Source organism: Mustela erminea, chromosome 18, assembly GCF_009829155.1.
Source record: "Mustela erminea isolate mMusErm1 chromosome 18, mMusErm1.Pri, whole genome shotgun sequence".
Lineage (NCBI taxonomy): Eukaryota > Metazoa > Chordata > Mammalia > Carnivora > Mustelidae > Mustela > Mustela erminea.
The window spans coordinates 29,618,110-29,754,176 of NC_045631.1; the positions used below are offsets into that span (position 1 = coordinate 29,618,110).

The 136,067-nt window shown below is 44.2% G+C and overlaps 4 protein-coding genes and 3 long non-coding RNA genes across 14 annotated transcripts; 3 read left to right on the plus strand and 4 right to left on the minus strand.

Annotated features, from left to right (window-relative positions):
• Positions 1-15,456: 15,456 nt before the first annotated feature.
• On the minus strand, positions 15,457-25,018 carry DYNLL2 (dynein light chain LC8-type 2). 3 transcript variants are annotated; one of them, XM_032320644.1, is made up of 4 exons: positions 24,880-25,018; positions 24,559-24,648; positions 20,386-20,524; positions 15,457-17,535 (listed from the first exon to the last, which is right to left on the minus strand). In XM_032320644.1, exons 3-4 carry the CDS (start codon positions 20,515-20,517, stop codon positions 17,398-17,400), a joined length of 270 nt encoding a protein of 89 aa, XP_032176535.1. In that variant the 5' UTR covers positions 20,518-20,524; positions 24,559-24,648; positions 24,880-25,018; the 3' UTR covers positions 15,457-17,397. The 3 variants fall into 3 exon arrangements, with proteins under 3 accessions (XP_032176535.1, XP_032176536.1, XP_032176534.1); XM_032320645.1 differs by lacking the exons at positions 24,559-24,648; positions 24,880-25,018 and adding an exon at positions 24,514-24,538; XM_032320643.1 differs by lacking the exons at positions 24,559-24,648; positions 24,880-25,018 and adding an exon at positions 23,361-23,611.
• Positions 21,764-27,078, minus strand: LOC116576918 (translation initiation factor IF-2-like). The gene is made up of 3 exons (XM_032319475.1): positions 27,069-27,078; positions 22,896-23,815; positions 21,764-22,685 (listed from the first exon to the last, which is right to left on the minus strand). The coding sequence occupies exons 1-3, from the start codon at positions 27,076-27,078 to the stop codon at positions 22,629-22,631; spliced, it is 987 nt and encodes a 328-aa protein (XP_032175366.1). The 3' UTR covers positions 21,764-22,628.
• A 16,139-nt stretch (positions 27,079-43,217) lies between these two features.
• LOC116577440 lies at positions 43,218-44,955 on the plus strand. Its single transcript, XR_004280511.1, has 2 exons — positions 43,218-43,499; positions 44,852-44,955. It is a non-coding gene; the product is annotated as an uncharacterized LOC116577440 (long non-coding RNA).
• A 3,206-nt stretch (positions 44,956-48,161) lies between these two features.
• LOC116578309 lies at positions 48,162-51,366 on the minus strand. 2 transcript variants are annotated; one of them, XR_004280809.1, is made up of 4 exons: positions 51,154-51,366; positions 49,169-49,243; positions 48,774-49,041; positions 48,162-48,340 (listed from the first exon to the last, which is right to left on the minus strand). It is a non-coding gene; the product is annotated as an uncharacterized LOC116578309 (long non-coding RNA). The 2 variants fall into 2 exon arrangements; XR_004280810.1 differs by lacking the exon at positions 48,774-49,041.
• A 15,968-nt stretch (positions 51,367-67,334) lies between these two features.
• Positions 67,335-86,090, minus strand: LOC116578361. Of its 2 annotated transcripts, XR_004280842.1 has the most exons (4): positions 85,269-86,090; positions 75,456-75,582; positions 72,806-73,020; positions 67,335-67,634 (listed from the first exon to the last, which is right to left on the minus strand). It is a non-coding gene; the product is annotated as an uncharacterized LOC116578361 (long non-coding RNA). The 2 variants fall into 2 exon arrangements; XR_004280841.1 differs by lacking the exon at positions 67,335-67,634 and having other exon boundaries at positions 72,257-73,020.
• A 90-nt stretch (positions 86,091-86,180) lies between these two features.
• On the plus strand, positions 86,181-88,145 carry SRSF1 (serine and arginine rich splicing factor 1). Its single transcript, XM_032322591.1, has 4 exons — positions 86,181-86,495; positions 86,903-87,087; positions 87,471-87,643; positions 87,843-88,145. Exons 1-4 carry the CDS (start codon positions 86,302-86,304, stop codon positions 88,035-88,037), a joined length of 747 nt encoding a protein of 248 aa, XP_032178482.1. The 5' UTR covers positions 86,181-86,301; the 3' UTR covers positions 88,038-88,145.
• An 86-nt stretch (positions 88,146-88,231) lies between these two features.
• On the plus strand, positions 88,232-121,267 carry VEZF1 (vascular endothelial zinc finger 1). 4 transcript variants are annotated; one of them, XM_032322588.1, is made up of 6 exons: positions 105,575-106,299; positions 111,022-111,716; positions 112,463-112,526; positions 113,587-113,788; positions 115,031-115,174; positions 118,486-121,267. In XM_032322588.1, the coding sequence occupies exons 1-6, from the start codon at positions 106,267-106,269 to the stop codon at positions 118,911-118,913; spliced, it is 1,566 nt and encodes a 521-aa protein (XP_032178479.1). In that variant the 5' UTR covers positions 105,575-106,266; the 3' UTR covers positions 118,914-121,267. The 4 variants fall into 4 exon arrangements, 3 of the variants coding, with proteins under 3 accessions (XP_032178479.1, XP_032178480.1, XP_032178481.1); XM_032322589.1 differs by having other exon boundaries at positions 105,577-106,299; positions 113,605-113,788; XM_032322590.1 differs by lacking the exon at positions 105,575-106,299 and adding an exon at positions 108,777-109,148.
• The last annotated feature ends 14,800 nt before the right edge of the window (positions 121,268-136,067 follow it).

Consider the following 136,067-nt stretch of genomic DNA (forward strand, 5'->3'; position numbering starts at 1 on the left):
TAGACCCAAGGTTTCCATTGGTTTACTTCAGAATTTTACTAAACTCTTCAAAAATCACAAAAATAACTCATGTTTATTGCATCTAATGAGACAATCGTACACTTAAAAAAGTAATTAATCTCCTGCCAGCTCCCCTCAATACCAGCATCTTGGACGTAGCTCTACCTTCAACTCCATACTCACATAGCCATGTCCACACACACACACCCTACGTAGAGGGTGTTTTGGTCAGGTTTATTGGACAACAAAAGATCATGCCATGTGCATTTTTCTGCCACTTGCTCATCTCACCCAACATCAAGTCAGTGGACAGACACGTATTCTTTCTGAATTGCTGCAGAACACTCCAGAAACCGGATGTCACACAATTCATTCACCCCTAAGGATAGGTAGTTCATTTTTTCCAAGTTTTCTTTCTTAACTGTTAACAAGCAATATTGCAATAACCATCCTTGGATCTTTGGCTTTCTCCCCTGCACCCACTTTCTGATAGATTCCTAGAAGTGAGCTAGGTCAACATATGTGGGTCATTCTTTTACAGTTTAAGAGCTGTTTCCAATGTTATTCTTCATTCATTCTTTTTGCAAATATGCTCTGAGTGTCTGCTGTGTACGAGGCACAGTGTTGGATGTGTAGAAGTAAATGAGACAAGGCTTTGCCTCCAGCCACATAAATATTAAGAGGTATTTATATAACTGATCTATATTAGTTTTATAGATAACTATAAGTTGCATACTACTTACATATTGTACAACTGTATTTACATAACTCTACTCAACAAAGTGATGATACCCCAAAAAGGAGGTAGGTAGAGACAAAGGATGAGGACAAGCAGAGAGTGACTCAGGGAGGCTATGTGCAGCCGGGGCAAGGGCTGAGGCCCTGGCCCCACTCTTCTCATCCCTGGTTGCCCACTCATACTAGCCACCATTCATTATGGTGGCCAGACGTCAGATGTTTCACATATATTCCCTTATTCATACTAATTCTTATAAACCCACTGCATTAGTTACCTATTGCTGTGTAACAAATTCCTCCCAGGACCTAGTGGCCCCAAACAATAAGTATTTATTATATTACAGGTTTTACTTGGCCTTTTGTGTCTGGCTTCTTTCACTTTAGCATAACATTTTCAGGGTTCATCCATATTACAAGCATGAATCAGTATTTCATTCCTTATCTCGGCCAAAAAATATTCCATTGTATGGATACCACACTTTTTTATACATCAGTTAGTAGACATTATTTTATTTTTACAAATTTGTTAATTTCAGTATAATTGACACACAATGTTACATTAGTTTCAGGTGTAAAAGATACTAATTCAACTTCCCTATACATTAGTCTATGCTCACCACAAGTGGAGCTACCATTTGTCACCATACAATGTTATTACAACATTGACTGGATTCCCTATACTGTACCTTTTATTCCTGTGACTTATTCATTCCATAACTGGAAGGCTATATCTTCCATTCCCCTTCACCCATTTCTCCCACTGCCCCACACTTTCCCCATGGCAACCATCTCTTCTCTGTATTTATAGGTCTGACTCTGCTTTTTGTTTTATTCATTTGTAGGGGTTGGGGGGATTTTTTTTTTAAGATTTTTATTTATTTATTTGACAAAGAGAGATCACAAGTAGGCAGAGAGGCAGGCAGAGAGAGGAGGGGAAGCAGGCTCCCTGCTGAGCAGAGAGCCCGATGCGGGGCTCGATCCCAGGACCCTGAGATCATGACCTGAGCTGAAGGCAGAGGCTTTAACCAACTGAGCCACTCAGGCGCCCCAGGGGAATTTTATATATAAATGAAGTCTTATGGTATTTGTCTTTCTGAGTCTGACTTATTTCACTTAGCAGAATAATATCCTCTAGGTCTATCCATGTTGTCAAAATGGCAAGCTCTCCTTTTCATGGCCACATAATATTCCATTATATATACATACTACATCTTTCTTATCCATTCATCTGTCAATGGACATTTGGATTGCTACCATATTGTATCTATTGTAAATAATGCTGCAATACACATAGAGGTGCATGTATATTTCCAAATTAGTGTTTTCCTTTTCTTTGGGTAAATACCCAGTAGTGGAATTATGGGGTCAGATGATATTTCCAATTTTAGTTTTTTGAGGAACCTCCATACTGTTTTCCATAGTGGCTGCACCAAGTTATGTTCCCACCAACAGTGCATGAGGGTTCCCTTTTCTCCACATCCTCACCAACATTTATTTCTCAATGAACATTCTTTTAATTAATATTTACATAGCACATATTTTCCTATCCCACATTCTCCTTATTAAAAATTATAGATAACATTAGAGCTGCCTGGGGTGCCTGGGTGGCTCAGTGGGTTAAGCCTCTGCCTTCGGCTCAGTTCATGATCTTGGGGTCCTGGGATGGAGAGCCACATTGGGCTCTTGGCTCAGCGGGGAGCCTGCTTCCCCCCTCTCTCTGCCTTCCTCTCTGCCTACTTGTGATCTCTGTCTATCAAATAAATAAATAAAATCTTAAAAAAAAAAAAAGATTTGAGCTGCCTTACACTTCAGCTGCTCAAAGCCAATTCTTTCCACAGAGGATTAAAGTTTATCCCAATTTTTCTCTGCACTTGTAGTCAAATGTTTATGTACCTGTATTAGTTATCTATTGCTGTGTAACAAATTACTCCAAAACATAGTGACTTAAAACAATAAGAAACATTGACTATGTCACACAGTATCTAAGAATTAGGAATTCTGGAGTGTTTAGCTAGTTGGTTCTGACTCAGGCTCTCTCCTGAGGTTGCAGTCAAGATATTGGCAAGGACTGCAGTCCTCTGAAGGTGTGACTGGAGTTTCCCAAATGTCTCACTCACATAGAGGAAGAGTCAGTGCTAGCTATTGGCAGGAGACCTCAGTTCCCCTCCATCCAGGGCTGCCACATTTAGCAACTAAAAACATGAATGTAAATAGCAGATCAGTCAGTTCTGGAGATCTAATGCATAGCACAGTGAGGACAGTCAACAATACTGTATTATGAATTCAAAGTTGCTAAGAGACTAGATCTTAATTGTCCTCATCACAAAAGAGAAATTATAATTCTATGACATCATAGAGGTGTTAGCTAAGCTATGTGGCAATCATGTTGTTATGTATAATGTATCAAATCAACATATTGTATACTTTATTTACACAGTGTTATATATAAATTATACCTCAATTTTTTAAAAAAAAGGAAAGTAAGACCCAACTATATGTTGCTTACAAGAAAGTCACTTAAATATAAAAATACAGATAGGTTAAAATTAAAAAGGTGGGGGAACCCATACTACTAAAAACACCACCACCACCACCACCACTGGGGGTCCTTGGTGGCTCAGTTGGGTGTAAACATCTGCCTTTGGCTCAGGTCATGATCCTGGGGTCCTGAGATCAAGCCCCACATCAGACTCCCAGCTGAGCAGGGAGCCTGCTTTTCCCTCTCCCTCTGCCTGCCTCTCCCCCTGCTTGTACTCTCTCTCTCTCTGTCAAATAAATAAATAAATAAATAAATAAATAAACAATTTTTTTTTTAAAAAAGAAAGGAAGCTGAAGATGCAATAGATTTCAGAGCAAAGAATATTACCAGGGATAAAGAGAATCATTTCATAATGATAAATAAATCAATTCATTGAAAGGATATAACAATCCTAAATGTTTATGAGGAGCTTCAAAACATATTAAACAAAAAAAAATGCTAGAAATTTAAGGAAAAATAGAAAAGTTCATAATTATAGTTGCCATGTCAATAATTTAGAGAACAATTAGACAGAGACCAGTCAGGATAGAGAAGACTATATTGATCAAATTGGCCCAATCCTCAATAGCAAGAGAATATGCATTATTTTTTTATGTATATTGAAAATTTACAAAGACAGATCATATTTGGGGCCATAAAACAAATCTAAATAGATTTTAAAGGATTCAAATCACTAAAGTATATTCTCTATCTACAGTGGAATTAAATTAAAAGTCAGTAACATAAAGATAACTGAAAATCCCCAAATATTTGGAAACTAAATAATTTGCTTTAAATAATCCATGGGCCAAAGAAAAAATAAAAAAGAAACTAGCAAGTAATTTGAACTGAATTAAAATGTAAATACAACCTATCAAAATTTGTGGATGCTGCTAAAGCTTAGAGGAAAGTTAATAGCACTAAATGCCTATATTAAAAAAGGAGAAAAACTTCAAACAATGACCTCAGTTTCCACAAAAATAAGAACAGCACATTGATCCCAAAGTAAGCAGAAAAAAAAGAAAGATTGGAGTGGAAATAAATAAAACAGAAAACATAAAAATTGAGTAAATAAATGAAACCAAAATCTGATTTCTTGAGAAGATCCATAATGTTGATAAATGTCCAGCAAAACTAATCAGGGGGCAAAAGAGGGAAGACAAAATTACCAATAGTAGGTCTGAGAGATGACATTACAATGGATTCCATGCAAATAAAATGATGATAAGGAATTATCACTCACTTTTTGCAGATGAAATCTGTAACTTAGATGCAACAGGGAAATAACTGTCAGAGGAAAAGGCAAGCTTACTCAAGAAGGAGATGACGTGAATAGCCCCAACTCTGCTCAAGAAATTGAATTTACAGTTACAAAACCTATGCACAAGAAAATGCAAGACACAGATGGACTCACTGATGAATTCTCTTGAACATTTAAGAAAGAAATAATAACCATTTTGCACAGACACTTGCAGAAAATTAAAGGGGAGGAAATAGTTCCTAACTCATTTTAGGAGACTTACCTGATTCTGATGACAAAACCAGATGTAGATATAACAAGGAAAGAAAAGGAATATCCCTCCTGAAAATAAGTGCAAAACTTCTTTACAAAATTTTAGCACATAAAATTCAACAACATATGCAAAGGACAATCATCATGACCAACCACCATTTATTCTAGTAATGCAAGTTTGGCTTAACACTCATAAAATCTATGTAATTTCCCATATTAATGGAATAAAAAAGAAAAACCACATAATCCTCTCAATAGGGGTGGAAAAAGCATTTGGCAAAAAGTACAATCCACCAAAAGACATAGGAATTTTGAACTTTGGGATGCCTGGATAGCTTAGTTAGTTAAGTGTCTGCCTTCAGCTCAGGTCATGATCCCAGGGTCCTGGGATCGAGTCCCGTGTTGGGCTCCCTGCGTGCTTCTCCCTCTCTTCCTGCTCCTCCCCAACCCACCCTACTCATGCTCTCTCTCACTCGCTCTCTCTCTCAAATAAAGAAAATATTCCAAAAAATTAAAACTTTTAGAAAAAAGTAGGAGGAAACCTGTCACCTTGGGTTAAAGTGTTCTTAGATACACCAAAAGCACAATGCAAAAAAGAGATGTTAGACTTCATGTTTACTTTGTAAGAGACAAGAGAATGAAAAGACAAGCCACAAACTCAAAGACAATATTTGGAAATTATGTATTTGAGAACAGACTTAGATCCAGAACGGAGAAGTAATTCTTAAGGGGTGTCTGGGTAGCTCAGCTGTATAAGCAATGGACTCTTCCGTTTCGGCTCAGGTCATGATCTCATGGGTCCTGAGATCAAACCCCAGGTCCAGCTCTCTACTCAACAGGGAGTCTACTTGAGATTCTCTCCCCCTGCTACTCCTGCCACTCAGGCGCTTGCACACAAGCACTCCCTCTAAAATAAATAAATCTTAAAAAAGAAAAAAGGAGGGCGCCTGGGTGGTTCAGTGAGTTAAGCCTCTGCCTTCGGCTCAGGTCATGATCTCAGAGTCCTGGGATAGAGTCCCCATGGGCTCTCTGCTCAGCAGGGAGCCTGCTTCCTTCTCTTTCTCTCTCTCTGCCTGCTTCTCTGCCTACTTGTGATCTCTCTCTGTCAAGTAAATAAATAAAATCTTAAAAAAAGAAAAGAAAAAGAAAAAAGGAATTCTTAAAACTCAACTCAACAATGAGAAAACAAAACAACCCAGTAAAAAGATAAGCAAAGATATAAAGGTAACAAATAATCACGTAAGAAGATGCTCAACATCATTAGTCATTTGGGAAATGTAAATTAAGCCCCACCGGGCTCTCTGCTCAGCGGGGAGCCTGCTTCCTCCTCCTCTCTCTCTGCCTGCCTCTCTGCCTATTTGTGATCTCTGTCTGTCAAAAAAATAAATAAAAATCTTTCAAAAAAAATAAAAATAAAAACTGACAATAGCAAGTGTTGACAAGATAGGGAGCCACTGAAAATCCCACATCGCACAATGCTCGTGGGAATGTAAAATGGTGTGGCCCCTCTGGAAAATAGTTTGGCAGTTTCTTTTAAGGTTAAACATATGCTCAGCATAAAATCCAGCAATCCCACTCCTAGTTACTTACCCAAATAAAATAAGAACTTCCTTTAAAGCAAAAACCTGAATACAAATGTTTATGGCAGCTTTATTAGTCCTAATTGTCAAAATGGAACTTCAAATGTCCCTGAATTGGGGAGTGGATAAACACACTGTGGTGTGTCCATATGACAGGACTATTCAACAATAAAGAATAGAGTATGGCATGCAGACGAACAACATGGGTAAGTCTCAAAATAATTATGATGAGTGAAAGAAATGAGACCCCAAAAAAAGAGCACATGCCATAGGACTTCGTTTTTATAAAATTCTGGAAAATGCAAACTCATCTACAGTGAGGAAAAGTAAATCAGTGATTGCCTTGGGCTAGAGGGAAGCAAGGAAGGGAGAGAGAGGGTTTCAGAGGGTCATGAGAAGATTTTGGGTGGGTGAGAATGTTCGATATTTTGATTGTGGGGATAGTTTAATGGCAAATACGTATGTCAAACCTTATTAAATTGTATACTTTAAATATGTGCAATTTACTATATATCAATTACACTTCAACAAAGCTACTTTTAGGGGCACCTGGGTGGCTCAGTGGGTCAAGTCTCTGCCTTTTGGCTCAGGTCATGGTCTCAGGGTCCTGGGATTGAGCCCCGCATCGGGCTCTCTGCTCAGTGGGGAGCTTCTGCCTCTCTCTCTCTGCCTGCCTCTCTGCCTACTTGTGATCTCTCTGTGAAATAAGTAAATAAAATCTTTAAAAAAAAAAAAAGCTACTTTTAAGAATGAGTTGCCTCTTTGTACATGTTTGGATTCCTCTATGAGAAGGTTTAACTTTCTCAGTTTGCAAACCATGATGGTCAGTTGTATGTGTCCACTTACATAGGCCGTATTATCCTGGTATTGCTAGAAAAGTGTTAGGTAGGTAAGATTAACATCAACAATTGGTTGGTTTTATGGAAAGGAGATTATTCTGGATGATATAGAGGGCCCCATCCAATCAGTTGAAAGGCATTAAGAACAGAACTGAAGTTTCCCTGAAGGAAGAAGAAATTCTGCCTGTGGACCACACTCTGCCAGAGCCCCCGCCAGCCAGCCTACAGACCTCAAACTCGCCTACCCAGCCCTCAATCATGTAAGCCAAGTGCTTGCAGTAAATCCCTTTATATATATTATATATGTTAATATATATTTTATATATATGATCTATGAGGATCATATATTATTATCCTACTGATCCTACATTATCAATAATTCTGTATCTGTATCATATATATTATATATGATACTGGTTCTGGATAGGAGATATATGTACATACGTATATTTCCAATTGCTGGTTTAGTTCTTTTTTTCTGTATAATAATGTGGCCCTAAATGACCATAGCCCCTACTGCTGTCACATTACCTTCCCAGACTGCATCTATGGCCTCAGGAAGAGTTCCCTCAGACCCGTTAACTGATGAACAGTAACTCAGGATGGGTTTACAGATGGTTCCGCACAGTCTGCAGACCCCACCCAGAAGTGGACAGCAGTAGCCCTATAGCCCCTTTCCAGAACATTCTGAAAGAACAGCGGTGAAGCACTTTCAGCAGTGCACCTGCTTGCTCATTTCGTCTGGGAAGATATGGCCAGAGGCATAAGTCCATACTGATTAATGAGCTATGGCCAGTGGTTTGGCTGGACAGTCAGGGACTTAGAAGAAACATGATTGGAAAATTAGGGACAAGGAACCTAGGGTGCAGGCCTCTCTGGATGGGCAAAGAATGCAGAGCTATTTGCATCCCATGTGAATGCTTACCCAAGGGTGACCTCTGCAGAGGAGGATTTTTGAATAATCAAGTGGATAGGATGACGGGTTCTGTGGCTACAAGTCAGCCTCTTTCCCCAGGCCCCCCTGTCATTGCCCACGGCCCTATGTTTACAAACATAGCAGCCAGGTGGCAAGGACAGAGGTTATACATGGGCTGAGTGACACAGACTTCCATCCACCGCAGCCAGCCTGGCCGCAGAAATGCCAGCAGAGTGCCTAATCTGCCAGCAGTAGAGACCCAAACTGAGAGCCGGCGCCACTCCCCGGTGATCCGCCAGCTACCTCATGGCAGGTTGATTACATTGGACTACTTCCATCATGGAAAGGATAGTGTTTTGCTCTTACTGGAACAGACACTTACTCTGGATATGGATTTGCTTTCCTTGCATATAATGCTTCTGCCAAAACTACCATCTGTGGGCTTCCAGAATGCTTTCTCCACCGTCATGGTATTCCACACAGCATTGTTCTAATCAAAGAACTCGCTCGACAGCAAATGAAGTGCAGCCATGGGTCCACGTCCATGGAATTTACTGGTCTTACCACGTTACCCTACCATCCTGAAAGAGCTGGCTCGATATAAAGGTCGAATAGCCTTTTGAAGATCTAGTTACAGCACCGGCTAGGTGACAGGACTTTGCAGGGCTGTAGCAATGTACTTCAGAAAACTGTTTACGTTCTAAATCAGCATTCCAGGGATAGGATCCTTTTTCTTACAGCTAGGATCCATGCTTCCAGGAATTAAGGAGTGGGAATAGAATGTCACCACTCACTGTTACCCTAGTGATCCACTAGCACAATTTTTGCTTCCCATCCTTGCAATGTTATGTCTGCTGGTCTATAAGTCTTCATCCCAAAGGGAAGAATACTTTTTCTGGAAGACACAATGATTCCGTTGAACCGGACGTTCGGACTGCCAGTTTGGGCTCCTTATGCCTCTGAATCAACAGACCAAGGAGGGAGTTACTATACTAGCTGGGGTAATTGATTCTGACTAGCAAGGGGAAACTGGGATTCTATTACATAATGGAGGTAAGGAAAGGTATGTCTGGAATATAAGGTAGCCCTTAAAGAATCTCTTGGTACTACCACATCAGGTGATTAAAACCAATGAAAAATTATAACAACCCAATTTTAGGTAAAACTTCTAATGGCATAGACCCTTCAAGAATGAAGGTTTGGCAGCATGCTTCTAGAAAAAGAACCATAACCAGCATTACAGTGCTCCCTGAGGACAAAGGAAATATGTAACAGGTAGGGGAAGAAGGTATTTATACATAACATTTGTATATGTTATATGGTTAACCAACCAAATGAAGAAATGGGAACTGTAATTATTGAGTATTTATTCCTTATTTTATTATAAATATTTGTGTATATTTTTTTCTTCCCTCTCTTATCTCCCTTGTATTCTAATATAAAACATATATTTTTTAAAGATTTTATTTCTTTGACAGACAGAGATCACAAGTAGGCAGAGAGGCAGGCAGAGAGAGAGGGAGGAAGCAGGCTCCCTGCTGAGCAGAGTGCCCAATGTGGGACTCAGTCCCAGGATCCTGGGATCATGACCTGAGCCAAAGGCAGAGGCTTTAACCCACTGAGCCACCCAGGTGCCCCCTAACATAAAACATATTAATAGCTAACTTTAGGGACTCCTAGGTGTCTCAGTCAGTTAGGTACCTACCTTTGGCTCAGGTCATGATCCCAGGGCCCTGGGCTCAAGCCCCATCTTGAGCTCCCTGCTCAGCAGGGAGCCTACTTCTCCCACTGTCTGCCGCGCCCCCTCCCTCTGTGCTGTCAAATAAATAAAATCTTAAAAATAAAAAATAATAGCTAACTTTACATTAAATTATTGAAGTTACAGGATTATCAAGGAGAAGAGTGAATATCACACAATGACTTTGCATCCTCTTCTGGGGAAAGAGTTGGCACATTTTCAGTTGTACACAGGATACTTGTATCATGTTAGGTGAAAGTATGACTTTGTTATTGTTTTGATTTGGAAATTAAGTACAGTTTTAGGAGATGCATATGGGTGCTGGGTTAACAAAATGTGGACTAAGATGATCAGTTTCATGTATTAAATTGGCTTGGCTCTAATACCTAGATATTCAACCAAATACTAATCTAGGTGTTAACTGTGAAATTATTTTGTGCATATTATTAATATCTACAATCTGTTAACTTTATGTAAAGGAGTCTCAGATAATCTGGATGGACCAACCAATTAAAAGGCCTAAGGTTTCCCTGAAGAATTCTACCTGTGAAATGCAGTGTCAGCTCCCGCCTGAGCTTCCAGCCTGACCTTCTCTACAGACTGCATGACTATTCCAGAATTGCCTACCTGTCCCCCACCACTAAGCCAATTCCTGGTAATAAATCAGATAGATTGGATGGATGGATAGGTAGATAAAGAACAAACTAATAGAGATCCATCCTACTGGTTATGTTTCTCTGGTGGAACTGGTACACAAACCACCTAAAAAATAGATTGCATCCCCAATAGTCAGAGCTTGTTTTTGACCCAAAAGGGATCACCCAACATATTCATCAGGAGTGATCACCAGAACTCCCAGGCAAATCCCACAAGTTCAAAAGATTATCCTGATAAAGGAGCGAATCGGGCAGGTCAGGGCAACACACCTACAACAGCGTTCTGTCTTTCAGGGCATACCTTCAGATATCTTCGTCCTTTCATGTTTATTAAACTATATGCAACACGTTGGAACATTGCACAGCCACTTAAAAACATACTTTTTATCAGCTCTCTGAAAGGGAACATAAAATCTCACATCATTAAATTGCTTCTAAGGAGGGAAAACCAGTCAGTGTTGGGGGACTGAAGTGGGAGGGGGAATTTTCACTTTTTCTACCTTTGGAATAGTTTTTGAGAGAGAGAGAAAAAAAAAAGTGGGACTGGGGAGGTGGGCAGAGGGAGAGAGAGAATCCCAAGCCGACTCCCTGCTGAGCATGGAGCCTGACGCAGGGCTCCATCTTGTGACCCTGAGATCACGACCTGAGCTGAAACCAAGAGTTGGACACTTCACTGACTGAACCACCCAGGTGCCCTTCCTTTGGAATACTGAATCATGTGATTATAACATCCAGACTAGGGGTTGGCAAACTGCGGTCCACAGGTTAAATCTGGCCCACTGCCTGTTTAAAGTTTTATTGAAATGCATCCACGCTCAGGTGTATATGTTACCTATGGCAGCTTCCGTGCTGCAATGGAGAGTTTAGCAGTGGTACCAACTACATACATGACATTACATGGCCTAAAATACTCTCTGATCCTTCACAGAAAAAAATGGCCCATTTCAATCTAGTTTCTAAAAAATGGAGAAGTAAATTGGCATTTAAAAAAGATGCCCTAAGAGAATTAAAAACATACACATGAATGTTCATAGCAGCACCATTCACAATAGCCAACAAGTGGAAACAAGCCAAATGTCCCTCAACTGATGCAGAAGTTGATGTCACCTTAACAGAAGGTGACATATTCATAGGATGGAACATGGCCAGAAAAAAGAATGCAGTACTGATAAATGCTACAACACAGATGAGCCTTGAAAACATTAGGCTAAGTGAAAGACAGCAGACACAAAGGCCACATTTGTGTGATTTTGTTTATATCAATGTCCAGAATAGGCAAATTCAAAAAGACAGGAAGTAGATAAGCAATTTCCAGGGGCTAGGGAGAAAGAGGAATGAGGAGTGACTACAAATGGGTACAAAGTTTCTTTGGGGAATGATAAAAACATCATAGACTTAGATAGCGGGGATGGTTACATTACTCCGAATATGCTAAAAACCACTGAATTGCAGGCAGCTGGGGGGGGGCTCAGTGCCGAGTCTGCTTCAGATTCTTCCCCCCTCTCCCTCGTCCCACTGGCACATGCTCATTCTCCCTCTCTAAAAGAAAATAAACAAAATCTTAGAAACAAAACACTAAATTGTACACCATCACCAAATACAGGGTATTCCAGAGTTCAGTAGGGGGCTCAGCACCTACTGATAAATTAGTCCCCTCCACCACCTTGAAGTAGAATCAGAACTGGCCTGGGAGTCAGGAGACCAAGTACTACGTCCCAGTTGTCCCCAACATCCAAGTGACCTTAGCTAAGTTTCTTTCCCTGTCTGGTCCTTCATTTCCTTCTCTACAATATGGTTGCACTTGGACAGGGAGGGTGGAGACTGGTGCAACAAGATGTGATGGGGTAATTGATGGGCCTGACTCCCCAGAACCCTTTATTCTTCCCCCAAGTTTTATTGTCACAGACCCCAATAATCAGTATCCCCTTCCTCATTGCTTTCCAATTTCAAAGCATTTTCACATACATGTCATTTGATCCTCATAACCACCCTTTAGGGTAAATAGGTATTACCCCCATTTTCAGATGAAGATATTGAGTCTCAGAGAGGACTTGCCCAAGTTCATACAGTGGGTTAAGTGTTAGAGCCGAGACTCAACCCCAGGTCTTCTGATTCTAGATCCTGGGTTCCACCCACACTACCACTGTCTTTGCATATTTAGCCTCTCTCTGGAAACTCAAGAGAGTGATGTCTAGCAGCCTAACCACAAACACTATACACCTTAATTTGGTCAAAAGAGAGGAGCATAGGGACCTGGGGTCCTCTTTGCTCTCTTATGAACCTGTCTGTACCAGTACAGTAGCCATCTAAGCAGGGGAGAATGCCTCTGCACTGGTGTGGACACCAAGCCCATGACATCACAAAGATATACATACAGGTACACTTGACCTCTTCAACAGGTGATACAGCATACTCGTTACCAGGGTGGTAAGGAAGCTATACCTTTAGTTCAGGGGAGGCAAGAGGTTACGATTCTGGGATTCTGTTCTCTAAGTCCACATGATTTATTTACCCCTCTGGTGAGACCTCCAGGAAGGGGCAGCTCCTCAATCCTTGGTATATGGGAAGAGTGAGAAGGGAAAGACAGGGAAGTATCCTCCCTGCCCTTGCTAAAGCAGAGTCCAGGAAAGGTATCAGTGAAAGCAGGGATTTGCTCCTGAGCTCAAAGAGTTGGGTCTAAAGCTCGAGGAGTATCAGTGAGACCACTACTGTTAAACCCAGTTCAGCCCTTAGCAGTCACAGTGCCTGGGCTCTAGAAATGCTAGCGGCTACATGGGCTTTGACAAGTCACTCACCCTCTGATTCAGTTTGCTTCTCCAAAAATGTGGCTAATGACTGCTGGGTCTCACTCAGATGGGTGCTTGGAGGTTTCCAGGACAGAAACAAACTGAAATGTTGTAAAACGTACTTTATGAACACATGCTTTCATTTTTCCATAGCTGGCAAGAGGAGTGACCCACTCACTCCTTTCCAGGCAGCAGGAAATTACACACAGGCTGGGCAGCAAGAGGGCATAAGCCAGACAGGAGTCTCTTCAGGAAAGGTTGGGCTGCCCTGGGGTAGAGAGGATGCCCATGCTCGCTTACACTCTTCTTTTTTCATTTGACCAACCAACATCTATCAAGCTAGAGGGCAAGTGCTATTCTGTGTGAAGACAGGCAGCAAAGAGAAGAGAAAATGGCCCTGCCACAGTTTATATTCTGATTGTGGGAGACCAACAGTAGCAAACATGTCAAGCACTAGCTTTGACAAGTTCTGTACTGAACTACACTGGGTAAGGTTAGTAGTGGTGGTAAGGAGGTGCCACCTCATACAGGATGTCAGAAGGCCCCTCTGCTAACACAATGTCTGAGTAAAGACATGAAGGAAGTGAGGGGACAGTCTGGGGGACAGCCACACCTTAAGTCTAGGCTACGGGACCACTAGAATTCTGGAGACAGACACGGCAGAGACCACTCCCTACCATGCTGGTTTGGTTTACTCCCCTTGGATTTATTCTCTTATCTTTCCTGCTCCGTTCCCTCCAGATTGCATGCCTGGGTCAGCCTTGCCAACTGCCTTTCAGTTCTGTTTAGCCAAAGGCCCCAGAAGATTGAAGAGGATAAAAGAGAGGTAGGCTATGGACAATCCCACTCTTTCCCTGGCCCCAGTTCTGACAGCAGCTGCATTCCTCAATACAATGTCCATCTGCCTTCTACAGCCCCTTCTGGAACCCATCCTCCCCACAAAGCCTTGTGGGATTAGCCTTCCAGAAGAGCAGTGTACCTACCTGGATATGTTGTCCACGGATACCAGCTGGATGGCTTCTCTCACCAGGGCAAAAAGCGGAGTTTAAGCCCTAGAGATCCCCTTCAGACAAAACGTGGACTGTGGCCTCACTCCCATCCCTCAATGCTCCATCTCTATCAAATTATTCATACCAGGAAAGGCAAGAACAGAATTTGGGGGTTCTAGAGTCCCTTAGGACCTCACTGCACCAGAGGCAGAACCCTCTCCAAGATCCAGCCCAACTTCCCACCTGAAGGAATTCAGTCTACCTACCTCCAACAACCAACAACTCGTTGCCCAGTTATTTCCTTGACTGTACATTTATCACTATTGGAAAAAGCTTATCAGTGTGTAGGTGTGCTCTACCTGATTAGAATATGTATGCCATGGGAGCACAGAATTTATCTTGCTCTGTGTGACAGCATCCTAGGCTCAAGTACGCAAAAACTCAGGTATCTTTGAGTAAGTGGCAATGGAAAGGTGTATAAAGCAACCCTGTTCCCAGACACTTCCATAAGGATTCCAACAACTGCTTGGCATCAGGGATGGGCAGATACTCTCTTAAGTATTGCCCACCTCTTCAGGTGTGTGGATGCAGGAATCCCCAAGTGGCACAGCCAGAATAACACAGGAATCGGAAGAATCACTCAGGTTCCATCAAGAGTGCTTCCATCCTTCTAAAGATCCCCCACTTTTCCATTTCTAAGTGGCAAGAGCAGGTCTTGGCTGATAGTGTCCAGGCCTCGGGGAAGCACAGGAGGAGGAGTTAAGAGGGCTATAGGTTCTTGGCCGTAGGAGGGCTTGGCCAAAGGTTCTAAGCAGCAAAGATCCTCCAGGTCCAAGACAGCAGCTGGAAAACTGCCATCTGGACCTGGGGCTGGAAACAGGGAAGGCAACATGTATTATATCAAAGACCCCAAATGTGGCTCACCTGGCCATATCCAACAAGGACCTAGAAAGACTGTGAGTGACTACTGCTGGTTAATTTTCTCCCCAGTAAAGGGGCCTCAGACTAGACCCTACAACTAAAATCTGATTCAGGGCAATCAGTCTCTCTTTGTCTGATCTTATCTCTTCAGCCCCCATCCTACTCCACCCTAGATACCCTCTACCCCCACCCATGTGTGGCACCACAGTCACCAGGGTAGCCCTTTTGTCCCCCCCTCTCACCCTCAAAAAACCCAAACAGCTCAGAAGTGCATCAATCGACCTTTAATGTCCAAAAGAGGCATGGATGCAGAGCATAGGAGATGTGGTGGGGTCTCAGCCCCTGCTCCAGAAATGAGGGAGATGACACAAACCAGACATTTCCAACTGACCACACAAGTCTGGGAAGGCAGGGGGAAACACAGATTTTGACATTCATAAAAAAATAAAACCTAAAGCCAAGCACTCAATCTTGTGCCCACCGAAGGGTTTGATAGGGAACTCACTAACCATCCCTGGTCAGCACCCACCCTCCCCCATCAGCAACAAAAAGAAAGCTCGGCACACACTAAAGGCTTGGGGAGGGGGAATTCTCCTGCCTCCCCACCAGCCCCAAGGATGGACTTGTGGGGGGAAAAAAAAAAAGAATGAGCTGGATCCCAACCACCCCCCTCCCACAGTGCCAACCCTACACATGAGAGTTTTAAATGCGATTTACAAGAATCAGCAGCTCGGTCAGCAATGACCTCCCCCCCACCCCCGTTTGATCAATAGACAAGATCTCCCCCTGCACTTTCCTTGGAATCTCCTCCCTCTAGCAGCCCTGCTCTATCTCCTGATACCTGGCTTCACCACTGCAAGACTAATCCCCTCCAAATTTCCCCCAAAGGTCCTTACAGCCCTTTATCACTTCCATCCCCACCTCCCATAAGGACTGCAAACACCCACAAGTCACTTTTCCTCTCCACTAAGAACCAGTTCCAGGGCAGATGGCATCACAGCCATCTCCTCGTGCGCTATTTTCCCAAAGCCTTCTGGGGAACAGACAGCCATAGGGCAAGCAATGTCTGGGCCAGATGGCCTATGGGGGCTGACAACTGCCTTCACCCCCTAAACAGACACCCCCAGAGGTTTTTAACATAAAGGCCCAATCAGAACTAATCGTGCCACCTATCTAACCATACGCCTTAGAGATTCCACACTGTCCTGCCCCTCCCTCCCCTTTACCCCAAACCAAGATACACACATACACATACACACACATATACACAGAGGAGAATCAAGGGAGACATTGATTTGGTTTGATTGCTAAGACAACTAAGGAACTACAGTCACCAGAAATTCCCTTGCCAGCCAACTAACAGGGGCTGCTCTAAGAGAACTCCAGAGGAATGAGAAAACTGAGGGCTAAGCAGGGAGCAGACAGGAGGAGAGAAGAATGAATCGAAGAAAAAAAAATCAAGCTAATCCTACCCCCAAAATCCTCCTAGCATGAGCTCTGGCAGGAAGAATAAAAGAAGGTAATCCACAAAGACACAGCCCTTACTTAGAAACTCTTCTGACAAAGACAGCAAGATAAGTCTGCTCCCCACTCCCACACACCACAGACAAACACGTCTCAGGGCCCCTCAAAGAATCCACCCCCCACCCCACCCTGTGCCCCAAGCCGTGGAATCACAGTTCAGTGGAATATTCTCCCTGGTACTAGATCAATCCCCCTAGCCTCCTTCCTATCCCCCTCTCCCTGCCAATCCTTACGCTGTCCCCTGCAGCCTCCCCGGCCATCCCAAAGAAGCACCCACCACCACGAGGAGGTGGCTGCACAATTTGAGTTCTGCCTCCAGAAACCGCCTGCTCTCCCCCAGCCCTCCTAGTTTTACAGGCTTTGTTGAGGGCTTTTTGAAAATTTTATGTAGGGAGAGAAAGAGAAGAGGGAGGGGTGGGAGAGATTTCCTAGTGCAATACAAAGAAAAAATTTTAAAGTCTGAAAATAAACATAAAGCAGCCTTCTTCCCCAGGCAACTAAACAGAAAGAAGTTTGGTTTTGTTTACTGCGACATACACATGAAATCGAGTATACAGTCCATGCAGTAGCACAGCCATTGGAGAGGACTTCCTGATGCTGGCCCCAGTGCAAAACAGTCCCAGCAACGCCGCCTGCTTGCCATTGCTGCCGCCGCCACTGACACCTTCACTGCGGCCACCTAGCCTGACTTGAAGAGGAGGATTGCAACTTGACCCAAGTAAAAATAGATGAAGTGCTTTGTCTCGTGTGTAACATAGCTGCCAAAATTTCGGCCCACGATACAATGCCAGGTAGGGTTATATTTCTTGTCAAATTCCTAAAAAAAAATAAATAAATAAAAGGGAGAGAAGAAAGGCGATTAGGATAGCTGGAAGACGAGAAGTCAGAATAGGAATCTGATTTAGTAATCACCCCCGCCTCCCCACCCTAAGGCCATGGCCTCAACTCCCCAAACCTCAGGAGCTCAGGTTAAGGCTGTCTAGGACACTCTTTCCTTCATTAATAATGGAACACCGCAAACTCCATTATTTCTCTCTAGCACTTTATACTCTGATCATCTCTCCTCCTCCTCCTAGCCACCCTACTCCATGGTCCACCCTGTGATTCTTTACCAAAGGAATAAGGAAGCCCAGGGTGTAAGAGACCACTCCAGTGTCTCAAAGTATGAAGAAAGCAAGGAGGAGCAAGCCTCCCTGACTTGCCAACTGCTGCCTCCCACATTACTAAACCAGCATTTCCAAATGCCAAGAACCAAGACACCAGAGCCAAACATCAGGAGTACCAGGAAGCAGTTCTTTGTAAGTCAACATTAAAGGCACTCCTGTTGTGCCAGGTACTGTGTGGGCTTTAAGTAGCAGAACAAGGACATCGACCATGAGATCAAGGCAATTCCCTTACTTCTCTTAGCAGCACAAGTTCAGCATCAAAGCAACCTAGGAAATCCTTCTGACCTAATCAGACAGACAGTTCCCTGTCACTCCATAGATCCAGGAGGAAACAGATGGCTCAGTAGATGCACCCTGCCATCCAACAGACCTCTACCATGGACCCAGCAAAGCTGCCAACCTAGGATTGCCCCCTCAGGTGCTCAGCATAAAACCTCTTTGCCGGGGCGCCTAGTTGGCTCAGTGGGTTAAAGTCTCTGCCTTCAGCTCAGGTCATGGTCCCGGGGTCCTGGGATTGAGCCCCGCATCAGGCTCTCTGCTCCACCAGGAGCCTGCTTCCTCCTCTCTCTCTGCCTGACTCTCTGCCTACTTGTGATCTGTCTGTCAAATAAATAAAATAAAAATATTTTTAAAAAATTAAAAACAAAAAACAACAAACAAAAAAACCTCTTTGCCTCCTCACTGTCCCTTACACCAAGGGACTCCAAGAGGTATTACTGAACAGTAGAAAGGGGACGGCTCATCAAATCCAGCCCTAATGCTGACTCTCAAGACACTGTAACACAGGAGAACCATAGCCACTTCTCTGGGTCTCATTTTCCCTATCAGCAAAACAAAAAAGCTAGACCAGACTTAACCTAAGGATTCTCCTGACTCAGAGTCCATGATTCTGGATCCTCTCCCTGTACAGGACACCTAAGGCGATCACTTAGCAAGGAGCCAGCACCCCCAGCTGGCTCCTCACCCACTGGGGCTCCTTATACGGGGAGTCTCTCAGTACTCCAGAGTTTCCTCTTTTCATTCCACCCCACCTAAGTAGGAAAGCAGAAGCCTATAAAACTTCAGGATGCCCTACCACACCTCTATGAACCAGAACAAATCTACACTTAGGCATCCCTTTTGGGATACTACAGCTGAAAACATCAAAGACTAGGACTATGCCACTAGCAGACATGGATTCTGCCTGGGAATCAGAGGCCCCTGGGTATCACTTCTCACTTCTAGCTCAGCTGCTTCCTGTGTTAGGTAACCAGATTTAATTCACCCATTCACTCAGGAATTTTTCAGGGACTAAACCTATTACCCCAATATTGCTCATCTATTTTTGGCAAATTACATATTCAAGCCCACCCCATTCTTAAGAAGGTGGGGAAAAGGAGAGGATACAGTACCTGAGTCCTTTTTTTTTTTTTTTTTAAAGATTTTATTTATTTGACAGACAGCAATGACAAGTAGGCAGAGAGGCAGGCAGAGAGAGGAGGAAGCAGGCTCCCCACTGAGCACACAGCCTGACACGGAGCTCCATCCCAGGACCCTGGGATCATGATCTGAGCCGAAGGCAGACACTTAACCCACTGAGCACCCAGGTGCCCTGAGTCCTTAAGAGGGGGTAAAAAAAAGAAGAAACTTCCTATAGGATAGAGATTATTACAGGGATATCCCATTTAAATGATGCAGTTCCTTGAAAAACTTGTGTATGATCTTGTATTATCTGTTCAATTATCCTCGATTTACATTTTGAATAGTTCGGATTTCAACCAGTTACATTTGATCCTAAGCTTCTCTCCCCAATGCCCTGTAGTCACAAAATTATCTATAAACACACAAACAGACACACACACATAAGCACACCTCAGCAGAGCTCCTATAAAGAACTCTTAAGGTGGGGCACCTGTGTGGCTCAGTGGGTTAAAGTCTCTGCCTTCAGCTCAGGTCATAATCCCAGAGTCCTTGGATAGAGTCCCACATCGGGCTCTCTGCTCAGCAGGGAGAGCCTGCTTCCTCTTCTCTCTCTCTGCCTACTTGTAATCTCTGGCAAATAAATAAATAAAATCTTAAAAAAAAAAAAAAATTAAAAAAAAACTCCTAAGGTAGGGACGCCTGGGTGGCTCAGTCATTAAGTGTTTGCCTTTGGCTCAGGTCATGATCGTAGGATCCTGTGATCGAGCCCCACATCGGGCTCCCTGCTCGGCAGGAGGCCTGCTTCTCCCTCTCCCACTCCCCCTGCTTATGTTCCCTCTCTCGATGTCTGTGTCTGTCTGTCTCTGTGTCAAATAAATAAATAAATAAAATCTTAAAAAAAAAAAAGAAAAAAAAAAAAGAACTCGTAAGGTGAATGCTTTGGCAAGAATCCCTCTCTAATTTGTCTGCTTTGTAAGCTTCTGGGTTTTGTTTGCATGGGATATACCTGCTTTCCTAAGTCCCCAGTTCAGATCCCCTTGGGGAACAGCTTAGATGTCTACCCCTACCCCTAGCCAATAGCCACAGCTCTCTTGGCGCACCTTCTTGATATAGGCAGCAATGTCCTTCTCTATGTTGTACTTCTCCATAGCCTGCGTGGCGCAGTCAACGGCATCCTGTTGCATGTCCTCAGACATGTCTGCGTTCTTGATCACTGCCTTCCGGTCAGACATCGTGACACTGCAGAAGAAACAGAGAGGTGAAGCTGATAACCCATGCTCTAAGCAATGCACATCAGCAGCTGAGTACGGAGCCTCAGTGGGAGAACAGAAGACGACAGAAAATACAGACATGAGGCATTATAAGAAGAGGGAGGTCCTAAGCTTTTAAGAAAGACCTGGTCCCCAAACCTGGGAAATACAAGGTGGATAGGAAAAGACCTAAGAAGCCATTGATTTTTAGCATTTATAAAATAAGGCTTTTTCCATCTATTTCTGGTATCTTAAATAGTATCAACTGCCCAGATATTACAATATATCACCTACTAGCTGTGTCCTTGGGCAAGTTACTTAACCTTTGTGCTTTCATACCATCATCTTGAAATGGAGTCCTTCAGGGTTACGGAGGGCAAACCAGGTGGCATTAACACCTGAACACAGTAAGTCCTTGATTTAATGACCATTACTGCATCATTGGTAACACAGTGGAAAGAAGATGAACTAGGAATCAGTAGGCCTGACTTCTGGTCCTGACTATGAACTCCTGTATCTTGTAGTCTTGGAAAGCCACTCACCCTTCCTGCATCCGATATTTCCACTTTAGCAATGAGGATAACTCTCCATCTGGGGTTGTTACAAGGATTAATTAAGGTTATATGAAAGCATCTGCAAACAAGGACAGTCTACACTGGGGTCTGTGGGCCAGATTCAGCCCACCACCTGTTTCTGTAAATAAAGTTTTATAGAACAGGCAAATATGGCAGAGTTGAGTAGTTCCAAGACAATGCATGGCCTGTAAAGCCTAAAATATTTTCTATCTGGCCTTCCACAGAAAAAGGTTGTCAATGCCCGGCAGTGAGAGAGATAACAAAAGGTGAGGAATTGTTATTTTAACAGCCCCATTTCATATCCCTGCTATCTAACCCTTGGCATTCATCCTATAGCGACCAGAATTTTGGGGTAGACCTTGCACGGTCCGTTCCTGGGATGACAGGAATCCCCAGAAGGCTGGTCAGAACCTGACTGGCAGTCTATAGCAGGTGAGTGCTTTGCTCAAGAACCGAGGAGATGAGCTGCAAAACCCAATCCTCTGTCCTTGACCACAGTCCCATCACAATGATTCCCCCAACCCCCACCCCCAAAAGAGGACTCTGTCACCCGGCCCAGCAGACAAAAGATGTCGTCATTCCAGCCCTGTCTGATATTAAGGCTACACAGGAGGCCTGCCTGCTCAAGGAGAGATCCCTGGTACCGTTCGAGGCCACCTTGATCTCTGCGCCCACAATAGCCTGTGTGCTGGGTGGACTAAAAGGGAAAGCAGAACTCACGATTACTCCTTTAGCCTGTACCCAATGCAAAGAAAGCATATATGCCAGCTGCCAACCACACAGTCCTTGACCGCACCCAAGGCACCTCAAACTAAGCAGGGCTGGCTCTATTTCAGCAGAGACTGGCAGAGGAAAGTTAGTGGACCAGAAAAATCCGACCCCACACCCCAAGAAGTACCTGAGCATCACCAGGTGCTGAGGAAAAGGTTAGGAGAACCTTGTTCAATGCCTGACTAGCTACATGACCTTGGGCAAAGCAATACCTTCATTCTAAAAACCCATGGTTGAAAGAAGATAAATGGGGCAACTTCAATGAGTTTGAGCAGATACACAACTACAGAGAAAGAATGTTCTGAGTATTATAAGACTGACTATTTGAAGAAAACTAGTGTCACCTGATGGCCTATTCCAGGTTACCACTCAGAAGGGGGCACTGTTTACAAACGCAAGGGTGGGGGTGGGGCCTGGTAAGACACTGAAGTTAAAGCGTGAAATTGGCACTGGTTTTCCCAGCAACCTCACCTGCTCCACCGGCCTCATCCCCAAAGTCCAAAGGAACAACTCTGTCACAGTAATTAAAAGCCACTTTACTCTCTAGTAGGAGAGTGCCTGCGGTTACATAACGTTGGTCTTGTGACTACAATGCTACGATTCTTCACCCCCGGCCCCCCAGGCGTCTGAGGGGTGAGGCCTAGCCCCAACCTGCCGTGTCCAAGGTGCCAGTGAGAAAAGGACACGGAGGTGCCCGGCATACGCACCTCCCTCCTGGGAAAACAAGCAAGGGACCTGGGCCTCCGTTCAGAAAGATGACCGGAGGGCCCCAGGCCAGCTGCCTCGGTCGAAAGCCAGGGGCTCCTAGGAAAAGCGAAGAAGGCACTCCAGGACAGCTCCCTATCCGCTATCCCCAGTTTTGTGTCATAAAAGGCCAAGTCTCAGAAAGCCCCGGACCACCCTCCCCTGAGCCCCCTCCCCGAACGCTGACATTTCCCCCCTTGAAATCTCCAAGGGGACTTATCCCTCCACCATGCCCTCCTCCGGAGAGCTGCGGCCCCCGAAGGCCAACACCTGGGGCATGAGAAAGCATCCTCCCCGCCACCTCCGCCCCGGCCGGTCAGCCGCCCTCCCCCGCCCGGCCTGGAGCAGCGCCGGAGTGACTGGGCGTCCTCGCCGCAGGAAGGACGCCCCGGAGTGTGGCGGCGGCGGCGGCAGGAGGCGCCGCGTCACACCCGAGCCCTCTCCACCCCCTCTCCCTCGGCCCCAAACACCAGAGGCCTCCACGCAGCGCCGGGAGACTCCGGGGAGGGGAGGGGACGGGAAGGAGGCAGGGAGCCGCACCTCCGCAGCCCCGGGCCTCCGGCCGCGCCCGAGGGTCGCGAGGGCACGGGGTGGCGCAGCTCCGGGAAGGAGGGGCCCCGAGGGCGTCACGCCGAGGCCAGCTCGGCTCCGGGCCTCGGGGCTGGGCCTCGCGCGTGGGGCTGCACGCGACCGCCGCGGGCCGCCACCAAGGGGACTCCCCCACCCACCGCTCACCTTCACGGAGGCTAGTCCGCGCGGGGCCTCGGGAGAGCAGCGATGGCCTCGGCACGGGCGCAGGCAGGGGCGGTGTCCCCTCGGCTCCTCCAGCAGCAGCAGCAGCTGCCGCCGCCGCCGCGGTCTCCGGCTCCCGCGGCCCTGGGCCGATCGCTCGCCGCCGCCGTCCGCCCTTCGAGCTTCCCCGGGCACCCGCTCTCCGCCTCGCGCCCGCCGGCCCGCCGCCTTATCCTTGCTCCCGCCTCGCAGCTCCGCTCCGCTCTGCCGCTGAGCACGGCCGACGCGCGGCCCCCACAGAAATAGCGCCCCGCCCCCGCCCCCCCGCCGCGCGCGCCGCCGTCCGCGCTCCCCATTGGCTGCGCCCGCCCGGCCCCGCACTGCGGGCTTCTCCCCGCGCCGCTCTCGCCCCACATCTTGTTTCCTCCCACAATGCCTCGGGGCGGAGGGAGGGGGAGCTGGAAAGGGTGGGGGGAGGGAGATGTGGCCTTAAGAAGAGAAAGAAGAAGAAGAATGCAGACCCTTCCACCCAGGGCTAGGAGGCCAGGCCTAAAAAGGAATAAGTAGGCGAGGCTTAGGAAGAGGGAGGGGTATAAAGACCCCAATCTCAAGGAGAATAAAGAGACCGAGAGGGATGGAGATTTCAGACCCTGGAGCAGATGGGGAAGGGGTAGATAGAGACCCTAACCAGAGGAAGAGGAAGGGAAAGGAGGTGAAGTCATCAGCCTCAGAAGAAAAGACAGGACACCCCTTCCCTCCCTCCCCCTCCCCCAGATCTGTTGGAAGGAGAGAAACAACCGCTCAACGGAGAGGTAAAAGCATAAATAGCCCCAGGGCTCCCCTCCCCTTACATTCAGGAAAAGTCCCTTCCCCAGCTCAGTCTTTGTTCCCGAGTCTCAAGGCCACAGGACCTCAGCTCGCAGCTGGAGCCCAGCTGCTGTTTATCGTCTTAGAGCTATATGGAGGCAGACTCTAAGCAAGGTTGTGAAAAGGGAGGTTGGTCTTTGGCACGCAGGATTCTGGAGTAGAGGTGAGAGTAAGCCATTTCTGGTCGGTGACGACCTCACGGGGAGTGCATAGAACCCCCGAGAGGTGCGAACCATAGTGTGGCAGACCTATGAGGAAACTTAAAATTCAGCCCGTGCATACTCCTCACCTTATAGAGAAGAGAACCAAAGCACAAAGGGGGCAGAGCTCTCACCAGATCACCGCAGGTCAGGCTTGGTCTTGGCTTTTAGGCTGAAAAGTGGTGCTTTTAGGCAGCGGCTCCTCTGGTGGCTGTGGAGGCTCTCTGTGGGAGTGTGTGTAAATGCCCAGTGAACTTTGGGAGAGATCTTGCCCATTACTCCACCCCACCCACCTCCAGAGAACAGGAAATGTCTGCCTTTTTCTTCCCCTCTGTTTCACAAAGGAAGTGTCTACCTAAAGGGGTGGTGAGAATCTTTATAGGGAGCCACGTGTTTGGGCCACACAGTGAGGATTAAATTCCCCTTCCCATCATTTTCCCTTCCCTGCCTCAAACCTTGTTCAGGAAGTCGTTCTTGCTCTGGCCGTGGTCTGCTCTGGTGTGGAACATCATAATTTAGTATTCATTATGTATCAGGGGAAACCTGGAAAATCACGCCCTCCCACTTCTGCTTTCTGCTGCTCTGTCATGTCCCAACCTCTGTCAGCATTCCAGGGGAACAGACAAGGTCTGATGTATCCCCTCACACCCAGGGTATTCTGATGTCAGCCTCTGTGTGAATGAATGGGAGGCGGGGCACATGTGGGCAGAGAGGGAGGAGATGAAGAAGGGTATTTGACCACCTTAAGGCTTGTGGAGAGCTGATTTCATGGACTACTAGGAAGAGAACTTGTACCCTCTTTCTGCAATGGTCATTAGCTTCCAACCCCTTCTATGGCCTGAAGGTCAGAACTGCAACATATGGTTGTGCAGGTTGTTCACTATACAATGACATTCAACCTAAAGAGCAAGTGGGGGCTAAAAAATACAGCTTGCACTCCACTGGCTAAGCTGTGTGCCCTGGTACAGGCCAGTGTTCACCCAAAAGATGCATATTTCTTTTCAAGTGTACCTAAAAGAGACTGAACTTGTGGTGATCCTTCCAAGTCCGTACTGCTGGCATATAAATCCTCCCTCTCCCTGGCCCCATTGCCTAGATAGAGTAGCATACTGCAACCTTTGGTCATTCCCAGTCCTGGGGCATGGTAGGGTGGAGGTAAGGGCACAAAGAACTTCAACTAATGGGAGTCAGAACAAAGGCTTTGACTTTTCAGAAATGTGGGTATCTGTACGTGTATGAAATATGTGCGAGAAAGACTTAAGGCTCTGGGATGTCAGGAAAACTTGCTAACAATGGCATGGTTTATAGATAGTAATATTCATAGAGCACTCACTCCGTGCCAGGCTCTAATCTAAGTGTTTTCAAAGTATTGTTGCATTGAAATCTGGAATAATCGCAGTGAACAGGTATTACTATCTTCCTGTGCAGATATGGAAACTACCTCTTAGAGAAGTTCAGTAACTTGCCCAAGATTACCCCGCTTTTGTCAATGCAGGCGTCAGCTCCAGGCTATCTGTTCCCAGGACCTATACCTTTAGTGATTCCTCTATCCCACCTCCTAACAGAGAAAAGAAAAAAGTGTTAACTGAGGGTTTGGCTTTCTGCCTGAATTATACCAGCATTTCGTAAACTTATCTGGCTCCGAAGCCCTTTTCTATCCAAACGTTTATTAACTTCTGCAAGAACTACTATCACAGGACACAGTTTGGGAAACGTGCTATAGTGATTATGGCTATTTATGTGAAATGCTTACTGTGGGGTAATCACTATGCAACGTAGTAACTGTTGTCATTAATATGTCGCCTTAATTTGGTGGATCTTCTTATTTCATGCCACTACACACTTGTGATTGCACAGTTATCTGTTGCCCAGATGGCAGAACCGTGTCTTCAGATTTAAAAATCAGAGGGAGGGGCGCCTGGGTGGCTCAGTGGGTTAAGCCGCTGCCTTCGGCTCAGGTCATCATCTCAAGGTCCTGGGATCGAGTCCCACGTCGGGCTCTTTGCTCAGCGGGGAGCCTGCTTCCTCCTCTCTCTCTCTCTCTCTCTCTGCCTGCCTCTCTGCCTACTTGTGATCTCTCTGTCAAATAAATAAATAAAATCTTTAAAAAAAAAAAAAATCAGAGGGAACTTACGTTCTTGTCTTCCCTGCAGGCTCCTTACCCTCTCCCTCCTCCTTTAACCTAAGGGTTCCCCAGGGCCCTGTGCTTTGGTCACTGTTCAACTTGAGTAGTTTTATCCACATTCACATTTTTTTTTTACCATAATCTGGGTCCTGGTGGCCCCCCTAATTCTCAGGCCCGCAGGCTCCTTAGACTCTCACACATATAAATATATAAATATAAATCGTCAGACATACACACATATAAAGCCTGGTCATGAGGAGCATTGGCCCTGGAGCCAGAATGCCTGAATTCAAACCTCTTTCCACCAATCTACCAGCTGTGCAGAATTGGTCAAGCTATTCATCATCTGAAAATTTCATTTTCCTTATCTATAAATCAAGAATAATACCTATTTCATAGTTATGAGAAAATGCATTAAAAACTCTTGGCATGATGCCTGGTCCATAGAGGTGATTAATAAATGTTAGCCATCATCAACATTTCTTTTCCAGACTTATTTCCCTTCCCTGCATTTCTTACCTTGGTTCATGGCCCCATTATCCACCCAGAGACCAAGTCAAAAACCTGTGAACACCCTTACCCACGCCTTGTCTGTTATCACTCAACTCTTGACTATTTTTCCAGCCCCCATGCCCTTTCATTGTGAATACCCTGCATGGGGAACTCATCATCTCTTCTCAATAGTTCCCTGCCTGCAATCCAGGCTGCTCCTCCCCAATCCACACAGAGTGATCTATCTAGAATGCAAATCTCCCAGGCACTTCCCTCTGCTCTGCCCAGAAAAAAGAAAAAGAAAAAAAAAAAGACAGCTCTTCCCCATAACTTACCTCCCCCATCTCACCCTTCACATCGCCCCACCCCCGCCTTCTCTCCCCACACTTCCATCTCCCTCTTTGTGCTCTAGTAACACCGGCTACTGCCTGTGGTTTTCCCTATACCCAGATTCCACACCTTTGTTCATGTGGTTGGCCTTGCCTGTGAGGCTTGTGGCTTTCTTTGCTGGCTAACTTACTGGCTTGAGTGTCCTCTGTAAAACTTCCTGAATCCCAGGTGTTCATCACCAACCACCTTGTATTAAACTTGCGAGGCTTAAATTTGTCTGTAGTTCCTTGCAAACAGGGATTACATCTTATTTATGTGTGGGCTGTAGAACCTAGCACAGTTCTTGGAACATGGGAAGTTCTCTGTCCGTATTGGTTAAATTGAACATCCCTATCAGGGTAGGACCTGTGGGACTCCCACAATGGAGAGGTCAGGAATTAGGCGGCCCCCAGGGCCCACACGGTGATCAAAATCAAGAATGTGGATGAAACTACTGGATGGCGGAAAAGCACGAATTGGGACACTTCATCCCTTCCTCCACCCAAAGAACCTCCTCAGGCTTTTTCAGTCTCTTTAGAACCAGGAACACTGCTATTTACACTGGGGAGCAAGTTGCTGGCTAAGGTAAATCATTGTCAGTGCTGAGGAACGCCCAGGCCTGACTTTGAAATCGATTTCCTCCTTATACTACCTGCTGGGTATTTGGGTGATAGCCTGACGATTACAGGTAAAGACAATCAAAGGCTCTCCACCCCAGCTGACCCAGTCATCCAGAAGAAAGAGAGCATGGCAAGGACAAAAGTCGATTTCACCAACCCCTTCAGCTGTTGACTTGCTTCAAAGACTCCAAAAGGATGGAGAAGGGTGAGAACATAAAACCTGACACTTAGTGCAGTGCAGACCCTGGTAACAAGTCCCCTCTGCCAAGTCCCCATGGGGGGGGAAAACTAAGGAAGAGAGCAGTGTGACAAGAACTACTGGAATCTGTCCCAATTCCTCACTGATTTCTTGAGTGGCCTTGGAAAACATATTTCCCTAGGCAACCATTTACCAAGCCCTAAATATCAACCTTCCTCCTTCCCAAGTCCCCTGAAACCTGGAGGAGCCAGTCAAGATCAACAATGTAGGGGCACCTGGGTGGCTCGGTGGGTTAAAGCCTCTGCCTTCAGCTCAGGTCATGATCCTAGGGTCCTGGGATCAAGCCCAGCATCGGGCTCTCTGCTCAGCAGGGAGCCTGCTTCCAGCTCTCTCTCTGCCTGCCTCTCTGCCTACTTGTGATCTCTGTCAAATAAATAAATAAAAATCTTTAAAAAAAAAAAAAAAAAAAAAGGATCAACAATGTACCTGAGAACTAGTGAGATGAGCACTGGACTGGGAGTCAGAGAAGTCCTAAGCCCAATTCAACTCTAGTCAAATCATTTCTTTCCTCAGAATCTGGATATCTTCATCAAGAAAATGTAGGACTGGATAATCTGTAAGGTCCTTATCAGCCCCCAAACCTATGATTCTCTGATTTCTATACCCCCTCACAAATGATACCTTCCCTATGGGTCAGAGAAATTTCTCAACTTGTAGCCAAGCTTAAATACCCTCTTCTCTGATCCTTCTTTCTGATCACTTAGAATTCAGAGAGCATTTCTCTACACTCCCATCACCTAACAAAGCTGGGATATCATTCTGTTCAGCTGTGTATTCTCACAACTAACAAAGGCCTTGACACAGTTAAGATTGAATTAATGTTTGAGCTTCAAATAAAATATTAAAGCAAGTGGTCATCAAGAAAGAACCAAAGAGAAGATGTTCCAATGCAAATAGTGGTTTCTAGATCATGACTCCTCCTAATTTAGGAGTGCTCCTCCTTCACTGTCTGCACAGTCCTGAGGAACCCTTCCTTTGCCATGGGAGAACCAAGACAATAATATGGAATTTGTCAGCCCTTTTCCAAATGATCAAGTTAGGGTTCTAGGGGGCAGGAAACATCTGAAGAAAAAAATAGGACCAGAATAACCCCCACTGATTCCAGGGAGCAGGAACCATGGAATGGTCTCCTCAGGGCATCCCTGTGGGGCAAATCACCAGCATTTTCCTTGAGTCACCCTACTGTCGATTCAAATTCCCAAAGAAGGGCATCTGATTGGCTACATTGGGTCCCAGGTCCACTTTTTGGCCATGGAAGTGAAGGGCAGCTTGAGAGACCTTCTAAGATCATGGGGGGAATATCTGACAGAAGGAAAATCCACATGAAGTTATGAGAAGCAAGAGAGTGGGTGCTGGGCAGGCAGAAACACAGATGTCTACTCTTGGAGAGCCTCCAGAGTGGGAGGCAAGATTATCTTTGAGGGAGATCCTTGTCCCCACTGTCATAAAAACAAACACTAGGCTCTCTCACCCTTAGTCCCATAGAGTGAGGTGGGGAATGGTGAGCAGGGTTCTAAAAAATGAGGTCTGTACAACTTTGCCTTCCTCTCTGAGAACGGTTTTGAAGGAAAACATTGCTTTGTTAGGCATATTACAGTATATTCCAGTTGGCAAAAACTTAAAAAAAATCTTCTCGCTAGGAAATAGAGGCCCACCTTATATTTCAATGTAATAAGTTAGTTCTATTTTTACATGTATAGCAGCTTTATTAAGATATGGCTCACATACCATAAAATCCACCTTTCTAAATTGCACAGTTTGGTGGATTTTAGTATTCACAAAGCTGTGCAACTATCTAACTTTAGAACATTTCCACCACTCCAAAAAGAATTCCTGTATTCAGGGGCACCTGGGTGGCTCAGTGGGTTAGAGCCTCTGCCTTCAGCTCAGGTCATGATCTCAGGGTCCTGGGATCGAGCCCCACATCGGGCTCTCTGCTTGGCGGGGAGCCTGCTTCCTCCTCTCTCTCTGCCTGCCTCTCTGCTTGTGATCTGTCAAATGAATAAATAAAATCTTAAAAAAAAAAAAAAAAGAAAGAAAGAAAGAACAGATTTGACATTTAAAAAAAAAAAAAAGGACTCCTGTGTTCAGGGGCACTTGGGTGGCTCAGTGGTTAAAGCCTCCGCCTTCAGCTCAGGTCATGATCCCAGGGTCCTGGAATCGAGCCCCACATCAGGCTCTCTGCTCTGCAGGGGTCCTGCTTCCTCCTCTCTCTCTCTCTCTGCCTACTTGTGATCTCTCTCTGTCAAATAAATAAATAAAATCTTTAAAAAAAAAAAAAAAGAATCCGTGTATTCATTGACAGTCACTCCCCCATTTCTCCCCAGTTCCCACTAATCTACTTTCCATTTCTATAGATCTGCCTATTATGAACATTTTGTATAAATTGAATAATAAGATATATGGTCTTTTGTGACTCTCTTAGTTCAATTCGTGTAATGTTTGCTGGGTTCATCCATGTTATAGCATTAATCTGTACTTCATTCATTTTTATGCCTGGTACCATTCCACCATATAAGCTGTTTTTTTATGCCTGGTACCATTCCACCATATAAGCATGTTTTGTTTATCCGATCATCAGTTGACAGGCATTTGGGTTGTTTCCACTTTTTAGCTGTTATGGATAATGCCTATATAAGCATTCTTGCACAAATTTTTGTTTGGATATATGCCTTCAATTCTCTTGGATATATACCCAGGTGTGGAATTGCTGGAGTTTGTAATAACTCTGTGCTCAACCTTTTGAGGAGTGGTCGGACTATTTTTCCAAAACAGCTGTATCATTGTACATTCCTCCCTGCAGCATACGAGGGTTGTGATTTCTCCACATTCTAACCAACACCTGTTATTGTCTTTTTATATTGTAGCCCTCTAGTGGGTATGAAACAATACCCAGCTGTAGCTTTCATTTGTGTTTCCTTAGTGTTTAATGACCTTAAGCATCTTTTCGTGTAATTGGCAGTGTGTATGTTTTCTTTGGAGAAATGTCTGTTCAAATCTTTTCCTCTTTTTAAAATTAGGTTATTTGTCTTTTTAAAAAAAAATTTTTTTATGAGTGCCTGGGTGGCTCAGTGGGTTAAGTCTCTGCCTTCAGCTAAGGTCATGATCTCGGGGTCCTGGGATTGAGCCCTGCATCTGCTCGGTGGGGAGCCTGCTTCCCCCTGCCCTCTCTGCCTGCCTCTCTGCTTACTTGTGATCTGTCTGCCAAATAAATAAATAAAATATTTAAAAAAAATTTTTTAAATATTTTATTTATGTATTTGTCCGAGAAAATGAGAGAGAGAGAGAAGAGAGAGCACAAGCAGGGAGAGCAGCAGGCAGAGGGAGGAACAGGTTCCCCACTGAGCAGGAAGCCTGATGTGGGACTCTATCCCAGGACTTGGGATTATGATGAACCACCCAGGCATCCCTGTTACTTGTCTTTTTATTATTGAGTTGTAAGGGTTCTTTATATATTCTGGATACTAGACCCTCACTGAGACATATGGCTTACAAATTTTTTCTCCCATTCTGTGGATTGTATTTTCATTTTCTTGATGGTGACCTTTGAGGCCCAAAGTTTTTAATTTTTTTTAAAGATTTTTATTTATTTATTTGACAGACAGAGATCACAAGTAGACAGAGAGGCAGGCAGAGAGAGAGGAGGAGGAAGCAGGCTCCCTGCCTAGCAGAGAGCCCCAATGTGGGGCTCCATCCCAGGACCCTGGGATCATGACCTGAGCCAAAGGCAGAGGCTTTAACCCACTTTAACCCACTTAGCCACCCAGGCACCCCCAAAAGTTTTTAATTTTGATGAAGATCATTTTGTCAAATTTTTTGTCCTTTGTGCTTTTGATGTCATTGCAAGAAATCATTGCCTAACCCAAGATCACAAAGATTTACTTCTTTTTTCCCTAAGAGTTTTAGCTCTTTCTAAATAAACCTTTTTGAGTTAATTTTTGTGTATGGTGTGAGGTCTAACATCATTGTTTTGCTTCTAGATATCCAATTGTCCCACATCTTTAGTTGAAAAGACTATTCTTTCATCACTGAATTGCCTCAACACTCTTTTTATAAGGTCAGTTGACCATAAATATGTTTCTTTTTGGACTGCCAGTTCTATTCCATTGATTTATCCTTATGCTAGTACAACACTGTCTTCAATAGTATAGCTTAAGTTATGAAATCTGTAAGTGTGAGTCCTCCAAATTTGCTCTTCTTTTTCAAGATTCTTTGTCTAATCTGGTCCCTTGCATTTTTATATGACTTTTAGGACCAGCTTCCAAATTTCTGTTTAAAAAAAAAAAAGCTAGCAGATAGCTGTGGGGCACCTGGGTGGCTTAGTTGGTTAAGTGCCTGACTTCAACTCAAGTCATGATCTCTGGGTCCTGGTGTCTCAGTGTCCCCACTGAGTCTATTTGCCCTCTCCCTCTGCCCCTCCCCCTGCTTCTGCGCTTGCTCTCTCTCAAATAAAATCTTTATTAAAAAAAAAAGTATGGAATCAGAAAAAAACCTGAATAGCCAAGTAATGTTGAAAAGAAAATCAAAGCTGGAGACATCACAATTCCAGACTTTAAGCTCTATTACAAAGCTGTCACCATCAAGACAGTATGGTATTGGCACGAAAACAGACACAGATCAATGGAACAGAACAGAGAACCTGCAAGTTGACCCCCCCCACTCTGTGGTCCCCTAATCTTTGACAAAACAGGGAAGAATATCCAAAGGAAAAATGATAGTCTCTTTAACAAATGGTGTTGGGAAAATTGGACAGCCACGTGCAAAAGAATGAAATTGGATCCTTTTCTTATACCATACATAAAAATAAATTCAAAATGGATGAAACACCTAAATGTGAGACAGGCAACCATCCAAATCCGCGAGAACACAGGTAGCAGCCTCTCTGACCTTGACCACAGCAACTTCTCGTTAGACACATCTCAAAAGGCCGGGAAACAAAAGCAAAAATGAACTATTGGACTTCATCAGGATAAAAAGCTTTTGCACAGCAAAGGAAACAATCAAAAAAACTAAAGAGCAATCTATGGAATGGAAGAAGATATTCACAAATGACATCAGATAAAAGACTAGTATCCAAAATCTATAAAGAATTTATTAGGGGCTCTTGGGTGGCTCAGTCGGTTGAGCGTCTGCTTTCGGCTTGGGTGTTATCTTAGGGTCCAGGGATTGAACCCTACAGTGGTCTTTCTGCTCAGCAGGGAATCTGCTTCTCCCTCTCCCTCTGCCTGCTGTTCCCCCTGCTTGTGCGCACTCTCTCTCTTTCTCTGTCGGATAAATAAATAAAATCTTATTTTTTAAAAGATTTTATTTATTTCTTTGACATGGAGAGAGACAGCGAGAGTGTAGTATTTTTTTGTATGTTGTATTTTGTATATTGTATTTTGTATTCTGGAACCTTGCTGATCTTATTAATCTCTAATAGTTTGTATGTTTGTGTGTATTTAGAATTTTCTCCATACAAGATCAAATCACATATGAACAGATAATTTTACTTCTTCCTATATAATCGGGGTGCTTTTATTCTGTTTTCTTGCCTAATTGCTCTTTCTAGACCCTTCAGTATACTGTTGAATAGAGTTGGTGAGAGCTGATATCCTTGTCTCATTTCTAATCTTAGGGGTAAACATTTCAGTCTTTCAACGCTAAGTTTAATGCTAGATGTGGAGTTTTTGTAGATGTTCTTTATCAAGTTGAGGGAGTTTACTTTTGTTCCTGGTTTGTTGAATATTTTTGTCATGAAAGGGTGTTGGACTTTTTCAAATACTTGTTCTCTATCTATTGAGTTGATCTTGTGATTTTGTTCCTTTTTTGCTGTTAATATGGTGTATTATATTGGTTTTTAAGTATTAAACCGATCTTGCATTCCTTGGATAAATCCCACTTGGATATTTATAATCCTTTTTATATGTTGCTAGGTTTGTCCTGCTAGCATTTTTTTTGAGGATGTTTGCATCTATATTCATAAGCAATATTGATATATAATTTCCTTGTGACATCTTTGTCTAGTTTGGGCATGTAGATAATACCAGACTGCTTTAGAAAGTATTCCCTACTCTACCATTTTTTTTTTTGAAAGACTGTGAAGGATAGATATTATTCTTTAAACACATGATAGAATTCAGGAAAGCCATTTAGGCTTAAAATTTTCTTTGTGGGATGTTTTAAAAATACCTCAGCAATCTGCTTCCTTTAGGTCTATTCAGATTATCTATTTCTTGAGGTAGTTTCAATGGTTTGTCTCTTTCTAAGAATTTGCCCATTTTCTCTAGATCACCTAATCTGATAGCATGTACTTATTCATGGTATTCCTTCATAATCTTCTTATTTCTTTAAGATCTGTAGTAATGTCCCTTCTTTCATTCCCGATATTGGTAACTGAGTCTTCTCTTTTTTCTTGGCCAGTCTAGCTAGAGACTGGCCAGCTTTGTTCATCTCTTCAAAGTACCAGCTTTTATTGCATTAATGTTTCTCTTCTATTCATAAGGTGGTTCTCGAGCACTCAGATGATACAAGCTGCTTGGGTCAGGGGAAGCTCAGACTCGGACTATCTCTTTGAGCAGCTGGATTCAAACTCAGCTGCCAAGGGAAGGTTCTTCAGTCAGAGAGAAGATCACAAGCTAAGGCAGGGATGGGTAGGAAGTCAGGCCTGGCAGGAGTATAGCATTCTGGACAAGGAAACAGTCTGGGCAGAAAAGCTAGACTTTGCAGGTGGCTCAAGGATGTGTTGTGGAGCTAGAACTTTATCCTTAAGAAACCTGGAGCCCGGGGTGCCTGGGTGGCTCAGTGGATTAGGGCCTCTGCCTTCAGCTCAGGTCATGGTCCCCGAGTCCTGGAATCGAGCCCCACATTGGGCTCTCTGCTCGGAGGGGAGGCTGCCTCCCCCTCTCTCTCTGCCTGCCTCTCTGCCTACTTGTGATCTCTGTCTGTCAAATAAATAAATAAAATCTTTAAAAAAAGAAAGAAAGAAACCTGGAGCCCACTGCAGGGCACTGAGCAGGAGGATGTCATGACCAGCCTTTCTAGCCTTTGTTGGAACTTGGGGCTGTAAGAGAAACCCAAGTTGGTTTACTCAGGCTGTCTAGTGCCATCCATACCTACAGAAGCAAGCAGAGACAGCTGCCTTCACCACTGTTGATCACACCCTCCTTGGGACTTCCCCCTCCCTAAGCTTCATGGCACAGCACTTCCCCAAACACTTCCTACCTCCCTGGCTGCTGCTTCTCAGTCTCCTTCTCAGGCTCCTCTTCCTTGGCCCATCCTAAGTGTTGGTGTTCCTCAGAGTTCTGTTCTAGATTCTTTTCTCTTCTCACTGGACCACTTCCCCTTGGAGACCTTCCTTGTATGTTGTCATGGCTTCAGTGACCAACTATGGACTGGGAAATACCAAGTCTATGTGTAACTTTCTCAGACCTCTCTCCTAATTTAGTCCCACCAGATCTTTCTATCCATTGGACATCTCCATTGAGGTGCTCTGTTCTTTAAAATTGGATCCAGTTGTGAGTATGAGGAAAACCCCAAGTAAAACGGCGCAAATAAAATAGGAGTTTATGTCTCTTTCAGATAACAGGGCTATTAAGTCCAAGCCTGGTATGGCAGGCTGGGAGTCATATTTCTGAAATCTGTCCCTTTGTCTCTATCCCCAAGCCACCGTTCTCCTCCAAGTCAACTGCAATAGCTCTGCCATTCTGGTTCCTCTCAAATGCATCCTCACCATCTACACTGTCCAACTTGGTAGCCACTAAACACAGGGGACTATTGAGCACTCAAAAAGTGGCTCGTCCAAATTGAGATGCACTGTGAGTGTAAAATACACATAGGATTGGGGCACCTGGGTGGCTCAGTGGGTTAAGGCCCTGCCTTCAGCTCAGATCATGATCTCAGGGTCCTGGGATGGAGCCCCACATCGGGCTCTCTGCTCTGCAGGCAGCCTGCTTCCCCACCCCATCCCCCAACCCCCACTCTCTGCCTGCCTCTCTGCTTACTTGTGATCGCTCTCTCTCTCAAATAAGTAAATCTTTAAAAAAAAAATAAAAAATAAATACACACAGGATTGCGACAGCTTAATATGAAAAAAAAACTAAAATATCTTGTGATTCCTCTATTGATTATATGTTAAATGATAGTATTTTTATATATTATGTTAAACAAAATATATTATTTTTAAAATTTTCACCTGTTTATATTTCTGATGTGGTAACTAGAAAATTTTAAAATACATATGTGGCTCACATATATGGCTCTCATCACATTTCCATTGAAGAGCACTGCTCCACACAAAACCAAAATAGATCTTTCTAAAACACAAATCTGAACAAGGCACACATCTTAAATCCTGTCTGTGGCTGAAACTTTTTTTTTTTAAGTAAAGATTTTTTTTTTTTTTTATGATTTTATTTATTTATTTTTTTGTCATAGAGAGATCACAAGCAGGCAGAGTGGCAGGCAGAGGCAGAGAGAGAAGCAGGCTCCCTGCTGGAAAAGAAGCCTGATGCGGAACTCGATCCCAGTACCTTGGGTTCATGACCTGAGCTGAAGGCAGAGGCTTTAACGACTGAGCCACCCAGGCGTCCCTGAAACATTGTTTTAGGATAAAGTTCATTCCACTCAGTATGGTTTCTAAGGCTTCATGACCCAGCCCCAGCCTCACCCTTCAGCCTCATCTTTTATCACCCCCCTCCTCCCTGTCCCTTGCACACTAAACTCCAGCCCTGCGTACTTCTTTCGATTCCTTAAATGTACCAGGTGCTCTATAGTCCCTTGGCCTTCACACATGCTGTTCGTGTCTGGAGCACTCTTTCTCCTCTTGGGTTCTTAATCTGCCACTCATCTTTCCATCCACAGTTTAGGTGCTCTTCTCCAAGGCCTCCCCAGCTACGCTGCTTCTCTGAATTCCCTTTACGTCTCTATCTCGACCTCACGCTACCCAACCCCCGACTAACAGTTACGCCAACTGTGTCCTTTTCCAGACTAATTAGAATCTTGCCTGTCACATTCACTGTGGCATCCAGAGGAAAGGCTGATATGTGGCCAGTAGTCAGTCAACAAGTATTTGTTGAGTCAATGAATGAATCAATGAATGACACACCCCAAAGCGAGATAAAGTTTCAGGGAGTAGTGCCAGACCGGATAACTTCTAAGTCTCAAAGAAATGGTCACCTATTGACCATGAGGTTCCCAGTCTGGGGAGTGAGGCAAAAGGAAACTTGCAACACACTGCCCTGTCTCCAGTCCTGTTCCAGGCCTGCACCGGCGCAGGTATGGAGACTCAGTCCACCACTGCTGCTTCCTCTTTCCCAGGGAGGGCAAATCATGCTGACTTTTCGCCCATGAAAGTTCCCTGGCATGTGCCCCCAACATTTTCAGAAAGAGCTGATTTTCACCAGAAATGAGTGTCCTCCTGGATGGGGGGTGGGGTGGGGTAAATAGGAATGGGGAAAGGAGGTGAGAAGAGTGCCCATTTTGCGTGGCTGTCTACCTAGCACCAGGAGAATTGATGTGCTTGCGGCTAATGAAGTGGGAGCCTCTCTGTGGAAATGTTCTTTGAGGAGACAGGAGGTGAAGGAGATGGGGAGATGGGGACGCAGAACTGAAGGCAAGAAAGTACCTGGTGTCATGAAGCCAGAGAGGGGTGCCTGGGTTTCCATTGCTAATTTGCTGTGTGACCCAAAACAAGTCACATGGCCTCTCTGGGCCTCAATTCCTCATCTACAATTGAAAGAATCTGCTTTCTGCACCTCTGGAGAGGTTGTTGTAAGCATGATAGAGGCACTTGACTGGCTCAGTTGGTGGAGCATGTGACTCTTGATCTTAGGGGTTGTGAGTTCAAGCCCCATGCTGGGCACTGAACCTACTTAAAAAAAATTTTTTTTAATAAATCAATAAAAATTAAAAACTTTATTAAAAAGAAGAATGGAAGGCGATAGCAGATGTAAATGGGTTTTGAAAATACAAGCATTGGAGTAAAACTACCATGCACAGGCAAGGTTTTTTGCCTGTTACTCTGTTTAGGCAGGAGGTGAACACACAGTTGGGGGAATGAGGCTGGAAGTGCTGGATGAGAACTGATCTTTTCTCACCCAAAGTGAGTTTATGTAAAGGCACAGCGGGAAACCATCCTCTCAGCCCTGACCCTCCCAGGCGCTTGAGCGAAAAAGCTGTGCCTTGACCAGAAAAGCTGACTCCTGAATAGAGCCCAGAGGAAAGTGGGCCCAGCAGGGGACCTCAAGGCCCTGAAAAAAAGCACAGTCCCCTCGCTGTGTGGGCACCCTCGCTGCTTCTGACACATTTAGGAGAACGTGAGCACACACATACATACACAACTACACACCCTTTGTAGATGACACCCACACTCCAGGTCTTCTGCCCAGTGCCCTGAACCTCAGAGCCTCCTGTTACCCCTTCTCAACTTGTTAGTTCCCCCAGTGGATTGACCCTACCCTTCACCCAGCTAGAGAAGCCCCCCGCCCCCGCCACGGGCTGCTCCATGTGGAGTCCCTGATCCCCGAAGAGTCTCTCCAGCACAGAAACGGTGGCTAGAGCCCCTCTGAGCTGATGAAGTGGGTCTGGTAGGTGGGGTGCATGCCGGAGGCCCCTGCTCTCGGGGCAGACCCCGCACCTGGCAAAGTTATCGCTCACAAGTTTTATTATCCTCTGCTCTCTTTTCCGTTCAGAGCGATGTCAGTTCCCACAAAGCAATGAAGAACGCCTGCAGTTCCCGACCTGGAGAACTGAAAGCATCCCCCAGCACGCTGCCAGCGTGAAGAAACTCTGTAATTAGAGATGTGCAAGGGTTTGTGTTCCTGACCTCGCTCATCGATGAAACACTTCTGTCCCCTTCTCTTCCCATGGTGTCTTTATCAAGGAAGAGAGAAGCTGGGCCCTTCAGAAAAGTGAGTTCTGACTCCCTACTCCCGCATGGGCAGACGATAGACCTCACCATGAATCGAATCCATTGTCACTTCTTCCTTCCTTCATCCAATGCGCATTTAATGGCCCCCTGCCCTGTGCCAGCACAGGGCCTGGTGCAGGAGACGCGCCAAGTGTGACCCAACCCCTACTGTTGAAGAGGTCATCGTTTAGGAAGGAAGTTAAAGTATATGATGCAAATAGTTCCAGTAAAAAAATAAAAAAAAGTGATGTGTGATAAGGAAAGTGCAAGTAAAATCCTAGATAAGAGGAAGATAATCTGGGGAAGGGTAGCTGTTTCTTGATAGGCAATATAGTGCAGTGGCTTAGAGTATAGACTCTGGGATAACAGACGTGGGTTCAAATCCCATCTTCTCCACCTACTGTGTAACCCCAGGGAGAAATGAGAATTTTGAGGTTCTTGTGATGATCAACAGTCCTAGGGCTGCTATGGATGTCAGCTGCTATATTCAGGGAAAGTGGCATAGAATATGGGTTTGCTGCATGTGTGGAACCAGAGGGTAAGCATTTTAGAATGACAGAGGCACAGGAAGGAAGTGTGCTGCTTGTATGGAATTCCTTTTAGCTGTGAACAACATAGGCTGTGAAAAGGGAAGAAAATGAGATGAAATTGGTAAATTAGTTGGGGTTAAACCTTGGAACACTGGGTGCCAAAACGAACATAAGAAGTAGAATGACAGGGGTGCCTGGGTGGCTCAGTGGGTTGAGCCCCTGCCTTGGGCTCAGGTCATGATCTCAGTGTCCTGGGATTGAGCCCGGAGTCGGAGTCGGGCTCTCCACTCTGCGGGGAGCCTGCTTCCTCCTCCCCCTCTGCCTGCCTCTCTGCCTCCTTGTGATGTCTCTCTCTCTGTCAAATAATTTTTTTAAAACCTTAAAAAAATAATAATAAGTAGAATGACATACAGCAGAGTGCCCAAGCAAAGGTCCTCATCTTTTTTTTTTTTTTAAAGATTTTTATTTATTTATTTGACAGACAGATCACAAGTAGGCAGAGAGGCAGGCAGAGAGAGAGAGAGAGGAAGAAGCAGGCTCCCCACTGAGCAAACAGCCCGATTCGGGGCTCGATCCCAGGACCCTGGGATCATGACCTGAACCAAAGGCAGAGGCTTTAACCCACTGAGCCACCCAGGTGCCCCAAAGGTCCTCATCTTTAGAGCCATTTCAACTGAGCCAAACTTCAGGGTCTCCAAAGTGGGGAGCCAGCCCTTGGATCTTGGTGCATTGACCTGTTTCCTGGATTTTGCCCACCTAGAAAGACTAATTCCTGCCTCTCTGGCAAACGGCCCTGGGAACAGGGCCGACGGAGAGAGCCCTCATTTTCTTTCACAAGGACACGTAGACACGGGCATCTCTGCCCATCTGAAGGCTGGTGTTGGGGCACAAAGGCTGGGAGACACCTCTGGAAAGGTGGCTGATGGGAAGGGAGGTGGAAATGGAGGGTGGATTCAGCCAGAAGAGGCTGAGCAGGCTCATCATCATTATTGCTAGCCTCTGTTTTCTCTGGGGTTACACAGAAACCCCTCCCTGCCATGTCTGAGTGGGGCAAGCTAAGAGCAGAGATTTCATCAAGCACAAAACAAAGGAGAGGCTGCAAAAGGGGCCAGCTTCCCGGAGAGGGGTTCCTCGCTCAGCACCACCCCTAACCCTGGGTTGAGAAGCCAGAGCGGGAGGCACCTGATGCAGCACTCAGTGTCCTCACCAGGGGCAATCAGGAGGCCTCCATTCTTGTTCTGCTTGTGTGTCTTTCTTTGTGTGACTTTGGAGAGATCACTTTCCTTTGGCCTCTGTCCCTTCTCCATAAAACAAAAGCGTTTTGCTAGAAGGATCTCAGAGGTCTTTCACAGCTCAGAAATCGAATGTCTGTACCCAAATTAAGCAATGCCCTGCCGTTAAAATTTAGGGTTTCAAACCTGTCCTAAAATTGGAAGGAACCCAGAACATACAGACGTGAGAAAAGAGGAAACTAGAGGGGCTGTCTGGAGCCCCCAGCCCTCAGTGCGTTCAGGGGTGAGGGCTGCAGAGGGGTGGGGGGGCGGAGGAAGAGCCAGGGGGAGGGAGGGGTCACCTATCTGAGCGCCTGACATCTCAGGGCAAAGGAAGCTAACTGGTAAGAGGAATCTTCCCCCAACTCCAGCCCAGGATCCTGTGGAAAAGCTGCATTATAATCGATAGCCTCGTAAATAAATAAATAGTCAACGCATCCTGTCTCCAGCTGAGGGCTTCTTTAGGAAAATCGAACCTCGACCCACTTCTGCTCGCTCATTCTGGATCTCTATGGAGGCCTCCAGAGGGAAGGAACTCTTACAGGTCATCTTGGGCAACCCCCTGCCTTGGGGCTGGCCCACCATCAGTCATGACCGAGGGAAAGAATTAGGAGGGTAAATCTGTAGCTAACACACTCACAATGCTTCCCCCCCCACACACACACACAGAAAAAAACAGTGTCAATTTAATATATCTACACCCAAGCAGTTCCCTTTCCACAGCACCGATAATTCGGGTTTAATTGTCTCAGGGAAGAACTCGGGCCTGGAAGCAGTCAAGTAATCCCATCTCCGGGCTCTGGTTTGGCTATCTCAGGTCTAGCTCTGGGCTGCCCAGAAGGTGGCAAAGGACTCCTTCCCTGGTACCTTCTAAGAGGCAAGGATGGCCATTAGCACAGTTAGTGTACTCATAAAGCTTGTTACTAATTTGCAAGGCCACATGAATGAATGCCCCCAAAACATGGGGAACATATTTACACAATAGACTTCCTGCCCTAGGAAAAAATTATGAATTGCAGCCCACGAACCTTCAGTCAGCTCTTAGAGTCAAGAGTCTGTAAGAAATTATTTGGCTGTCTCCCTTTGAGCTGCCCCCAAGGTCCACCCTGAAGTGATGGGCCTCAGGTCTAAGGTAGGGCACCCGGTCTGGCCTGAGGTCCCCCACTCTCCCCACATCAGGGGCTGGCACTGGTGCTGAGCAAATGGGCTGTGGCTGTCACCAGGGAGGAACTGGCAGCAGACACAGCAGACTCTGTTTTCTTTGCAGGCTGAGGGTAACTAGAGGAAGCTGAGAATTCCTCTGCTCTGCTATGCTCTGCCTCAGCAAGAAGAGGGGACAGGAGGAGGAGGGGGAGCGGGGAAGGCCAGGGGGCTCTCATTCCAAAAGAGGAACTGTTCCAGGTCCTAGAATTAAGCGAAGTTGAGCATGGCCAGAGATGGAAGGGGAAGGCAACTGCAGGGTCCCATGGAGTCCCTGGGAAGGATGTCAGGAGCCTGGGTCCCCTATATGGGGTTGCTCTGGGGCAATGGTGAGAACTACCATTTATTAAATGCATGCTCTATGCCAGGCACTGTGCTAAGAACTGTCCTAAGAAGGCAGTTCGTATAAGGACTGGGAACAGGGCCTAAGTGACACAGGACTGGATTCAAACCTAACTTTGCTACTCACTAGCTCTATGACCTTGAGAAAATTACTTAACCTCTCTGTACCTCAATTACTCCATTAATAAAATGGGAATAACAGTACCGACCTGATAAAGTCATTTGAAGATTAAATGCATTTACATACAAAAGTTCTTAACACAGCGTGGGTCATGGAGTAAGCTAACTTTTTGCTATTATTACTTTGTTGAATCCTCACAGGAAGCTCTGAAGGGCTATTCAGTACTCTGAGGCTCAGAGAAGTCAAATGACTTGTCTGAGGTCCCAGGTCAATTTGACTGACAGCCTAGGTGTCCTCCTAAGATCCTCTCTGCCCCTCCTCCGCTGGGGCAAGCAGCTTCAGAAACCGCCAGCTCCCACCCCAGGACCACTCCAGTCTGGAAAGCCCACGGCTGCTTCAGCAGCTGCAGGAACAAAGATGGCTCTATTCTGCCGATGAGGCCTGGCATGCCTCGTGGGGGTGGGGGTGGGGGAGGAGTCCCAACCACCCGCCTAGGGAGCCCCCCAGACGCCTCAAACCGCACCACCGCCCCGGGCCTCCCCTGGAGCCTCCCACCTTCCGGCACAGTCTCCCCTCCTCGAGCAAGATGCCGGCTGCCAGACTGGAGGGATCAACAAACTGGCGGTCTGGCCCAGCCCTCCGCCGGCTGGCTGCTCCCCGCCCCCCCGCCATCCGCAGTGCACAGTCGCTCTGTTCTCCTGCCAACTTGGCAGCTCAGCTCTGCTGTTACTATCAACACCTCCGAGGGAAGAGGGAGAGGAGTGAGTTCTGATCGCCTGGCACACCGAGCAGCATATTCGTGCCGAGCCAGCCCTGGAATGTGTCCCAAGCTCCCAAGGCTCTCCAGGGGAAGGAAAGGTGGGCCTGACCAAGAGGCTCTGACTGCAAGCCAGCCTCCAGCAGGGTGTCTGAGCCCGGCCAAAGCAGCAGCCCCCAGCAGCAGGCAGCTCGGAGAGAAAGGGTGGCATAGAAGGGGGGGGGGTGCTGTGAGGCCAGGGGCACACTGGAGGGGGTCTGTCTCATCCCAGCACTTGACGCAATCTGGAAGAGGGGGAGGAGGTTGGTAGCTCCTTTCCTGACACGGTTGGTTGGGGGTGGGGCAGCCCATGGCCAGGGTAGAAGAAACAGGTCTTTCTGCAGATTGGAAAGTCCTGGAATGTGTGGACCATGCCTCCTTTCTTCTATCTTTCTTTGACTCCTATGCAGATCTCTTGCCCCCTTGTAGGATTGGATTTTTCCCATTTTCCCACTAAATGGAAATTTCTCAAGGACGGAAACTACATTTCCTTTTCCCAACCCTCTCCCCCAGGCTCTTGCACCCTGCCCCATGGGCTCCATAAAGCAGCTGATGCCCTTCTCAGCTCCTGCTGGAGTCCTAGGGTCCCACAGGGAAAAAGGAAAAACCCATATTTCCAGGGACCCAATGCTCCACCTCCAGTAAGGCCCGCCCACAGCACAGGGTCTGTGGTCAGTGGTCTGCCCCTGACAGGACCGAGGGTGGTCGCTTTGTGACCAGTAAGGCATTGCTTTCCCAGCTTTCTGGCTCTCGGGAAGGGAAGACCTTTGTGCCCTGCTTTTGGCATCAACAGAAGTGAAAGGTTCAGGGGAAACTTGCTAACCCTTACACCACCCAGCCAGCTGGTCTACCCAAGGATACGCTGTCTGCTCCCTCTCTCCATGTGCTACCTGGCTGCTCCCTCCCCTGTAACACAGCAATAATCTTCATAACCCATTGGGGTACAGCTGATGGCGATAAAAACACAAAGATGACGCTTGTGTTTCTAGGGGTGTGCCTGACACTTGGAATCAGTGTGTTTTCCTTCCTTCTGTTCTCCTTGCCTACCTCCCTACCCCCTTCCCTCACTTCTTTCTCTGCTCCTTCCAGGGCTCCTTCTCCCAGATGTGAGACTGAGCCTAAGACCATCTCTATTCCCTGCTCCACAAATCTAAAAACACCACCAAGAGAGACACAGCCACCTTTCTGGTGAAGAACCCCTCCCCCCTCTAGCCCCCCACCCAGCCGCCAGACCAGAAGGCCAGCTGGCTTTCCAGGGCCAGGAAACAGGAAAAGAGAATTCATTCAGTGAGTCAGGATGTAAATAAGCCACAAGAAGCCGCGCCATTCCGGGCTGCACCTGTGAGCATCCCTCGGCTGAAGCCCTGTCAGCGTTTCCACGACAAACTCAGATTTCTGGATGCCTCTCTTCCAGCTTCAAGAGCATGCCTGCACTGAGACCTGATCCTGAAAATGCATTCATCGCCTTTTTTTCCCCCTAAAGAAGATGGCACACTCTAAGAATCCACCTGCTCGTGATACGTGTTTGCTTTTCATTCTGCGGGTTTTGTGGGTATTCTATTTGTACGGTAGACATGCAAGCATAGGATAATACACATGGGAGTTCGGGGGCGGAGAGCTGCTGGGGCAAATTCACAACGGCCATATGCACAGCGAGATGGCCCCTCTCCTTAAAACAGCTCTCACACCCACTTGCCTGTCCCAAAGCCTCAAATTCTACCACCGGAAATATACTGCTTTTGAACTTAACCATCCCCAAGAGTCTGCTCTGACAAAGCACGTTGTCCCTAAAAGGGACAAAGCTGCCGTCTGATGAGGGGTTAGCTAAAGAACCATGAGGCATCGGGGAAAATGGCCAAAGGGTAGGAGAGCCCTAAAAAAGTAGATGAGAGCCAGCCAAGATATGTCACCTATTTTATAGGTTTGCGAGGCCTGCCTATTGGAGAACATATGTGCTGTCCACGTGTATACACGCATTTGTGCGCACACACACACGCACACACACAGTGCTCTTTATATAAAGCATTCGTTCCAAAAATCTAAGTGGTATTCAGATTCACCTGGCAATGCTTTCAAAAATACAGGTGTCTAGGTCCTACCCCAGACATACCCAAGCAGCCTTTCTAGGGCTGGAGCAGAGCCCAGGACTCTGCGCTGCAGGGAATCACCCAGGTGTGCTGCTGATCAGTCAGGTTTAGAAACCACTGCTGTAAAGGATAGAGCACCAGGAGAGAAAACAGAACACCTGAGTTTGGGCAATGGCACCACCATTTACTGAGGGACCCCGGGCCTGGCACTCTCTGAACCTGGGGGAAACACGCGAGACCCGGCTCCCTTGGCCCGTATGAGGCAGTGTTCTAGAAATGCAAATGGTCACTGTTATCCCATGCACTCACAGCTTGTGGTATGCACAGATGCATGTTCCTATGAATCCATGTACCTGGGGCTCCTACAGAGAGGGCAGGTCTGGGCTTCGTCGTTCTCCTTCACCTAAGCTCAGGTCCGCCTTCACTTCCGGATGGACTCACTCACCCCGGGACATCGCCCTGCTCACCTCTCCGAATAGCTTGGCACACTCCCTAATCACTTAAATGTGATTTTTCTGTCTAGTAGGTTTAGCCACCATCTACGATATCTCGGATTCTCATTTCCTCTGGGGAGAAAGAAGGAAAAGGAGTAGTCACTCTGTTTCATGACAAGGAGAAAGCTGGGCAAGTGGGTTTAGAAGGCTTTATACCATTCATACCATTTAAACAGAGCAGTGATTCTTTCCTTTTGAAAACTTGGTGAAAATGTGCTCACGAAAATTCCGCATACAGTTTTAGGGTTTCAGGGGCTTCCTGATGTCTTTCCACGGACCCTCTGGGAGTAAAGAACACCTGCCCCATGGGGCTCTGGCAGCCCAAGCCCTCTGAGTTCCTAGAGGATCACGTTCAAGCACATGAAGCATCTTTTCAGCTGTGCCTTTGCTGAATGACGGACTTGTCACCCCTCACCAACCAGCTGTGAGATGAACTTAACTGACCTTCCCTCCCTCTCCAAGGAAGAGAGTTAAAACCCAGTGACATAGTGACATATCACCCATGTTGGACAGAATCTTCTCAGACCCAGACTGTGCCTCCCTGTTCCTGATCCCGTAGCAGAGGATAAGCTGCCTTCGGGTATCAGGAGGATGGATGGTCTCTAACTGCAAAAACCAAAAACATGGCTCAGACTGGCTTAAGCAATAAAAGGAATCTGTTGGTCCATGGCGATGATAAAATTATTCAAGGTAGGTAGGCACAAAAGCCTACCCAGGTCTGATCCATTTGCTCCGCAAGTTGTTTTTATCTGTTTGCTCGCTTTTGGTTTCTCTGTCCTCCCTCATGGAGTCGACTTCATCTGAAAACTTTCAGCCTTCAAGGCTGCAACGTGGTCTTGCCAGCGGCAACCAAAGCTGGATGCACCCTCATTCCCACTTGGGAGAGAGAGCAAGCTGCTTTTTTGATAGCATCCATGAAAGGAAATGGAGGCTTCTTTCCAGAATGCCTCAGTCAGTATCTCCCAAATCCCATTAGCCCACCTTGGGAAACCTCCCATCCTGATTAGAGCCTCTGAAGGTGCTGCACGGTTGGGAGATTCAGAACTTGGTACAGATGGCATGTCTCAGTGTCCAGACCTCAGGTCCTAGTTCTCAAGCTCAGCCCCCCACCCCTAGGCAGTTTCAACTGCTTTCAAAAGAGAGATTAAGGACACCAAAGACATGATTTTATAAATGCTGAAGTTCCAGTCTTGTCCCACACAGGCCCTTGGCAGAAGCCTGGGCCTTCTCAGGAAGGTAAGCGGAAATGGATTTTCACTTTCTAGAAAGGGAAGGAAACAGAATCCACGGCCAGTCAGCTGAGCAGAATGCAGGCCACACAGGGATTCAGAGACGTGGGCTGTGCCTCCTTTCTTCTTTAGTCTTTTGGGTGAACATGAACAACCCATTTATCCTCTCTGGCCTCTGTACAGATAGAGTAAAATGGTCTTCCTTTCTGTTTACAGGGGTCCTGTATAAGGAGCAACAGCTTGGAAGGAAGCTGGGTCCTCAGAACATTCCAGGCTTGTGTGCTATGGCTCAGAGCATAGAGATTGTGATATGGAGTGGTTTCTGACCAATCCTCCCTTGCCAAAACCAGCCAGAAGGTTTTTTAGTGTAACTCCAATAAAATTACGGGTCCTCTGAGGGCCCTAGCTCTGCTCAGGCAGTCATATAAAGAAATATGGTTCAGCAACTGAAAGTCATTTAAAAAGAAATTCCAATTATTTATTAGTGTCTTTTGAAAAGATAGAAACACTTGGCAAATTTTTTCTGTAGCCCCATTTTCTCCTCCCTAATTCCGTCACATCCATAGCTACTCAAGCTTTTATGTGTTATAAAGTCCTATCCTCTCTCCAGCACCCAAATGTCACCCCTTTTCCTGAGTTCTTTATTACGAAGGGTGATTTAGCCTCTTAGGTCAGATCCTTCCCCTTTTCCTCCAGTCTCTCTCCATACCCATTCTCCCAATTCTCTATCCAAGAAGATCTGGATATCAAAGTTATTAAGCCAAAACTCTCTGTAGAACATTTATACTTCAATAAATCTTGTCCCTGAGATATAAGCATCATTTGGGGAACAGACTTGCAGTCTCATACACACATAGATTATCCTAATACTCTGTATTAGGGTTCTCCAGAGAAACAGAACCAATAGGATATAAAGATATATACAGAGAGATTTATTAAAGGAATTGCTCACATGGTTACAGAGGCCAGGAAGTCCCATGATCTGCCAGCTGCAAGCCGGAGAACCAGAAGAGCTGGCGGTATAATTCAGTTCAAGCCTGAAGGCCCGAAAACCAAGAGCTCTGATGTCCAAGGGCAGGAAAAGATAGACATTCTAGGTTAAAAACAGCAAGGGAAGAGATGCTTTACTCTCTGGCTCAGTTCGTAGAACATGTGACTCTTGATCTTGGGGTTGTGAGTTTGAGCCCCATGTTGGGTGTAGAAATTTAAAAAAAAAAAAAAAGGAGAGAGGGAGAATTTGCCCTTCCTCCACCATTTTGTTGTAGTCGGGCCCTCAGTGGATTTGATCATTACCCACACTGATGAGGGTGAACCTTCTTTGCTCGGTCTACTGATTCTCTTCCAGAGACAACCTCACAGACACACCAGAAATAATGTCTTACCAGCTATCTGGTCATCCCTTAGCCCAATCAAGTAGACACATAAAACTAACTATCACATACCCCATCTTGATGTAAACCATCACCTTTAGTTGTATTTGTCAGTAGAGACAGGGGGTCATAAACCATCCATCTTGAAAACATTACCTTATAATAGCTTTAACCCTGGGAGTTATTTTTCAGAACAAGTCTGCAGAATATTCTCCGCTGGCCTCTCCAACTGCACTCCCCAGCCGTCTCCGCTCTGCTCTGAGATCCAGGAGGCTGAGCTCAGTGGTCTATACCAAGAGGTTTTCTTGCCCTCTGGTTTCTGGCCGCCTTTGACCTCTGGGGGGCGGAGTCTCCTGTCCCAGGCTCTCTCCTAGCTGCAGCTGTCCCTGGGATCTGGTCACTACTCCCCACGGGCTCCTTCAGCCTAGATGTGTTAAATAGTTCCTGTTGTTGCTGGTCCCTGTGACTCGTTACCACCTTCCCTTGCTTCCTCACTCTTGCTGCTTCCCTGAACCCTGTAAATAGTCCTTGTACCCAGGTCTCCTCCCTACCTGGAGTGACAGGACCCAGACTGACTCAGTGCCCCTGACGTCCACAGCATGGTGTCCTCTGTGGGTCTCATCAGTCTAAAGTACAGAGGGGAGGGAGGGAGGATGATACTCTTTTTTTATGGAGAATCTGACATGTGAAATTTTCAAACATGATTCAGTCATGTGTCAAGGTCTAACTTGCCTCTCTGGACGGGAATATCCACCATTGTTGGCCAAGTTAAGGGTTTAGTCGGTGGCTGAAGAACAGTGTCCCTCTGAAAAGGTAAGTGAAGAAAGAATCCACAGCTTGTCAGTGCTGTGATCTAACAAAGGGACTGCCACAGCCAGGCAGGAGCCACGAAAATTTAGGGTGTGGCTTTGCGGCTCTAGTCAGCCAGTTTACCTTATCCTGACCACAAGGAGACCAGAAAAGAGAAACACCAAAGACCTCCTACAGAAAGAATGAGTCAGCGACCAACATGATTTGAGCAATTGTAGAAAAGCCTCTTACCCTCAAAAATATACCCACATCCCCCATTTCCATCGCAGGCCTGATGAGGATGAAACCGTATCTGCCCATATCTGAAATTTCATCAGTAGAGAGGCATAACTTTGCCTTTGGCCAGATGTAAACATTGTTCCCTGAAAGGCGTAATTTAATTACATTTGATTAATATTCCCATTACGTGCAAGGCACTGTACCAAGTGCCAGTTAACGTTGTAACCCTATCATTTACCCCTGGGTATGAATAAACTGAATATCAAAAGAGAGAGAAACAGTAGAGAGGTGGGGAGAAACATGCCCCAGAGGGAGGAAACTGAAGACACACTCTGCCTTCCATCATCCAGGGCACAAGGAGAGGCCCTGGGTTAGAGACGTAACTAGGGGATCTTACAGTGTGTGGATGGTGCTGTAAGCGATGGGGCTAAATCAGGCCACCCAGAAGGAAGGAAGGAAGGGAGGAGAGGGGAAGGGAAGAGAAGAGAGAAAAGAATATCCAAAAGCTAAGCTCTAGGGCATTCCAATCTTAACGCTGGTGAAAGGGGATAAATGAATCCAGAGAAGAAAAGGAACAAGGAAGGGGCACCTGGGTGGCTCAATCAGTTAAGCGTCTGCTTTGGGCTCCGGTCACGATCCCGGGTCCTGGGATGGAGTCCAGTGTCAAGCTCCCTGCTCAGCGGGAGTCTGCTTCTCCCTCCACCTCTGCCTCCCCCATGCCCTCTCTTGCTCGCTCGCTCTCAAACAAGTCTTAAAAAAAAAAAAAAAAAAAAAAGAAAAGAAAATGAAAATGAACAAGGGAGAGCCGGTGAAGTAAGAGGAAGATAAGATTGGTTGACTGGGTTGTCTGAAAGCAACTGAAGAAAGACTTTGAGCAAGGCAGTGATCAAATGACAGAAATTGCTGCTGAAAGATCAAGTAAGAACAGAGAACTGACCACTGAAACTGTCAGCATGGAAATGTGGCTTCACTGTCATGGGAGGGGGAACAAGCCTGATGGGAGTATGTGTGACAGAATAGGAGGTGAGAAGATAAAAACAGTATAATAAAAAATTTTTTTAATTTATTTAAGTAATCTCTACGCCCAACATGGGGCTTGAACTCATGACCCTGAGATCAAGAATCACATGTTCCTCCAACTGAGCCATCCAGGCACCCCAAAACAGTAAAAAAAAATTTTTTTAAGTTTTGTTATGAATGGTTAGCAGAAGAAGCTGAAGGGGAAGATAGAGTCAAGGATTTCTTTTTTAATTTAATTTTTTTTTAAGATTTTATTTATTTATTTGACAGAGAGAGATCACAAGTAGGCAGAGAGGCAGGCAGAGAGAGAGAGAGGGAAGCAGGTTCCCCGCTGAGCAGAGAGCCCGATGTGGGGCTCAATCCCAGGACCCTGACATCATGACCTAAGCTGAAGGCAGAGGCTTAACCCACTAAGTCACCCAGGCACCCCAAGGATTTCTTTTTTTAAAGATGAGAGCAATTTGCCTGAGCAATTCTGGCTTGGCACCTGTCATAAGGCTGCAGTCAAGATACTGGCTGGGCTGTAGTCATCTGAAAGCTCGAATGGGCTGGAGAATCTCCTTCCAAGATGGCGCATCATGTTTGGCAAACCAGAGGTGGCTGTTGCAAACAGACTCAGTTCTTCTCTATATGAGCCTCTCCGTGGGCTGCTTGGATATCCTCACAACCTGACAAATGGCTTCTCACACAGGCAGCAATCCAACAGGAAGAACTAAGCAGAGCTTGTCCTTTTATGACCTAGACTTGGGTCACATTGCCTTACTTCTGCCACATTCTATTCCTTAAAAGCAAGTCACCCTGAGTCCAGTCCATGTTCAAGGGGAGGAGTGTTAGACTCCACCTTTTGAATTCAGGAGTACTGTAATAGACTGAATGTTTGTGTCTCCCCAAGACTCATACATTGACTCTCTAACCACCAGTATATCTGTATTTGGAAATGAAGTCTCTAAGGAAGTTATTAAAGTTATATGAGGTCATGGAAGTGGGGCCCTGATCTGATAGGATTAGTGGGGTTTGTATAAGAGGTGACACAGAGGGACGCCTGGGTGGCTCAGTGGGTTAAAGCCTCTGCCTTCGGCTCAGGTCATGTTCCCAGGGTTCTGGGATTGAGCCCCACATCGGGCTCTCTGCTCAGTGGGGAGCCTGCTTCCTCCTCCCTCTGCCTGCCTCTCTGCCTACTTGTGATCTCTGCCTGTCAAATAAATAAATTTTAAAAATCTTTAAAAAAAAAAAAAAAAAAGAGGTGACACAGAGAGGTCACTTGCTTGCTCTTTCCCTGTGCACACAAGGAAAGACTTCGTGAGGACATAGCAAGAAGGCCACCATCTGCAAGTCAAGAAGAGAGCCTTTACCAGAAACTGAACTGGCCAGAACTTTGACCTTAGACTTTGAGCCTCAAGAATGGCAAGAAAATAAATATCTGTTGTAGAAGCATTGTCTGGAATGCCTGGGTGGCTCAGTTGGTTGGACGACTGCCTTCAGCTCAGGTCATGATCCCAGAGTCCCAAAATCGGGTCCCGCATAGGGCTCCCAGCTCCACGGGGAGTCTGCTTCTCCTCTGACCTTCTCCTCGCTCATGCTCTCTCTCACTGTCTCTCTCTCTCTCTCTCAAATAAATAAATAAAATCTTAAAAAAAAAAAAAAGAAGAAGAAGCAACCGAGTCTATGATATTTCATTATGGTAGCCCAAGAAGACTAAACAATTATCAAAGAACCTGCAGACATATTTTATTATCATTACAAAGGCAAGGATATATGAAAGTGTGTTTACCATGATGGACCATGGACCCTAAGCTGAGAAGGGAGGGAGGTGATGGTCTGGAGGGATGAATGAATAGACTGGAGATCACTGAATGGAACAAGTCCCTACATGGGTGGAAGGATGTAGGAGTGGGAAGCAAATTTAACAGATATGTGGCCAGAGAAGACTCGAAGTGGGGATTTTGGGACATGGCACTTTTGATGCTGGTGACAAGATCTAGGATAAGGTATGAGAGGAGGTGACTGAGATGGGAAGGAAGGGAAAGATCATCGGTGGCAAGGAGATTAATTAACAGAGAGGCAGAATATTGGCGAGATCATTTAAGAGACACTGAAGGGACCAGGATGAGGCTGAATGTAGGAATGGAGAGAAAAGTGAGGAAGGCATAAGGTCTTCCGTGAATGGGGAGCAAGGCATAAGGTCTTCTGTGAATGGGGAGTGATGGGGAAGAGAGTAGTAGCAGGGGTCAGAACTGGACAGCAGGTGGGACTTGAAGGGACATTCCCGGTTCTAGTCTGAGTCTGAAGAAGGGTAGCAGTGTTAGTACTGAGGTGGCCATTAAGGAGCCAAGTCCACAGCCAAGGTAGGAGGCAATGAATGTTCTGAGAAAGCTTGATAAAGAGAAGAGGAGGAGAAACAGAGGACCTGAGCACACACAAACACATACAACCAGGTAATAGCACATATCTCAGGGGGTTGGTAAAAGGACTAACTGAACTAACACTTCATGTTTAGACTGTGACTGGCAGTGTTTTCTGACACAAATCATTCTCTGACAGCAACTGGGTGTCCAGAATTAATTCTCACACTATCTACGCATAGTTAGCATCGGGGCTCAGTCCCCCAAGACTCCCTCCACTTCAAATGCCAGCCATGAATGGGGTGCCTGGACTTCCTATATTGCTGCCCAGATGACTACAAATTAGGGAGTTCCTACAACCCCCACTCAGGTTCAGGAATTTGCTAGAATGACTCACAGAACCCAGGATAACACTTTACTTACATTTGTTAGCTCATTATAAAGAATACAAAGGAAGAGTCAGATGAAGAGGTACACAGAGTGGGTCCAGAAGGGTCCCAAGGCAGGTGGCTTTGTTCCCATGGAGTTGGGGTGCATCGCCCTTTTTTTGTACAGGATGTATTTGCCACCCCAGAAGCTCTTCAAATCTTGCTGTTCAAGAGTTTTTATCTTGAACAGTCTCCAACCCTCCTCCCGCTCTGGGGATTGGCGGGGTGGGGCTGAGAGTAACCATCCACTAATCATACCTATTAGCCTTTCTGGCTGCCAGCCTCTATCCTGAAGCCATCTAGGGGCCCTGCCCTGAGTTATTTCATTAGCATAAACTCAGACAGGGTCAGGGAGGTCTCATTATGAGTAACATGACTGTCCTATCACTCAGGAAATTCCATGGTTTTTAGGAGCTCTGAGCTAGAACCAGGTAATTATTTATTATACCACAGCCTGCCACGTAATAAGTGCTGTATAAGGGATCAATAATCCCTTGTTACAGACGTTGCCTTCCTACTCTGCCCACATTGGTTTACTTCTCGCCACTTCTTAAAGGGTGACCAACTTGTTGGGGTTTTTAAAAGATTTTATTTATTTATTTATTTGAGAGAGAGAGAGAGAGAGAGTGTGCGTGGGGGGAGGGACAGAGGGAGAGGGACAAGCGGAATCCCCGCTGAGGCAGAGCCCTATGTGGAACTTAATCCTACGATCCCAAGATCATGACCTGAGCTAAATTCAAGAGTCAGACGCCTGACTGAGCCACCCAGGTACCCCAAGGTGTTGGGTTTTAAAAGTGAAAATCGCATGTCCTGAAATCCCCTCAATCTCAGGTACACCAAGACAGTTGGTCATCCAGCTCTGGGCCTTAGATCTTCACCTAGAAAATGAGGACCAGAAGCTCTCTTATGTCCCTTCCAGATGTTCCTTCATTCACCCCACAAATACATACTATCCTCCATTGCTCTGGATCTACCTGTCCACAATTTGGCCCAGGAAGGGTTAACAGCATAAATGTCCCCCAAACCAGAGGCAACTGTTCCACCATCTGGGGCTCTCTCTTCCCTCACACCCTCCCCAAAGTCCTGAGCCCTCAAAATAGGCATTTGAGGGGCACGTGGGTGGCTCAGTGGGTTAAGCTTCTGCCTTCGGCTCAGGTTATGATCTCAGGATCCTGGGATCGAGCCTCGCATCAGGCTCTCTCTCTCTCTGCCTGCCTCTCTGCCTGCTTGTGATCTCTTTCTGTCAAATAAATAAATAAATAAAATCTTTTTTAAAAAATAGGCATTTGAGGAATTCCTCTGGGTCCCAAGGCCTCTACTGACTTACTGACCCAGGTTTACAGTTGCCAAGATTCCCAGAGTCCCTCTGCCTGGATGTCCTGTAGAAATGAGCACCTCTAGAGATCCCTTTATACAGAGCAAGTACTTCTGTGCTCCACCTTATGGAACAGCAGAAAATAAATTTTCGCAGTGACCAAGAAAGATAGAAGTAGCCAAGGACACAAAACTGTCCAGAACCTTTCTTCTCTCTGCCAGCCTCCAGGGGCCTGGCTTTTGTTGATTCCCATGGAGAGACTGCTGGGGGGACCGCAGCTCTCGGAAGGCAAGAGCAAGAGTTCTGCCTCAGGTACCCCTGCTACCCCCTGCCACTGCCGAACACTGCGCCCTAAACCCTGATTGAATTGGGGCCCAGGCTCGGAGGAGTGGGAGGAGGGAGCTGGAGCCCAGAGCTCCTGCCACCGCCTTCAGGCGGCGGCGGGGAAGTTCTAATGAAAAGCCTGCCAGGCCTCTAACGAGAGCTAAACCGCTAGCGGGCTGTGATTGCTCATTGTTTGGTTATAATTAGCAGCGATTTCTGCGGTGGCAGAGCTGCAGCCCGCCGCCTGCAGGAGCTGCGCTGGGGGAGGGCTCGGCCACCCTCGCAGCCACCAGCCCCTGGACCCCGGCTCCCCAGGCCTGGGTTCCTCCACTCCCCGGCCCCGCCTGCCCTGCACCCACAGGCAAGAAGCCTCGATGGATGGCCGAACAGGATGGTTGCTACTGGTCCGCACCACACAACTGCCTACCCAGCTGTGTAGCGTGAGCGCATGGACTGAACAATCCTGGGTGCGAGACCCAGTTTTTGCCCGCCAGGTACTAGCTGTGTTGTGGGTCTTCAGGCACGTTATTTAACCTCCTAAGCTGCAGTTTCCTCATCTCTAAAGAGAGGTTGGTAAGGGTACCTGGCTGGCTCAGTTGGTAGAGCTTGCGACTTGGGATGGCAGGGCCATGAGTTTGAGCCCCATGTTGGGCATAGAGATTATTTGAAAGAATTTAAAACAAAAAGAATAAATAAAATGGGGAACTGTAAGGACAGTACTCATCTCCCTGTGGGGGATGGGGTGAGACTCAAAAGGGATTACTCACTTCAGGCACTTGGTAGAGTGCCTGGTGGGCTGTTGGTGCTCAGTGCATCCTGGCTGCTGTTGGAGGAAGGAAGTGTAGAAGGAGAAGGAGATGCGGACTCCCCTCTGAGCAGGGGCTCAATCCAGGATCTATAAGATCATGACCTGAGGAGAAGGCAGTTGCTTAACCTACTGAGCCACCCAGGCATCCCTCCAACTTTTTTACTGTGACCCATGGGGAAAAAACACATTTTGTGCAGTGACCCACGGATAAGACGCACATACATACAGGTAGATAAAACAGAAACAAACGTTTCACAAAGCAGTACTTATCTGAATCCCGCATGGTGTATTCTGATACATTGTGTTCCTTTCTTTTCTCTCTTGGAGTCTATATCCATATCTGTATGTATATCTCTATCTATCTCCATATTTATGAAGAGTTTTGAAGTTTTGCCAAAGGTCAGGACCCACTAAATTGATTTCATGACCCAACAGTGGGTTGAGAACTTCAATGTGAAAAACAGTGTCCCAGAAGGAAGAGGCCAGTTAACTCTCATTTCTCATTCTAGAAGAAAAGGCTCTCTTCTATTATAGGGACTTTTATCAGGGGCCAGGGGGAAAGAGAATTCTGAAAAGCTGAAAAGCCATACTGCCATACAGTCTGAGGCTTGCAGGTAGATTTTTTTTTTTTTTCTCCTATTTTCTGTTTCTCAGGAGTTCAAGATTCATTCTTCTCGGCTTCAAAAGAGACGGGGTCTCGCTATGTTGCCCAGGCTGGAGTGCAGTGGCTATTCACAGGCGCGATCCCACTACTGATCAGCACGGGAGTTTTGACCTGCTCCGTTTCCGACCTGGGCCGGTTCACCCCTAGGCAACCTGGTGGTCCCCCGCTCCCGGGAGGTCAGCATATTGATGCCGAACTTAGTGCGGACACCCGATCGGCATAGCGCACTACAGCCCAGAACTCCTGGGCTCAAGCGATCCTCCTGCCTCAGCCTCCCGAGTAGCTGGGACTACAGGCGCGCGCCACCGCGCCCGGCGAGGCTTGCAGGTAGAAACAAGTCTGAATCTTTGTCCATAATGAGGGTGGGTTTTTGCAAACATTTTGGGGGTATCGGAATCAAGCTTCAAAAACCAGGAGGTCACCTATCCTTTGCTCCTACACCAACCTGCAAACTAACTTTTCCTTCGCTGTGGTTCCAGCTTATCTTCCAATTGCCACCATGCCTAGGTGCCAGGGAAGGGCAAGATTTATGTAGATTCAGCTGGACAGGAAGTGCTCTGAGCTAGGACTGTACTTACAGTTTTTTTCCATAACAAAATCGGGGCATGTGGCCTCATAGGTACTTATGAGGACAATAAAATACAATATTTGAAACTAGAACTGTCCTGGAAAGCCACCAACTTGGGATTGCAAGGTTACCATGAGAAGTGGAGAATTTGATGCCGAGAGAGTCAGAGGGAAGGAGAAGTCCTCTTTCCCATGCACCCAGGTCTTGCCTTCTGATTTGGGGAAAGGATCCTTGGACTTCTAGAACCTTCTGGAACACCAGAAACTTCTCCTAATATTTTGATGATATTCAATTATTAGACATATTAGTGGATTTCTAGGAGTACTGGATCCTAAGTGGTAAGAGGAGAAGTGGAGGAAAGGGAACAGGGAGGCCTCCAAGGGATTTCATAATGTTGCTCATAGGTGCTTGGGCTCCCAGCTCCTTGCCCACCTTGCCTGGCTCCAGCCACCCATCCCCCTTCCCCCCCTGCCATATTCCTGCAGTGCCCTCAGTCGATTGTGCCGTTAACAACTTGACTTTGGCCTAAGGTGGCTGCTGTTATTGAAGAATGAAGAGGGAGTGGGCTTTGCCAAACTTGCGCACCGGGCTCTTTTCTTGGTGGACCAATCCATGTTGCAGTGTGATATAATAGTTTCCTTGTCATTTGGGGGCTCAGATTCTGGGGTTCCTCCTTTCTGCACTGCAGTCCGGGTTTCTGAGGCTCGAGTAGGACAACAGTCCTGTGGAAAGGTCTAAGGACACCCTCCTCAAATCTCCTCCACCTTGCAATGCCCCTACTTCCAGCCCTGGTTGTGTCCATCCCCCCACAACCACACTTCCCCAGAGAATGCGGAGCCAATGTGAATGGTATCTCAATGCTTCTCGGAGCCCCCCAAAAAGGAGGTTGGTTTCAACAGATATTCAAGAACATGCTTTGGCCCTAAGGGAGACACGTCCTCTGAGGATCCTCTTTGAGACCTTCGTCCCACAGATTTCAAGGAGAGAAGGTGAAGGGGACATGTCACCTCTCAATCCTCTTCCAATCCCTATTGCTATTAAACAAGCCCAGCTCAGCCCAGCCCATGAGATCAATGCCCAGCAGACTCCAACCCCAATACTAGGAAGTAAAACACAGAGTCCCTTTAATCATTTGCCCAGTTACTTCATTCCAAGCTCTCCCACCTCCCTCTTATTTGGTCCCGCACCTTCTGAAAACAGTGCCTTTGATTAGAACCCCCAAATGCTGTTGTTTTCTGCTATCTGCCTCCTTTGCCCACTTGTTTCCCATGTCTATGTTTCTAGGAGTCTAATTGTGATTAAATTACAGGGTAATACTAATAGGGGGTTGAGAACCAGCTAATGGCTCACTGTTCCAAGAGGCAACAATTGTAGTAATCACCAAACTAAAGGCTCCCATGCATTATGGAGGGTGTTGGGGTTTCCTGGCCTACACTTCCTCCACACCCCTGTCTGAGCGAATGAATATGGTTCACAGAGCACACTAAACACCGGGAGGCAAGTGAAGACAAAAAGGACATTACCGAAAGAAAAAGGGGGAAGGGAAAGAAACTCTTTCAGGAATAAGACTTTGACTCGCAACAAAAGTAGAAGCAAAGAGAAGTGGGTTCAGCATTTCAAAAAATATCTTGGAAAATGAAACAAAGTTATCAAATCGATAATTAAAGGGGCTTTGGCTTGGGTTGTCTGGGAAGTGATGAAGTTGGGGGTAGTACTGGTCCTTCGCTCACTTTCTGCAGGTTTGGTGTAATGGAGAGCACGTGTGAAATAAACAGGTGACTCTGGAGAGCAAATCCACACCACGAGCATCCCCAACAGACCCAGGCCAACGGCACCACAATCCCATCCAATAAATTGTGCTTGCATTGGGATAGAAGAAAAACAAACATGACATGGGCCCTAACTTCACAGTCCACACAGTCTGAGATGGGAGAATCTAAGTATAGGTTCCTATTCCGGACACTTGTGACCCACTTCCCGATTTAGAATGCACTTCATAGGCTCTTGGCTATCAGGAACGTAGGGATTCTTATTCTCCTTCCACAGATGTGAAAACCAAGGCTCAGAGAAGTAACATGCTCAAGGTCATGTATGCTCTAAGTTTCTGAATTCTGTTGGCTCTTGCCTCTTCCTGCAGGGGGTCCCCAGCATTGTCCCAGTCTGCCATTGAAGACATCTGTCACAGCCACTGCTCTACCACCTCACACCATATCCCAGAGACACTAGAGATGTGAGAGGGAGAGCAGCTCTCCTCCGTGGTTAGAGGATGGTACACAGATGCCCCCAAGGCCTTACAGAGTTCGACTGAAATGCTGCCCCTCCCTCTCTCTCCCCACCCCTCTCTTTTGCTGCCTCTCTCTCTTTTAAGTCAGAGCCCCCTGCAACTAGAGTCCAGAATTGGATCTACACTGTCCAAAGGGTGAGACCTGGGAAATAAATTCAAATGGTAAACAGTCTTCTATGCTTGAAAAATAGAAGTAAATGCACAAGCAAAGGTAAAACGAGAGAGAGAGAAACCAAGAAACAGACTCTTAGTTATATAGAGAACAAATGGATGGTGGCTAGAGGGAAGGTGGTGGGGGACTGGGGGAAATAGGTGATGGGGATTAAAGAGTACACTTATCATGATGGAAAAAAGATTTTTAAAAGATTTACATTATTTATTTGAGAGAGAGAGCATGTGGGAGGGGCAGAGGGAGAGGGAGAGAATCTCAAGCAGACTCCCTGCTGAGCATGCAGTCTTATGCAGGGCTCCATCTCCCGACCCTGAGATCATGACCTGAGCTAAAATCAACAGTTGGATGCTCAACCAACTAAAGCATGCAGGCACTCCCCCAAGATTTTTTAAAAAATAAAAATGTCAGAGGCACCTGGGTGGCTTAGTGGGTTAGAGCCTCAGCCTTTGGCTCAGGTCATGACCCCAGGGTCCTGGGATCGAGCCCCGCATCGGGCTCTCTGCTCAGCAGGGAGCCTGCTTCCCCCCCACCCCGCCTCCCGCCCCCATCCCCGCCTGCCTCTCTGCCTACTTGTGATCTCTGTCTGTCCCCCCAAAAAATTTTAAAAATAAATAAATAAATAAATAAATAAATAAATAAAAATGTCAGATTAATGCTCAGGAGTCAGATAATAGAAGCATTTTGGTTCAAGATGTGTCCTAAATGGAATGAAATCAGATGTTAAAATAGAAGCTTTAGCTGAATCACAACAAATTCCAAATCCCAAAGTGAAGTTCTAGACCAGGGTTTACAAAGTGGCAAAGAATGTGTAAGGTACAAGCAAATTGAGAACAAGACTTTAGATGAGGGTTTCTTTGGGGAAAGGTGTGCTGTGAGTTCCATCCCACCCCATCTCGAAGATGTCAAGCCTGAGAACCCAAATGTCAAGAGGCACAGCAGGGGTTACACTTGGAAAGTAGCCATCCTCACAGTTGCTGGGGCAGAGGGAGAGCTGCGAGTGAGAAAGAGGGTTGGCCTGGGATAGTCAAAGAGGCTATACAGGAGGGCAGCCCAGAGGGGTGAAGTGATTTCAGGCAGAACCTGAAGGTATGGCTGGATTCCCAAGGACGGTGGAAGGAGGAAGCAATGAGCCAAAGGAAAATTCATCACCAAAGTGAGAGAAGCACAGGTGAGAGGTCTCCAGCAATGGCGGGCTTGTGGGCTGAATGTGTTCCTCCTCCCCAGTTTTAACGTTGAAATCCTACCCCCCAACCATGTGATGATATTTAGGGTGGGGGGGCTTAGTCAGGTCAGATGGAGCCCTGATGAATGAGATCAATGTCCTCCTAGGAAGAGGCCAAAGAGCTAGTCGCTACCTTTCTGCTGCACGAGGGCACAATGAGACTGGTCAGCAGTCTGTAAGCCAGACGAGTGCTCTCACCAGAGCCCACCCCGCCTGGCAACCTGATCTCAGACTTCCAGCCTCCAGAACCAAGCGAAATACATTTTGGTTGTTTATAAATCACCTAGTGGTACTCTGTTACAGCGGCCCTAACTGATTAAGACAGGGAGGGATATAATGCACACAAAAGTGTCCGCTTTAAACACCTGGCAAGTTCAGAGAACACCAAAGCCAGATCCCCACGCCAGCACCAATCAAGTGGAAATTTTCCTGCTTCTTCCCATTCCAACACTGTAAGCATCAGAAACCACAGCTAAAAAGATGGGAGGGGAGGGCCAGGAGTGTTGCCGACTGCGTATGTTCAGCCTGAGCTGAAGGAGAAGGGGAAAGCCTTCCTTCTACAACATATTTGGAATTTTAACGATTATCTGAACACTTTAATCACTGAGTTGCTTCTATATTCAGACTTAGGGTGAACACAGACTCAGAAAAAACAGGGAAATCATGGGGACCGCCTCGAGTTTTATCCGGGTGCAGCAAACCTACAGCCCCACTGAATTTAAAGGGTTAAGAAGTGAGTGAGAGAGAGAGAGAGAGAGGGGAGACTTAAGTTATAATTACATCTCAGGAGCTGTGCTTGTTTAACATGACAGTTGTTCCAAAAATGTACTGATTTGTTAAATTGCTTCCCTAAGAAAGCTAGAAACAGTCATGCCTTTCGTAAACAGACCCCACTCCTCAGACCTGCTGCAGAGAAAAGGAGAAGAGCCAATGAGAGGCGGGCCTCGCTCGCAGCAAACACTTGCAGGAAGCGTCCAGGCCCTAGCAGGCCTGCCTCTACAGGGTGGAAGCTGGGGGAACTGGTACCCAAGCCTGGGGCCCTGGTCACCGTCTGTGGCTGAGGGAACATGGCCAACCGATTCTGAGCACCTCCGCCAGCTGTCCTTGGGCGGGAGAAGTGGGAGGGTGAGACAGCTGAGCCTCGGGGCAGGAGGGGCCAAGAGCGCAGAATCTGCCCCATTTGTCCAGGTGGGAGGAATCCCCACCCTGGGCTGGGTGAGAGAGGGCACAGAGCCGTTCCTGCGACCCGCTCCTTGGCTCACGATGCACCATCAGTGTGAGTGCCTAGGATAAAGCCGACTCACTTCAGCTGAGCCAGGCAGGTGGGCAAGGGAGGATAGAAGTGGACTGTCCAGAAGTTACTCTAGGGGCTTCTGGAAGGCAGCCCAACCTGTTCACTGGATGTGTCCCAACAAGTCTGAATTCTAGCTGAGCATGAGTATGAGGCTGACCCCTCTCTGCCTGGGTATCTCTCATATATTTAAAAGTAAAAGGCCCTAGCACATACCTTCCTGAATAGTGTCCTCATTGGCCTCCTTGCCTTAAAATATTCCTCCTCAAATGTAGCCAGCGCACCGCCAGATTGATAGCCTCTGCCCCCCTTTTGACTTCACCCCTTCAGCAAACATGGCTCTCCCAGGTTCCCCCCAATACCTTCTGGCTCCAGTCCAAGCCCTAGAAGGACTTCAAATCACCCACCTTTTCAGCCTCCTATGGCAGTTTCCTTCCACACAGCCCTTCTCCTTCTGTGGCTCCTCTTCCCTGACCAGCCCGCAGGGATGCTCGGCACTTCCCTCCTTACTTGTTCACACGCTTCCCCAGGCTCAGCCAGGTGGGGCCAGAGCTGCTAGCCGGAAACTGAAAGGAGGCCTGGCTCTGTCACTGCCACTCCTCAGACTGTGACCTTCAGGAAACTGCCTCAGTTCCTAGCCTCCTTGTTTCTCTCATAAAATTATGAGCGCGGGAGCGCCTGGGTGGCTCAGTCAGTTAAGTGTCTGCTTTAGCTCAGGTCATGATCCTGAGGTCCTGGGATCGAGCCATGTGTGCGCACGTCTCTCTTTCTCTCTCTAATAAATAAATAAAGTCTTCAAAAAAATTATTAGAGTGAATGACTCTGAAGATTTTTTTTTTCCTAGCTCAAATTTCAGTGATTCTCCCATTAACCGTGCGTTTACTTGAACCTCTCTGCCTCTCAGGTAATTCCCAGGCCTAGGTGACCTAAATCTAATCATATCACTTACTTTCTTCTGTGACCCTTTATGTACATTTGAATCTCCTTTGGCCCTGGATGGAGATGGGCTTGGTTTGGTTTTATGAACATCTCTACAGCACATGAAACTTTGTCTTTTTTTTTTTCCTTAGGATCTTCTGGGTCCCAATGTTTGTGGTTTTTTGTTTTTTTTTGTTTTTGTTTTTTTAAATTATTTATTTATTTGACAGAGAGAGAGAGAAAGAGAGATCACAAGTAGGCAGAGTAGCAGGCAGAGAGAGGGGTGGGGGTGGGGAAGCAGGCTCCACGCTGAGCAGAGAGCCCGACTCGGGGCTCAATCCTAGGACCCTGAGATCATGACCTGAGCCGAAGGCAGAGGCTTAGCCCACTGAGCCACCCAGGCGCCCCCAGTGTTTGTGTTTTTACGGCAACAACTTGACCTGAGGCCCTGCTTCAAATGGTTCAAGTATTTTAAAGGTTCTGCTTTCCAAGCTTTAACTGGACACAAAAGACTCTGGGTTCATTTGGGGCCACCCCAACAGAATTCTAAAGGAGAGTGTGTTAGTTAGTTGGTTGCAATGATAATTTTCAAAACCAAAACCAGACTGAAATTTCATCACTCAAGAAAGGCTGGAGTCTCCTACATTCCAAGACTCTTGCCAACAGATGTTAGGATTGCCTGCTTATCTGCTGCTGGGACTGTCCAGGTCCCACTCTGAGTATCAAGGGTCATAGCACCTATTCTTCTTCCCAATCATAAGCACATTTGAGAACCCCATTCAGATAGACATGGGATCATCAGAACGGACATTAATCCTCAGATACACAAACATATGCCTTAAGGATTTAGCATGTCTGTATATCAATCCTCGACAATTATTTTACCAGCTGGTTGCCCTTGAACAAGGGTCTTAATCTCTCTGTGCCTCAGTTTATTATCTATAAAATGAGAGTAACAATAGGGTTATATTGTGGATTAAATAAAATAAAGCTTTAAATAAAATAAAGACAAAAATAAAATAAAAAAGCTCTGAGAACTCTGCTTGGCCCTGGTGGTTCACATTACAATAAGATGAATAATAAGCACCCCAAGGGCTCACGGTCTCCTGGCTTTGTGCTCTACAGTGGGTTTGGGTACAAGACGCCCACAGAGAGAACTCAGAGGCCCAGGTTCTAACCCTTGCCCTGATCTCCTTGCTTTCAACATGAGTTCCAGAGCATTCCCACCCAACATCAATGCTTTAAAAATTGGAAGTAACATACAGGCAACAGCATGATCAGTTATTATGAGTGGCTGCTAGAAAAGGCTTACAAGTGGGTCAAGATAAAATGGAAGCACCAGAGGAGCCTCAGAGAATCTGGACTCCATTCACCCTCCACTTTACAGATGAGGAGAACTCTAAAGTCTAACGCCAAGCCAACAACAGAACAGATTCTGGGAGAGCTTTGTGTATTAGAGACTTAGGGAAATATAGCTCAGTCAAGTTTTAGGGAGTTGTGAAGAAATTAATACTTACTGGTGGTAATTGTATTAAGTTTTTACTAACAGGGGTTGAGGGGAGTGGGGCAGTGGTAGACCTGATGCCCAGACAGAAAGAGCATTTTGTCATTAAGGGAGGCAAGCCAGAGGATGGGGTGGGGAGGGGAGAAATGGTCTGACTTGGATCAGAGAAAGAGAAGGGGAGGGGAGGCAGGTAGGAGTCATGGAAGTTTCCAGCTCAAGCTGTGAAGTGACTCCTGGGGAGAAGAGCCCACAGAAGGAGCCTGCGCAGAGCCTGGGTTATAAAGCTGTTTCAAGTGGGTCCGTGTTGCTGCTTCCTCAGCAATCAAATGAGTGTTAGCAGAACCTGTCCTATACTAGGAAATTCCTCTGCTGGTGACCAGTGGGAAGCAAAAAAGGAAGGGTAACGTCTAAAGGCTGTGGTGTTTGTGTAGAGAGAGAAAACCTGATCACCTAGATGGTGGTGGGTAAAAATCCTGTCAGAGGTGAAATAATCTAGCAAGTCTTTCAGGGGTATCCTAGGTTGGGAAGTTCGGGGAAGAGGAAAGAGAAAAAGAACTTTTTAAAAAAAATTATTTTTATTAACATATAATGTATTATTTGCCCCATGGGTACAGGTCTGTGAATCGTCAGGTTTACACACTTCACAGCACTCACCATAGCACATACCCTACCCAATGTCCATAACCCAACCACCCTATCCCTCCCCCCACACCCCAGAAACCCTCTGTTTCGTAAGATTAAGAGTCCCTTATGGTTTGTCTTCCTCGGATCCCATCTTGTTTCATTTCTTCCTTCCCTAACCCTTCCCTAACCCCCACTGCCTCTTAAATTCCTCACACCAGGGTGATCATATGATAATTGTCTGAGAAAAAGAACTTTTATTTCAACATCTACCATAGGCCAGGCACAGTGCCAGATGGGTTTTATTTAAGTAAACTCTACCCCCAAAGTGGGGCTCGAACTCATGACCCTGAGATCAAGAGTCACATGCTCTACGGACTGAGCCAGCCTACAGGATCTACAGGTGCCCCGTAGGTCCCACTTTTTAAAATAGCAATTTGATAACATATAATTTACATGCCATACAATTCACCCATTTAAAATATACAATTCAGGGACACCTGGCTGGCTAAGCCAGAAGAGCATGTGACTCTTGATCTCAGGGTTGTAAATTCAAGCCCCATGTTGAATGTGGAGATTACTAAAAAAATAAACTTAAAAAATAAAATAATAGAGATGCCTGGGTGCTCAGTTGGTTAGGCGGCTGCCTTCTGCTCAGGTCATGATCTCAGCGTCCTGGGATCGAGTCCCACATCGGGCTCCTTGGTTGGCGGGAAGCCTGCTTCTCCCTCTGCCTCTGCCTGTGCTCTCTCTCTCTGAGAAAATTTTAAAAACAAACAAACAAACAAACAAACAAAAACCAAAAAAATAAAAATAAAATATACAATTCGGTGGTTCTTAGTATATTCAGGGTTGTGCAAACATCACCACTATCTTTTTTTTTTAAGACTTTATTTATTTGAGAGAGAGAGAGAATGAGAGGGGAAGAAGCAGACTCCCCGTGGAGCTGGAAGCCCGATGCGGGACTCGATCCCGGGACTCCAAGATCATGACCTGAGCCAAAGGCAGTTGCCCAACCAACTGAGCCACCCAGGTGCCCGCCATCACCACTAATTCCAGAATATGTTCATCACCCTAAAAAGAAATCCCATACCCACAGGCAACTACCCCCCACCACCTTTTTCTCCCAACCCTCACCCGAGGCAACTACTAATATACTTTGTCCCATTTGTCTACTCTAGACAATTCATGTGAGTGAAATTATAAAATAAGCTGTCTTTTATGACTGGCTTTTTTCACTTAGCCTAATGTTTTCAAGGTTCAGCCATGCTGTAACACATTGTACTATTTCTTTTTATTTCTTTGTATTGCCAGGTAATATTCCATTGTCTGGATATACATCTTGTTTATTAATTCACCAGTTGATGGACATTTGGGTTATTCCACCTTTTGGCTGTTCTGAGTAATTCTGCTATAAACATTCATGTACAAGTTCTTGTGCGGACATATGTCTTCCTATGCCCTAGAGTATATATACACACAGGGATGGAAGTGCTGGGTCATATGGCAACCTACATCTAACCATATGGTGAAGTGCCAGACTGTTTTCCAAAGCAGCTGCACCATTCTACATTCCTACCAGAAGTATAGAAGGGTTCGAATTCTCTACATCCTTGCCAACACTTGTTATTATCTGACCTTTTTATTATATTTATCCTAGTAGGTGTGGAGTGGTATCTCATTGCCTTTTTTTTTTTTTAAAGATGTATTTATGTATTTTAAAGAGAGAGTGTGTGCATGAGCAGGGGGAGAGGGAGAGAGAGAATCCCAAGCAGGATCCCCACTGAGAATGGAGCTGGACTAGGTGCTTGAGCCGAGGACCTCAAGATCATGATCTGAGCTGAAACCAGGAGCCAGACACTCAAGCAACTGAGCCACCCAGGTGCCCCTCTCATTGTGGTTTTTAATTTACATTCCCTGAAGCTAATAATGTTAAGTATCTTTTCATGTGCTTATTGGCTATTTACATATCTTCTTTGGAGAAATATCTATTTGAATCCTTTGTCCATTTAAAAATTAGGTTGTCCAGGAGCTTGACTGGCTCAGTCAGTTAACCAGCTGCCTTTGGCTCAGGTCATGATCCCAGAGTGCTGGGATCGAGCCCCAAGCCCCACACTGGGCTCCCTGCTCAGTAGGGAACCTGTTTCTCCCTTTCCCGCTCCCCTACTTGTGTTCCCCCTCTGTCTCTGTCAAATAAATAAAATCTTAAAAAAAAAATTAGGTTGTCATTTTATTACTGAGTTGTAGAGTTCTTTATACATTCTAGACAGTTTCCTTTATCAGAGCTATGATTTGTAAACATTTTCTCCCATTCTGTAGGGCCTTGTCACCTTCCTGATGTTGTCCTTGGAAGCAAATGTTTTACTTTCAGTGAAGTCCAATTTAGTTAATTTTTTCCTTTTGTCCTTTGTGCTTTTGGTGTCATATCTAAGAAGTCATTGCCCATCCAACTCAAAGTCATGAAGATGATTATTTGCTTCTCTGGGCATTCTGTTGATGTATGGTAACTTTGGAGAGATTATAAAAGAGACATTTGATTAACAAATTATATCTTTAGTCTATAAAATTAATTTTTCTTCCCTTTATTGCAGTAAGATCATGACTTATGCTGTTATAATCCATGTTTTTCACATAATTTGCATTCTATTGATGGTAATGATCTAAAGCAAGGGTCAGCAAATTAGGCCCACTGTGAAAATGCAGCCTAACATATATTTTTGTAAGCAAGTATCTACTGTCACTTGATCATACTCATTCATTTTCCAACAGCACAGTTGAATAGTTACAACAGGGATTACAGGCCCCTATCCCTAAAATATTTACTTTCTGGCTTTTTACAGAAAAGGCCAGCCAACCTCCAATTTAAAACATTAAGGTGGTCCTAGGTGGCTCAGTCGGTTGAGTGGCTAACTCTCAATTTCAGTTCAGGTCATGATCTCAGGGTACTGGGATAGAGCCCCATGTGAGGCTCTGTGCTCAGCGGGGAGTCTGCTTGAGGATTCTCTCTCTCTCTCCCTCTCACTCTGCCCCTCCCACTGCCCACACACTCACTTGAATAAATCTTAAAAAATATATAATCAAATAAATCTTAAAATAAATACTCAAATAAATCTTAAAAAAAATAGAACATCGAAAAACAAAATGTCATTTTATTGAAATTATTTACAATTGAAATACATTTCATCAAAAATGTTAAAGTAAACGTCAAATATTTAAAATGTAAAGTTATATTCATGTCTTCAGGTTTCCTCTAAAAATTAAATATCATCTATTAAAATTAAAAGAAAACTCAAATTAGAATAAGCAAATACCAACATTTCAATTAAGATACTCTAAATAAAATAGATGCTTTAATTTAAATTGGGGGGAAATTTTAATGAAATCTTAATATCTTTATAAAAACAAAACCGTTCTCAATTCTAGCACTCAATGTCCATCTAGTGACTCGTAGAAATTATCTCCATCATGCTTCACACATCATATTACCTACATACATACACATTGAAGATAATAGTTGTTTAATATTGCAACATATTTCTCAGCCCCTCTGTGTAACTTTTGCAAACACCACCCTAATTACTGTGAACCACAAATGGAACATAAAGAGAAGCAAGAAAAATGGGTGCTTTGCACTACTGGGAAATAGTATATTATGTAAGAATCTATTGCATTTATGCTCTGAGAGAAGGGATTTAACAAGTTAGTCTGTCTTTCCCTCTTACCTAAACCCTTGGCCACTCAAATCCAGAGCATTCTGTCCCCAAAACAGACAGCAGCACAACCCATTCTGTGTCAGACACTGGGCATGAGCTCTGGGGCCTGAAGAGCATTCCTCAAGAGAAAAGAAGTTTAGGAGAAATCATGCTAATTCCACACATAGAATCCAGAATGACAGAAGCACCTGTGTGCGCGTGTGCGTGTGCGTGTGTGTGTGTGTGTGTGTATGTATGTGTTGGGGCTGAGGGTTCTGTTTTTTGTTTTTTCCTCTTCTACATGTAGCAAGTACTAACATTTATGTGGGGGGAAAAATGACCACATTCAGAGGCCTACTTATGCCTAAGATTGCCATTTTTTTGTTAGGGGGAGAGAGGATTTTTTATTATTTGGTAAAATATACATAACAAAATTGAGGCGTGTGTGTGTGTATTTTAAGTTGGTTTTTTTTTTTTTTTTTTTTTTAAGTAATCACTACCATGGGCTCAAACCCACAACCCCGAGATCAAGAGTCACATGCTCTCCTGACTGAGCCAGTCAGGCACCTGTGTTTTTCAAATAAATGTGTATTTGTGCTATGTGCTAAAACCAGAGCAGGAGCCTCTCCTGCCTGCATCTGCAGGTGGTATTTCTGGAACTGTAAGAGGAGATTGGCATGAAAACCTGGAGTTTAGGTAGAATCATTGTGGAATTAGTAACTAAGAACCAGGGTCTCAACCCAGAATATCACACCATTATTCAAATCTAGAACTATGTTGCGGCCCTGAGTCTTTAAGTCTAGTTGGTTGGCTTCCCTTAGATAAGAGAATTTTTACTATCCCATAAAGTTTTCGATAACATAGATGTTTGAAATGTATTAGAAAAGCCAACATATTAGAGAATTTAACCTTATCGAATGTGTGATTTTAATTTGAAATGTTTATTGTCATTAGACACAATATTTTAAAATTTTTATCCAAGTACTCCAGGCTTTCCAATGTGAGCTCTACTCTTCAACATAGTTTTAAAAAGTGAAATAGTGACTTGTGACAATAAAAAACAATAGCTCCTGGTCAATTCCAGTCCTAAACACTTTCCATTCTTTTAGCTCTTCATGTAGTAACCTCCACCTCTCTGTGATATAGTGTTCTTTTGATTCATCAATTGCAGGTGGTATCCAGTGATTTCTTATGAAAAATGCAACTTCCAAATATATCACCATCTTTTCTTAGGGCCATGTTTCACATTTGAGTTACCATGACTATGTAAATATTGTTCAAGGCTGATCCAACTGTATACTATGATTTTACTTCATCTCCTGTAAATCTATTTAGTTTCCCTTGAATTAATAATTAACTCAAGTTTTAAAATAAACATTTCCATTTTCGAACAGCTTTGGATTTACAGAACTATTGCAAAGATACAACAGAGAGATCCCATAAAGCCTCCACCTAGTTTCCCTTATTATCAATTTCTGTTACTTACACTGGGGTACAGTTGTCACAATTAGTGAATCAATAATGATGCATTATTAACTAAAGTCAATATTCTATTCAGATTTCCTCAGTTTTTCCTTAATGTTTTGTTTTGTTTTGTTTCTGTTCCAGGATCCTGTCTCCTTGGACTCCTTTTGGTTCTGAGAGTTTCCCAGACCATCCTTTGTTTTTATGACTTTGACAGTTTTGAGGAATGCTAGTCAGGTATTTTGTAGAATAACTGTCAATTAGGATTTGTCTTTTTTTTTTTTTTTAAGATTATTTATTTATTTGACAGACAGAGATCACAAGTCGGCAGAGAGGCAGGCAGAGAGAGAGGAAGGGAAGCAGGCTCCCTACTGAGCAGAGAGCCTGATGTGGGGCTCAAACCCAGGACCCTGGGATCATGACCCGAGCCGAAGGCAGAGGCTTTAACCCACTGAGCCACCCAGGCGTCCCTTGTCTTATGTTTTTAATCATGATTAGACTAGCGTAATTTATTTTTGGAAAGAAGACCATTCTCATCAGTGAGAGTACCTACTATTGATAAGACTTATCACTGTTGGCACTAACCTTGATCTTCTGGCTTAAGGGAGTGTTAACTGCCCCTCCCCTCATTTCTATACTATACTCTTTGAAAGGAAGTCACTATGTTCAGCTCTGCCTAATGATAACCTAGCTCTGCGTAAGTTATTTGGAATTCTTCTATCTCGAAGATTTGTCTATTCTCCCCATTTATTCAATCATTTATGTATACAGTGTGGACTCATGGATATCTATTTTTTATACTTTGGGTTATCATCCAATGCAACTTTTTTTTCATTATTTTTAAATTGTTCCAGCTTGGCCATTGGAGTTCTGTCAGGTGGCTTCTGTATCCTTTTAACATATCTCCATCCTTGTGGTGGGATTTTTAAAACTAATTTAATTTTTAAAATATTTATTTATTTGAGAGAGAGCAGGGTAGGGCACAGTCAGAGAGGGAGAGAGCATCTCAAGCAGGCTTCCCACTGGGCACTGAGTCTGATATAGGGCTCAACCCCACAATCATGACTCAGATGAAATCAAGAATAGGATGGCAAACAGACTGAGCCACACAGGCACTCTTAATTTTTTTTTTTTTAAGTATTCTCTTACTTTTTGGTACTACAAAATGCTACAGGCTCATATTGTACTTTTTCTATTCCAGTTTTAGAATCAGTCATTTCTCCAAGGAACTCTGGTTTCTTTTGTCGGAGAACGGTATTAGAAGCCAAGATCTGAGTGCTAGTGTGCTCACTGGTACTAGGGTGTCTTGCTTCTAGGCTCTTCCAGCTGACAGATACAGGAGACATACATAGTGTACTAATCTGTGTAGACCCACATATCTATAAATATTTCCATAGGTAGCTGAGTCTCTCCATATAAACACAAGTTCATACCATCTCCAATTCTATTCCAAGTACCACATGGATCATTCCTGCATCTTCCCCTTACTTATCTATAAACTCCCAATCCAACAAGAACATAGCTCTCACCATCAGTCATCCACTTACTTATGGTTCAATTCCAATATACAGTTTTTTCAGAATTATTAACCCAGGAAGCAACTAGTTTTTGTTTTTTTTTAAGCAGTCTGCATACAGTACTTTTGTACACTGCCTTTGCCTTTAGTTTTACAGACTGCACTCATTTCCAAAGTTACTTGGGTCAGACCTTTATTCTCTCAGAACCTCCAGAGAGGTTTCTTCATATATTTGCAATATATTTAGATTCGTTTGTCACACTATGCATTTTATACTGAGTTCCCTCAACCTCCTAGATTATACTTAAAATTTGCCTGCACAGGGTGCCTGGTGGCTCAGTGGGTTAAGCTTCTACCTTCGACTCAGGTCATGATCCCAGGGTCCTGGGATCGAGCCCCACAGCGGGCTCTCTGCTCAGTGCGGAGCCTACTTCCCCGCCCCCGCCTGCCTTTCCGCCTGCTTGTGATTTCTATCAAATAAATAAATAAAATATTTTAAAATAAAAAAATAAAATTTGCATGAATTAAAGTATACTCTTCGTGCTGTAAAGTTCTGTGGGTTTTTGAAAAAATTCTACAGGTTTTAATGTCTTATATTCACCATTAGAGTATCACACAGAATAGTTTCATCACCCTAAGAAACCCACGTGTTTCACTCCCATCCTCCTAAACCGCTGACAACCACTGATCTGTTTATCATTTCCATAGTTTTGTCTTTCCCAAAAGTCATATAAATGGAATCATACAGATGTGGTTTTTTTCAGGCTAGCTTCTTTCCCCTATCAGTAGGCATTTCAGATTCATCCACATCTTCTCATAGCTCATTTAACTGCTGAGTAATATCCCATTGTAGGGATACACCAACCTCATTTTTCGTGTACTTAAATTTCTTTGAACTTAGTTAAATTTTGCAATACTCAATACTGAAATGTTTCAGTACAAGTTCTACATGGTCATTTGTCAGATGATCTATCCATTATTTTTTCCCCTGCTAGAGACACCACACCTGCAGTTTCTCAGTGTCCTGCTCCCATCTAGACTAGCTGTCCTCAAACAGAGCTGCAGAATTGTCCTCCTGGGTTTGCTCTCTGACATCATGCTGGAACATGCTGGAAATTCCTTTGTCTCTCTCTACATAAACTTCTTGTTCTCTGCATCCAATGTCTTCTTTTTTCTTGGTTTACTTCTTTCTTTTAGGGGAACATATCCTTCAGCACCTTCCTGAGAAACAATGAATGGAAGATACGGCACTGAAAACTCTGGCTTCCTTCATGATGGAGAGTTTAGATGTGTATAAAATTGAACACTGAAAATAAATTTTTAGGAGTGCCTGGGTGGCTCAGTCGTTAAGCGTCTGAAAATTAATTTTTAGGAGTGCCGGGTGGCTCAGTCGTTAAGCGTCTGCCTTCGGTTCAGGTCATGATCCCAGCATCCTGGGATCGAACCCTGCATCAGGCTCCCTGCTCATTGGGAAGCCTACTTCTCCCTCTCTCACTCCCCCTGCTTGTGTTCTTGCTCTTGTTGTCTCTCTCTCGGTCAAATAAATAAATAAAATCTTTAAAAAAATAAATTTTTACTCAGAAATGTCAGGGAATTGTTCCATTGTTACTGTTGTTTTAGTTGTTAGTACTGTTGCTTATTGTCCCAGTGTTGTTAATGAGAAATCGAATGATATTCTGATTCAGGGCTGAGATGGAAGGTGTGATAGGTAATCTATTTTGTTTTCCTTAAAAGATTTCAGGATATTTTACCTATGTTTTTCTAAAATTTCACAATGATGTAACTTGGTGAGAGTTTCATTTTTGTTCATGGCGCTGGGCATTTGGTGATCTCTATCCATTTGAAGACTCCTATCTTTTAGTTCTGTAGAATATTTTTGTACTATCTCTTTGATAATATTCTCCCTATCATTCTGCCTTTTTTTCCTGGAACACTCATTAGTAGTTTTTAAACTTTTTGAATTCTCTAATTTTCTTATCTTTTCTCTCCTTATTGTCCTCTGTTTGTTTTTCTGGTTTCTGAGAAGTCTCCTTTGTTTTATCTTTCAATTCTTTTCATTTCTTAAATTCTTACTGTCAAACTTAAAAGTTTCAAGAGTGATCCTTTTTCACTCCATGATTGTTTTATATATACACCATGCTCACAGGTCTACCCTCCTTTTTTTTTTAAATAAATATTTTATTTATTTATTTGACAGACAGAGATCACAAGTAGGCAGAGGCAGATGGTGGGGGGAGGGATGGGGGAAGGAGCAGACTGCCAAGTAGAGAGCCCCATACAGCCGTCAATCCCAGGACCCTGGGATCATGACCTGAGCTGAAGGCAGAGGCTTTAACCCACTGAGCCATTCAGGCATCCCTGCTCCCCTTTTTCCCTATTTACTTGTTTCAGTCTCCTTCTTTCTTATTAGACATTTTCCTTAAACATCTGGCAGTCCTTGACCGGCCATTCATATTTACAAGTAGGTACAAAAAAGCTGATTGGAAGCAGCCTATAGAAGGGCATGACTTGGGGCGCCTGGGTGGCTCAGTGGGTTAAGCCGCTGCCTTCGGCTCAGGTCATGATCTCAGGGTCCTGGGATCGAGTCCCGCATGGGGCTCTCTGCTCGGCTGGGAGCCTGCTTCCTCCTCTCTCTCTCTCTGCCTGCCTCTCCAACTACTTGTGATTTCTCTCTGTCAAATAAATAAATAAAATCTTTAAAAAAAAAAAGAAGGGCATGACTTGACTGTAAGGAGAACTGGCTACAATTCTTTTACTTTTGGCCAAATCAAAAATTTTCCAGAGCTTCTATCTTCTGTGTCAGCCTCTACCACTCAGGTACTTGGTACCCTGTTTTGGAGTCTCTCATAGGTTGTGTGAGGGAATTCAGCTTATTTTGGGTGCCCCTCTGGGACTCTGCCAGAGAGAGTGGGTGGGGAGGGGCAGAAGGAGAAAGAAAGAGAGAGAGAATCTTAAGCAGGGTCCATGCCCAGCAGGGAGCCCAACATAGGACTTAATCCCACAACCCCAAGATCACGACTTGAGCCAAAATCAAGTCAGACACTCAACAGACTGAGCCACCCAGTCACCCCTAAAATACCATGCTTTTGAATCAAATGTCTTATTATGTACACAATATAATAGTATAGAAGTCATGTACATGATATATAAAAATGTACATACATGAGAGGCTTGTGCTCAAAAATGTTTTAAAAAGATTTTATTTGACAGAGAGAGAGATCACAAGTGGGCAGAGAGGCAGGCAGAGAGAGAGGAGGAACAGGCTCCCTGCTGAGCAGAGAGCCCGATGCGGGGCTCGATCCCAGGACCCTGAGATCATGACCTGAGCTGAAGGCAGAGGCTTAACCCACTGAGCCACCCAGGCACCCCTCAAAAATGTTTTAATGATGGTATGAGTGGTTAGGAAACTTTGTAGGCTACCATAGTAGACCAAAAGCAAACTGTCCTGGGTTGGTGTCATATATATTTCCTTATGTTTGTACCCCTGAAGTCCATCCAGTCTAAGGCCTGGCATAGCAAGAGTGCTCGATAAATGTTCAGAATGAGAATGAACACATGAAGAGATAAACTGATGAATAAAAGGAAATTCATTTAGGTGTCCAGGGTAGTATAATGAGCATGTGAAGGTGTTAGGATTCAAATTCAGATCTGCTTACCTCCAAATGTACTGTTAAAAGAATAGGTCATTGCACAGCACATGAAACAGGTCAGCAAGGAGGAACATGGGATGTTCTTCCAACTAGTTATTTTAAAAACACACGTGCATCTACATACGGATAAGCCCTGAGCAACAGAGAAAAGCATTACATTAATCAGGTGGTTTTTATCATCCTGTCAGCTTTTCCACAAGGGAGACATTATTCAGAAACACAGAAAGGCAAAAGAGCTACATCCAATTATGTACTTGGGTAGCACCAAAGGATGTGTCTTGTATCCTCCTAGAGGCCAAGGACACTTGTTTCTCTCTAGGATACATGGAGGGACTTTCTCGAATTTTTTTTTCCCCCCAGCATAGGCCACATCTCCCCCCTGAATACAATAAGAAAAAAAATTAAGACAAGAACTTTAACCTACTTTCTAAGCTGTATCCTCACAATATCAAGTTACCACAAGACAGAGTTGAGATGGGGCGCCTGGGTGGCTCAGTCATTAAGTGTCTGCCTTCCACTCAGGTCATGATCCTACAGTCCTGGGATCGAGCCCCACATCGGGCTCCCTGCTCGGCAGGAAGCCTGCTTCTCCCTCTCCCACTCCCCCTGCTTGTGCTCCCTCTCTCACTGTCTGTCAAATAAATAAAAATGAAATATTTAATTAAAAAAAAAAAAGACAGCATTGAGTTTCATTTATTTCTCCCTCCAAAGGACAGTAAAGTGGACCAACATCTGAAGTGCAAATGTTGATAATCCAAGGGTGCAGGTGTTCAGAGCCCAAGTAAGAAGCAGTGTGAAATTCAGGAGAAATTCCGTGTGCAGGGCCCTCAACTACCAGCTCATTTCCATATGTGATCACATTTAATCTTTACAACAATTCTACTTTAATCTTTACAACAACTCTAAATGTACCACTATTATCCCCATTTTATAGATGAGGAAACAGAGGTTTACGCAAGTCAAGGAACTTGTGTAAAATCACACAGCTAGTAGGTGGTATAGGGGATTTAAAGAAAAGCCCATCACGCCAGACCAGAGTTCTGGATTCCAGAATCAGATAGGGAAAGGAGTGCCTCTGCCCACCCAAGGTTGCTTTTAGATGACAGGTAGAAGGAAACATTTTGTGAAGTCACTGAAATTTCTGGAGTTGTTTCGTTATTGAAGGCTTACCTAACAGACATTGGTTGATACAGGGAGTTTCTTTCTTTCTGTCTTTTTTTTTTTTTTTTAAGCGTTAGTAGCAGTGTAAACTTTGGAAACCACTTTAATAATCTGACACAATGCAAATCATGCTTAGTGAGAGCTTCTATTGCTTTATCCCCAAATGAGTACTTCCTCTGAGGCTCAAAAATGATAGGAGCTCTGCAGGCAAGACTGAATGTGTGGGGGTGTGGCTTTGGCATTCAGAGAGTTGAATACAAATTGCTGCATCAACATCTAGAGAGAGAGATTTTCTTAAGGGGCAATCAGAGTATTTGAACAGTACATTGTCAGATGGAATTGTGACTACAGCCCCAACATATGTGTACTTGCAAACTAAGAGTTTATAAGAAACTTTCTGGAACTGTGACTTGATAAAACATTATTAAAAGACATGCCTATAAATTTTTTTTTTTAATCTGTATTTAGTTGAGGGCACCTGGGTGGCTCAGTGGGTTAAAGCCTCTGCCTTTGGCTCAGGTCATGATCCTGGGGTCCTGGGATCGAGCGCCCCATCGGGCTCTCTGCTCAGCCTGCCCCCTCTCTCTCTGCCTGCCTCTCTGCCTACTCGTGATCTCTGTCAAATAAATAAATAAGATCTTTAAAAAAAAAATCTGTATTTAGTTGAAGCTAAAAACAAACAAACAAACACGTTAGATAAGCAGTTATTGCATACATAAAGGTGAGAGATCTGAATAATCCTTTAGACTATTTCTTTTGTATTAAGAAGCTTACCTAATGGGGCTTCCTAGTTGCACATTTAAAGTAACACCCACTTGGGGGTGCCTGGGTGGCTCAGTGGGTTAAAGCCTCTGCCTTTGGCTCAGGTCATGATCCCAGGGTTCTGGGATGAGCCCCGTTGGGCCCTCTGCTCAGCACGGAGCCTGCTTCCCTTCCTCTCTCTCTGCCTGCCTCTCTGCCTACTTGTGATCTCTGTCAAATAAATAAATAAAATAAAATTTAAAAAAAGTAACACTTACTTGCTCATTTTGGGAAAAACTATAAAGCTTTTTTCTAAATGCAAATATTTTAAGATTGAGAAGCTGAATATATCACTTCGGCATATAAATTGTGTTTGGTGAATACATGCTATGGCACTGTAAAAAAAAAAAAAAAAACAAACTTTTTTTTTCAAGATTTTATTTATTTATTTTTTGGGGGGGAGAGGGAACTCAAGCGGGGTTTGGGGTAGAGGGAAAAGCCCATTCCCAGAAGGGAAGGGGATGAGCTGGGAGCCTGACGTGAGGCTTATATACCAGGCTCCTAGGATCATGACTTGAGTCAAAGGCAGATGCATAACTGACTGAGCCACCCAGGAGCTCCAACACTGTAAAATTATTATGGAGGCTTAGGAATGTACAGATAGAAATATATATATTTTTAAAGATTTCATTTATTTATTTGACAGAGAGATAGAGAGCACAAGTAGGCAGAGCAGCAGGCAAAGGGAGAGGGAGAAGCAGGTTCTCTGCCGAGCAGGGACCCTGATGGGACTCAGTCCCAGGACCCTGGGATCATGACCTGAGCTGAACGCAGCCGATCAACTGACTGAGCCACCCAGGCGCCCAGATAGAAATATTTCTTATCTCATTACTGAAGTAGATACATTTTTGTAGGGATGAGTATGTTATTTAAGATGTGACTTGCACTGTAGCAGAAACTGAAATCCAGCAGATAAAGGATAAAGGATATCCAGACTTGTTTTTCATCTCTAATTAGAGGAACTGGAACTAGAAAAAGAAAAATGTCCTGGACTATGTTTGCCTGGCACGGCTCATTCCTGACTATGTACTGAGAAGGTCCTACATGTGGTACTAATCGTGAACAATCCAGACTTCAGAAAATATATCCATGTTGGCTCATTAAGACCTGATGAAACTGGTGGAGGAGAGGGAGAGGTTATATTCCCGCAGAAAAGAGAGGAAGTTCCTCCAAAGGCAACCATTCTCACTCTCAATCATCAAATATAAAGAGAGATCCCAAGACAAGAAATGGAGACTCTGAGCCAAAGGAAAAAAATTTTTTTTCTCCCCTCAAGGCTGGATTCCACAAAGAGAAGAAAAGAAGTTGGAAGGAATTACAACTGGTGAGGCAGAGTGGCTCTCCTGGCCAAGTGGAAGCAGGTGGAGACCAGACAAGAAGGGACCCCATGGGCATGGGTCTAGATTGTAGACTACAGAGGTATCACCTCTGGGGCCAGCATGGCGGTGCCAGCACCAACCTGAAAGCCAGTGGGATCCCAGAACTGTAGAATCTAATCTGCAAATTTTGGAAATTTCATCTGAAAATTCCACAGTGAACGGACAGTAACATATATTTACTTAGAACAAAACCTGTTATGAACTCCGCATGCCACGTTACTTCAGTGCAACAATGGTTACACAACCCTGCACTCTTGCACCGGCAATTCTGAGTCAACTAGATTACGGTATGGAAGAATGCAACCCAACGGAGCGGAGCAGAGCAACACCTCCTCCTCAAGGCTGTTCCCACTGGTAGCGCAGTTGGTTTCCACCAGGTCTTGGTACCCTATCGCTAAACAATAGTAACGGTTGATGAAGCGTGCGTAAAAAAATGTATTAATTTTAAAAAGTGTATTACTGGGCGCCTGGGTGGCTCAGTGGGTTAAGCCACTGCCTTCAGCTCAGGTCATGATCTCAGAGTCCTGGGATCGAGTCCCGCATCGGGCTCTCTGCTGAGCAGAGAGCCTGCTTCCCTCTCTCTCTCTCTCTGGCTGCCTCTCCGTCTACTTGTGATTTCTCTCTGTCAAATTAATAAATTTGAAAAAAAAAAATCTTTAAAAAAAAAAATAAAAAAAAAAAATAAAAAGTGTATTACTTATGGTGACAAATATTAACAATGTAAAATATTACCCATGACAAAAACACCTGCGGGGTGGGGAAGAGAGGGAGAGAGAAAGAGAGGCCATGACAAAACTGAATTTGTTTTTTTTTAAAAGATTATTTATTTATTTATTTGACAGACAGAGATCACAAGTAGGCAGAGAGGCAGGCAGAGAAGCGGGGGAGGGTGGGGTTGGGAGAAGCAGGCTCCCTGCTGAGCAGAAAGCCTGATGCGGGGCTCCATCCCAGGACCCTGGGATCATGACCTGAGCTGAAGGCAGAGGCTTTAACCCACTGAGCCACCCAGAGGTCCCAAAACTGAATTTCTGAATTCAGTGTAAGTAAAAATCACAAAATCAAGTCATTTTCCTCTCAGCTTGAGATTGCTAAACATTTTCCTTAAAGAGCCAGGTAGTAAATATTTGAGGCTTGCGGGTCATATAGTCTAGGTAGCAACAACTCCACTCTGCAAGTAAATCTAGAAAAGTAATTCTGAGAGTGTTCAGCTAATCTGGGCTACCTTTTAAAACAACAGAGGAAAAAAACAGCGATGCTCTCAAAACCTCAAAAAATTTTATTGAAATAATTTCTAACATACTTGGTAGCATTATTAACCTCTAATATCAGTATTACTACTAATAATCATAGCTTACACTTTTACAGGACTCACACTTAAGATCTGTCACAAAAAGGTAGCATTTTTGGCAAATAAAGCATAACTGCTTATGTTTTTCATAAAATTCCTTAAAGAGCCATTTATTCCAATTAGGAAATGTACAATATGATTTGCAGTTTTAATTTTTAAGGGGAAGAACTAACCAGAAAGAGGGAGTCATGATATTAATAGGAAGACGTGGTGAAAATACATCTCTTTATAACAGATCATTTTAAGGGCTGGTTTCTGGCAAAATCATGCCCTGTTGTTATTAATGATGGGAAGAATTAGCCAAAAACAAAACAATAGGAGTCAAAGAATAAGGGAAGCCAGTCCTCAAATAAGAGTACCAAGACTATATTATTAAAGGACTTATTTGGGCCTGTAAAGTGGCCATAATTTTTATACTGTGGAATGAAAGCAATCCTTGTACCCATTGTGTCTATCCACTGGTAGCAACAGGATGAGGTTTCCATAGAAACAACATTCTGCTGATCTAACGGCCCACCTCTTTCAAAAAGCAGTCAGTAAATTGTCAATAATATTCATTTTTAACAGAGATTTTACTGGTAATAAAGAAGTTACAGCAGCAATCTGTCCCTCAATATAGTTTGCTAGAGAGAATTCAAATGTAAATGAAATAAAAAAGATATATACTATTTCTTCCCTTTTCAGAGACTATTTAGCACTAAAATAAGTAGAACAACGGAGCAGAGTCATGCAAATCAACTGCTCCTGGGGGGAACTCCTGCACCCCGTAGACTCAAGTACTCCTAATCTCTGAGTCTCTTTACCCAGTAAAAATAACAGTTATCCCCAAGGAAGACAGTAGGGATTGACACATGAATAAGGAAAACAGAATTTCCAGATTTGGAAGGCCATATTTCAGGACAAATTAATCTCCAGTACTCCCTATCCCCAATAATGCCTTTAAGAGAAATGGTACTGGAGAATGATATTGCTGATTTTGTAAATAATTTTTCCCAGTTGTTTTGAAAAACAATTTTATTGAGTGATAATTTACATACTATACAATTCAGTCTCTTTGTGTACAATTCAGTGATTTTTAGCATATTTACAGAGTTGCATAACTATCACCATGGGTTTAGGGGATTTAAGTGTTTAGCAAATAACTGAAACACTGGGTTTTGTCACTTCAACCCTTTTTTCCCTCAAGTAAATATTTCTAGGGTAAAATACAGTGCTGACACTAGTATATATTTACTAGATTGAGTCGAAAGCATTTAAAGTTTTTTTTTTTTTAAAGATTTTATTTATTTATTTGACAGAGAGAGATCACAAGCAGGCAGAGAGGCAGGCAGAGAGAGAGAGAGGAGGAAGCAGGCTCCCTGCTGAGCAAAGAGCCCGATGCTGGACATGATCCCTGAGATCATGACCTGAGCTGAAGGCAGCGGCTTAACCCACTGAGCCACCCAGGCGCCCACATTTAAAGTTTTTTGAGGAAGTAACTTTTTATAAACAGCAACAACAGTGCTGAAAATAAGGCAACTTCTGAGGATTAAGCTAGTAAAATGTACACTTCATAAATTAGCTGGCTGTGGGAACCAGCTAAAACTGCCAGTGAATGTGTAACTGAGGAGCTGACAAACACTCTGAACCCCTAATTAAAATGAGGATGTAATCTCATCTAATCAATGCCTAGTATCTGTTTAAACAAAGTTTTTTTTTTTTTTTAAGATTTTATTTATTTACTTGACAGAGAGAGATCACAAGCAGGCAGAGAAGCAGGCAGAGAGAGAGGAAGGGAAGCAGGCTCTCTGCTGAGCAGAGAGCCGGATGCAGGACTCGATCCCAGGACCCTGAGACCACGAACCGAGCGGAAGGCAGCAGCTTAACCCACTGAGCCACCCAGGCGCCCTTAAACAAAGTTTTATGTGAAGATCAGTCTACAGAAAGAGAATTGCCAGGGCTCACTGGATTGAGCACCTAACTCCTGATCTCATCTCAGGTCTTGATCTCAGGGTCCTAAATTCAGGCTCTGTGTTGAGCTCCTTGCTGGATGTTGAGCTTACTTAAAAAAACAAAAAACAAAAAACTGCTAATCTTTACCCAGCACCATTATCCAAGGAACAGACACACAAAATCCAGCGGGTTACAAATTTTCCTGTTTTAAAAGAGGTATACTCTGAGCGGGGCGGGGATCATTTTTTCAGGTCTCACCACTGAATGAGCTCTCTCAAAACAGTTTGCCTCATTTACTAAGCAACTGCCTGATTTTGTTTTTCACACCTGCTAAAACAGTTATCTTGGTGTGTACAATCTGAGCATCCTGGTTACCCAAAATGAATGTGTTCCCCCCACTCCCCACCACCCAGCTTGCTTTCTTGTTTTGCACTCTTGTAGACCAAAATATGTTAATCAACTCTGCAATACTAATATTAAGATCACACCCTTGGGGCACCTTGGTGGCTCAGTCCCGTTATGCTTCTGACTCCTGGTTTAAGTTCAGGTCATGACTTCAGGGTCCTGAGATCAAGCCCTGCGGTGGGCTCTGTGCTTGGGGGGGGGGGTATTCTGCTTGAGATTCTCTCTCTCCTCCCTCTGCCCCTCACCCCCACACTCATGCTCTTCTCTCCGAAATAAATGAATCTTAAAAAAAAAAAAAAAAAATCACACCCTTAACTTTAATATAATCACCAAAATAATGTCATCCTGGGAGACCTTGGTAAACAGCCATTCAGATTTTTCCTGCTATATTCTGCCCTCATTATGGACCCCAGAATTTATAATTTTGTTACATTCAAATACAGTAAGTCAGTAAGTCAATAGAGGAACAAGAATGTCCTATTCACTCCATATTAAATTCTACTTGTATTCCTCTGAACTGAACATCAGAAGTGATTGCACAAAATTGGACAAGAATAAATCAAATTCACAATTTTCTTTTATTTCTGCAACAAAAATACCTTGGAATTAAAAGCACCTATGTTTAAATCACTTCAGTTATCATTAACTTAACATTAATCAACAGATGAACCTAAATAACTCTGAGTGGATGGATAAAATAGTGTGCTCTGGGGCGCCTGGGTGGCTCAGTGGGTTAAAGCCTCTGCCTTCGGCTCAGGTCATGATCTCAGGGTCCTGGGATCAAGCCCCACATCGGGCTCTCTGCTCAGCGGGGAGCCTGCTTCCCTCCTCTCTCTGCCTGCCTCTCTGCCTACTTGTGATTTCTGTCAAATAAATAAATTCTTAAAAAAAAAAACAAAAAAGTGTGCTCACTGAATAACTATTGAATGAAAAAATCAATATATGATATACACAAAATTTTTTTTAAAAACTCCTATCTTTTCTGCTACTAACTGAATAGGACAATGCTAGAAACTGAATCAATTTGTTGAAATAGTGTCTTTTTTGGTCAGCTTCTCATTTTAAAAATTATTAATTTTTTAAATTAAAACCTCAGTTTCAAAAATATCATTGAAGGATAATCAATGAAGGGTGGTCTAAAAGATAAACAATCTGTCCTTCCCTCTAAAAGTTTCAGAGGTTCTCTTCCCTTTGGGAATCTACTGACCCCTTTAAGAATCTGATTAAAATTTCAGATCCTCGGGATGCCTGAGTGGCTCAGTGGGTTAAAGCCTCTGCCTTCAGCTCAGGTCATGATCCCAGGATCCTGGGATCAAGCCCCGCATCAGCTCTCTTCTCAGCAGGGAGTCTGCTCCCCACCCACCCCCACCCCCACCCGCCTGCCTCTCTGCCTACTTGTGATTGCTCTCTGTCAAATAAATAAAATCTTAAAAAAAAAAAACAACAATTTAAATCCTCTTTGCAGAAAACGTATATGTACGGGGAACCTGGGTGGCTCACTGGGTTAAAGCCTCTGCCTTCGGCTCAGGTCATGATCCCAGTGTCCTGGGATCAGGCCCCGCATCCGGCTCTCTGTTCAGCAGGGAGTCTGCTTCCTCCTCTCTCTCTCTGCCTGCCTCTCTGCCTAATTGTGATCTGTCAAATAAATAAATAAAATCTTAAAAAAAAAGAAAAAAGAAAGAACGAAAACGTACATGTACATATATGCATAATTTTGGAACCCATCACAGAGAGTTCAAGGACTACCAAAGATCTTCTATGAATCTGTTCTGAATCAAATTGAATTTGCTATTATGGGATCAATCAGAGACATCTGTAAAATGCAATCAACTTTTAGAACTAAGAAAACATGGCTTCCTAAACAACCTACTTATTTTTTAATCTCAAAGGCACTTAAAATTTTTAAATTTTATTTATTTGAGAGGATAAAGAATGGGGGGGGGGGGATGCAGAGGAAGAAGCAGACTCCCTGCTAACCAGGGAACCAGACATAGGGCTCAATCCCAGGACCCTGAGATCATGACTCAGGCGTAAGGCAGACACTCAACCAACTGAGCCACCCAGGCGCCCCAGCACTTAGGATTTTGAATATATTTGTTTTCCCTTCTTTACTATGACTTCTGGGATGACTGGAGTTAAATTTGTAGTCCTTTAGTAACTGGCCAGGCAATTACTGCAGGCATTTTGTATAGTAATCTTACCCATGACTTCATCTTAATTCCTCTCCCCTTATTTTCCCATTTCCCCTGAGTTTTTAGTCCAGTTATACTTTTTTTTTTTTTTTAATTTGACAGAGAAAGAGATCACAAGTAGGCAGAGAGAGAGAAAGAAAGAGGAGGAAGCAGGCTGCCCACTGAACAGAGAGCCCGATGTGGGGCTTGATCCCAGGACCCTGAGATTATGACCTGAGCCAAAGGCAGAGGCTTAACTCACTGAGCCACCCAGGCACCCCCTTAGTCCAGTTTTAATAATGTTTTAAGGTATCAATGACTCACACCCTTGAGGCCTATTGCAAATACACAGTATGAAAAAAATCCCCCTTAAACTCAGGATGCAGATGTTTTAGCATACATATGGCGGCAGGGTTTTCTTAAAAATGGAATTCATTACTAATATTTAAAAATCCCAACATTTCACATAAAAATCCAGATTTCAGATGTCTCTGGGAAAAAAATATAACAAGTTCTTATCTCCCTGGGCCAGCATACAAGTCCTGAGCAGTAACTGTGGTCTCCGAGGGTCACAATTCTCACACATCCATTTTGCTCTATATACATTTTGTCTATATACTACCTGAGAGGTCCAGGGGTGACTTCAGAAAGAGGTACAAACTTCAGGATTCTGCAAACACACACACACGCTTTTTCTTAATCTCCGAAAGGGCTGGACAGGCAACAGGCACAATTCACTCTTCAAACCTTCACCGGACTTCTCCTCTGCGCTAGGCCTAACCGGTAGGCGATTAAAGAGAGGCTGAAATCTGAGTCCTGGTTGACTTCTCAGGGCTCGAACCACTGCCACGAGAACAAGGTGTGCTCAAGCGAGCTACACAAAGTTACGTTTTGAACCACAGCGGAACGGTACTTAGCGCAGAGTATTTACTAAGTAATCTAAGCTGGGTTGCTCTAAATTAGACACGTGTCTAAGCAAACCGCCGCCTGTGCGGAGGAGAAAGGGCAGGAAGACAAAAGTCACGTCTCGGCTCGGGACTGAATCCCAAGCACCAGAGTTCCCAAACCAGCCCCACTCTCCGAGGATGTTCGCGTTTCCGGAGCAACCGCCAGGTCCCTCCCCCCCTTAGCTCCGCCCCCAGCAGGCTTTCCCGCCAAAGGCCGTTAACACCGCAGAGCATTGTGGGACAAGACTCAAGGCTAGGTTTCACCCAATGCATTCAAGGCGCGGACTTGTTTTAAAAAGAGACTCATTCCCGGAAAAACTATCTTTTAAGGCTCGTCAGGGATTAGTAACCCCTCTAAGGAGGAATCTGTGTTTAATTTTTACCAAACGGATAGTCGATTCACTTGCAAACCACTCTGCCAATCGGGAACGCGAGGAACTTTTTTCTCCTTTCGCGCGGAGGGTGACGTCGCGCATGCGTGAGCGTACCTTTCGCGGCACCCGTTACGCTCTTGCGCGTGCGTACTGAGATCGAATAGCTGCTTCCTACCGCTTCTCTTCCTCCCTCCCCCCATATCCGTGCGCCGAGCTGATAAAGGCGCCATTTTGGAGGGGCCGCGGGAGACGTGGTGTCGCTGCGGGCTTGCTCTGCCGTGCGCTAGGCTTGGTGGGAAGGCCTGTGCTCGAGTCCGCGCTTTTCGTCGCCGCCATGTCGGGAGGTGGTGTGATTCGTGGCCCGGCAGGGAACAACGATTGCCGCATCTACGTGGGTAACTTACCTCCAGACATCCGAACCAAGGACATTGAGGACGTGTTCTACAAATACGGTGCTATCCGCGACATCGATCTCAAGAATCGCCGCGGAGGACCGCCCTTCGCCTTCGTTGAGTTCGAGGACCCTCGGTGAGGCGGCCCGGGGCTTGCCGCCTTGAGGCAATAAGTTGGAGTAGTCGGGGAAGGCCTCGATACAGAGAATGGGGAGGTGGGCTCTTAGGTTGGGGGTAAGACGATATCGCCCATGCAGGAACCGAGTAAGGAGCCGACTCGCGGTGTTTTTTCTGGTGGCTGGGCCCACGGACGTCCCCAGAGCGGACTCTCCGTCTCGGAGCGGGAAACTGAGGCGCCGAGGGCTGGTGTAGTGGTCGGGAGCCTGGCGTGCTTCTGGGTGGGGGAGGGGCCATTCCTATTATGCAGCGCATGTGGGCTCTTCCACGCTGGGTGCGCATGTGCGGGGGCCGCTAGTTCCTGACTGAGTTAGCGGCCCCTCCCGGGCCTTATTCTTAAACCTCTTGCTTTCTATGATCACGCAGAGACGCGGAAGACGCGGTGTATGGTCGCGACGGCTATGATTACGATGGATACCGTCTGCGGGTGGAGTTTCCTCGAAGCGGCCGTGGTACAGGCCGAGGCGGCGGCGGGGGTGGAGGTGGCGGGGCTCCCCGAGGCCGCTATGGCCCCCCGTCCAGGCGTTCTGAAAACAGAGTGGTTGTCTCCGGTGAGTTTATTGTTCGTGAGGGGTGTTGAGAAGGGACAGGAACCACTTTTAAGTTTCTCCTTGAGTGACCAGTTTTGACCAATTCAAGTTTTTGTGGTACGTCGTAAATTACTTAAGTTTCTTGGGTGAATTTAGTAAACGAAGATTACCGTAGTGGAGATAACGCCAATATACTACTTATTTAATTTACCATTAGGTTGGATACCTAGAATATGAAGATTTTTGACAGATAATTTTGGACTTCGGATTCCAGGATTTTAATGAACTGCTCTTTACCTAGGACCGTGAACTAATCATTTATTTTAAAGTAGTCCTTGTTCTAGTGTAAATTTATGTTTAATGTGAAATGTAGGGTGATTGGTATTGAAAAAATACTTTTTTAGGACTGCCTCCAAGTGGAAGCTGGCAGGATTTAAAGGATCACATGCGTGAAGCAGGTGATGTATGTTATGCTGATGTTTACCGAGATGGCACTGGTGTCGTGGAGTTTGTACGGAAAGAAGATATGACCTATGCAGTTCGAAAACTGGATAACACTAAGTTTAGATCTCATGAGGTAGGTTTTACATTTACTCTTTTCTTTGGCCAGAATTGGATACAGTGGTCTAAACAGTGGAATTTGAAGGTAAGATTCAGGCAAGGGTGTCCAAGTAAAGTACCAGATTCCTGGTTTTAGTTAAGTTGTATTCGTTCAGCATGCCTGAAGACAGGTGAAAGCTTAGATCTTTCAATCGAAAGTTCTGTCTATTCAATAGGGAGAAACTGCCTACATCCGGGTTAAAGTTGATGGGCCCAGAAGTCCAAGTTATGGAAGATCACGCTCTCGAAGCCGTAGTCGTAGCAGAAGCCGTAGCAGAAGCAACAGCAGGAGTCGCAGTTACTCCCCAAGGAGAAGCAGAGGATCACCACGCTATTCTCCCCGTCATAGCAGATCTCGCTCTCGTACATAAGATGATTGGTGACACTTTTTGTAGAACCCATGTTGTATACAGTTTTCCTTTACTCAGTACAATCTTTTCATTTTTTAATTCAAACTGTTTTGTTCAGAATGGGCTAAAGTGTTGAATTGCATTCTTGTGTAATATCCCCTTGCTCCTAACATCTACATTCCCCTCATGTCTGATAAATTGTATTTTAAGTGATGTCATAGACAGGATTGTTTAAATTTAGTTAACTCTCCATGCTCTTCAGACTGTGATACTGTGTAAATGTCTATTCTGCTCTGGTTTGTGTGAACTGGGATGTTGGGGGTGTTTGTGGTTATCTTACCTGGGGAAGTTCTTATGTTTATCTTGCTTTTCATGTGTCTTTCTGTAGACATATCTGAAGAGATGGATTAAGAATGCTTTGGATTAAGGATTGTGGAGCACATTTCAATCATTTTAGGATTGTCAAAAGGAGGATTGAGGAGGATCAGATCAATAATGGAGGCAATGGTATGACTCCAAGTGCTATTGTCACAGATGAAATTGGCAGTATTGACCTTATACTAAAAGGCAAGGGTTGAAAGTGATTATATATATATATACATCTACCTTAAAACATTTGCAAACATCTTATGCAGTTACCTTTAGCTACAATTGCTTTGCTCTTTAAACCTTGGCAATTGTGGCAAAATTATATTGCCCATTTTGTAACAGTTTATTTTGCTCCCTTCCCCCCTTTTTTGTTTTAATAGGGACTAATGTGGGAAGAACTGGCTAATTTGTCACAGTGCTTAGTTACAACTGTTAATGTGTGACCTGCTGTTGGTGTACATGTGGGTACAGGGTGTCTTTAATTCCAACCAGATAGAGTATAATATCAATACTGCTAAATCTGCATGTCCTCTGTGTGACTGATATAGCGTTGCTATTTCATTTTTTTAAGACAAAATGAAAGCAAAATAGAATTCCAATGTATTGGTGTAGATAATCTAGTTGGGAATACTTTTAAGTCTCACCTTCCCCTTTTAAACTAATATTCATAATTGACTCATGTTTAAAACACTTTAATTTACAAATTAAATTGCAGATGGGAGCATTAGGTTTAGTTTAGACTTAGGGTGGGTAGCAATACCAGTAAACTTTTCAACTACATAACTTTTTGCAACCACAAAACCTGTAATACGCTGTACAGTAACAAGTGTTGGCATTATCAGTTGAACTGTAAATATAAAATGCTTCTTCCAATTAGTCTCTATGATGATTAAGTTTCTAAAATTTATCTGAACACCATTCAGAAACTTGTTTTGGGGAATTTGATAGTTATTGATGTACATCTGTTAAACTGATGACAGACATAACTCATCATTCCCCAGAAACCTTTTTTGATTACAGTATCTAACATTTTGCCTCCTCTTTTTTGGTTTTGCTGGTTATAAAGGTTTGGATTGGAGAGGGCTCACTGGATCCCAATCCTTGGAGCTGGATCATTGGATTCAAATCATAATGTGGATAGGATAGGGAGGATGAATTACAAGGATTCATGGAGCGGGATCAGATTACCAGGAACATAGGAGTGGATTCCTGCCCCAACCAAACCGCATTCGTGTGGATATTTTTTTTTTTTATTCAACTTAATTGGCTATTCCAAAGATTTTTTTTTTCCTATTTTTGACGATTGGAGCCCTTAAGATGCACGATGGAATTGTGTTTTGCATTTTTTGGTAAAAGGAGCAAAGCGAGGACCTGGAGATAATACGCTGGAGCAATCTCCTTGGAAGGATTCAGCACGAGTAGATGGTAAACATTTAAAGGGGAAAGGGGGGGTTTGTTTAAATAGTAAATCAGTAAGTCACTTCTAAATTTAAAGAACAAAATTGGAGTTGAAGAATAAGTAGGTTTCCAATTGGCTATTGCCGTTTTTCTTTGAAAAAAATAAACATTTTTTAAAAAACTATGCATGGTTGTCCTTTTTCCTCTTCATGTAAAATTTTAATTGGGTGACTAGTTTATCAGTTAATACTTTGATAAGATTCTGTTACGTGTTAGTAAATTAAAGGTTCTTGAAAGATTATTTCTAATAAATGGAATTAGCCATCTTACTGTTAATTATAAAAGTCTTTTCGGGGAGATAAGGTAAGAATAAGGCAATTGTGTATATAGTATGTTAAATGGGTGATCTAGTTTCTGAAAGATAATCTTCCCATACTTTGATAAAAATGATTAAATTTATAGATGTCTATTTTTTGGTGATCATCTAGACAACATAGGCTTTGTGCAGAATCGGGTAGTGACTAGTTAATGTTAACTTGGAGATAGCCTTTGAGATTTTCAAGCTTTTCTCAAAAATTGGTAAGTATTAAATGTTAAAGTCCGTGCAGATTAGAAATCTTAACACAAATTACATTTTTTTTCTGAAATGTAATACACTAGAATTTTAACTGCTTATTTATTGTTCATGAGAAGCTGGGCTTTCTTTATAATTGTGCCTTGCAAATCCTTCTCAACTATAATATTCTGTATCCAGAACATACCAAAGCAGTGATATATATCTTAGTCTGCTCGTTCTTGTATCTTTTTATTTGATAGCCCCTTGGTGCTAAATTTTCAATGAGTTGGGGGAGGAGATTTTTACTTAAAATCCCTAATCTTTTTCTTTTGATTTCCTCATAGCTAGTCAAAACCATCAAAACACTTTTTTCTGCACCCAAAAGAAATAACTAAATACTAACATTTGCCTTGGATGCTAATAAGAGTTGGAAGCTGAATTTAAGACCACTATGGAGGTGACATAATTCGAAACCTAGGAAAAGCTAGACATAATCTTGGTAATAGAAGAAGTGGCCCCAAGGGACTTGCATAAGGACACGCAACCAAAACATTTAGATGAGCCTTGTGGAATGTAAGGAAGATCAGGGATGTTAAATTTAAAACTAAGATTGCACTTGTAAATTGGTTTAGATTAAGGAAGTTACTAGTTTCTATGCAGGAATTCAAAATACAATGTTCAAGAAGTGGAAGGATTTTAACTTTCATGTATAGAGTATAAGTATTTTTAAACAACTAATTTTGGAAAGGTTAATGTAAGCTAAACTTAAGCCTATGTTCATTGAATGTGTTGGAAACCAGATCAAGATGAAAAATTGCCTTCAGTGAAGATTGAGTGCATTTAGGCTAAGTTGAAAGCTGTGTTCTGCTAAAAACTTGAGTAGTCCAAACGTCAGAATTGAGGTATAGAAAGTACTGTCTGATAATAGGGTGTCTGAAGATCAGAGGACTTGGCTGCATATTTATAGAAGATAGATAGGCACCAGACCAGATAGCTCAGAGCTGTGAGGGCAGATGCAGACTTGTTTTTCAGTCTTAGGAAATGAACCCTAAACCTCTGCCCATTTTGGCAGCTGTAAGAAGAAAGTTGTACCATTTTGCAACTAAAAAAGTAGCCCTGAATTGTTCCCCTTTTCTCTCCCTATTTATGTTCCCTTAGAATAGTGTAGGGAGCCTATAATTAGTTTGTTATTTTCTAACCAAGGAAAAACTTTAAGAAGCAATTACTTTTCATAACGTCAGATTGAATAACCCACCTTGCTGTTCAGCCCACATCCTTCTGGAAACAAAAGGTAAGAAACCTATTTTCTGATTCCTAATTGTTTGGGATCTGAATTTTGTTTTTTAAAATTTGTTTAATTTTTTAAAAAGAACTATGAACAGAGTTTCCTTGTTAAAAATGTTTCTCCCCACTAAGTTTCATACCTTCATAAATTGAGTGCTCCCGTGTCCACTTAACTGTAAATATGATTCTAGAATTTCAGCTCAGTTTTATCTTTGAAACCTCTTGCTCATTAGGATTGATGTATGGGTTTGTTTTTTGGGGTTTTTTCCAAGTTTTCTGTGTAGATGAATTTCTTATATGTTTCTTCTCACTTTGTATATGAAAGTGTACTGAAACTACAAATTAAGTTCTGTGTATTTACCATAAATAGTATAAAAAGAGACTTGGGCTGAAGTTCTGTTGTAATAACCAGTCTTTGGTTTAATTAGTTCATCCCAGTATAAGAGTGCAAAGGCAGAAAACGTGTTCACAATCTCTTATCCAAAAAATTCTGAAAACAGAATTTTTTGTTGAATGTGAAACCTGACCAGAATTGATGCCTTCGTTTTGCACTTAACTGGGAATACATGGTCTTCTGCAGATTTACTGAGGTTTCGTTACACACTTTGCATAGGCATTGCTGGGGGTGTTACATGATACAGAGTCTATTTGTATACCGTACTTTATTTTATTATATAAACTGCAAATGGCTCTGAATTTCAAATACACCTGCCCCTTTGAGTTTGGGTAAGAGATTATAGAACTCTAATGAAATATTGAGCTAAAGCTTCATGTGCATGAAAACAAACCTGTTAGTGTGGATCCTTTCTTAATGGAGATCTAAGTTTCCCGTCTTTTTAGGCTGAAGCAGCCCCGAGAAAAAAGGTATGGCCCACATTTCTTTATATTCTGTTGCTTAGTGGACTCACAGTTGTACACTGAAGGAAGTACTCTGCCATCCTAGTGTATGTAGTGGTATATATTCAGTTCTTTGGGGGTAATTTTTTTTCCCCCAATACTTCACAGGAATATTGGTCAATAGGATCCATAGGAGAAGCTGGGATTGGCATGAATTGATGAGATTATAAGGAAACCTCAGTTCATTTTGATTGTCTTTTGAATAGATGGTAGTCCTGGCAAAAATTTCCTCTAAGTAAAGGCCCAAGAAATCGTAGTTATACTTAAACCAGCACTTAGTCCTGTGATTGAGGGCTTTGGGGATGCATCTTGATAACTTAAAAGCTATACCTGAAGGTGGTTGTGATTTTGTATGAATCAAGGTCTTTTTCTATTTAAAGAATCACTTGGTGCTTCTGTAGTACCCCAAAAAGGTAAATAGAATGAATTAGTCTTTTCATATGCAAGTTAATTTAGGCAGAAATAATCTCAACATTTTATTAGTAAGTTCCTTCAACTGGGTTATTGGGGGAGAGAATTTATGCATGCCTTTGCATAAGGAGTTGCTGTTTCAGGTGTACAGAATGACGGAGGACAGTACTTAAGATCTAGTTCAGCAGATTCTGGATGTTTGTCTTTCTCTCCAGTACAAAGGACTTAAATCCTGTTCTTGCCTTGTGACTTAGAACTCTATCAGCTTTTGAAAGAACTATCAGTGGTAATAGAAATGGAGAGCCTCCCTAGAGTGCTATATACTCCTCTTAACCAGATACGAGCAAAACAGCGGATGGGGTTGCCAAATGTCTAGTTAACGTGTTTTTTGGGTTTTGTTTTTTTTGCTTGTTTCTTTTACCATGTTCTTTTCTGCTCCCCTATTGGAGTAAATGCTAGGGAAAACCATGTAGCCACTAGAGGGAGCTATTATACAAAGTCAACCAGGAAAGTATCCTTACCACAAAGAATCGCTTAAAGCTAGGTGGACACAAATTATCTTAATCCTATCTATCAGCTCCGAAGTTAAGTGGGGTGTTTAAGGGTGGGTAAGTTTTCTTTTTGTATCTGTCAAGTAGAGGATCCATTTAGGTTTTGAATAGAGCTTTATTAGTACTGAACTGCTAAAGAAGAAAAATAGGTTCAGGGACTTAGAAAATGCTGAAAATATGAATCTGCTTATTTTTCTGCCTCCCCTGTACACTTAAAGGTAGAGATCAGTAAGGCCAGAAGAGTAAGAATTGGGTACTGGAGTCGATGTGCTGCACGTGGCAATCTAGGCATAAAATTGATCTTAGGAAAAATGAAAATGTTTTCAGAACTCTTTGTCGTTTGTTTTTATGGCATGAAACATTTCTGGACTGTAATTTCTCAGCATTACTAAGATACTTAATGAGTGTTAGTGTCTTAAACTGCTTATTCATGAAGTTGTTTATATTTTGTTTTCTAGGCTTTTTCTTAACTAAGCACAGAGTATCTTGTGATCAGGAAGTCCATACACATAGTTCTCTTGTCATGTTTACTTAATGTCATTTTATATTAAGACTGCTGAAAATTTGGGAGAATTAACACTTTAGCATTTGTCATTCCCATCATCTCCTTCCTTACAACCTTACATTGCAAAAAATGTAAGGGCACAAAGTTACCTCCTGTTTAAATTCACTAAAAATACTTAGGCCCATTTGATGATATAACTTCGTCAATATGGTATGGAAGCACCCTCCTTAAAATGTTAGAAACTTGTCTTCTTTGAAAAATAAGATACTAAGAGCAAATAAAAGAATTTTTTCCAGGAGAAGAAAATCAAGTTTGCACAGTAGAGCTTATCTGCCTGCCTGTCATTTTCTGTGGCAAGTGAGGCCACAGAAGGTGGTTGTTGACTAGCAGGCTTGGTACAAGTTGAATGGAGAATGCTCTAGACTGGTTATTTCCTATCCTTAATTCTAGGAATTTTAGCTGTGAGGTCTCCTTAATTTAGCCTATGAAGAGACACTCTAAAACCAAAATTGTACAATTGAAAATCCAGTATTTCCCTTTGTAAAAGAAAAAGGCTAAACTTGGAGATTGTAAAGTGCCAGAGGCGTGGCAGAATTGTGTCCTGAGGTGCTGAGTGTTAGGGGAGCCTTAACACACAAAGTTTGGGATAAGCTTTCAAGTTGCAGCAGAGATTAAGGTTTAAAACAGGGACAGGCTGCTGTATTCCTTAAACCAAAAAAAGCCAACAGTCCTGGGCTGAACCACTCCTTCCCTTAATGTGGCTTGCTTAGAAATGTGATTTATACCATCTGTTGTATGGTCAGTGAATGCCAAGTGTTGTTAGAAATTCATTAGTATCTTCAGCCCAAGCCCTAGCTGTCCACCAGCTACTGTTGTTAGGTAATTTTTTTTAAGTGAAAAATATATTTTCTCACTTTATACAATAGTATTTGAAACTTCTGTGCTTGAAGGTTATTCTTAGAAATAACAGCAGCTGAGCCCTTTGGTGACCTAGCTCCTAGCCTACCTACCTCTATAGTCTCATCTCTAGCCCTTCCCTTGATATACTCCATGTCCCAGGACTAGGCATTCTGTAGCATTTCTTGCATTTGGTCCTACTGTTTTTTCCTCCTGCAATGCCTTCTATCTGCTCATTTAGAGAGGTATAACTTAACATTGGATAGTACCTCAAAAATGACCTCCTGGAAACCTAATACCCATTACACAGACAATCATTCCTTTGTGCGTGGACACAGACTTGTGTATTTTGCTCTAGTATAGCCATGTCACCTAGCTTGCTTGCACTATCCAGCCATCTACTTCAACTTTCTTGCATCATGAATTTTTATTTTCTGAGGAACCAAGATGTGTCTGGCACAGTAGTCACTATAAGAACTCACTTTAAATGAGAAGTACTATTGGTTCTTCCTCTGTTCGCACAGAGTATTTCTACTGTATTTTGAAACTGCCATTCTGCCTTGATTATTAGTGAGTTGTGTATGTATCTGTCTTTTCTAACAGGTCGTAACCTTTCTTCCTCCCCCTTCCAGGTACATAGCGCAAAATAGCTATGCACTGAATAGACACTCAAGATAATTATCCAATTGCTTTGGAAGAGATATTTGAATTCTTTCCCGTTCTGAATTTCTTGAATAAGTAACCAGTGAATATAGGTCTAAATTTCTTTGTGTCTAAGTTGGGAATAAATCTTTAACTGATATTTATTGTGTAGTAGTAGAAGCTAAATATTTGTATGTAACATTAAAATATCATTTTCCATTCTGTGACCTCCTGGAGTGTTTCTAGTTATTTTTGAGACTTTTTTTTTTTTTTAAGAAATTTGAATTACAAATAAATCAAGTGATATCCACATTTTAAGATGTGAAATGTTGATTCGCAGTACAGCAAGCACACTACAACAAAGAAAACTTAAAAATGGCTCCTATGTCCTCTAAAACCAGGTACTAAACTTACATCAAGGTCGTAGTTCTATGACTTTCTGTATAACCAGTTCCTAGCCACAGTACCATTGTATCTACGACTTCAACTATAGTTTGCTGCATCAAAATGCTCTTCAGTTTTGTGTTCCATCTCCATTTGCCATATCAGCATACTTGTGCACCCAGATTCATTACTTAAAGTGTTTAAGCTGGTTTCACAGACTCTAGTCTCCGTCCTGGCCATCAAGTCTGATCTTCCTAAAACATCATGTCAACTCCCTTAATACAAATCAACTATGGGTTTTAGTCTACCTTCCCAACTTAACACTATTCTCAATCACATCTTCCCTTGCTATGGCTGGTCTGGTAAATACTGACCATATTTGTTTTTGCTTTTGTGTTAATAGACATTTCTCCTTCCCTCCTCCCACTCAAATGTTATCACCCTGAAGCTTAAAATCCTGACTATCCTTAAACTTAATTCCTGAAACTAAAAAATAAACTTCTAAGCCCATATAATAGCTCTCTTCTCTGTGATGCATTTAACTTCACAATCTATTTTATTACTCTTTGAAAGTTTTGTGTTTTTTCCTACCCAATGAGGTTTCTGTAATATTTTTATCTCATTCAGCCAAATGCAGCACTTACAGTTTAATGTTAAGAGATAGAACTTCTATTCCTTAAAAGCAACACAGTAGAAAACTATTTCACAAACTTTAGGGTAACTGGGTGGATTATTGAAGAGGAAAATCTTAATATTGCATTCAAATAGTTCTCTGATGTGATGCTAGGGAATTCAAATATAAATGGTAGCCTAAGGGTGCCTGGGTGGCTCAGTCTGGTTTAGTAGTTGAGTGTCTGCCTTGGTTTCAGGTAATGATTTCTGGGTTGTGAGGTTGGGCTCTGCTCAGCCCAGAATCTGCTTGGGATTCTTCCCCGTTTTACCCCCGACTTCCAAATAAATCAATGCTAGCATAAGGCATTTATAATGGGAGAAGTGAATGTCCCAAAAATCAGTCTTGCAAAGAAGAAACTTGGTCTTTCGCAAGCTGTACACACTTTATTGATCATCAAAAATTGGTGTTCTGCCTAAGAGTAGAGTGGTTCCCTCTTGCTGCTTCCTCCTCTGTCTCCTTTTTACATCATTCTTAAGCATGATTCTTAACAGAAGAAGCCTTAAAGTACTTAAAAACAAAGTGGTCATACCTCCATGAGAATTCCTGCAGATTTGGGTGTTGGATTATTTTGGCCTTTACTGTTCTCTATAAAGGCATTCATAGGTGAAGATTACATAAACTTTAGAAAAGGGGGTAGTATATTTCCTTGGTTTGGGAGTCAACATGGCTCCAGGATTCTGACCCTGGTGACTTAATTGTCTCAAAGCCAAGGGACTCAACAAACTTCGTTCCTTCCCCCACACACATACCCTACAAGCACCCCAATTTCTTTCGCCTCTAACGCTACTACTTCATGATCATCTAAAGACTTAGAAAGTTCTTGGACTAATTGCACTATATTTCTGCTTTGCTTTTTATGTTTATGTAGTGTCATATAATGTGTGCACTTGGATGTTGTATAGTTGTTCCATATATGTGTGTTTTACTTCCCCTGGGTATGTGATAAACTCAGAGAGCAAGCACTGTATTAACTTTTTGACACTTACTCCAAGATGCCTGGTATGCTAAGGCACCTCTTAATGTTTATGAATAAATATGTTCATGAAATCTTAGGTGCATGGGATAGCTTAGGTGAAGATAGCTTAGTATGGTCCTGCAAACATATTGGGCTTATTTCCAAAGTAGTAGCTTCAAGGGTTCATGCCCTTGCTACCTTTTTTAATGGAAAGTTTTAATAAGGGAAACATGTAAGGGCATAAGACAAATACCTTATTCTCAAGGAAAGCAGTAGCTAACTGTTCCATGAGGTACTGTGATTCATTTTAATGCTTATCTGGTATTAGCCTCATTGTGCAGTTTGAGGAAATAAGTTCAAACATGTAAAAGTAACAGCCCAGAACTTGAATCCTTGCAACAAATTTGTTTTACTATAGCTGTCTAAAAAGCCAGTCTGCCTTTTCTGAAGGGGCGGTTTATAGGGGCAAGTTAAGTCTATGACTCAAGTGAACATCACCTGTAATACCCACCTGATGCCACCAGGGTGTCCCATGGTGCTGTCTTTGATCGCTGTCTTAGCCGGATTGCTGGGGACTGTTTTGAAGCAGGAGTTCATTTAGTCTCAGTAGAGGAAGCCCAGAGCTCAGCATCAAGAAAGTGGGGTGCTTAGCTCCCTGACTCTCTAGTTTGCAATGCTGAGCCAGCATCAGAGCTGCCGTTGCCATCTTTTAACCACTGCTAGTCAGGCTGGCCTCTACAGGGCAACAGGGCCTGACTAGCAATTCTCAACTAGGCAACAGTCCCACAAAGGACAGTAGCATAGAAAAGACCCTGTGGTTGGGTATTTGTCTATATGCATTTGTTCTAGTAGCTGAGTATACACTTACATCCATGACACTGAAATTCTTAACCACTCTAGGTAGAGGAATTAAAAAAAAAAAAAATGTGGTGACTTCCCACTTTACAGTAAAAATCTGCATTATACTTAGTCTTGAGTATACAACCTCTTAGGCATGAGTTTCCATACTCAGCAATCCTGCATGATAATCTTTGGTGTCAAAACTGTCACTTTACGTGGGAACTAAAGAGGTGAAGTCTACTTAGTATTAAAGAGCGCAATACCCTCTTAAAATATTTTTTTCTTCCAGCTCTCTTTAAGCACTTTATACAAATGTTTAACTAGTCTATAATTGTCAAGTTTTGATTACTGGAAGAGATCCTTAAAGTATCCCCAGTGACAAGTACAGCTCCAGGCATTTAATATAGGTGCTCAATAAATACTTGTATACTGAAATAGCGAAGCCTCTGTAATAGTTACAGGACAGTTATACACATGAGCCATTTCTCTAAGGAAGGGAGTCTACATTAGGAATAGGGAGGTCTTTGATCTGTCTTTAAGGTGATTAGAATTCATTATGAACTGGGGAAGTAGTCCTTGCAGTATTCTGGATGGCATTTAAAGATCTAAGATATGTTATTCTGGGTTGGAATTAGCATAGCCTGACCAACTTTACCCATGACAACATAAAAGACTGGGTGTTCACCAGGGCTTAGAGCCACCAAGACAAACTTAACTTAATTTGAGTAGTTATTGAAGGGAGATGCCCTTTTCCCTTTCTGCTCCCTTCCTACCCAGATGTGTTTCCTTCCCCAAATACCGTGGTTTTCAGGAAATGATTGGAATAAATCCTAAATCTGCCTTTAGTAGTGCAGCATCCTTTTCAGTTTCCTCATCTCTTTAGTGAGAGGGCTAATCACAGATTATACTTCCAACTTAGACCCTTCCATGTGCTTTGCTTAAATGATTAGAGTAACTATCAGCACTAAGTTAAATCTATGAAACATAACAGGGGCTTCCTCAACCTTCATGAGATTTGCTGAGTACTATGTAGGGGACTGGATGCATTACTGTAGGAATAAAGGTTATCAGGTCCAATGCAGATGGTTTCAATGTCTCTGTGAAGCATCACTAGGGCTTTTTGCATCCCGTATTATGAATCCAGTTCTAATAGATTGGTCTGAAGATGCTCTCCCGTATATAAAGAGTAATTATATTATGCCTTTCCTACCTAAAGTCCAAACTACTAAAAGAGATAATGTGTACATTAAATTGCCTGTTTCGGGGATTACTTTATACCTGATGCTCAGGAAGCATTTTCACTTGTTTGGATTGATGACTTGCCATCTGCTCTCCTGAGTCTTCACTGCTGAATGATAGGGGAGAGAAAGTGAAAGGAAAGGGGCAGTGGGAGAGGAAGCTGGAAAAATAAGAGGAAACAGCTGGGATCTGAAAGGGGGCTACTTATGTAAGGTCAGTAAACAAAAAGCAGAGGACAGGGTTAGGCTTTGGGGGTAGAGGGCTAATTTACTTCTGTCAACTAGTTGAAGAGAGGCTTGTATGCTTTGCTTAAAAGACTAAAGTCACATCAGAAGAAAAATCTAGATTCTCTGAATCTGACCCATCTTCCCTGTTTACCATAGTAAGTTGTTCATCAAGTCAAAATTGGCACTGTCCTCTAGGAGTTCTGGTCTTCGTTCTTCAATTCTAGCAAAGAGCTTCCTGTCGCTGCTCAGGCAGTTTCCAGTAGTGTTTGTGGATAGCTGGTAAGCTTGATGTTTTATTCACAGCTTACAGGGTAAATGCTGAGTACAGCTGTTGTCTCTATGTTGAGCTTTAACAAACAGCTTGCCAGGTTCCTGCACCTGCTTTTATGCCTGGACCCAATGACTGAAATTTAGGCAGTGTCTAGTTCAGAGACTTCTCAGGGTCAAAACACATCTTTAGAAAGGTTTTTTTTTTTTTGGTTTTTTGTTTGTTTTTGTTTTTTTTTTTAATTTGACAGAGAGAGATCACAGGTAGGCAGAGAGACAGGCAGAGAGAAGGGGGGGGGAGCAGGCTCCCTGCTGAGCAGAGAGCCCAATGTGGGGCTCGATCCCAGGACCCTGAGATCATGACCTGAGCCGAAGGCAGAGGCTTTAACCCACTGAGCCACCCAGGTGCCCCCAAAACACATCTTTAAAGGAGTGAATTCCCTCCCCTGGAGCCATAGCCAGATTTTATGTGGTTCTGGCCTTCTGTTGCCATCTTTCAGCATTGCTTTCTGGAGCAGAGCAACCTTCCTAAAGCTTAGTCTAGCTAGTCCTGTGATGTCTTATCTGTGTCTTTGGTCATCACTGCTCACTTCCCGCACACACGGAACATAATGCATCAGTTCCTCAACACGTGTTTCATTATTCCCTATTCCCTTTCTTACCAGGAATGGAGGGATCTTTAGCGGAACGTCAGATTGGCCTGATGAGGCTTTTTCTTACTTCTAGGTCCATGAAAGGGAGAGGAAGGACTAATGACTCAGAAAGAGGAAATCATAAAATCTGCATGTACTAATATGCTAACTCTTTGGAGATTTGAGAGAGAAATCTTACCTGAACTCTGGACTACCTCTAAATCTGGTGTGAATTTATTAAAGAGGTGAATCTGTTGTTTGGGTAAATATTCACTTGCCCCTACTCTTCACAACATTTGGGGGTGCTAATAAGTAGTAATCTTTGCAAATGAATAGTTTTTCTGGTAATGCAGATGGGTAGCACAATGCTCTTTGGTGTCCTTACATCCTCCTTTCAACTAGAGGAATGTGCTTGGGGTGGAGGCTAAAGCCACTGAAAGATTTATCTCTGTACCAGAGTAATTGTTCACATAAGGATTTAATTTCTGTTTTTGAATATTAGCATGATGTTGTAACTGAACTAAGCTTTTACTTTGGTTCAGGCCCACCAAGTTTGTGTGACTTGTTAGGTATCAACTTTTTTTTCAAGCTTAGCCCTTACCCTGAGCTTGGGGCATCTGAGGGCAGGAAGGAACAGGTGGCCAAAGGAGAAATGTTGGTGCCTGAGAGTATGTTTTCCAGTTGTATTGAATTTCTTACTTGGTGTATTTTTGACCTGTCTTAGTTTCTTTCCTTCTTGTATCCTGTGCTATTTTGCTTGCTATTTGTTAGATGTCCTCTGTCAGCCATTCAGGATTTGTAAAATGGAAGTTAGTATTTCTACTCAAATGCTTTGTGGAAGGAGCTGATAGATTTAGCTTTGATTTCTGTAGCTTCTTCCTAGAAGAGTTAAAGTGATAAATGTGTTTGCTTGGCTTTGGACTTGTTTTTGGCATCTTGGGTATGTGACCCTTCTTAGAAACAGTTTTTTGGGGTGCCTAGGTGGCTCAGTTGGTTGAGCCTACTTGAAAGAAAAGTACAGAGAGAGGAAAGAAAAAAAGAAAAGGAAGCAAAGAAAAAAGACCAGTGTTTTAGAACCCTCAACTACCATTTGAACTAAATGTCTACTGGGAAAATAGGTAGATTTGCTTCCCATACTTTTGTTCTCTGTGACTCTCTAGCCATCAAGGAACTCAAATAGGTATTCAGAAAAAATAATTCTCCATTGTTGCCCTTTCCCCACCTTACCAGTTAAAGCAGAAATAACTAGTGATGACACTTTAGGTGGTAGAATTGAAACACAAACCCAGCATCTGATCACTTGGGCCACACGCAATTGGTTTAAGCCCTTAGTGTGGTTATGAAGTCGGGGTGGACTGCAGTGGGGAGGGGAGATTACTTCTGCTTTCTTCCCAGAAGCTTCACTGGGTGGTGGTGGTTTTGTTTTGATTGTGGGGTTGGAGGTGTTCCCTTTGGTAAAATGTGTTTCCTTTCCTCCTCGATTGCATTGAGGCTGCTAATGAAGGGTAACATTTCTCCCAGGTCACTGTTTTTTTCAGTATTTGCATATAGTGCTTTCTTGGTTTTTACTAGTAGATTTGTTCATTGTCAGTTCTAGCTTTTTTGCATTAAGAATTAGTCCATTAACTTGCCAGATTTGAATCCTCTTCTAACTTCTTTGAAGTAGATCTTCCCTGCTGAAAGTTTTGGATTTGATTTGTTTTCAGTTTGTTGAGGAGTCTTACTTGGGCACAGGTAATTGACAGCAGCAGAGATGTTTTCTATTCCTAGGAATCCAAATCTAATTGTAATTCTTTTTTTTTTTTTGAAGATTTTATGTATTTAACAGAGAGAGAGAGAGAGAGCACAAGTAGGCAGAGAGAGAGGCGGGGGGGGAAGCAGGCTCCCGGCTGAGCAGAGAGCCTGATGCAGGGCTGGATCCCTGGACCCTGAGGTCATGACCTTTGACGAGCTGATCTTTTTTTAAAGTATTTAAGTAATCTCTGCACACATGGGGCTTGAACTCACAACCCCAAGATTAAAAGTTACATGCTCCCCAACTGAGTCTGCCAGCACCCCTAGAAAAGCTGATCTTAACAGGCATCATCCTTTGTCTTGTGTTATTAGCCTTTTGGCCAACTTACCTTAGGGCTCTTAGAGATAGGGGGGATACCTTGGTGGCTCAGTCAGTTGTTTGACTCTTGCTTTCTGCTCCATCATGGTCTCCAGGTCTTAGGATAGAGCCCCATCAGCTCCCTGCTCAGCAGGGAGTATGCTCAGTATTCTCTCTGTCCCTTCTCCGCCCCCTCTCCCAACATCAGGTGGGCCCCTGCGCAAGATCACTCTCTAACTCTTAAAAAAAAAAAAGGGTGGGGTACAGAATGAGGCATGGTCAAACAAACAAACAAACAAAAAACCCTTGTTACTTTGAAAGAGGGGAATAATTAACTGGCTCAGTTATGCACTGTTCCCAGCCCCAAAGTTAATCTAGAACCAGTAAATAGCACCAATAAAAATATTTACCTAGCACTTGTTATATTACCGGAAATGTTCTAAGCATTTTATTACATTACTCATTTAATTCACAAGTCACCCCTGTGAGATAGGTACTTATTTTGTCCTCATTTTCAAGATGAGGAAATGAGACCCTGAAAGGTTAAGTGCCAGGTTATTCAAGCTGGGGCAGAGGAGATGGGCAAGAGGAAACTGAACAAGATTGGGAGGGGATCTGTGTTTTATTGGGGTGGATCTAGGCACACTTTTTTTTAAAATCAGGCACCATATTTTCAGTTATATCCAGAGGTGACACCATTGATTCAACCACTGAAAGTTTTTCACAATAATCAGGACACCATTGATTTAACCACTGAAAGTTGTTTACAATAATCAGGATGAATTTACTGTCTTTAGACATCCCTTGTCTTTTGACTGGGTCGCAGTATGGTCTATAGAAGCGGCTTGAGGAGGGGCCCATTTATTCGTAGTTGAGAATATTGCCTGTCCTAAGGGTAGAAATGCCCCTTCTAAGGATGGAGCCTTTGATCTTACTGATTTCATTATACTCCTCAAAACATTTGGAGCTGATTGTTTTTGAGTAATTGTTCCAAACTTTTGGATATTTTCCCACTGGAAAGTATCCTAAGGTTTAAAATTTCATCTGAATTTTTAAAGTTATTAAAAAAATTTTTTAAGGGAGAGTTTGGGGAACAATCAGGAATTCTGGTTTCCTTTCATGGATAGAGATAAAATTAGCCATTTTCCTCAAGAAAAGTGATACATCTGAATCCCAGCTCTTCAGTAATGAGAACTGGACTGTTTTCACTTGACCTCTACTTCCTGTTAGTGGGAAAACCCCACTCCAGAGGTACTGGGAGAAAGATTGCTGGAGAAGGGTTTCTAGATCCCAGAATAAGAAGTTCAAGAGAGTCCAGCAATATTGTCAGCAGGATAATGGTCTTCATGAGTACTAGTTTTCATTATCCTTAAGCTTCATTTTCAACACAGTTTAAAAGGCTGCAAAGTAGGAGAAGCTAAACTGGGAAGAAAACTTAGTAGTTGAATTATATAGACCTTTGAAGTGAATGTGTGTGCAAGAAGCAGAAACTTGGATTCCCTGAATGAAAATGAAAGAACAGGCAGTGTCCAAGTTTAGAACAAAGGTTTTTGTTTACCTAGTTAATTCCTTACATATACATCTTAGATCACTCCTTATCTTGCATGTGCCTATAAACCTGAAACATTTTTTCTCCCCAAAAGAGGAATGGACATTTTTATAGGAGAACTAGGGGCCACTCTAGCAGCTTAGCTGAAGGATGTGTGAGAAACTGTTCATCATTTTCTGTCCCCTCCTGTCTTAGGCTGACCTGGTCCTTGATGTGCTGCCTGCTTCTGCTACTGATCCATACTGCAGAACTTCTCATTCATCCCCAAGGCCTCCAAGCAATGTCCAATAGGGAATCGACTCTAAAAGGAACCAGACCAACGTTTCCAGCCCCTTCATTCTGGTGACTGAGGGAAGGAAGCAGTGGGAGGGGTTATACATGTGTAGTGGATGTGAGGGAAACACAGACTGTCAAATTACTCTATCTCTTTAGTTTCTTTCTCAAATAGGATTCTGCAACCGTATTATTTCTATTGTGTAAGTATAGGGGAAGTTGAAGATGGTGACCTTGATTAAATGTGTCTGAGGGGAATAAATGGAGTGTATGAGATAAGAGACAGTTGGTTATGAAAGATGTTGAAGTCTTGAAATAATGTGACCATCTGAGGAATTTTTTTTAAACCGGAGTTTATAAAAATATCACTGATACAGCCTGCCCCCTCATTTCCCGCCACAGGAGACTTCTTGGACTGGAGACACTTGTTTAATAATAGCTTGTCTCCGATATTCCCAGTAGCTACCTCTCTGTGAGGAAAGGATAGCAAACGTTAAGGACATCATCACACAAAGTTCCAGTAGCAGTGACGCCTACACGGAAGACTTGGAACTGCAAACAGAGGCTGGGGTCACCTCAGTGACATCTGACGCCGTCCAACCACAAGTTCGAATTTTGTTTTGTGGGGTGAGGAAGCAGACTGTACTAAAGGACTAAAATTATTTCTTGTCTGTACTTTCTCACTTGTTTTTATTTTTTAATTTTTTTGGCGGGAAGAGAGGGAAGTTCGGGTAAAATTTCATATCCTATCTGGAGTTAAGGGGAGGATGGGAAAGCTCAGCCCTTCACCCAAGAATAAGCCAGTAATGACATCTCAACGCGTGGGAAGTGTTTCCCTCAGCTGGGAGGATCTGAGGCTGCACCCCAGTGGGATTCCTTGCTAGAGTTAGAAGGCCACTCAGAGGCAGACGCATATTGTAGCAGGCGGAGGGTTTAGCTGGCTGGGGATGAAGTATGAGAAGGGAGGGACATTCGAAGTCCTAGGGGCTTCCCCCAATTTGGAGGCGCGGGCTGTGCTACGCATATGGGACTGAGAAGCCGGGTGACCGCCGTGGCCTGTGCTTTCCGCTGAGGGTCTGACAAGCACGCGACGCTGCTGGGCATCGCGTTTGAGTCCCGGGAGACCGCCCAGCGGTGCCCAGCGAGACCGCGCCAGACCCTGGCGTCCTCCATCTTCTCTCCTGCGCTCCCCCTGCTCCAGCTGCCTGAGCCGCGGACCGCAGCACCACACACCCCCGCGGGGGGGGACGCCGCGCCCCATCCCCGCCCCCGGCCCCACCCCAGCCCCCCCGCGGGGGCCCTGACCCCATCGCCGGCGGGCACTGGCTGAGCTCCGAGGCGGCGAGCCTGCGGCGGGGACGCCCAGAAGGGGTCCGGGCGGCTGGGGGCGGCGGCGGCCGGGTCGGGGCTCCCCCCCCGCCCGCGCTCGCCGCGGCGGTGGTGCGTCCCGGAGGTTACCGGAAGTGGCCGCGCTCGGCGCTGCCATGTTGAGGAGCCGCCGCTGCCGCTGCCGCCGCCGCCGCCGCCGCCGCTTTGTTGTCGCCTCCTCCGGCTGAGGAGGCTCCCCGAGCGGGGGGAGTGGGGAGGAGGGGGGTCGGCCGCCGCAGCCATGGAGGCCAACTGGACCGCGTTCCTGTTCCAGGTACTGGGGGCCCCCCCGGGGGGGCACGGGGGGGACAGGGGGGCCGGGCCCCGGGCTGGCGGGCGGGCGGGCGCTCCTCCTCCCCTCCCTCCCGGCTCCGCTCTCCGGCCCGGCCTTAATCCCCCTTTGTTTTTCCGCCCGCCCGCCCCGGCGGAGCGGGACTGCTGAGGTGAAAGGAGGCGGCCTCACGGGGTGCGGGGGAGAGAGCAGGCCTCGGGGTGAACCCCGGGCCCCCCTTAGCACACTCACGCACACGCACACACCCTTCCCTCCCGCCCTGAAGGGGAAGGGAGGAGGCCGGTCGCTGTCACCACCCGCGGCCCAGAGAAAGGAGGGCGCCGGGCCGCTGGATAGCGCGGGCCGCTTGGCCACAGCGCGCCCGGCCCCGGCCCGCATCGTGGGGTGAGGGGGGGTCTCTAGGTCCTACTCTGGGACGCCCCCACACACAGACGCACTTCATCTATCTTTCGCTCGCTCTCCTTTTCACCTCCATCTCTTCTTTTTGTGTGTGTGTGTGTGTGTTGACTTTCTGACCCCCCATCCCTGCGAATAGCGGGTATCCCTGGCTTCCCCGCCACTCCCCCTTCCCGCCGCCCCCCCTTTTGTGTTTACCCTGTTGGCGGTGTTGTGAGTGAGTATCCCCTCCCCAAACTTTTTCACTGGATTTGCGTTTTTTCTCTCGCAAGCCTTTGCCGAGCCTTGGCAGCTGACACCCTCTCCCTCTGTCCAGCTCTCCCGCCGTCCCATTCAGCCCGGGGAATCCCCTAGCCGGGCCGGGGCGGGGGGAGCGGTGGGGGCCGGGACTCCGGGAGGCCGACCTTCTCCCGGAGCGCTTTTCCTTCTCGTCCCACCTCGAACGTTTCCTCCAACCAAGTGGGGGAGACGGAAAGTGGAGAGAGCAAACAAAGTCGGCTTACAAAGCCCCCAGATGAGTCATTCGTTGGGGTGTTGGTCTGCACTTTCTGCAAGAAACTTGAAAGTGGCTGTAGCCGATACGTTGGCAGTCCTCTTGCCCGCCCATTTTAGGTGGGGGACCCCTGTCGGGAAGACCGAGGCTGGAACTTATTTTTTGCCTGCTTCATTTCTGTTTGCAAACGAAGCACTTAGTGGGCAGCAGTGATGAGCTCACGGGGAAACTTCAGAACCGGAGGAGGTTAGGAAGCTTGTCACTTTAAATGCGTTCTTCCCGCCTCTCTGGGTTATTTTCCTTCTTTGAATAACTCCGTGAAATCCCAGACGCGTTGCTTGGGCGCTTGAGACCTTTTGAAACTAACCTGGAATGGATGCAGAATTTTCAAAAAATCCTCGCAGCCACTGGACTCATCCCAGTGGGCTTAATATAGGGAATTGGACAATTCAACCGTTACCTATTGTGTAGAACTGGTTTATTGCCTTAAAACCTATTTTCTCTGAAATGTGAGTAATTTGATTTTTAAATAGCTAGTTGAAATATATTCTGGCTTCTTAAAATTGAAGATGTGCAAAATTATGGAACTCACAAACTTTTTTTCTCATTCTGATCTGGTATTGTTTTATCATGCTTTAAGTCAACTTAAAAATGCATTTGGAAAAGATATGTTATGTAACTAGTTTGGCATCCAGATTGGTGTATAGGTGGCAAATGCCCTCTCTAGAAAAAGCTTTCAGATAGTCATTTAAATGTGGGATTAATGGGCCACCTAAGTGATTTTCATGTGAGGAATGATTTAGACTTACCATGTTATATCCTGCTGTCGGTAAACTTCATGGAGATTGGGGGTAAAAAAAGGGATTGTTCTTTATGCAAGGAAAAACCTATAAGTAATTTTTGGAAAGCTAGTTGAACAATCTTTTGGAATACTTTTATTCTTTTTCTGGATAAGACAAATGCCAAGCATTTATTGATCAACATGTTAATTAGATTTTATATTATTTAATTTTTTTCAGCAATTAAAATCTTTTTTTCCACCTGATGGAGAAGTGTGAAAGCTAATATTTGATCCTGGGCTTGGCAATGTGTGCAGTGAAAATTGTTGGAAAAATAATTTAGAGCCGAGGACAGTTGAATGGGTAAAGAGACTATTTCAGTCTTTTCTATGGCAAGGTATGAATAGACTTACTCAGTTTCAGTTTTAAGTAATTTTTACTGGGGAAATGGGAGAGTTAAACTCTCTTGTCTGTTTCCTAGAGCTTACTATTGAATTTGTATTTTCAAACAATTTAATACCTGCTTGCTTTCCAGATAACCTGGTGGAAAGTGAAAGCCATAACTGTAAGGTGTTTGATGGATGCTTCTCCTAACAGGACATTCAAGATATGACTCACTGATGCTAATTTGTTTCAGTACAAAATTTTTTGCCCTCTGGCACTGGAGATTTCATGGTGCTATATCCTACTACCCTGGGTGATGAAATAACATTTCTGTTTTGTTTTTTTGCCAACCCCAGAAAAAGGAAAGCTTGGGCAGTGTTAAAAAAAAAAAAAAAAAAAAAAGCCTTAAAGTTGAAAGAGATGGGAGATAAAATAAAAGCTTTGGTTTGATGATACTAGTCAAATAAAAGTCTACCCAGAAGTTTTTTGTTTTTGTTTTTTTTGATCACTTAACTGAAGGCAGGCCATGGTTGTTGTTTTACTCTGTCTCTCCCTCAGAGAACAAGTTGGGAAAACCCAGTTCCCCTCTTAGAAGGCTTCATGTAGAAGTGTGGGGATCCTAGGAATCCTCAGAGAGTGATTCCCGTAGTGGTCGAGGCATTCTACAGCATTTCACCCAAGAAGCAGGGACCTGGTGTGACCCTCGTGTGAGAGTGAGCTTCAGCAATGGTGTAAAAATACTTTTTGTTGCCACAGACATCTGAATTGGTAAAATGGCAGTAAGTGCTTTTAGTACTCCATCGAACTAATGGTTATTTAGAATGGAAAAATGCCTCTAAACACTATAAGTCTGAACTTTGTCCAGAAGATTTGCATTCCCTATTATCTGATCTGTTAGCCTTTGAAATTGTATATCTTGAGCTATCTTCAGCTATTAACTGTTTGTATACTGTATGGAAACTTGGGTATCCCAGAGCCAAGTTAGAAAGGGGTTAAGATTTACATCCAAATTCTATAAAGTTTCCACTAATGTCTTGTGGGCAGACACATTTACAGGAGCTCCATAAATTAAATTAAAAGTGGACTATAATTCTGTTTAATCTGTAAGTCCAGAAAGATACTCACAATTTGTATGAGTACTTCCAGGACCCAAAACGGGGTTCAGCCAAAATTATTAAATTGGAACTGGTAACTTTGAATACCACACCTCCTAATGATTTGGGGGAGACTTGATTCCAGGCTTAGCTGTTGTGGCCATCAAGTAAATGTGGAGCTATATGGTTGATATTCTTATCCATTAGGGTAGAAGAAGCTCTGTGTGAATGTGTGTGTCTGTCTCCTTGTTTTCTTCCTCTTAATCAAGTTAACTGTAGGACTTGTGATTATAGAGTGAGAAGCCTAAATAAGTGACTAGAGTGTCTTAAGATGATGGGATGGTCCCCTCCTAGGATGTCGTGTGCTTAAAATATTGGGAACTCTTACCTGTAGGTGCATGTATCCTTTTAGGATTACAAAACTCAAGCACAGGGGCTTGGGCTCACTGTCAAAAAAGTTTCAAAAATAACGTTGGTAAAGTACAACGTATCAGGAAAAACTATTTCAGGAATTTTTTCCATCATTTCCTAAATGTTTATCAGGATGGAGAATTTTAAAAGAATCAAAACCTAGAGAGTAATGATTCGTAAATACCAAGAACCTGATCCATGATGAAATTTTGTTGTCAGTGCAGCTAAAGAAAATTGCCAGACGGCGTCCACTTCTGGAGTGGAGAAGCACATTATAACAGCAAATGTCTAATACTTTAATGAAACATATAAATTCTGAAAGAAGATGAAAATGAAAGGAATTTTAATTATTTATAGTTTGTTTTCTCTTGCTAGTCTGTCTTGGAGAGTTTTAGGGTTTGAACAACTAGTGATGTTAAAGGATACAGATTTCTAGTGTAAGATTAAATGAACTGTGTGAGATATAGCTGACAGGTGTTTTGCTGTAGGCTACCTTCACAGATGCCTTCCAGGCTGATTAATAGCAGGTTTCATTTCCATCAAATCTTTCAGTAGAACAGCTAAGTGAAAACTTTAAAAAGTAAACATAACAAATAGGGCATATATTCAGAGAGCTAAGTTCCTTTTATCACTTAGGAACAGCCTCCTTCCTCAGTCACTGATTTTCTGATGGAAAGGGGAGAGACAGTGCCTTTCTTTTCCTAGGTAAAATAGACAAATAGATGATTCTGTGTATGTGTGCGTGTGTGTAGTGTATGCATTACTGCAGTAAGGTACTGGTAAATACTTAAGTCTGGAATGTAATTTTTCTGACAAGTTATTTAAACTTGGTTTCAGCACTGACAGACTAAGGCAAACTGATGTCATCAGCTGGTTTGTCCCTCATGAACCAGGATGGTGTATAGTCAGCTGTTTGAAAGCAAGATCACTGTCAGCAACTTAGTCATAAAAGTTTTGTGTCTGCACAGTGATTTTAGTGCTTTGTATTGGGAGCTCTGAGGGTAACTAGATGGTTGCTGGGTTTCTGCTGCAGGGAGTAGCTTATGGGCTCTTTGATTGTTTCTTCTGGTCTCTGTTGTCTGGAGCATGTTGAATGTTGGAGGCCGTTGTGCGAGGCTGTTTCTGAAGTGTAAATGTTTGGTTTTAGGCCCATGAAGCCTCCCATCACCAACAGCAGGCAGCACCGAACAGCTTGCTGCCCCTCCTGAGCTCGGCTGTGGAGCCCCCTGATCAGAAACCATTGCTTCCAATACCAATAACTCAGAAACCTCAAGCAGCACCAGAAACATTAAAGGATGCCATTGGGATTAAAAAAGAGAAACCCAAAACTTCATTTGTGTGCACTTACTGCAGTAAAGCTTTCAGGGACAGCTATCACCTGAGGCGCCACGAGTCCTGCCACACAGGGATCAAGTTGGTGTCCCGGTCAAAGAAAACCCCCACCACGGTGGTTCCCCTCATCTCCACCATCGCTGGGGACAGCAGCAGAACTTCGTTGGTCTCAACCATTGCTGGCATCTTATCAACAGTCACTACATCTTCCTCGGGCACCAACCCCAGCAGCAGTGCCAGCACCACAGCTATGCCTGTGACCCAGTCTGTCAAGAAACCCAGTAAGCCCGTCAAGAAGAACCATGCTTGTGAGATGTGCGGGAAGGCCTTCCGAGATGTGTACCACCTCAATCGGCACAAGCTCTCCCATTCGGATGAAAAGCCCTTCGAGTGTCCTGTTTGTAATCAGCGCTTCAAGAGGAAGGACCGGATGACTTACCATGTGAGGTCTCATGAAGGAGGCATCACCAAACCCTATACTTGCAGTGTTTGTGGGAAAGGCTTCTCGAGGTACTGCATTTTGCTTTGCTTTTTTTTTTTCCCTGTGAGGTATCAGTGAACTTCAGTTTTGTCTCTTTGTGACCTAGAAGGTTTATGTGAGAATAGCTGTGGGCAGGCCTGTGTTATTAGAGGAGATTGATGATAGATAAAGTATTACACTTCCAGGTCTAATTCCAGTTTGGTGTGGTTGACAAGTGGTGACATAGTGATTAGCTTAGTATTTCAATTAAGAAGTGCCTTGGTGGACTCCGGCCTTCATTTTGGCACATCTGTAATCACCAGTTTTGCAGACATGAGGTTCACCGTGCAAATCAAAGAAACTTATTTCCTAGAAGTTGGGATGACCTTGGATACTCTTAGTGTAACTTTTAGGAGGACATTTTTCCATTTTTCTGTGGTTAGTAACATTTCACTAATTTTCATATTTAAAGACTTTTAAATAAAAGTTTATATAGTAGTGGCTGTCTCTGGGAAGTGTTAGGACTACAACTTTGGGTATTTTATAATTTAAAGAACCAACGCCTAACATGATTTGATGTTGACTAGGAGAGAAAAATTAACAGGTAAAGGATTAAGACTTTTGTTTATGGTAAGAGAGGTAAGGAGGCTTGCACTGGGGGGAGGGGGAGTTGGTAATTCTAGCTTTCTTTAAAATGCCCTCCACCCAAAGCTGCCAAGCATGTAAACATCACCGTGAGTAGCATTTCTCAATGTGTGTTCCATTACATCTTCTGTTGAAACTCTCTCTTTCACAGGCCTGACCACTTAAGCTGTCACGTAAAACATGTCCATTCAACAGAAAGACCCTTCAAATGCCAAGTAAGAGTTAAAATGACTTATCCTTAGTGTAGCACTTAATGCACATTATCCAGAAGGTCTGAGCCAATCAAATCTCACCGTTCTTGAATAGTCTTAAAAATCACTGACTTGAGTAAATGTGGTCCATTTGAATTCTGGTTTTATACAATATAAATGACAGCTTCTGTTTCTGTGAGGCAAAAGCATTTAAAAATGTAAATGTGTTGTTTTTGTTAAGCTACATTTTCCTTTCCTTAGGCAACAGTATTTATCGCTACAAGAAAAAAAATGTAGTCTTGGAAAGGTCATTATGTATTTGAAATGAATAAATGAATGAAATGCTTTAAATTATTTTCTGGGTTGATGATTTTAACTGTAATAGAAGAAAATAGGAATTTTCTCCCAAATGTTATCACTTATTGGATGTTTGCCTGCCAAATTGGAACGTTTTCTAGTTGTTTGAAAATCTGTTGATTTTATTTAACCTAAGTTAAGATAATGAAAAGGTTAAGAATCTTGCTAAATCCTATGACTTTTTAGACATCAGTAATTTTAGTTTATTGCTGGAAGTCTTTCTGTGCTCCTTTCAGTTAAATGTGTTAATGACTGCCTTTATTAAGTAAGTGATTTGAATCCTAAGAAAAATCCAATCTGAGGAAGGAAGCTAGTGTCATTTGAGCAAGTGCCTGCTATGTGTGAGGCTTTCGGCCAGACTCTTAGTCCCACCGATAATTTTGGGAGGTAGGTATTTTTATCCTCACGTTACAGATGAAGAAACAAATTCAGATAGGTTAATTTGCTCAGTGTTACACTGTTTCATGAATCAAGGAACTGGATTTAAATCCAGGTTTAACTGACTCTGCTGCTCACATCTTTTCAGTACTCTCTGTTGATATTTTTTCTTCCCCCAAAATCTAAGGGTCTAAAATTCACCAAATGTTTTGTTATGATTATGATTCTAGGTAACACATGCAAATAAAATTCAACTAACTCAGTCTGCTTGCGGACATGGATAGGGTAATGGCTAGAATATAACGTACTTTAAAATGAGTAGAACAGGATAGTCTATATTTAAAAAAAGTTTTCCTCCCTCATGCAGACGTGCACTGCTGCCTTTGCCACCAAAGACAGACTGCGGACACACATGGTGCGCCACGAAGGCAAGGTATCGTGTAACATCTGTGGGAAGCTTCTGAGTGCAGCGTACATCACCAGCCACTTAAAGACACATGGGCAGAGCCAAAGTATCAACTGTAATACATGTAAACAAGGCATCAGTAAAAGTAGGTGACACTTCAGATTGTATTTCTGTTGCATTTGAGATTGATGAAATCTGGATATTTTTATAATACATTGAAGTTATTTTCGCTATGCTCTCAGCACTGTATTCATGTTCATCTTTCATGTTTTCTCCTGTCGTTAAAGCGTGTAAACACATGTCAGTGGAGACTATATACTGATGTTGGAAATACACCTCACCAGCGTGGATACAAACAGCATTGACAAGCCCTCCACTAATTTTGCTTTCAGTCCTGTGCTTGTCTGCTAATAACACCCATGTTAAAAGAGCAGAATTTCCCTGTAGCTATTTTTCAACGTTTCTCTTCTTCTATGAGTTTGAATAAAAAGCTCTAGTGTTTTAGAATTGTGGCAGCAGAAGCCATACTAGCAAGCTGTAGCTGCTGGAAGGCAATTTTCATTGTTTTTATTTAATTTTAGGAAGATTCTCAAGCAGTGGTGTCTCCTAACTCCTGTTGGAGTTAATAATATGCCCTTAATAACCTTAAAGATGAAAGCAGCATCATTTAGTTTGCTTTTCAAACCCAAATCTGTAGAGTTGGGATATCATGTCCATATTTACCTTAAATTCAGAATTGAAGATAAACTATTTCAGGGACTCGTGGATAAAATTCAGTACTCACATTTACCCAGGCTTGTCTTTGAGATTGCCCTAACCACCAGAAGAAAGTCTATTCCTAATTCTGTGTCCTATTATATATGTACCTTATGCAGCAGAAACATCATATTCTCAGAATAGGTGGCCAGGAGTGGGAAAGAAAGGTTAATGTGTTCTAATCTCATCCATTTTTGCTTCTTTGTAAGTACATTGGGTTTATTATCTAGCATGTCATACTTTGTTAACTTTACAAAACTTTACTTTTAGTGTACATTGTTGTGGTCAAGTGACCAACTTTATTAGATATTTTGATGAGCATTAATTAGTCTGTACTGATTTTACCCAAGTTCCATTCTGAGAGACACTTGCTTTTTAATATAGCAGAGAATTCTTTTCTCTTTCATATTGGTTTTCCCCAGCTCTCTTGATTTTTCTTTTATTAATTTATCTATTTTGACCAGTATAGACAGAAGCAGCAAAAGAAGATCCTCTGTAGTAAAAACTGTCAGGACAAATGATAAAGGGCAGAGAAGCATGAGGAGCCAAAGTACCTAAGTTTCAGATTATGAAAAAAATGGCTGCACTTTTTCAAGGTAAATGTAGTATTTGCGGTTTGTCTTTTGAGTAGCATGCATGAGCGAAGAGACCAGCAGCCAGAAGCAGCAGCAGCAGCAGCAGCAGCAACAGCAGCAGCAGCATGTGACCAGCTGGCCAGGGAAGCAGGTGGAGACACTGAGACTATGGGAAGAAGCTGTCAAGGCAAGAAAGAAAGGTAAGATGAGGTGGCCGGAGCTCACAGGATGGCTAGAGCATGTGCTCATTTAGCATGCCCCGGGGTCTAAGTGAGGCAGCCACAGCTTAGGGAATCTGTCTTCATGGAAACCTGGAAACACTATGTTGGCAACAAAGCTGCTAGGCTTCCGGATAAGTCTTTTTACTTTAAAAATTAAATCCTTAGTACTTCTTTTCATGTTCTTTTGATTTTCTTTTTGTTATAAATTTGGAGCCAGATTTGGTCTTTCCCTGTTGTGTTCAGAGTTCCGTTTTTATGTCAACTTCCATGCATTATGGGCCCCTCTTTTTCCGTTCTGAAACACTCCCACTTTTGGGGGTGGCTGAAATATGCTTAGGGTATATAGTTTATTTTCTTACAACTTTGCTACTTTCTGCTCTTCAGTGTTCTTCCTGCATTGTATTATTTATTACATGTTTCTGGTTTTATGATGCTCATATCTTTTCTCTTCCTTTCTCCCTTAATCTCATTCAATCTGTCACTGGGGCTTGCATTAGTTTAACATGTATGTACTTAAATTGTTAGAGACTTTACTGTAATTGTTACTAAAATTGAGAATGGTTTACTTTGCTCTTATATATTTTGTAAAGAATCTGTTGGAGTATCCATTTTCCACACAGCTTTTTCACTTAATACTTAGAGCTTTGGCTTCTGGCCTATTGTGCAGGCGTTTCAAATTAGTCATTTTGTCAGTGCACCATCAGCCATGGGAGAGATTCCTAAATTCCTTCTTCCTTCCTGACCTCTGCCATGTCTTACTGTTTTATTTTAAATTCGTAAGGAATCCTCTGCCTGTAGGCTTCTCTGTAATTCCTTTACTGGGTAGTTTCTTCCCTCCTTTGCTTTCATGTGGTATGGCTGTTCCCTTCCACAAATTCCTTCTAAACACCCTGTACTTGGATAAAGATAAAAGGACTACTTTAAATATTAAAGTAAATATTTCATACATCTACTGGCATTGCAGCCAGATAGGTCTTCTACCCTTCCTTAGAGCCTCCTTGGTCCTCTCCTTCAAATGAAGATTTGCCATTATTTAATAAAATACTTTATCATTAGGGGAAGAGGTGGCGGCGGGGCAGGCGGGCAGGAAAATGTATATATGCTATGGCAACCGCATAGTGGGTGAGAACGTGTTACGGAGGATGTTTTCCTTGAGAAGGAGTAAGAGTAAAATTATTTAAGTCCTGGAAGAAGATGATGTTGGACTGAAAGGAAAAAGTGCAGGATGGGGAGCGGGGGTGGTGATGGCACATGAGAGAGTGAAAGCCCTTCTTTGGTGTAAACAAGAATACTCTTAGCAGTTGTTATCACCTCAAAAGTGAGTTGGTTTTCTCTTTCTTCCTGTACTCTTCTATTTCATGTTGTGTTTCATTTTGCTTGTACAATAAGACTCAGTTGTTTAGCTCATCTTCTGACCTCCATGAAACAAAATGCTATTGTATTCCCATTTGTAGCATGAATCTCTCTGGAAACGACCACTGATGTTAGAAACTTCTGTATTCGTGTTAGTAAAATGTCACATTTGGGGAGAGAGGAGACTTCTGCCCTGAAAACCTAAACTTGAATCAGCAGGTCTCTTTTTTAAAATAAGGTAACCTAAGTTCCCAAACCTGAGTGAAAATCAGATCGCCATCCTGGGAACTTTTTAAAACTACGCATTTCCAAAGTTCCATCTAATCTCACTATTGAATTTCCTGGGAAGCCATTTAAAAAAAAAAAAAAAAAGCTCCCTAGATAAATGATTTCGACCATCAGCCAGATTTGGGAATTCCTGACATAGAGTATAGAGTTTGCCAGAGTTCCATCATATTGATCAAGGAAGAGCTGCTTATTGACTCCAGGGTCGATATGAGGTGATTTGACCCATATGTGTGGGATGTGTATAGACCTTTATCTTTAGTCTCAAATGTATTTCTCCATTTTGACAGCTAAGTTACACACAACTAGCCCACTCATCTGTCTTCTTACTGCTGTTTCCTCACACACCAGCAGGTGGTGCTGAATTTTGTTGAGGGGTGGGGTGGGGGGTGTCACCTCTGAGGGAAGTTTTCTTTAAGAAGTGCCCAGGCTTTGCTGGGTTACAAGAACCAGGGTCCCCCAAGTCACTGTAGGGTCTTCTTGCTTGATTAGTCCTCCTTGGTATGGTTGGTGACTAGGCACTTTATGCACAGTGGGTGATTTGTCAGCATCAGAAAGTAAGGAGAAATGGAAGCGGGGAGGAGAATATAAACCCGCTGAGAGCTCTTTAGTCTTAACATAGTTAGGAAACCTAACCAGAAACAACAGGATTGCTAAAACGATTTTTTTTTTTAAAAAAAGACTAAAACAGATACGAAAATAGCTTGTCAGTTACTTGTTTGTGTCAGTCAGGGATTTTTTTTTTTTAAAGATTTTATTTATTTATTTGACAGAGACAGATCACAAGTAGGCAGAGAGGCAGGCAAGGAGAGAGGAGGAAGCAGGCTCCCCGCGGAGCAGAGAGCCCGATGTGGGTCTCGATCCCAGGACCCTAGGATCATGACCTGAGCCGAATGTGAGCCACCCAGGTGCCCAGGGATTTTTTTTTTTTTTTAAGACTTTATTTATTTGACAGAGAGAGAGAGAGATCTCAAATAGGCAGAGAGGCAGGCAAAGAAGGGGGGGGAGCAGGGACCCTGAGACCATGACCTGACCTGAAGGCAGAGGCTTAACCCTCTGAGCCACCCAGGTGCCCCCAGTCAGGGATTTTTAAAACCTTAACAGAATGTAGCTTCACCTCTGAGACTTTAGAGTACATAGCATTGAGGACATACAACTCTCTCCACTAGTTACAGTTGCCCTACCAGAAGATTTTCCTGATTATCTGTTCTTGTGTGACCATCGGCCCAGCTCTTTGTAAACAAGCTCTTTCTCCTGGCCTGTCCTTGGTTGGCTCTGCTTGCATGAAGTGGTAGTGAGAATACTAAGCCCTGCTTGATATCTCTGCTCCCCAGAGTGCCTTGCAGAAATTAACTGGTCCTCCCAGCATCACTGTGAGGTAGGTAAGTAATCTAAATTTGAAACCAAAAGCGCCAGGCTAAACAAGTTGCCCAGGGCCTTGTGGGAGGTATAGAGTCAGAAAAGAGATTTCACGCACCCCCAATCCAATGCTCAGAAAGAGCCTCCCTTCCTGTTGACTGATGGTAGAGAACTGTAATTTCATTCATTAAATGTTTGTCCTTTTTAATTAAAAAAATGTTGATTCAGAAGCTGTTTGTGAATTTTGTTCATTGTTTGGGGAGTCTAAAGGCCATTTTATCTTCTTATTTTAGAAGCTGCTAACCTGTGCCAAACCTCCACGGCTGCTACGACACCCGTGACTCTCACTACTCCATTCAATATCACGTCCTCTGTGTCGTCTGGGACGATGTCAAACCCAGTCACAGTGGCAGCTGCAATGAGCATGAGAAGTCCAGTCAATGTTTCAAGTGCAGTTAACATAACCAGCCCAATGAATATAGGGCACCCTGTAACTATAACCAGTCCATTATCCATGACCTCTCCTTTAACACTCACTACCCCAGTCAACCTTCCCACCCCTGTCACTGCTCCAGTGAATATAGCACACCCTGTCACCATCACGTCTCCCATGAACCTGCCCACACCTATGACATTAGCTGCCCCTCTCAATATAGCAATGAGGCCTGTAGAGAGCATGCCTTTCTTACCCCAAGCTTTGCCTACATCACCACCTTGGTAAACAGTATTATAAAATGAAAATATGGGTTAAAGTAAATATTTACCAGCAACTTACTTTTAGTTTATTAATGCAAAAAGTAAACCATGAAATTGGGAGATTTTATTACATTAGTTAATAATAGTGTAGTAGGATTTTTCTCCAATTTGGCTGGGATTGTTCAAAGTAGGGTGTGTATGTAACTTATCACTGGACCACTTTAGTTTAATCAGAAATTCCTTTTAGCTGACAGCATTGCTTAAACAAGATAGTAGTTGGCAAGGTAAAATGCCAGAATTAAAACCAATCATAAAAAATTAAAACCCATTTCAAAATAAAAACAGCATTACTGTTTCTAATCCCAAGAAATCATTTTATTCTAAACACTAGCAGAACTCTTCTCCCTATACAAGGTGGATGACTGATTTTAACCTGAAGTTCTAAGTCCACAGATAGAGAGCTAGTGTAGAATTGTCTGTGTTTATTGTTTTTATGAGTAAATACATGCATTGTCATAATAAAATGCATTTCAGAGAATATGCATTTTACCTTTGGGAATATGTTAATTTCAGGCAGCATTCCCTATGGGAAAGGTGATACCAGCTCTGATATGCAAAGCATATGATAATTTATCATTCTAACTTCAACATATAATAGGGATTGTGACCTGATATTTGGAGATGTAAATATTGCTCAGCATATTAATCCTGATGGAATATAGCATTGTAGTTGACTTTTTAAAAAAAATTTAAAAAAAAAAAAAAAAACCAAAATATACAAATTGTGTTTTGGTGAGAAAAGGCCTCAACTGACAGAGGAGAAGTCAAGGGTGTGGACAGGCAGACTCCTAACAAACAGAGGCCAGTGGGACTCCTATTCAGGAGCCAAGGAGTACTTGGAACAGTTAAAATAATATTGCTTTAAATTGGAAGATGCTGGAGGCACTGGGATGTGATATGCCCCTCTCTCTCCCAATCAGAGCCTGTTGATGTTACAACAGGGAAAGATGTGTTAGTTGCTCACTAGAGTTTATGTCTTATATTAAATTGTATACAGTTTTTATTCTAACCACTAACTAGGTAGTATGCCCCTTCAGAACAAGCAGAGTGTATCTTTTTTTTAATTTCTTCTTCCGTTTCTTAATCAAGTATTGTGCAGATTTGTTCAACTTTGTAAATATGGACATCACTTTTTTTTCTTTGAGAAAACACTTGTATCAGCTTTGTGGTGTTTTCAGGGAGACAGCTATCTGTACTCCCTGTAGAAACCCAGCAATGATTGTGCACGTTAAGACATGTGCTTTTTATTTCTTAGCAGGATGTTTTATCTCTGTACATAAAGTAGAAACCAAAAGTTAGGGAAACAGATACTCTTTACACCATCATGCCACACATTAATATTTTTAAAGCATTGTGTTTTTTAAAAAAAAAAAAGTTACTAAAACCAAGACGCTGTGATTTTTTCTTAAGTTGCAATATGTTTTTGGTTTTGTTGGTTTTTTTTTTTTTCTTTTTTAATCTTGCAGTTAAGAGAAATGGAATTTAGTTGTATTAATCTTGCAGAATATTTGCAGGACTGACTATCAAACTGGATGACTTCCGTTTATACCCCACTGTGTCAGTTCAAGCATCAAATACCTTACATCTGAGGCAGACTTCCTACATCAGGGACAGGTATCTGTGTGTCATTATACAAAACAGTTCGAGGGGGTTGAACTACATAGTAAAAAATAAAATAGTACTTAGTGTAAAATAATTTTATAAATGATCTTTTGTACTTTAGGACATTAAATTGTACAACTTTTGTATATATAAAAGCTTAGGAACTTTCTGTTTAGCAGGAAGGCAACACATTCCTACACTTTTAATGTATATGTTTGTTATAATGTCCATGTAAACATGCCCTATGTTTGTGCCTTTTAATTAGTTTGTCTCAATAAACAAAATGTAGAGAAAAATATGTAGCTATGACTTTGTTACAACTGTTCCTATTCACAGTACAAAGATGGTTTGTTTTTAATCTGTAGAGCATTATGTGTGGACTACTGGAAGGACTTGTGTAGGGAAGGCCCATGCATGGCCCTGCTGAGGCCTGGATTGGGCCGGTAGTGGCCACATTTGGAGGAAGCCCACATTTCCTGGCATGCAGCCCCAGGACTAGGTTCTGGCTCTGCTTGTTGGGACCTGTCATCTCTCTGACTGGGCTGGCAGTCACCATCCACCGTGATTCAGACAGCCCAGGCTTCCTCCACAGTGGCCTAAGAAGCAGTCCTCAGTGGGGGCAGGTGTGGACCCTACCCCCAGGCTAGAGTGTGGTTGTCAGAACCCTGAAAGTATTAGTTCTTAAAAAAAAAAAAAAAAAAAAAAAAAAAAAGATATATACTAGAAATGATTGTTTTATCAATTCATTGTATAATAAACAGGAGTGAAACTTCATTGTATGACTTCAGTTAAAATGCTATTTTGTATGCATTCTTTATTCACTTAAGAAGCTTGTCTGCAATAATAAAGCCACGTCGTGTCTTCTTTTGGGAGGGAGAGAGTTGGCAGGAAGGGGGTGGTGGCGGGCCACTGAGACGGGGGCCAAGTAGGTTGTGTGGTGAGATTCTCCCATGTCTTGGAACTGGAATTGAATTTTGATGCTGATGAACTGATTCAACCAAGTGTTGAAGGCACGACGGCCACCGCGCTACGAAAAAGCAGAGTTTGTTTTCCCTTCTGGTTGTAACCTGGTTGAGAGCTTCCCTTTATCAGATTGGCAGCTAAACAGTTGTATTAGATAATCCTCAAATCTGACATCCAGCCTGTTACGCTCTAGGGCTCGCTGCTTGGCCTGCATTTGCCTTTTATTGTATACCCATTTCCCTCCTAAGGTGTGCTCCTAAATGAAGGTTTCTATGTAAGCAGATGATGATTTTTCCTGTCAATACCAGCACTGTATTACTAACATGCAAAATACTGCAGATTTATTTTGACAAATTAAAGTTAACCGGTCACAAATGTTATGATGGATTGCTTAATATCTCAGAAGCTTCACCAGTTCACTCTGATGGTAGAGAAAATTTTTAAAGCACTGCTGCTCCAGGTGTACCCATCGGTATGGGACTGGAGAAAGGGGGAGGGAGACTGCTTGGTACTGAGCTCCTACCGAGAAGGGAGGGTGGAAACATACCAGATTGACTTGCAGGAGATGTACTCCTGCTGGTCAGCTTGAGGAAAAGCCAGGAAGCCAGGCCTTGGGGTAGTGGCCACAGGCGTAGGCCCCTATTCTACCCAAAAGAAAAAATCGGTTTAGAATGCTGCTCATGCTCTAGAACCTGGTTTCTTTACTTGTAAAGGGTTTTAGGCTGGGTCTCCTACCCATTTGTGTTCAGCTAGATTCATCAGATGTCCTTTGGGTACCAACCATGTGCCAGGCACTGTTGGGCAGTAAGAGGGGCCTGTAAAGACGATTCAAGTGTGGTTGCTGCCTCCAAGGAGGCTGTTAAGAGAAACATTGTGAGTACTCAAGTGACAGCAGATTCAGATGAATCTGACACCTCATTTAGTGAAAAAGTCTTGGATTCCTACATCTGTTTTATATAGAATTGAGTCTTCCCAAACTTCTGATAATTGCTTCAGTCTCTATTGACTCAGTGAAAACAGCTGGAGAAAAAGTGTTTCTCGTGTTGCTTTTGTCTGGAAACGGGAAGTGTTATTTCACTGAGTTGCTAGTTAATCTTTGTAGCCCTGGCTGTCCAAGTCTCTGCTCTTTTCAAGGGGCCCTGCAGTTTGGTCCTCTCTAGAGAGACCTGGGTTTGGGGTATAGAGGGGTTAGTGAAGGTTTTCCCTGAAGGGTCCTCAAGGATCCCTAGACAAAAAGTCCCTGTGTTCATGAGATGTAATCCCTTCCCCCCACCCCCCAATAAATCTGGTCCTCAGTCCTGCACTCTTTCCATTTCCTCCTTAAAGAGTGTTATAGCCTGCATGAGTGCCATTTGTTCCCATTTGAGCCTATAAATATCCCCCACAGCAGGGCTGACCCTGGCAGATTACTGGATAATCTCCCTCTGGTTTTGTAAAAAATGGAGGTGGGGGCAGGTCAGTGTGGGATGGTTCCAGACCCAGTACTGATTGACTTTGTGCTTTGATCTGGATTCTAGCTTCTCCAGGTTGCCCCCTCTTGGGCAGTCAGACCCATTTAGTTCCCAGGGAGGGAATGGGGAGACAGTCAAAGGCTTTGCTTTGGGTTTTTGTGTAGTCTAGCCTAACCTGTCATGGGCTGGCTAGTTAGCTTTTCCTTTCTCCAAATGGGCACTTGACCCAGATCTTGGCCTTGGGCCGTGAGGGTCAAGTATACTTCACTTTAAAAAAACTGCTGTGTCATGGTAAGAGAAGGGATTTTTCACACTTCAGATTCTGTATCACCACTGGCTTGCATCATCATCTCAGAAATTATCTTCATCCTTGATTATCCTAAATTGACATCCTATCTCCTTTCCAATCCTTAAAGATCTGTTGGAAGAGTGCATAAAATAAGAATTTAAAATCACTATTCTTATTGGAATGAATTCTTTCTGAGTATGTAACTGCCAGCCATGCAGAAGGAATTCTCTGGAGTGTTTTTGTAAATTTATATTCTTTCTGGATTTTTCTCAAAGTGAGTTTCATCTGCATTTGGCTGCATCAGCCCTGTTACCTGTATGTCATCTTTTCCTAAACATATTTATAAAGAACCTAGAGCAAGAACTACCAGGCTAAAGATGGACATTTGAGACCAACATTGTGTTCTGCCAGTGAGCTATTCCTTTGGCAAATGACAAATGCAGAGGACAAGCAAACCAAGGGACAAAGGAAGGGACATGCCCTCCAAGTGATTGGTCCATGAGCTCCGTCTGAAAGTCAGTGCCCAGGTATAAGACTGCTCATGGAGAGAGGAGCCAGCCTCAGGCACTGGGATGCAAAGTTAAATCTTTGTCAATCTTTGGGGCATTCAGGGGAGCCACCAAAGCCACAGTCACTTTAATCCACTGAGATATCTGACTTGAAGGAGCCTAGATACCCAAGGCCCTTGCTTATAAGCCAAGAAATTCCTGGCTTTGTTAATGGTGGGAAAAGAGCCAGAGAGACATCAACTTTGCTTAATGAAGAGGAGGGAGAGTGGGAAGAGGGAAATGGGGGACTGGAGGTTAGGAAGAGGCCCAGGAAGGGGAGAGAGATTTTGGAGACAATGTCCTTGTGCTTCCTGTGGTATAACCATCACCCTGATCCCCTTCCCTCTCCATTCATCTGTCTTGAGCTGGACATGATTGCTCCAGGGGCTCTGAGACAGGCGGCTAGTCCAAGTCAGCTGTGGTCATTTCCGCTTTAGTCAATGAGCAGAAAAGATGTGTTCTTTAGCCATAAAAAAGACAGCATCAGTAGGTGAAGAAACAGGCAAGATTTAAGTGATTAGTATGGAATCCCCCAAGGTGGACCCATGAGCCACTTTCAGCTGAAGAGGTGGGGTCCCCCTTCCTGGAATCCCAGAGATTCATCCCCAGAGAGTAGGCCCTGACTCACAGTGGCCTGTCCAACACAAGAGAAGTTCTGCCACATTGTCAACACCAGAAGCTCTGTGGCTGTGAAGGATCTCTGCAGGAGGAAAATGGGGCAAAGCCGGAGTTGGGGACAGAGAGCAAAGGAGACAGAGCCTTTCTATATGCTGTTTCCAGACATAGAATGTCCTCCCCAGGGATGCCTGGGTGGCTCAGTTGGTTAAACATCTGCCTTTGACTCAGGTCATGATCCCAGGGTCCTGGAATCAAGTTCTGAACTGGGGCTGCTTCTTCCTCTCCCTCTTCTCCCCCTTCCCGGCTTGTGCTCTATCTCTCTCTCGCTCTACCTCAAAGAAATATCATCTTAAAAAAAAAAAAATTGTTCTCCCAACAGGCCACCCTTCAACACATTTGTTCTATCGTGACCCACTAAATATCCTGCAAAAGCAATTTAAATCTTGCTTCCTCTGAAACTTTCCCTGTAACATGAGGCAGTTGGTTGATTCCTCCTCAGTATAATAGGAGGAGTTGGGAGATGCCCAAATAAAGTGGAGGTAGTCTAGCACCCTCTGGTTTCTAAGTTCCGCTGTAGGTCCCATGCCCCTTAAATCTCCGGTTCCAAATTAGTGGGGCCATGGCACCTGGGGTTTTGCTGACTTTCCTTTGTATGGATGAAGCCCCATGTCTGGGAAACCTGAAACACGGCAAAGAACTAAGTACCAAGGCCAGAAACAGGAGCGACAGGTGAGACCCCCAGAGGATCCTGAGCAGGGTGAGACCTGGCATAAGGCCCCTGTAATACAGGGTTGCAATCTGACAAGCCTGGGTATAAATCCAGGCTGTGCCACCTGAAGCTGTGTGATCTTGGGCAAGATGCATAGCCTCGCTGGCCTCCGTTTGCTCAGCTATAAAATAATGATAAGAATGGATTCCCACCTCCACCTGCTCCTCCTATTTCCTGTCTCAGTAACAGGGACACCAGTTTCCTCGGAGGAAGGAATTGCATTCTCTGTAAGACTTACAAAGGAGCTGAATGCTTTCCGGCATGGCTCCCCAACCTCTCAGATTTTGAGGAACGGCGGCATCCAGCGCAGTGACCAGAGCCCCATCTAAGAATGAGAAAGTTAGTTGGAAGATCCATCTCCCGAAAAGCAGCTAACTGAAGGCTGGCCAGAGATGCGGCACGGAGGGTTCAGGTTAGACCCAGGGAAGAACCACCAGACTGGGAGGCCTGGAAGAGCTGCCACGCTGTGTGCCCATCTGGGGATTGCGCATCTTGCTTCACAGAAGTCATTCCATCTCGCCTCCTCCCCCCACATGTATTACATCTCGACAAGACGCCTGTACCCCTCGCTCTTCTCTGCGTCCCGCCATCCTGACCATCAGAGAGTTAGTTCTTAAAGCTGGCTGCAAGCCTGGCACAGACCTGACCTTCTACCTTCCCAAGAGGAAAGGAAGGTTCGCCTCCTACCCCGGCAGGATCGGGCAGAGAAGCCTGACAGCCTTCTCACACCTGCTTCCCCTGCTCTCCCGAAGGAAGGCGTTCTGGACTCAGGCTCTCGGAGAGGGGGAACCCCGCAGAGAGCGTGGCAAACGTGGCTTTTGCCAGGGCTGCCTCGGTCAAGCTACTGTGGTGCCCAGACTGCAAAGACTAGCGTCCTCCACCGTTTGGCCCGATCTACTTCGCCAACCTCCTCTCGGCGATCCATGCCTCCCAACGCCCGGACCCCGCGCTAGGGCGGACCAGAGTTACTGCAGGGCTGCTGGGGAGCCGCGGTGAGCCACCCACCCGGGTCGTGTGGGCCCCGCCCCGAGGAGAGCATCGCCGAGCCGGGATTGGGTGAAATCTCCTCCCTGCGTCCTGATTGGCCGGGCGAGGGTGCTCATTCACCCAGAGCAGTCCTCGGACTGAAGTTGTTCCAGCGCCGCTTCACTTTCTTCTCTGCGCACAATCGTTGTGCGCCTTCCATGGAAGTAGATCAAATGCAGTTCTATGCTTCCACACATGAGGTGCCGCCGAACACAGTGTTGGCTCCGGAACGATGGCCGAACCTGTCGGTTTATTGTATCCAGCACCCAAATCACACAGGTGCGGCGAATAGAGAGAAGCTTGTGGGGAGCCGGGGGAGGACTGGGTTTTGCATCCCGGGGGGTGGGGGAGATGACCACAGTTCCTCCTGGGATTCCCTTTGCGAGGGGGTATCTTTTCAGAAGACTAGCCGCTGCTAGAACTGGCCCTTTCTACCGCCTGCACTTCCATTTCACATTTCATTGGCTTCTGTCATCTTGTTCTATATGCTAGGAATACTTCTCTCTCTCTCTCTCTCTCTCTCTCTCTCTCTTTCATGTGGTTAAATACTCCTGCTCACTAGGATCCTCGGAGAAAAAGCTGATCGCAGGGCTTGGACACGGAACACATAAAGTGAGCCTGGAACGTTTTTAAAAAGCTTTTTATTTGGAAATATTTTCAAAATTACAAAAGGTTGCAAAAAGGGAAAGAGTACCAAAAACACCTGTATACCCTTTACCTAGATTCACCTATTGTTAACATTATATCCCTTGTTTAATCACATATGGCATCTCTCTCTCTCTCTCTTTTTGGAACCATTACAGGGTTTCATACCTGATGGCCCTTATCCCTAAATACTTCTGTAGTTCCTAAAAATAGAGATACACTCTTACACTCTCATAAACTCTATACACTTACATTGACATAGTACTTTTATTTAATCTACCATCCATATTCCAATTTTGTCCATCCTTGATATCATTTTCTCCCCTCCAGTACAAGGTCTAGTCTAGGGTCAGCTATTGTATTTAGTGGTGGTGTTGCTTTATTTTTAAAGTAGGCTCCATGCCCAGAGCAGGGCTTGAACTCATGACCCTGAGATCAAGGTCTGAGCTGAGATCAAGAGTCAGATGCTTCACCAGCTGAGCTGCCAAGGCGCCCTGTTGGTTGTGTTTCTTTAGACTCCTTAAATCTGGAACATTTACATGACTGGCATATTATTATTATTATTATTATTATTATTATTACTACTACTACTACTACTACTACTACTATTACTATTACTACTATTGACTCCTGCCTTTTTTTAATAGAATGTTCCTCATTTTGTGTTTATCTGATGTTCCCCCTGGTTACATTGAGATAATGCGTTTCTCAGCTGGCGTACTGCTGAAGCAATGTGTACTCAGGATATCATATCTGGAGGCGCATGATGGTCCTCTGTCCCTCGCAGATGATGTTAATTTCAATCACCCAGTCAAGGTGTTGCCCGGTTTCTCCATTCTATAATTACTTTTCTCCCCCTGGCAAATAATAAGGAGTCTGTGGGGAAACACTTTAAGATCCTTTAAATATCCTGTTTCTCATCAGAATTTCCCCCTAGATTTAGTGTCCACTGATGGTCTGATTTGATGTTTACCATGGTGGTGTAAACATCTCTTTGCACAAGAAGGTAGGGATGGGAATATAGGAAAGAAAATGGGAGCATACTGAAAGAACATAGGAGCAAGCAAATGACCAAATCTGGAACAATCTAAGCATCAAAATAAATAATGCTAATAAAGTACAAGCCATTGAAGGAAAGTAATAATCCATGAATCCATAATAAAGAAATTTCTTTATCCTCCTGTTCCTTTATTTTTTTTTAAAGATTTTATTTATTTATTTGACAGAGAGAGATCACAAGTAGACAAGTAGACGGAGAGGCAGGCAGAAAGAGAGATAGAGGGAAACAGGCTCCCTGCTGAGCAGAGAGCCCGATGCGGGACTTGATCCCAGGACCCTGAGATCATGACCTGAGCTGAAGGCAGCAGCTTAACCCACTGAGCCATTCAGGTGCCCCTGTCCTATTCCTTTAAATGACAGCGTGGCCTTCTAGTCATCCTACCCTGTGGGGGTAGAGGTGCCCCCCTGGGCTATTATACTGGCTGTGTCTCACCTCTGACCCAACCTCATCATGCAACACTTTGCTGACTAGGGAACGGTGCTGAACTGAGCCCTGGCCTCTACCTCCCCCTGACCCAAAAGGAGCAGGCCCTGCAGGCTCAAGGATAAGACCTGGGGCTCAGGGTCTAGACCCTGGGAACCCAGTCCTGCCAGAGGTTCAGGGTCCCCTTGTCCCAAGGGCTCAGCCCTGCCAGAGGGTTCTGTTTTCCCTTTCAAAGAGACACCCAGTAAATATAATCTCCCTCAAAGACAGCACTCAGCCCTCTAGGGTCCTCTGTCCACCACCTACCTTGGAACTGGCTGTGGTACAATCCCAGGGAAGCTCTCCTGCCAAAGAATAAGACATTTGTGCCTTTCAACTAGTGCCCAGACATAGTGTCAGCTTCCTGTCCTTCTTTTCCTGGCCATTGATGGGACAGCTGAGGGCCTCTCGCTCCAGGCAAGAAGGAGCCCTCCCCAGATGTTCCTTCACCTGTGCTTCTGCTCCCCAAATCCCGCTCAGGAATATTCACCTTGCCCCATCCCCAAGCTCCTCCATGAACCACTATTACTGGGAAGAACCAGATTTAAACATCTTGGACTCAACTGATCTCAGGCAGGCCTCTTGAGAATTATATGAATGATAATAAGCAAAACAGGCGTCCTTCTTTGAGTGTATTAAAGTGATGGGGATTTGATTCTGCAGCCAGGCCACTTGCATCCCTATTCCAGCTCTGCAAAGAAACCTGAACCAGTCACTTAATTTCTCTGTGTCTCAGTTTCCTCATCTGTGAACAAGGCTTAATGGTAGTACCTACCACAGGGCTGTTGACAAATAAATGAGGTAAGAATGTGAATGTTGGGGGTGCCTGGTTGGTTCAGGCAGTGGAACATGCAACTCTTTTTTTTTTTTTAAAGATTTTATTTATTTAACAGACAGAGATCACAAGTAGGCAGAGAGGCAGGAAGAAGCAGGCTCCCTGCTGAGCAGAGAGCCCGATGCGGGGCTCAATCCCAGGACCCTGGGATCATGACCTGAGCCGAAGGCAGAGGCTTTAACCCACCGAGCTACCCAGGCGCCCCAAGGAACATGCAACTCTTGATCTTATAGTCCTGAGTTCAAGCCCCACGTTGGGAGTAGAGTTTTTTAAAAAATAGCAATAATTGAGGTGCCTGAGTGGCTCAGACTGTTAAGCATCTGCCATGATCCCAGGGTCCCAGGATGGAGTCCTGTATTTGGTGCCCCTCCCCCTGCTCATGCTCTCTCTCTCTCTCTCTCTCAAATAAATAAATAACATCTTTTTTCAAAGAATATAAACATTATCTGGCACATAGTAAGTGTTATGTGTTTGCTTTTATAATAATTATAATTTTTCTCTGCAGGAATATAGGGAAGGACGTGGACTCTGGAGTCAGAGGCTGTTTGCATCATGTTCTCCCACTTATGGTCGCAAGTTGGGCAAAGCTTTTTGACCTTCCTGTGTCTCAGTTTCTACAGCTGCACTTGATCTTAGCCAAAAGGCTGAGAAGCAATTCAGTTTCCATATTTGTAAACTAGACGTGAAAAATAATGCCTGCCTCTTAGGGTTTTTCTGGATTAAACGAGCTAATATGTGCAAAAGTGCTTAAAGCAAGGTCAGACACATTGCAAATGTTTGCAAAACTTTCTCATCTATTTTTTTTTTTTTAATTTTTAAGTGATCTCTATGTCCCACATGGGGCTCGAACTCACAACCCTGAGATCAAGAGTCTCAGGTTTTAATGACTAGGCCAGCCAGGCGGCCCATACTATTATTATTTCTAGTGAGGAGAAAGATAATATTCTTACTGTCATTTTAGACCTGAGAAAACTGAGACTCAGGTTAAGTATTCCGCGGCAAACAGTGGCACAGGAGGGATTTATTTATACCCTGGTCTGACTGGCTCAAAGGTCTGGATGCTTCACCACTACACCATGGTTTAGGGAGCATTTAGGAGGAAGAAGGAATCTGCTGCTGCTAGAGAGGACTGAACCTCTAGCCTCTCTGACATATTTATACCAAACGCTCAGCTCCAGGCTAGCTTTCTGCAGGAGCTGGCCTGGTGCAGGACTCAGGGACCTCTCCGCCTCAACCTGTGTCATTGTCAGGAAACTCGAAGTACACATGAATATTCTTTTTTGAAATCCAGGCCTGAGCCTGTAGCATAGCCCTTGTCTGCAGCTTTCTTAGTTTGCTGTTCCACGCCATTCACAGTCAGCCCTGCTCCCCCTTCCAGCCTCATCCCGCTGTGTTAGCCCCACACCCGTCACGCACCCCCTGCTGCTGTTGCCAGCCCATCCTCTCTGCACTCTGGCCTCAGCGGTGTTCACCCATGTCCAAGCCCGCCACAGCACCCCCAGCTCTGTGCCCCTGCTCCAGCTGTGCCCCAGATGCAGTACTCTTCTCCTCAGTTACGACTGTTTCCTGCTTTCCGGGCCTGGCCCAGAAGACAGACCATCAAAGGCGCCCTCTCTGCCCTCTCCCCATGAGAACGCGCCACTTCCTCCCTGTGCGGCCCCAGGGCCCTCCGCTCACACCTTGAAGTCCATCAGTGTCACGCTCTTCCTTGGATTAGTTGCTGGCAGCTCTGCATCTACTCTCCCTTTAGACTTAGTGGGTGAGGAGGGGCCATATACTGTCCATTTTGAGGGGGTCTCAGTAGGGGTATGTGGGAGGTAGACAAAAATGGTCTTGGAACTGGGTTGAAGCCACCTAAGTTAAACACAATGGGTTAAGCCTCTGCCTTCAGCTCAGGTCATGATCTCAGGGTCCTGGGATTGAGCCCCTCATCAGGCTCTCTGCTCAGCAGGGAGCCTGCCTCTCTGCCTACTTGAGATTTCTGCCTGTCAAATAAATAAAAAATCTTAAAACAAAAACAAAACCTCGATTATGGAGGAAAGGTATTTATGTTTGACTTCCCTCCTTTCCATCACAGGGATCCTGAAGGCTCAGTATAGGCAGATGCATATATAGTATTATAAAGGAAAGTATGGTCACTGTAGGAAATTTAGGAAGTCGAGAAAAATACCACTAATAATTACATTCTTAAAGATTTTATTTGTTTATTTACTTACTTTAGAGAGAGAGAACACATGCTGTGAGCAAGCATGGCAGAGGGGGAAAGAGAAAGAACCCCAAGCAGACTCCTGCTGAGCTGGGAGCCCCACACAGGGCTCCGTCTCAGACCCTGAGATCATGACCTGAGCTGAAACCAAGAGTCAGATGCTTAATCAACTAAGCCACCCAGGCATCTCTAATTAATAATAATAATTTTTTTTTTAAAGATTTTATTTATTCATTTGACAGACATAGTTCACAAGTAGGCAGAGAAGCAGGCAGAGAGAGAGGAAGAAACAGACTCCCTGCAAAGCAGAGAGCCTGATGCGGGGCTTGATCCCAGGACCCTGAGATCATGACCTGAGCCGAAGGCAGCGGCTTTAACCCACTGAGTCACCCAGGTGCCCCATTAATAATAATTATTAATAAAATAAAAGTGATATATAAAACTCTCATCTAACAACTTGTTAATAAGTTGACATATTTTCTTCTATGTTTATAATTAACTAAATAAAGATAAATGGGCTCGTACTGCATAAACTGTTTTGTTGCCTCCCTTTTGCATAACATATCATGAACTTTTTTTTTTTTTTTTTTAGATTTTATATATTTATTTGACAGAGGGAGAGAGAGCACAAGCAGGGGGAGCGGGAGGCAGAGGGAGAAGCAGGCTCCCTACTGAGCAGGAAACTTGATGTGGGGCTCAATCCCAGGACCTTGGGATCATGACCTGACCCAAAGGCAGAGGCTTAACTGACTGAGACACTCAGGCGCCCCTCATGAGCATCTTTATAGACACTAAATATTCTTTACAAATAATCTTAATGGTCACCTGTAATTCCATTTATGCATGCCTGATTTCCATCCCACTGCCTTGTAGAGGACAAGCTGGCAGCTGCTGGATAGGAGGGCAGGACCCCTGGAACCTTACAAACTGGTATCAGTGAAGAAAAGACCGGTGTTTGTAAGGGCAAGCCAGATGCATCTCACCCACCAGTCAGAGGTCTGTCCTTCGGCAAATACTCACAGACAGCCCCTGAGTTTCGATGGTCCAGCTTGTGATGTTTTGACTTATGATGGTGCAAAGATCATAGGCATGCAGTAGAAACTGTAATTTGAATTGTGAATTTGGATCTTTTCCCGGGCTAGCGAGTGCTATGCTTTCCCATGATACGAGGCAGCAGGACACAGCTCCCAGCCAGCCCCGAGATTGGGAGTGTCACAACTGAAATGTACCAATCACCATTGTGTACCCACACAACCATTCTGTTTTCACTTTCAGTACAGTATTCAATCAACTACATGACATAGTCAACACTTGATTATCAAGTGGGCTTTGGGGAAGGTGACTTTGCCTAGCTGGAGGCTGAAGTCAGTGTTCTGAGCACAGTTAGGGCAGCTCAGTAGTTTCTATGTATTCAATGCATTTTTGACTTACAATAATTTCAATTTATGATGCCTTTATTGGATGGAACTCCACTATAAGTTGAGGAAGATCCAGACTCAGCTCATGGGGCCTGCCAGACTAGGAGGTGCAGTGACTGAGACAGAAGACACCCCCTGCCTCCCAGGAGCTCATGTGGAGAGTAACTATAATACCCCAACCCAGTAGGAGGGGCAGAGGGACCCCCAGGGAGTGGTTCACTATGTAAGGGAAGGAAGGTTCTCAGAAAGTGCTAGAGGCATGGCATTCATGCTGGGGCTCTGGGAAAAGGGTGAGGAGCCCGGGGGTCCTCTCAGATGAAGTCAGACTGGGAAGTCAATCCCACAGGCATTCATCTAGTTACCATCCTGGGAGGGGGTTGTTTCCGCATTTTTTTAAAGTAAAAAATGTTTCCATTGTTCCCATGTTTCACCCATGTGTTTTTTCAAAGTTCCCATGTGTTACCACTGTTACTCCTCTGAGTTTCTTGGTCAGATCCGTGAAGATGGAGGAAAGGATAGGATTACCCAAATTATCTGGATGTTTACACCACTTTCTTTTCCACCTCTGGACTGATTAAGCGGCTTTTTGGTGATTGTAAAAGGAGAGGGTCTCTTGGTGGCTGAGACAATGTGGTTGTTTCCACAGCCACAGCCACGTGTTCTTGTCCACAATGTGTGCCCCAGCATTTGTGTGGGGCTGCGGGGTCCCAGGAGGGAAATGTCCTGTTTTCCCTGGGGTCCAGCTGAGACCCGCTGTCTCCAAGCTTGAGCCACACAGCTCTCCAGCAGCCTCAGCCTCATGGCAGACGTGGGACATGGCAGACACACCCCCATTTTATCTGTGCTTAATATAGCCATAGACTTGGCCAGAAACTTTCCTCACCTTCCCATTTCCTCTGTGGGAACAGCAAGTGGTCTTGACTGTTCTAGCATGGGGGGAGAGGGAGAGGACCGGGAAGGGCCTCTTGAATGAATTTAGATTTTATTCTCCAAGCCATGGGGTGTCATCCATGTCTTTCAACAAGACAGAGACATGGGCAGTCTCGGCTTTAGCAGATAAGTGCACCTGGAGGGGATGGATTGGAAGGCAGGGGTGGGGGCAGATTCCAGAGAAATTAAGAAGTAGAAGGCCCTGAATTTACTCAGGGGTTTAAAGCAGGAGAGGAGAAAGGCAGCCTGTGAGGTTGGTAGCTCAAATGAATGTGAGGTGCCCACCTTCAGGCAACTGGCAAAGGAGGATGTGGAGGTCATGGGTTCCAGGCTGGCCATGCTGGAGGTGAGGTGGCTCTGGGCCAGCCTGTCCATGGCAGCCATGCATTCCAGTCAGGAGCTCAGGAGAGGGAGATGGTACCGGAAGGGGACGGCGCCACAGATGGCTGACAGCAGATGCCTTAATGCCATTATCAGTAACGACGATGCTATCCATTCTAGAACATTCCATGTGTCAGGCAGTGTTCTGGGCACTCTACGTGTGGACTGGTTTCATTCTCACCATAATTTTTTAAGGTAGGCACTGTGTGAGCTCCAAATATAAGGGAGGAAATGGAGGCACAAAGAAAGTTCAGTAACTGCTCTGGAGACATGCCGCAAGTAAGTGGAACAGTGGAATCTCAGGGAAACTAAAGAGGATTGTGCCCCAGAGAAGCTCTTGGAGCAGGCAGAGCCAAAGAAAGGCAGGAGCTGGTAGGAAAACAATTTCAAGGGCATGGAGGATTGCAAGGGGGTAGAATAGGGCAGGGAGGAGGCCCTGGGTGGAAATGACTTGGGGGGGGTGCTGGTTGGTGCCCCCTGCTGAGAGCTGTCTGTCCCCAGAATGCTGGAGGAAGAGGTCAGACTATAGGATCCAGGGGGGCTGAGGAATCTGACAGAGTATGTCTGGTTTCTTTTTAGAGGAAGCCTATCGAGGAATAGGCAAGAGAGAACCAGGGTGTGGCCTGAGGGCAGGGCAGAGCAGGATCCGGTAAAGGGCTTCTTAAAAGGGGAGCATCCTTCAGGTTTGTAGGTATGTAGCAGACAGAAGGGGAGAAAGAAAGAACTGGTGGAGTCTCCTGGAGCAGGAGGGTTGGGCTTGAAAGTGCAGGGACATCTCATCCTCTGAGATGAGCTTAGACTTATTCTGCCTGACCCAGGGCAGAAGCTGGGGAATAAGATAGTCAATAGAATGTAGGTCAAAGGAAACTGAGGACTGAGGTTTCCAGCTGCCACGCCAGAGGAGGAGGAGCAGGCTTGGGGAGGGAAGGGCTCTGAGCTGGATTCCAGACTCCTTGCTTGTGAGATGTCCAGGGGACCTGAAGGCCTGGCCTGGGAACCCCGGGGAGCTCACAGCTCAGAGGCAGTGGCGGGAGTGAGGGAGGTTACCCAGGGGCCTGTGAGAGGCAGGGGAGGGAACTGAGGAAAAGTTTCCAGGAAGACAGCCCTGAATGGAAGAGTAGGTTAGCAATACCCAAAAAGTGGCCTTTAAGGAAGAGCATCCATACGAGTCACTGGTTTCATTTGATGACTCTATTAATAATTCATTAAAAGATTTTATGGACACTCAGAGGGGAATGCAAAGAGGGGTATCCAAGTTTGCCCATGCATTTTGCGGCTCTGAAATGCCAAGGTGACAGGGAGGAACTGCAGAAGGATCCTGCAAGTAAGCAGAAAAGGGGCAGATGAACTGCGCTGTGGGTGGGAGTGAGGTAACCCCTGCAATGACTTGATCTAGAAGACTGGCAAGGAGGGTCAGCCCCAAGCCCTCAGTCACAACTTCAGGACCGCAGCCAGGAATCAGCATAGAGGCTTGAATCAGTCTGTCTAGATTAAGGATCTTTAACCTGGGGTCTAGGGACTACCTCCAGGGGTTTCAAGGCCCCGCCCCAGAAATCAATGTATCTCCAAGTGAAGGAGCATGAGAAGAGGGGGTGGGAGGAGCCTGGAGATCCTCAGAGGGTCTGGGAACCTAGTTCTGGAGCTGCGCCCATCAGGTAACCTGATGTGGAACCTCCCCAGGGAGGGTGTGGCTGAGGTTTCCCCCCAACTCCCAGGTTCCCAACTCGCTAAAGAAACTTTCCCTTGACATGCAAATGATGGAAACACACGGTGACTGGGGCACTTTGGTTTGTGGTTTTTACCATCAGATGTCTTTGTGGCTGAGCAAGCTGATCTGTCTCCGCAGAGCTAGGGGACGGCCAGCCCTCAAGAGAAGAGAGGGGGGTATTCCCTGGAGTCTGGGCCCAGATGGGAAG

Coding starts and splice junctions, on each gene's coding strand:
- DYNLL2 (XM_032320644.1), bottom strand. CDS start 20,517: ATGTCTGACCGGAAGGCAGTGATCAAGAACGCAGACATGTCTGAGGAC. Junction 17,536..20,385: donor TTGCTGCCTATATCAAGAAG/GTGCGCCAAGAG, acceptor ATTTTTTTTTAG/GAATTTGACAAGAAATATAA.
- LOC116576918 (XM_032319475.1), bottom strand. Junction 22,686..22,895: donor GATGCTTTCTCATGCCCCAG/GTGTTGGCCTTC, acceptor CGCTTTTCCTAG/GAGCCCCTGGCTTTCGACCG.
- SRSF1 (XM_032322591.1), top strand. CDS start 86,302: ATGTCGGGAGGTGGTGTGATTCGTGGCCCGGCAGGGAACAACGATTGC. Junction 87,088..87,470: donor AAACAGAGTGGTTGTCTCCG/GTGAGTTTATTG, acceptor ATACTTTTTTAG/GACTGCCTCCAAGTGGAAGC. Junction 87,644..87,842: donor CTAAGTTTAGATCTCATGAG/GTAGGTTTTACA, acceptor TCTATTCAATAG/GGAGAAACTGCCTACATCCG.
- VEZF1 (XM_032322588.1), top strand. CDS start 106,267: ATGGAGGCCAACTGGACCGCGTTCCTGTTCCAG. Junction 113,789..115,030: donor TAAACAAGGCATCAGTAAAA/GTAGGTGACACT, acceptor TCTTTTGAGTAG/CATGCATGAGCGAAGAGACC. Junction 115,175..118,485: donor TGTCAAGGCAAGAAAGAAAG/GTAAGATGAGGT, acceptor TTCTTATTTTAG/AAGCTGCTAACCTGTGCCAA.